This window comes from Ascaphus truei, chromosome 3 (genome assembly GCF_040206685.1).
Source record: "Ascaphus truei isolate aAscTru1 chromosome 3, aAscTru1.hap1, whole genome shotgun sequence".
NCBI classification, from domain to species: Eukaryota; Metazoa; Chordata; class Amphibia; order Anura; family Ascaphidae; genus Ascaphus; species Ascaphus truei.
Window position 1 is genome coordinate 346858732 of NC_134485.1, and position 134819 is coordinate 346993550.

The 134819-nt window shown below is 47.3% G+C and overlaps 4 protein-coding genes across 8 annotated transcripts in view; 3 read left to right on the forward strand and 1 right to left on the reverse strand.

The window, feature by feature from the left end:
- Window positions 1–6973: 6973 nt before the first annotated feature.
- On the reverse strand, window positions 6974–58808 carry TARBP2 (TARBP2 subunit of RISC loading complex). 4 transcript variants are annotated; one of them, XM_075591790.1, is made up of 9 exons: window positions 58787–58808; window positions 54294–54463; window positions 50270–50372; window positions 39283–39357; window positions 37854–37926; window positions 37524–37641; window positions 20205–20332; window positions 14458–14650; window positions 6974–13957 (listed from the first exon to the last, which is right to left on the reverse strand). In XM_075591790.1, exons 2-9 carry the CDS (start codon window positions 54451–54453, stop codon window positions 13800–13802), a joined length of 1008 nt encoding a protein of 335 aa, XP_075447905.1. In that variant the 5' UTR covers window positions 54454–54463; window positions 58787–58808; the 3' UTR covers window positions 6974–13799. The 4 variants fall into 4 exon arrangements, with proteins under 4 accessions (XP_075447905.1, XP_075447903.1, XP_075447904.1 ...); XM_075591788.1 differs by lacking the exon at window positions 58787–58808 and adding an exon at window positions 56081–56217; XM_075591789.1 differs by lacking the exon at window positions 58787–58808 and adding an exon at window positions 55898–56164 and having other exon boundaries at window positions 6977–13957.
- On the forward strand, window positions 8238–10841 carry NPFF (neuropeptide FF-amide peptide precursor). The gene is made up of 3 exons (XM_075591793.1): window positions 8238–8418; window positions 9876–9994; window positions 10451–10841. Exons 1-3 carry the CDS (start codon window positions 8293–8295, stop codon window positions 10551–10553), a joined length of 348 nt encoding a protein of 115 aa, XP_075447908.1. The 5' UTR covers window positions 8238–8292; the 3' UTR covers window positions 10554–10841.
- On the forward strand, window positions 56382–86284 carry LOC142490023 (pleckstrin homology domain-containing family A member 3-like). The gene is made up of 8 exons (XM_075591792.1): window positions 56382–56513; window positions 73196–73312; window positions 73689–73844; window positions 77986–78122; window positions 82922–83077; window positions 83368–83411; window positions 83666–83831; window positions 84413–86284. The coding sequence occupies exons 1-8, from the start codon at window positions 56405–56407 to the stop codon at window positions 84425–84427; spliced, it is 900 nt and encodes a 299-aa protein (XP_075447907.1). The 5' UTR covers window positions 56382–56404; the 3' UTR covers window positions 84428–86284.
- A 19281-nt stretch (window positions 86285–105565) lies between these two features.
- MAP3K12 (mitogen-activated protein kinase kinase kinase 12) overlaps window positions 105566–134819 on the forward strand; it is a 108417-nt gene continuing 79163 nt past the window's right edge. The window contains exon 1 of one of the 2 annotated variants that reach the window (XM_075591798.1): window positions 105566–106096. The gene's annotated coding sequence lies outside the window, so the exon portion shown is untranslated. The remainder of the gene's footprint in view (window positions 106097–134819) is intronic. The other variant, XM_075591796.1, reaches the window with a different exon arrangement.

Consider the following 134819-nt stretch of genomic DNA (forward strand, 5'->3'; position numbering starts at 1 on the left):
GTGCCCGGCTAGCTGCGGCAGCATCTCCCCCACCTTGTACCCGGCAGCTGCGGCAGCATCTCCCCTACCTTGTGCCCGGCTAGCTGCGGCAGCATCTCCCCCACCTTGTGCCCGGCTAGCTGCGGCAGCATCTCCCCTACCTTGTACCCGGCAGCTGCGGCAGCATCTCCCCTACCTTGTGCCCGGCAGCTGCGGCAGCATCTCCCCCACCTTGTGCCCGGCTAGCTGCGGCAGCATCTCCCCTACCTTGTGCCTGGCTAGCTGCAGCAGCATCTCCCCTACCTTGTGCCCGGCTAGCTGCAGCAGCATCTCCCCTACCTTGTGCCCGGCTAGCTGCGGCAGCATCTCCCCCACCTTGTGCCCGGCTAGCTGCAGCAGCATCTCCCCTACCTTGTGCCCGGCAGCTGCGGCAGCATCTCCCCCACCTTGTGCCCGGCTAGCTGCGGCAGCATCTCCCCTACCTTGTGCCCGGCTAGCTGCGGCAGCATCTCCCCCACCTTGTGCCCGGCTAGCTGCAGCAGCATCTCCCCCACCTTGTGCCCGGCAGCTGCGGCAGCATCTCCCCCACCTTGTGCCCGGCAGCTGCGGCAGCATCTCCCCTACCTTGTGCCCGGCAGCTGCGGCAGCATCTCCCCCACCTTGTGCCCGGCTAGCTGCGGCAGCATCTCCCCTACCTTGTGCCTGGCTAGCTGCAGCAGCATCTCCCCTACCTTGTGCCCGGCTAGCTGCGGCAGCATCTCCCCCACCTTGTGCCCAGCTAGCTGCGGCAGCATCTCCCCCACCTTGTGCCCTGCTAGCTGCGGCAGCATCTCCCCTACCTTGTGCCTGGCTAGCTGCAGCAGCATCTCCCCTACCTTGTGCCCGGCTAGCTGCGGCAGCATCTCCCCCACCTTGTGCCCAGCTAGCTGCGGCAGCATCTCCCCCACCTTGTGCCCGGCTAGCTGCGGCAGCATCTCCCCTACCTTGTGCCCGGCTAGCTGCGGCAGCATCTCCCCTACCTTGTGCCCGGCAGCTGCGGCAGCATCTCCCCCACCTTGTGCCCGGCTAGCTGCAGCAGCATCTCCCCCACCTTGTCCCCGGCAGCTGCGGCAGCATCTCCCCCACCTTGTGCCCGGCTAGCTGCAGCAGCATCTCCCCTACCTTGTGCCCGGCTAGCTGCGGCAGCATCTCCCCCACCTTGTGCCCGGCTAGCTGCGGCAGCATCTCCCCCACCTTGTGCCCGGCTAGCTGCGGCAGCATCTCCCCCACCTTGTGCCCGGCTAGCTGCGGCAGCATCTCCCCCACCTTGTGCCTGGCTAGCTGCGGCAGCATCTCCCCCACCTTGTGCCCGGCTAGCTGCGGCAGCATCTCCCCCACCTTGTGCCTGGCTAGCTGCGGCAGCATCTCCCCCACCTTGTGCCCGGCTAGCTGCGGCAGCATCTCCCCCACCTTGTGCCCGGCAGCTGCGGCAGCATCTCCCCTACCTTGTACCCGGCTAGCTGCGGCAGCATCTCCCCCACCTTGTGCCCGGCTAGCTGCGGCAGCATCTCCCCCACCTTGTGCCTGGCTAGCTGCGGCAGCATCTCCCCCACCTTGTGCCCGGCTAGCTGCGGCAGCATCTCCCCCACCTTGTGCCCGGCTAGCTGCGGCAGCATCTCCCCTACCTTGTGCCCGGCTAGCTGCGGCAGCATCTCCCCCACCTTGTGCCCGGCTAGCTGCGGCAGCATCTCCCCCACCTTGTGCCCGGCAGCTGCGGCAGCATCTCCCCTACCTTGTACCCGGCAGCTGCGGCAGCATCTCCCCCACCTTGTGCCCGGCTAGCTGCGGCAGCATCTCCCCCACCTTGTGCCCGGCTAGCTGCGGCAGGAACTCCCCCACCTTGTGCCCGGCTAGCTGCGGCAGCATCTCCCCCACCTTGTGCCCGGCTAGCTGCGGCAGGAACTCCCCCACCTTGTGCCCGGCTAGCTGCGGCAGGAACTCCCCCACCTTGTGCCCGGCAGCTGCGGCAGGAACTCCCCCACCTTGTGCCCGGCTAGCTGCGGCAGCATCTCCCCCACCTTGTGCCCGGCAGCTGCGGCAGCATCTCCCCCACCTTGTGCCCGCCTAGCTGCGGCAGGAACTCCCCCACCTTGTGCCCGGCTAGCTCCGGCAGCATCTCCCCTACCTTGTGCCCGGCTAGCTGACTCTAATACAGACTGCAGAGCCAGCGGGTTCCTGCTCCGGAGGATTTGGACTTTACGCTCTCCAGCCGGAGAACACAGGCGCTCTTCCCACTTTCCCATATTCTGGATAAGGCCTCGTTCAGGGTGCAGGCTTCGGAGGGAGGGCGTGCTGCCGTGCGAGCTGCCGTGGGACACAAAGTATTCAAATTGAATACTGGTTGTCAGGGAAGCAGCCGCCCTGTCTCCGAAGCCCGGAGTTGACACTGGCTACAGTTTCAATAAACAAAAAATTCGTTTTTTGAAGCTGCAGCAGCGTCACTGGGACCTCGGCAGCCAATGAAATCATTCTTGAGAATTATTTCAAGACTGCAACCTCGATCCCTAACCTCAGGTCTGTAGCCCCGCCCCCTCCTCAACTCCTGAAACAGTCTGCTGGGGATGAACACACATCGCCCAGCAAACTGCCGCCCTCCCTCCTGAAAGCCCTCCCTCCAACTCCTGCCTCTGGCACCCTGAACGAGGCCTAAGTCGTCACTTGTTCTTGCCCTTTTCAGCCCGTAGGCAGATTTCTTTCCCCATTTGTACCCTGGCTTTGGGGACTCCTGCTTTCAAAGAACTTTGACTTACTTGGCCCTAATAACAATCTCCATCCCAGTGCCTGGAGACAAGAGGACTTTGGGGAAATATTGCACTAGGTGTCCTTGCTGTACTTTACCCCAGGACACCCCCAATATTCTCCCCGAGTACCCTTCCTCATTCCCCACAGGAAGTTACCTTTGTATATGTAACGGGTCTATCTATCCCCCCCCAATCTCACATTGGCCCGGGTGCTCTAAACTGTCCCCATTACGTGTAGTGTTTGATGGTGCACCTGTAGGCAACAGGGCTCCTGAGTCTCCCGCTTGATGGTATTAGGGGATTATCAACAGACAGGTATCTGAGGTAGTGTGTGCGAGTCCAACTTACATCATGTGCAGCGCCTCCACCTCATCAGGATCTATGCTTCCGCAGGGAGATGGTCCTGGTGAGGAACTCCTTCTCGGTAGTGCCATCCACGTGCGAGTAACTTCACACTCACACAGTGGGGGTCTCGTTGAACAAGGCATCTTTATTGTAGACGGTGATGTGGCAGACTGCCCCATGCAGCTGCCGGCTCTAGCCGCACATCTCTCCGTGCTGTCCCTTCGCAAGGTATGCCCTCCTGAATCGAAGCGGGATTCCCTATTCTCCTAGGGAGATCCTCTCTGCGCCAGGTCCCTGGACACAGAGTGGCTTGACAGGCTGATTGGTCAACCTGGACCGCTAGTTACTTCACTAGGGTCACAAATTGTTTCCTCAATCCCTTATGCAGGTCATACTATCCTATCAGCTTTCCACCGCTGCCAGAACACGATAGAACTAGAACTTGAACTCTCACTCCAAAATCCACCACCAACACCCAACCAACACATCTACAGCTAACTGTGTTGTGCCTTATATACTTCAGGAAAAAGTCGCATCCCTGATGTCACTATCCAGGGACTCAGAGCATACAGCCACTCCCCTCCATACATAGGGCACCTCACCATTGGATGAGGGAAAACCTCCATAACTACTGTGGGCATACCTGTTCTTACCAGGACTTACTGCCCAGAGAGGAAAGCAATAAGCCATTTATATACATGGCTATATATATATCTGTGTTGTGTGTGATTTACTGTTTGCGTTTGCTAAATAAACCTGTTTTATTAAACTCCTTTGTTTTGTCTGGCGATCCAAACGAACCTGGTAGTCTGATCAACCCCTGAGCGCGACCAAATCATTTTATTTATTGCGCTCTCCATTGCCGAGCTTTAGACAGGGCAGATGCTCTTCTAATTGTCATGCTGGTCCCACACTTTATTTAGCCATTGTGATGCGATAGAGATGCAAAGCTCTACTGTGTGAAGTACAATAGAGCCCCTTCTCTTGCCCCAAGCAGGCACCCATCAGTACAGATCACAATATGAACATCATTTAGGGACTCGACTGCAGGAAGCAGGAGTTGTGCGCGCTTCGCCTCGTTCAGGGTGCCAGAGGCAAGAGTTGCAAGGAGGGCATTCGGGAGGGAGGGGCAGTCTGCTGGGCGATGTGTGTTCATCCCCAGCAGACTGTTTCAGGAGTTGAGGAGGGTGCGGGGCTACAGACGGCAGCTTAGGGATCCAGGCTGCAGTCTTGAAATCATTCTCAAGAATGATTTCATTGGCTGCCGAGGTCCCAGTGACGCTGCTGCAGCTTCAAAAAATGATTTTTTCGTTTATTGAAACTGTAGCCAGCGTCAACTCCGGGCTTCGGAGACAGGGCAGCAGCTACCCTGACAACCAGTATTCAATTTGAATACTTTGTGTCCCGCGGCAGCTCGCACGGCAGCACGCCCTCCCTCCGAAGCCTGCACCCTGAACGAGGCCCACAGATCGTTTCCAGCTACTGATGCTGCCCAAGTATCCTACAGCGGGGGAAGCTACTGGTTGGATGGACAAATCTACCCGAGATATCCATTTGAAACTAACAGCAGCAGCAGTGAGTGGCATCAGGAAATCAGGGCATCAGGAAATCAGGGCAGCAGGAAATCAGGGCAGCAGTGAGTGGCATCAGGAAATCAGGGCAGCAGGAAATCAGGGCAGCAGGAAATCAGGGCAGCAGGAAATCAGGGCAGCAGTGAGTGGCATCAGGAAATCAGGGCAGCAGGAAATCAGGGCAGCAGTGAGTGGCATCAGGAAATCAGGGCAGCAGTGAGTGGCATCAGGAAATCAGGGCAGCAGGAAATCAGGGCAGGAGGAAATCAGGGCAGCAGTGAGTGGCATCAGGAAATCAGGGCAGCAGTTAGTGGCATCAGGAAATCAGGGCAGCAGGAAATCAGGGCAGCAGGAAATCAGGGCAGCAGGTTGCTTAACCCTGTTGTTGTCAGAGGTGCATGGAACGTATTGGTTTGCAATAAAAAGGGGCGTAACAGGTGCAAACAAGGTCTTTAACCCCTACAGTGCGCCAGTCAGCACTGACGGGGTGTAATCTGATTAGAGAAGGGCAAGAAAAGAACTGCATCAAGAATATTGGTTTTATTTTGGACCATTAATTAACAAAGAGCCACAGATCACTGCCTCCGTATTCATGTTCTGCTGTGCGGTGTATTTATTGTTTTCCTCTGAATAAACCCAACAGGACAGAGTGGAAAGCCAACAATTGATCCTAATGTACCTAGATTCTTCTTTAAATCAAACTGTTAATTAATTTAATGTGTCTCCAACCCCTACCCCAAGTAGAGGTTGCTTGTGGCAGGCGAGGACGGGAGCATACAGAGATAAGGCAGGGACCAGGATTGGGAGATATATTCCCAGAAGCAAGGAGGAGAAGCATGGAAAGAAAGAGAATGTGTGAGGATGATTTGTAGGGGTGTGTTTTAGTGCAGGGGGTATTGCTGTGTAGTGTCAGAGGGCGCAGGTAAGAAAGGAGATCATGTGAACTGAGAAGTGGTGAAGGAAGGAGAGATGGAGATATATGAATAGAGTTAGAGACATAATGAGGCTGGTAGAAAGAAGTGCGTATTTTGAAAATAAGTGAGGTCAAAGCAAATAAAAACAGTAGTGGCGGCCTTAGTTTAGTGCTGAGATGTGCAGTCTGGGATAATTTCTTCCTTTCCAACGCAGTTCAAAATCCAGGATTCAGGGCCAGTAAGTGTTGTCCACTTGTTTCACTCCTGTTGAACTCCCTGTTCAGCTGCACACTGTATTATACTTAAAACATGCTACTTTAAATGTATGCTGCTTGCCCCTTCTCTTAAAAGGTGGGCGTTTTCTTCTTGTGTAGTGACTTCCATTCCCCTGCCTGCAAATCGCGTTCAGTGCTCCATAGGAGTGCAGAACGTAACATGTCCTCTAGATAAAACAGCTTCAAAGCAATGACGTAACCACGACAGTACACCATGGGGCCCCTGGAGGGCCAGACGCCATGATGGCCGGACATTTGTCTCAGCGTCTCCCCTGCTCAAATCGCTCTCCTGGCTTCCTATCAAATCCTGCATCTCGCACTCAATTCTCCTCCTCACTTTTAAAGCTTTACACTCTTCTGCCCCTCCTTACATCTCAGCCCTAATTTCTCGTTATGCACCATCCCGATTCTTGCGTTCTGCTCAAGGACGTCTTCTCTCTACACCTTTTGTATCTAAAGCTCTCTCCCGCCTTAAACCTTTCTCACTGACTGCCCCACACCTCTGGAATGCCCTTCCCTTCAATACCCGACTTGCACCCTCTCTATCCACCTTTAAGACCCACCTTAAGACACACTTGCTTAAAGAAGCATATGAGTAGCTCCGTGGCTGATACTATACACCTCATACATAAACCTTGGCCCCTTGCAGACGCACTTACCAGTATGCCCTCCTACTGTCTCTGAACCCGTGTGAAAGTATTGCACCCGCTTTATCAAATGAAACACTCAAATTTCTCTCTCTGGTTATACATTTCGTTGATAAATCCAACATTTTATCCCTTTACCCCAGACTGTCTCGGAGATGATAACACTCGAGTCGCAGCAAAGGCGACAGCCAAAGAGTGTCAGCCATTTTCTGATGTTACAGCTGCCATGTACAACCCGAAACACACCAACCTTCTTACCCCCCTGTACCCCATGTATCCACTTACCCTTCCGTCCGTATAGATTGTAAGCTCCTTGGGACAGGGCCCAGCTTACCTACATTTACAGTGTATGCTAATGTTTGTTATTTCATTGTTTTTCGTCCTCCAGCCCTATTGTACTGCACTACGGAACAGGTTGGTGCGTTATAAATAATTGACGATAATAATAATAAATACGCTGATGGTTTTTGCGCTGGTTTTTCCCCAGTTTTGCAGATGGGAAACTTTATTAAATAGATCCCCTTAGTGTCTATATGGAAGGATGTAAGAGGTATATATCCTGGGTGTCTATGTGAGGAGGTATATGTCCCTTATATTTCTGTGTATAGAGATTAGAGGTTTGTAGGGTCACCGGCTTTCATGGATCTTTACTCCTGAGGACGCATGACTCGCAGTCCATGTTAAAGTGTTCACTTGGCTTTGAAGCTCCACCCGCCAATTTGACGCACATAACCCAATCAACATACCTGAAGTCATTCGTTCACTGCAGCTAAAACACAATCATATGAAGACATAGATATATTAACACTGAAGCCCATCATGTAACATTCACACACACACATTGCCACTCAAGCGCACACAGACACACACGGTAAGACGTGCACAAGAGACACACATACACTTGGTAGAAGATGAGAGGTATGTGTCCCTCATGTCTCTAATGGAACAGGTGAAAGGTAAGTGTCCCAGAACTGTCAGCGTCTGTACACCGACGAGAAAGGTGTGTGTTCCTATGTAAAGATGTCCGAAACTATCCAAAATGTATTTGCTAAATTTGAAGTGTTGGTTCTTCCCCCAAATTCGATTCCTTGCAAAATGTTTTCCCAAACCTCAAAGGGCTAATAGTATCGTCGAATGAGTACGCGTTCGGTGGAATATGGCCAGTGAGCTCAACACGGTGTGTGTCCTATTTATAGGGTCAGCGTTTGGAGAATCTAGTGAGAGAACTTCACAAGCGAACCAGGAGATGAGAGCATTTGGCAAATGAGCATATTAAACATCATTGCAATGCACATCGACTTAATGCTCGGCAAATTGTCGGCGAATCCTAAGCCGCAGCTATTTCTCTGACTGCAACTTCACACGAAGAGATCGCACATCTCCATTCCTGTTGTCCTCATAATAGAAGAGGACATGTATGTGTCCCCGTAGTCTTTGTGGTGCTTTTATAAGTTATTCAACTTTATGGAATAGATTTGTTTTTCTGTGGAATAAATGAACAAATAACTCCTACATTTGTACCTCGGGGACCCCTGTGCATTAACAGGACAAACGGCTTTCAATTAAGTGTCTGCAAAGTGTTTTAAAGGCCATTTAGCTGGATTTATCATAGTAATAACAGCGAGGTGAGCAGTGCACATACCCAGGGGGGTATTTAGCTTCCCCTGGGTGACAGTAACATGTAGGGCCTCTACACTAGGCAGAATATAAATAATGGCGCCTCCTTCCAAATCTCTTATGCAGAGGTCCCGAGCCTGTCCCCATATCTCACACACTCAGCCATGCAGCTGCTCACTCTGCTGCTTCTCTCTCTCCTGGGCTGTGCAAGAAGAGCGCAGGCTTACCAGGCAGGCGACGAGCCCCTAGAAAACATTCTGGAGGTGCCACCCAGTTACCTGGAGGTACAGGTAAGTCCTGGACTGAGAGATTGAGCGCAGTGCAGGGACAGAGAGCAGTGTCTGGGTGCAAACCGGAGCATGCTACACTGTGTACTTCATACAGAGATATCCGATAGTGAGAGATAGCTGTGTATCTAATAGTGAGAGATATTGATAGGTGTGCATCTTCTAAGAGATTAGTGCAATTTAAAGCGAGAGAGGTGAGAGCTGTGCACCTTACAGTGGTTGTTATATCATAATGAAAGATACCTTGGCATCTTACAGTGAGATTGCTATGCATCTTACAAAGAGATGGACAGTGGAAGACAGCTGTGCATGTAATAGTGACAGTACATGAAGTACAAGAAAAGATGATAACCTGCAGCATAGATCTGGATAATACCGATATGAAGATTTTCATTTAATTGCGAGAATTAAAAGGGTGAGAGAGAGCTGCACATCTTGTGAAAAGTTATGCGGTCAAGCAATGTCCATCTCTGCTGTGTCCCGTCCTCATACACCGTCATTGTAGGCAGACACTGCGCTATAATGCTGCGTTAATGAGGGTCACAGGGTTCATGCACGTGCAGCTATTTGTACAGCTTGCAGTGTTATTCAACCAGGGTTCCTAGGAACCCGTGGGTTCCCCGGCATGCCTAAAGAGTTCCCTATAGTTTTCAGGTTATTTAAAAATTGTACCAAATGCAGAAAAATTTACAATGCATCTGATCTCAGACGCGCTATTAGAGAGGGTTGGGGTTCCTTACAATGCATCTGATCTCAGACGCGCTATTAGAGGGTTGGGGTTCCTTACAATGCATCTGATCTCAGACGCGTTGTTAGAGAGGGTTGGGGTTCCTCAGAATTTCACATTGGGTTCCTTAACCAAAAGAAGGTTGGAAACCACTGAGAGAAATGTAAGGTCTTAAAGGGCCATCCGTATCAACCAACAGAACTTAAACCATAGAAGAACTGCAGACCTTATGGTGAGGATTAGCAGAATGAAAGATCGTTTTACCACAGGACGCAGAGATTGTGAAGACGCGTGAGAGATACCTATGCATCCAGAAGATAAGTAACCTGTGCATCATATAGTCGTGAGGAGCAGTGCGAGAGATACTCTTCTGCACCTTCTGGATGTATAGGCAAGAGAAAAGGGTGCATCATATAGTGGTGTGGAGCGGAGAGGTGGGTAGCCGTTCATGCCGGGGGCAGTTATTTACTCAAGTCTTCCGGCTGCAAAAAACAGTGTAATGGAATTGCACAAGATTGATCAAATCACAAAACGTTAGTGCTTTCAATGGATTTCTCGTTTTCTTTGATACTTATGGCGCGGTTTGCCCTGGTTTTGCAGTCGGGTGGTGAGTAGAAGCGGAGTGGGATAGCGGTGCATGTTGTAGCGTTCCCCGAGCCTGCCTGTGGTGTGTGCATGTAACGAAAGAGCTGTGGAAGTCTCTGGTGACCTTACTGGGATCTCTCTGTCTCAGATGGATGACCGCCTCATGTCACACCCTGTGCCTGACGAGAAAGCAGCGCTGAATGCTTTACTGAGGACAATACTACACAACAGACCTGCACGGAGCTCCTTCCAATTCCAGCCCCAGAGGTAGGTAACGAGAACAAGAAGCATGTGTGATGGGCGGTCATATGTAGGTCAGTGGACAGACAATATGGGGGGAGGGGTGAGAGAGTGTATATGGGTGTGTATGAGGTGTGTTTGAATGATTTGTGAGTAGACAGAGCTGTAGGTGTGGGGGCTGTAGGGCGGTTGATTGTAATGTGTGTGTGTGTGTGTAGAATGGTTCTTTTGTAAGAGGGTCTGTATATTTGCGACAGTCTTCATGTGTTTGGCTTGTAGCTATAGTTTTTTTTTAAATGCCCTTTAGATAATAAGTCTGACAGGGTGCAATACTTCTTGAGGTATCTGACCCTTCGCTTTATCCTTTGTGAGATAGATCTGAGGATACAGAGATAGATAGAGGATTGGTGTGTGGAGATGTCTGAGAGTGCTGGGGGGCAAGGTGTATCACCGTCAGATGTATTTAAATTGTGTGCCTTCTAGGTTTGGCAGGGATGATGGCAGGATCAACTCCCGTGACTGGGACTCCATGACACCCCAGTTTTGGAGCAAGGCAGTACCCCAACGCTTTGGGAGAAAGAAGTGAAAAGGAAAAACATGCACCTGCACATACACACCACTGCCCGGGGCGGTTGTAATGCACAGCAAGTCCTTATGGCAGCAAAAGGGATAGGCACACATGCAACACGACACACAGAGATGTATTATGTACACAGCTATTTAACTCTGCACATGATGCCCGTCTTACAGTTACAAAATATGACTACTAATCATTAACCTCCCGTTCACTTGTTTAGAGCGCACACAATAACATACACTCCCTCGTATCATACAGTACGTCTTCTGTGCATATGCACATCCTTTCCTACTGCGCTCTGGTTAATAAAATCCTTTATTGGTGTATATCTCTGAGGTGGTCTTTCTAAACATGCACCGGGCCAGGGATGGGAGGGCTAGAGAAGAAATGGGAGACCATTAGAACATCCGGAGAGGTTTTTTTTTTAATATAGGGGGCAGGAAGTAGTAAGGAGAATTAAGCATCATAGAAGCTGCAGCACCGAGATGGGTCCTAGGTCCAATTATTAAGAGGCCCCCTTTGATGTATTAACAGAACCATTAAAGCCATTTAAAAAAAATGATGACAATTTTACATATACATTCATAGGGAGAGATTCCTGTAAGTGCAGTAATCCTGATTGTGTGGCGATTCACACGTGAATAACGTTGGCATTTATGAGTGATCTCCTTTAGTAATATTTCATAAGGTAAGCAAAATATTTAATCAACAATAACTAAGAGCACATCCAATGTTGGTTCTCTGAAAGGTAAACAGGAGCCCTTCTTTTCTGAGGCAACCTGGTTCTACAGGATGAAGCAAACCTAAAGATAAACATATTGTTCTTGCACTTTATTGCAACAACGAGTGCAATGTTCATTCTCAAGTGGTATAGCCTGTTTAAATGGCACAACATATTTACGAAGCAGTGCAGTACCCTATAACCTCTTCACCTGAACTGGCTTAGCAATGCTCCTTAAATATGGCCCACTATGCACTTGCAGGCTATGTTCTTATAGAAGGGATTCCTTTAGGGGAAAATACTGCAATTAAAAAGGGGACGTTTTCATGAATGTGAAGGCGGAGAGACTGGGGGTTCAGAAAAAAAAAGAGAACATTTTTTTTTCTATAAAAAGAATACTTTATTAAAGTTTTTCTCCTAGGATAGTTATCTCCAGTGTGACAGAACTTACGCTGAGGTAGATACAGTGCAGGGAAGTTCCTCCCTGTAGGAGCAACTACAAAGAGACAGTTTGTATATGGCCTGCGATGAGAGTCCTGTCAGTTTCTAAGCAGGAAACCCCAACGGCTGCAGCAACATCAGGCAAACACAGTAAATGATGGAGAGCTTGGTAAAAGCTGGCTGGTGTTCTAGTAACATTTTCACTGACTAAGACATGCATAGCAGTGACATTTACTGAGTTCGTAACACCGAAGGGGATAGTGCAGTAGGGTGCTGTGTAAAATAAAAAGTGATGTAGTAATGATCTGCAGATCCTTAGCAGGAACAGGGAGATGATGTTCAACTCAAGGTGGGTACGGGGCTCACAAAGTGATGCCAGTTACCAAATCTCTCTGAAGATGTTCAGGCAATTATGACCAGGACAGTGGATGGGAACGGCTGTATTGTAATCATACTCTAGAGCAGGGGTGCTCAACTCCAGTCCTAAAGCCATCCCCAACAGGTCAGTTTTTAAGGCTATCCCAGCTTCAGCACAGATAGCTCAAATCAATCCCTGCTTCAGCACAGGTGGCTCAATCAACTGAGCCAATGATTGAGCCACAGCCACCTGTGCTGAAGCTAGGATATCCTTAAAACCTAACCAGTTGGGGGGTCTTCAGGACTGGAGTGGAGCACCCCTGCTCCAGGGGGGCAGGGTAAACATTTTGCTTTGTGGTTTGACAAAGATAACTGAATGGCGGCAGTAAACAACAGCCCGTGCGCGTTTAAATCAGGATGCAAAATATAGAATAGGGAGCACAATACTGCCGTTCTGTGACTGGAGACGGAGACGCAGAGTGTGCGTGTCCAACATAGCAGTGTTAGGAGAACCAGAACGTGACGAGCGATGGGCAGCCTGCTAAGAAAGCCAGAGAGAGAGAGGTAAGTGCATCCCCCTGACCCGAAAAAGCATGAGATATTGTAATATTAACAGCAAACATGTCTATGTTCTTCGGGAAAGCAGCCTTTATTCCAATTAAAATTCATCTTATAAACGGAAAAGTTCATTTTCAAACATTGAGAATTGATTGCTTGCCTGTTTTTAAAAGGCAACCAACTCCAGGTTTTAATCTGTTAAAAATAATAGTCATTCATTCCCTTTGGACCCATATGGGACTGTATGTTTAATAGGCATTTTCATGCTTTCCGTGAGCGGAAAAAACAGCCCTGCACAGCTTTGTACACATAATTACATCTATAAAGAGCCCTCTTGCTGCTCCTTTCAAGGCCTGCGACAACACTACATGTCTGTAGGGATGGGATACTAGCCACTTAAATGGCCTCATATAGAAGGGAGATGAAGGATACTAGTGGGATTAAGTACTTATTTTCTGATTTCTAATAGGGGCTGAAAAATTACAAATGTTGTACATTTTGAACAATGATTTAAAACAATTTTGGGGTGACTATTGGCAATATTCTGCAGTGAGGGTATGATTGAGCCGGGTCTTAACGACCACTCCGCAGTTATATCCGGTGCTGTCATAACAAACCATGTACAGATAAGGTCAGCTCATCATCTCTGGGATGAGTGTGTGTGTGTGTGTGTGTGTGTGTGTGTGTGTGTGTGTGTGTGTGTGTGTGTGTGTGTGTGTGTGCACACACGAGCAGGTGTCCTGAGGAACGCTACATTCATACAACAAATTTCATTAGATGGATCAGCATTAAAATCACCTCCTCCCAGCCTTTCCAGTCAGACACCACCAGGAGGCGTAAAATGCATCAGCAGAGGGGGAGACGGGTGCATGGGAAGGAGAGGAACTTTAGCTTACACAGGGTCAAATGGTTGCCTTCCATCTATGCTTGTGTGTGGCAGTGATGGGGGTGCCAGCCTTGCTGCCCCTGGTTCTCACAAAGCAGGATGTGTTATAGGGCTGTGCTTGCAAGCTGGAGCTGTAAGGGGGATGTTGGTCCCGTAGCTTTGGGGCAAGGATTGGTGCCTCTGGTTCTTGAGTCTTTGCATGGCCGAGATAAGGTTAATTGGTTGGCTGAACGATTAACTCAAAGAAGGGGGGGGGGGGGCAGCTGCACTCGTGCTCCCCCCCCCACCTCTCTCACTTGCCCCCTGCCATGATCTTGAGGTATTGCAAAGCATTGTGGGCAGCATTTGCTCGTGCTGCATCTCGGGTTGTGGAAGATCCGTGGCACACTGTCGTGGGTTGTGTAGAGAGTTCAACTAGACACTGGTACCGTCCGCTCAAACTGCGCTCATCTGGGGAGAGATGAAACAAGTCACCCCCCCAGCACACAGACAGGTCGGTACTCTACGCATGCTGTGGGAAACAACCCTGCAGAGGCCACAAAAACACGCAGAGGAAAATCCTGCTCAGGCCGAGCTTGTATAGGGAAGGACGACAAGGGCATGGGATGAAGAAGTGATCCAGTTATTAACAAGCTATGCTATTGTGAAGTCCAATAAAACGTGTCCCCTCGGAGGAAAGCATTGCAGAAGTGAAGGATTTAAACACGTTTTGTGCTGTCCTACATAACCAGCAAGTTATGGTGTAGCCATTTGCTGAATACTGCCAAGATCGCTGCTCTTCTGCAAAGCCCTTGGACCCCCTTCTCTGCTCACTTATCCTGCTATAACCCATTGATAAGTAGGTATGTGACAGCGGGTGGTCTCTGTCCCTCCCTGCCCTAAATAAAAAGGTGTGCTTGTGCGTCAATGCTCTTCCCTACATATCTCCTTTTTCCTCGCCAACGCCTCACCGATATCAAGGTAGCTGATCTGGAAGCTCTGTTCCTCAGACAGATCCTGCAGGAGACTGCAGAAGCCAGAGCTCAGGATGGTCAGCGGGTGACTCCTCAGGTGCAGGATCTTCTCTCCGGCTGAGTTACGCAGGGAGTCCCACGTGCACGTCAAGCCCCGACCCCTGTTTCCATCCGGCTTACCCCCGGTGCTCTGCCACAGATAAAGAGGGAGGGGTGCAGTTAGTGGTCACTTGGGGGAGGGCAGAGAGGACGAGAGGGGGGGGGGCAGAGAGGATGAGGGCGGGGGGGGCAGAGAGGATGAGGGCGGGGGGGGCAGAGAGGATGAGGGCGGGGGGGGCAGAGAGGATGAGGGCGGGGGGGCAGAGAGGATGAGGGCGGGGGGGCAGAGAGGATGAGGGCGGGGGGGCAGAGAGGATGAGGGCGGGGGCAGAGAGGATGAGGGCGGGGGGGCAGAGAGGATGAGGGCGGGGGGGCAGAGAGGATGAGGGCGGGGGGCAGAGAGGATGAGGTCGGGGGGGCAGAGAGGATGAGGTCGGGGGGGCAGAGAGGATGAGGTCGGGGGGGCAGAGAGGATGAGGTCGGGGGGGCAGAGAGGATGAGGTCGGGGGGGCAGAGAGGATGAGGGCGGGGGGGGGGCAGAGAGGATGAGGACGGGCCAGAGAGGATGAGGGCAGGGGGCAGAGATTATGAGGGCGGGGGGGCAGAGAGGATGAGGGCGGGGGGGCAGAGAGGATGAGGGCGGGGGGGGCAGAGAGGATGAGGGCGGGGGGGGCAGAGAGGATGAGGTCGGGGGGGCAGAGAGGATGAGGTCGGGGGGGCAGAGAGGATGAGGGCGGGGGGGCAGAGAGGATGAGGGCGGGGGGGCAGAGAGGACGAGGGTGGGGGGGCAGAGAGGACGAGGGCGGGGGGGGCAGAGAGGACGAGGGCGGGGGGGCAGAGAGGACGAGGGCGGGGGGGGCAGAGAGGACAAGGGCGGGGGGGGCAGAGAGGAAGAGGGCGGGGGGGGCAGGGAGGATGAGGGCGGGGGGGGCAGAGAGGATGAGGGCGGATGGGGCAGAGGACGAGGGCAGGGGGGACAGAGAGGATGAGGGCGGGGGGGGCAGAGAGGATGAGGGCGGGGGGGGCAGAGAGGATGAGGGCGGGGGGGCAGAGAGGATGAGGGCGGGGGGGGCAGAGAGGATGAGGGCGGGGGGGGCAGAGAGGATGAGGGCGGGGGGGCAGAGAGGATGAGGGCGGGGGGGCAGAGAGGATGAGGGCGGGGGGGCAGAGAGGATGAGGGCGGGGGGGCAGAGAGGATGAGGGCGGGGGGGCAGAGAGGATGAGGGCGGGGGGGCAGAGAGGATGAGGGCGGGGGGGCAGAAAGGATGAGGGCGGGGGGGCAGAGAGGATGAGGGCGGATGGGGCAGAGGACGAGGGCGGGGGGGGGCAGAGGACGAGGGCGGGGGGGGCAGAGAGGACGAGGGCGGGGGGGGGCAGAGAGGACGAGGGCGGCGGGGCAGAGAGGACGAGGGCGGCGGGGCAGAGAGGACGAGGGCGGGGGGGCAGAGAGGACGAGGGCGGGGGGGCAGAGAGGACGAGGGCAGGGAGGCAGAGAGGGCGGGGGGGGCAGAGAGGATGAGGGCGGGCAGAGAGGATGAGGGCGGGGTGGGGCAGAGAGGATGAGGGCGGGGGGGGGGGCAGAGAGGATGAGGGCGGGGGGGGGGCAGAGAGGATGTGGGCGGGGGGGGCAGAGAGGACGAGGGCGGGGGGCAGAGAGGATGAGGGCGGGGGGGCAGAGAGGATGAGGATGGGGGGCAGAGAGGATGAGGGCGGGGAGGCAGAGAGGATGAGGGCGGGGGGGCAGAGAGGATGAGGGCGGGGGGGCAGAGAGGATGAGGGCGGATGGGGCAGAGAGGATGAGGGCGGATGGGGCAGAGAGGATGAGGGCGGTGGGGCAGAGATGATGAGGGCGGGGGGGCAGAGAGGATGAGGGCGGGGGGGGGGGCAGAGGACGAGGGCGGGGGGGCAGAGGACGAGGGGGCAGAGGACGAGGGCGGGAGGGCAGAGGACGAGGGCGGGGGCAGAGGACGAGGGCAGGGGGCAGAGGACGAGGGCAGGGGGCAGAGGACGAGGGCGGGAGGGCAGGGGGCAGAGGACGAGGGCGGGGGGGCAGAGGGGATGAGGGTGGGGGGGCAGAGAGGATGAGGGTGGGGGGGCAGAGAGGATGAGGGCGGATGGGGCAGAGAGGATGAGGGCGGATGGGGCAGAGGACGAGGGCGGGGGGGCAGAGGACGAGGGCGGGGGGGCAGAGAGGACGAGGGCGGGGGGGCAGAGAGGACGAGGGCGGCAGAGAGGACGAGGGCAGGGAGGCAGAGAGGACGAGGGCAGGGAGGCAGAGAGGACGAGGGCGGGGGGCAGAGAGGATGAGGGCGGGCAGAGAGGATGAGGGCGGGGTGGGGCAGAGAGGATGAGGGCGGGGGGGGGGCAGAGAGGATGAGGGCGGGGGGGGCAGAGAGGATGAGGGCGGGGGGGCAGAGAGGATGTGGGCGGGGGGGGCAGAGAGGATGTGGGCGGGGGGGGGGGGCAGAGGACGAGGGCGGGGGGGGGGGCAGAGGACGAGGGCGGGGGGGGCAGAGAGGACGAGGGCGGGGGGCAGAGAGGATGAGGGCGGGGGGGCAGAGAGGATGAGGATGGGGGGCAGAGAGGATGAGGATGGGGGGCAGAGAGGATGAGGGCGGAGGGGGGCAGAGAGGATGAGGGCGGAGGGGGGCAGAGAGGATGAGGGCGGAGGGGGCCAGAGAGGATGAGGGCGGGGGGGCAGAGAGGAGGAGGGGTGGGGGCAGAGAGGATGAGGGCGGAGGGGGCCAGAGAGGATGAGGGCGGGGGGGCAGAGAGGATGAGGGCGGGGGGGCAGAGAGGATGAGGGCGGGGGGGCAGAGAGGATGAGGGCGGGGGGGCAGAGAGGATGAGGGCGGGGTGGGGCAGAGAGGATGAGGGCGGGGTGGGGCAGAGAGGATGAGGGCGGGGTGGGGCAGAGAGGATGAGGGCGGGGGGGGCAGAGAGGAAGAGGGCGGGGGGGGCAGAGAGGAAGAGGGCGGGGAGGGGGCAGAGAGGAAGAGGGCGGGGGGGGCAGGGAGGATGAGGGCGGGGGGGCAGAGAGAATGAGGGCGGGGGGGGCAGAGAGGATGAGGGCGGATGGGGCAGAGAGGATGAGGGCGGATGGGGCAGAGGACGAGGGCGGGGGGGCAGAGAGGATGAGGGCGGGGGGGCAGAGAGGAGGAGGGGTGGGGGCAGAGAGGATGAGGGCGGGGGGGCAGAGAGGATGAGGGCGGGGGGGCAGAGAGGATGAGGGCGGGGGGGCAGAGAGGATGAGGGCGGGAGGGCAGAGAGGATGAGGGCGGGCAGAGAGGATGAGGGCGGGCAGGGCAAAGAGGATGAGGGCGGATGGGGCAGAGAGGATGAGGGCGGATGGGGCAGAGAGGATGAGGGCGGATGGGGCAGAGAGGATGAGGGCGGATGGGGCAGAGAGGATGAGGGCGGGGGGGCAGAGAGGATGAGGGCAGGGGGGCAGAGAGGATGAGGGCGGATGGGGCAGAGAGGATGAGGGCGGATGGGGCAGAGAGGATGAGGGTGGGGGGGGGGGCAGAGAGGATGAGGGCGGGGGGGGGGCAGAGAGGATGAGGGCGGGGGGGCAGAGAGGATGAGGGCGGGGGGGGCAGAGAGGATGAGGGCGGGAGGGGCAGGGAGGATGAGGGCGGGGGGGGGCAGAGAGGATGAGGGCGGGGGGGCAGAGAGGATGAGGGCGGATGGGGCAGAGAGGATGAGGGCGGGGGGGCAGAGAGGATGAGGGCGGGAGGGCAGAGAGGATGAGGGCGGGCAGAGAGGATGAGGGCGGGCAGGGCAAAGAGGATGAGGGCGGATGGGGCAGAGAGGATGAGGGCGGATGGGGCAGAGAGGATGAGGGCGGATGGGGCAGAGAGGATGAGGGCGGATGGGGCAGAGAGGATGAGGGCGGGGGGGCAGAGAGGATGAGGGCAGGGGGGCAGAGAGGATGAGGGCGGATGGGGCAGAGAGGATGAGGGCGGATGGGGCAGAGAGGATGAGGGTGGGGGGGGGGCAGAGAGGATGAGGGCGGGGGGGGCAGAGAGGATGAGGGCGGGAGGGGCAGGGAGGATGAGGGCGGGGGGGGGCAGAGAGGATGAGGGCGGGGGGGCAGAGAGGATGAGGGCGGATGGGGCAGAGAGGATGAGGGCGGGGGGGCAGAGAGGATGAGGGCGGGGGGGCAGACAGGATGACGGCGGGGGGGCAGACAGGATGAGGGCGGGGGGGCAGAGAGGATGAGGGCGGGGGGGCAGAGAGGATGAGGGCGGGGGGGCAGAGAGGATGAGGGCGGGGGGGCAGAGAGGATGAGGGCGGGGGGGCAGAGAGGATGAGGGCGGGGGGGGCAGAGGACGAGGGCGGGGGGGCAGAGGACGAGGGGGCAGAGGACGAGGGCGGGGGGGCAGAAGATGAGGGCGGGGGGGCAGAGGACGAGGGGGCAGAGGACGAGGGCGGGAGGGCAGAGGACGAGGGCGGGGGCAGAGGACGAGGGCAGGGGGCAGAGGACGAGGGCAGGGGGCAGAGGACGAGGGCGGGGGGGCAGAGGGGATGAGGGTGGGGGGGCAGAGGGGACGAGGGTGGGGGGGCAGAGAGGATGAGGGTGGGGGGGCAGAGAGGATGAGGGTGGGGGGGCAGAGAGGATGAGGGTGGGGGGGGCAGAGGACGAGGGCGGGGGAGCAGAGGACGAGGGGGCAGAAGATGAGGGCGGGGGGGCAGAAGATGAGGGCGGGGGGGCAGAGGACGAGGGGGCAGAGGACGAGGGCGGGAGGGCAGAGGACGAGGGCAGGGGGCAGAGGACGAGGGCAGGGGGCAGAGGACGAGGGCGGGGGGGCAGAGGGTGGGGGGGCAGAGCGGATGAGGGTGGGGGGGCAGAGAGGATGAGGGTGGGGGGGCAGAGAGGATGAGGGTGGGGGGGCAGAGAGGATGAGGGTGGGGGGGGCAGAGAGGATGAGGGCGGGGGGGGCAGAGAGGATGAGGGTGGGGGGGCAGAGAGGGTGAGGGCGGGGGGGCAGAGAGGATGAGGGTGGGGGGGCAGAGAGGATGAGGGCGGGGGGGGGCAGAGAGGATGAGGGCGGGGGGGCAGAGAGAGTGAGGGCGGGGGGGCAGAGAGGGTGAGGGCGGGGAGAAAAAAATTGCAGTCAGTATTATCTTGTACTACTACACTGATATATATATATATATAAAAAACTTAACATGTCATGTTTTACTGCTTTAAAAATGTTGACATATACAACTACTTTTACGTATTTATATTCACATTTATATATATTGTATACCTATTAATATTTTTTTTACATTAATGTGATTTGGATTACATAAGGCGGGGGGCGGGGGACCCTGATTAATATCACGGATGAAAAAGGGGGGCTCGACGTAAAGCGTTTACTCGCCCCTGCCCTAGCAGACCTATAAAACCAACCCTTCATTGTCAATAGCCCTGGTTACCATACTACCCCCGTATAAAGAAGGTCTTCTGCTACAAGGAGCAGCTTGACCCGACCATTGCCCTACTATTTATTTATGAAATATTTTACAGGGAGAAAAACAAAAAACAAAAAACACATTGGCAGTTACCCATCGCTTTCAGGTGTGTCCTGGGAAAAGAATACTAGGCAGGGTGAAGCAAGCCCCTTCCTACGGCCAATTAATATGTCCTCGATAGTCACCATAGAGAACTGGTCCTCTTCGGGTTCTGGCTCCCCGGTGTCGCGATGCTCTGCAGGCGCCCTGTGTATTTGGAGAAGCATCTTGGCAGCTGCGTTCCTTTTCGCCAGCTTCTTGGAGGTACCGCTTCCTGGAGAGGAAGAGGTTAAGATAATCCTGCACACCGTCTGATCCCACACACAGCCCATGCCCCACGTCTGGTTAAACACCGGCGCAATGCGTTTCAGCGTCTGCTCGCATTGGGGGTTAAATCGCAGTCTGGAGTGCAAGATGGTCATTTAAGTGGCTGTAATACCAGCCGGTGTCCACAAGGGGAGCAGGAGGGACTTCTGCCAACAAATCTAGGGAGTTCTTCCCACTACAAAAGAGTCAAAGCAGCAGCTTCAACTAAAAGACGCCAGCGCAAAGATGGGGGAAGGTTTGCTTTATTTCTACAATCTATTTCACCCAGCAGACACTGTATATCTGTGCCAGCATACAATCTCATTGGACAAAGTGCATAGCATCTTTATATTACTGCTGTGAAGGTTGTAAACAGCCCTAATAAATTCTTTAGAAAGCAAACAAAGCACATACCCTCACAGGACCAGAGCAGCAGTTTGTTTAATTCAATTTATTCTGTCTGGATGAGTTCATACATACCGAAAACTCATTTTGTCACTCGACATCTTGAATAATAACCTAAGTCAGTGCTGGAGAGGACAGGACCCCATTGCAATGCACCAGGGGCCAGATTTATGTGACAGTGCTAAGCCATTCAAAACGGCCAGAGGGCATTTTAAGGCACCATAAAACTTGGTAAAAATGGTATAACGGCTAGATCTCCCGGCACAAAATGGTATAACGGCTAGATCTCCCGGCACAAAATGGTATAACGGCTAGATCTCCCGGCACAAAATGGTATAACGGCTAGATCTCTCGGCACAAAATGGTATAACGGCTAGATCTCCCGGCACAAAATGGTATAACGGCTAGATCTCCCGGCCCAAAATGGTATAGCGGCTAGATCTTTCGGCACAAAATGGTATAACGGCTAGATCTCCCGGCACAAAATGGTATAACGGCTAGATCTCCCGGCACAAAATGGTATAACGGCTAGATCTCCCGGCACAAAATGATATAACGGCTAGATCTCCCGGCACAAAATGGTATAACGGCTAGATCTCCCGGCACAAAGAGGTTAAACCCTCTTTACAGGAAGAAAATAATAGATGTTTATTTTTGTATGATGGAAACCAACAACCAGTACATGCTGTATACATGTATGTAGCCCTGTCTGGTTTTGGCTACTAATTTGGCCTGACATGTAAGTCCTGGTACAATGCAGGTAGTGTTAGGCCCAATCCGGGTTTTCACCTGCAGTGAGCAGCTCCCTTGAGTGACAAGGGGAGGGGGGGGTCTTGAAAGTCAGGATCGCCAGAACCTCCGTTTCAGGAACTATCACAATGCTACTAGCAGCTGAAGCACAGGGAGCCACAGTGTGCTGAGATTTAGAATTTTCAACGTGTGCAGCGTACTGAAGGGGTTTTTGCCCAGCCTGGGGTATCTTTCCTGCCTCAGAACATCTGCAGCGTGAGGAGAACGGTTTCCCGCCAAAATGGGGAGGACTGCGTAGAGAAGTTGCAAGCTTTTCTTTGCAAAATTGTGCAGGGCTTGGCGCGAAGCTAAGCCATGCCAAGTGAGTGGCTCTGCGCGAAAGCAGGATCCGCGCCCACCTACTGTGAGTGGCTCGGCGCGAAAGCTGAGGCCTCGCCTTGTTATATTGTGCCCCCGTACTCCTACATCCACCAGGGTGAGGGAACACTAACCAAGTTACTCGTGGCAGCAAGCTGTACAGAGCTCTCTTCCCTGTGCTGCTAAACTGTATTACCCAGCTTTATACTGCCATGAGTGAGTGCAAGATACAGGTTACCAGGAGGCTTCCCGGTAGTGGAAGTCAATGGGGAGCGCTACCTCAAATGCCTCTGCCCATGTTGCGACTTCCCCGGCAGAGACGTCAGTTTGACTGTCAAGTGCCCTCGGGTGGGGCCTTCTATCTAAAGCCTGCGGTGTCCATGCCAGCAGCACCGAAGAGAAAAGACGAGGCAGCCTTCATACGGAGAAGTGTGGCCTCGACTCAGGCCTCGGGAGAGGATGGTCCAGGGGGCCCGTGTGTCCCTGTTCCAGAACCGGAATCCAAGAAAGACTTACCGGGTAAGGTGACTGTCCGGGAGGAGGCTGGGGAGCTTCCGCTGGTAGCGCAGTTGCGGGACTGATACCTGCAGATCAGCGCCATTGACTGCAAAGTGTCCCGGTGTTTTTCCCCTGCGGAAGTGTCCCTACCTACTTCATCCGACGATGACAGCAGCGGACAGCGATCCATGGTGATGCTCCGGCCGGAGTATCACGCCAGCGAAGCTGCGGAGGAACCACCCACCTTCACAGCCGAGCGGGAGCGGAGTCCGGGACGTCACAGCGAGCGACGGTGTGCCCCAAGCAGCGGAGGTGCGCCATGTCCATGGCTGCTCCCAGCACGACTGCAGCGGATGTACCTGCTCCTGACAGAACGGATCACGCAACTACCAGGAGCCAGCGAAGCGGTGAGGATGAGCCATCTTTCCAGGCTCCAGCGGAGGCATTCGGTGAGGAGGTACCGGCTGGTACTTCTCTCAACGCGGAGGATATCAACGCACTTCCGGTGCGGCCAGATGACATCTACACCAGTCTGGTGCAGCCGGAAGATGACATCATCGAGGGACCGCCGGAGCGGAAGCTGCCATGCCCTCTTTGGCGAGTACCGCCCAACAAGACTCGTTGTTACAGCAGCACCAGGCACAAGCTAAGGGCCGGGGGCGCAAGGTCTCTAGGGACCCTGACACACACATGGTGTAGGCTGTGCCGGACGGGGTAGGCCTAACACTAACATTGACATATCCAGACATTGCAAGGCCTATTAACCATAACTTTCCCACACCTGTTGCCAGGCCTAAGACTGTTCCTACCTGGGCTCGGGGCACCAAGAAAGTACCTAAACCCTCTCAGGACTGGAGAGACTGGGTTGATGACTACTCAGACGGAGAAGTGACATCCAAGAATGTGGTTTCCTTTGGGGGGAAAATCAGATAAATCTATCAAATCAGAGACATCGCGGGTATCCTCAAAGGGGGCTCCTGGGTCCGATTTGTCAGTATGCTCCGCACCTATAAAAGGAGGTACTACCGTGGTGGGACCCAATGTTCCAGGGTTACGTCCCCTATATGAATAGGACCAGGTTCCTGCTTATTCGTGGGGAAATAGTTAATCACTGGTGGGAGTAAGGGGAGTTCACAGCAGAGGAGGCTGCCGAAACTATTAGGAGAAGAGAACAGGAGATCATGCTGGGGGCCATACAACCTACAGGCTTAGTTATAAGTTTCTATGAGCAACCCTCAGACGAGCCTTTATTTTGAGTCTTACCAGGCCATGCCGGGGGTCATAAACTGACCATGCTCAGTAGGGTTGATAGTTCAGAGATTTAGGCAGTCCCATGGGTTTGATTTTCCCTATGTTCCAGAGCCCATCATGCGGGAGATAGAAGCTAACATGGAGAATTGGCTAGAGGATGCTGTACGTGCCTATTTGACCTCTAAGTGTTGTTACTCCATCTATCACACTGAAGACCGCGCCAGTTATCTAATGGGGTATGGAGGATAGGATGGGGTATCTACTTAGACCGGGTAGAGCACCTGTCTGAATGAGCTCCAAAGAAGGTGTACTCAGTCACTGTCCCTGACCATACGGGCAGGATGGTTAAAAAGCCTGACTCTTCTCATTATTATTATTGATGGGGTAAAAGGTTTTCGATGTTGGGTGGGATCTGGGCCTCATCAATGTTACAAGAGGGTATGCGATCAACTGCATATGGCTTACTGAGTTAAATGTACTATCAATTGTATGCTGTCAATTGTATGGTATAACTGTTCCAGGTTGTTCCAAGCTGAAGGATGGTACATCTAAATTCGGTTCCAAGTGGGGACGTTGGATTTTCCACCAGAGGGAGAGTGTAGCCATATATGGTTTTGGCTACTAATCTACCCTGCCTGACATGTAAGTCCTGGTACAGTTCAGGCAGTGTTTGGCCCATACGGGTTTTCCCCTGCATTAAACAGCTCCCTTGAGTGACAAGTGGGGAGGCGGGCTAAGGCCTGTGTATGCGGTATATGCTGTATCCTGTGTTGTTGGAATTAAAAGCTGTTCCCGTTTATAAAATATCCTTCTTCCCGAGTCTGCAATCTATGAGGGGGAGTATCAGAGAGTTCTCCTGCAGGGATTGCCTCCAGCACTCCTGGAGTCTGCGAGAGATTGAGGCGCTGAACCAAGAGTGAGAAAGAACCAGCTATCACCCCAAAAGCCTGTCCTGTTTTCCCCAACAATGGCAGAACCGCAGAGCTTCTGTGAACCAGCAGGTACTCAGCACTACACAACACCTGGTAACGGGGGAAGCTCCCAGAGGGTGGAGGAAACACCGTTACATGTATGTATATCTTTATTTTTATAGCACCATTAATGGACATAGCGCTTCACTGCCGTAATACACGTGACATAATAACATAAGTAACAAATAATACAAATAACGCATCATAGGAATAAGTTCTTCAGACATGAGTGTCATTTAGGGAAGGGAGTCCCTGCTCCGAAGATCTTACAATCTAATTGGTAAGTAGGAAGGAGTAAATATCAGATAGATGTTATAGGCCACTGAAATTACATCAATGAGATAAGAATACATCCTAGGTAAGAAAGTGTTTCAAATCCCAGTCCGTATTCATTCCTGTCGGACTCAATGCATTCAATGAGAAGATCCAAAAACATTTCTCTTTTATCAAGGATATTTAGCCTATTACCTTTCCTAATAAGCAAGGGAATGTGTTCTAGAGCATTAAACGAAAAGCAATCTAGATTTCCTTAATTGCATTCTACAAAATGTCTGGAGACAGGAAATCTCATGTCTCCTTTTTTAATTGATCTGATGTGTTCCACGAAGCGGTTTTTTAGTGGTCTCATGGTTCTACCTACATACATTTTTCCGCAACCACATCTAAGACAATATACTACATGGTCAGTATTACATGTGACCAAAGTTCTTATTCTATATACATCTTTTGCAACCTGGGAAGCAATTGATTTCATAGGTCTCGCATATTTGCATACACTGCAAAACCCACATTTATGAAAACCTCTTGGGTGGTCCAGGGATCTATCAATGGAGGTCGTGAGTACATTCATGGGAGTGATTCACCAAGTCTAGCTCTAGGGGTTATGGTTTATTAGATTGTATCTATCTGCTAACATTATACCCCACTCTGTGAGCCATTATGGCTTGTGTGTGAATATATCATATACCTGGATCAGTCAAATATCTGTGCTATAGAGAGAGGGGGAAAAAAGACTTGATACTATGTGACGCACATCTTTAATATTTCTTAGAGTACTGGACTAGGAGATTCATCTCAGTTTTTCCTGCCTGTGATCTGAAACTTGATGGGAAACCAGGAGAGAAATTTAAGGAGGAGATAAGCAGAGACTGTTCGGGGAGAAATGGAAATTATTCTAGCAGCAGAAGTTTGGATAGATTGCAAAAGAGAAAGCTGTGAGGCAGGGAGGCCTGTTAACCGTATGTTACAATAATCCAGAGGAAGGACAAGGGCATGCACTAGTTTTAGCAGTAGATTGACAGAAGAAAGTGTGGATCTTGTCAATGTCATGGAGCAAAAAGTGACCATTTTTATCCTAGGCATTAATGTGAACAGAGAAGGAGCGGGAGTAACCAAATGTCACACTGAGGCAATGTGCATTGGTGACAGGGTAGACAGTGGTTCTGTTTACAGTGATAGTTTAGAAAGAAATATTAAGAACTCAGTTTTAGACATTAAGTTTCAGGCGGCACAGCACCATCCTAGATAAAAAAAAAGTTATCCTAATCGGCCTTTGTCAATCCACTGCTGGATGAAGACTTCCACAATGACCTTCCAAGAACGGAGGTTGCATGGCTTTCTTCTCCACGTTGCTCCAACACATTTCTGATTTCATCCTCCCATCTTACTTTGGTCGACATCTTGATCTTTTAAATTTCCCTTGGAATCCAGTCGAGTACTATTTTTTTTTCAATCAATGGTCATTTCTTCTTGCAATCTGTCCAGCCAACGGCCATTTTAGTTTCTTCACCCTTGTATGTATATCTTTATTTATATAGCGCCATTTATGCACATTGCGCTTCTCAGTAGTAATACATGAAATAACAGAACAGAAAAAAGCGGTTCAGACATAAAAGTAACATTAGGAAAGGGAGCCCCTACTGCAAAGAGCTTACACTCTAAGTGGTAACTAGGAAGAACGTACAGAGACAGTAGGAAGGTGTTCTGGTAAGTCCGTCTGCAAGGGGCCAAGGTCGATGTATGAGGTGTGTAGAGTATCAGCCACAGCCCTATCCACGTGCTTCGTTAAAGAGGTGTGGTTTAAGATGGGTCTTAAAAGGTGGATAGAGAGGGTGCTAGTCGGATATTGAGGGAAAGGGCATTCCAGAGTTGTTAGCAGTGAGGGAGAACGATTTAAGGCGGGAGAGGGCCCTAGATACAAAAAGGGGTAGAGAAGACATCCTTAAGTAGAATGCAAGAGTGCGGACGGTGTGTAGCGAGAAATTAGAGTGGAGATGGGAGTGGCAGAAGTGTATAGCCGTAAAAGTGATGAAGAGAATTTTGTGTGCAATACAGGAATTGATAGGAAGCCAGGAGTGGGATTTCAGCAACAGACACCAAGACAGATTTATGAGAGAGTAAAGGGATTCTAGCAGCAGAGTTTAGGATAGATTGAAAGGGAGACAGGTGAGAGGCAGGAATGCCAGACAGCAGAACGTTACAATTGTCGAGACGGGAGAGAATGAGGGTCTGTGTTAAGAGTTAACAGTAGAGCGACAGAGGAAAGGGCGTATCTTTGCACGGATACGGAGGAACAAACCAAAAAAGTTTTTAGCTACAATGTGAGAGAATAGTCAAATGTGACAACTAGGCCTTGTGCTTGTGATACTGGGAGTATAATTAGGTTGACCAGACATCCCAGTTTTTAGGCCGGGGTCCCAACTTTTTGGGCCACTGTCCCTGCGCTGGCGTGAAACTTGTCCCAGGACATATATAGTCACCCTATTTATGATAGTGCTTCCAACAGTAATGTAGAAGGGGCAGTAGGGCCAGGCTTGGGAGCAAGTATGAGGTGCTCCATTTGTGACAAGTTAAGTTTGAGATAAAAAAGGAAGGGGGGAAGTGAGGGAGTGAGCTCTTGCTACTGTCCTAGAAACGGTGCCAGGGGTAAGTGAACTGGGTAACATAGAAAGTACTTGCATAGGCAAGAAGGAGGACCCCTTTAGAACAAGCACTCGTAGGGTGATGAAAGGGTATAAATAAATAAACCATTAATTGTTAGGGTAACAGTGAACACAAAACACTTAAAACCGAATTAAATAGCTAACTCCCAGTCCTATAGACTAGGCTGGTTGCCATGTAGATCTAGGGAACCCTAAGTAACTGGCATATGCAGGATAGATATTTAGCTTATGCCTCAGTGAGGTATAGAAGTGTAGGTGATTGTTGTCCTATCAGAGATGTACCGGACAAGACACATAAATGTACACCTACACTGAATGAAAGTTGATTCAGAGGGAGTACTCATAGAAAACTTCTAGTGAGCGATAGATGTACAATGTCACAGCACTCACATACTAAATATGTATGCAGATCAATACATCCAATTGAGTACTCCAATAGATATGAATCAACAATAAAATCATAAAGGTCCCCAGAGACGACGCATGAATGTATAACGTAGGGTTAAAAGGCTACTATGTAGCTAGGGGAAGGCTGAAAGCCAAATGCATAATATGTGCAAGAGATTTCTTCATGGCACATTCACAATCGCTATCAGAAATATAGTGATATTTGAATCCAAGAGACGTGATAAGGTCACCTAGAGAGTGTACGAAAAGAGTCAAGGTCCCAGGACAGACCACTGGGATACCCCCCCAAAGAGCTCGACAGAGGAGGAGGTTGTATTAGAAAACATGACAGTACGATGGGAGAGGTAAGAGTAAATCCAGGATAGAGCTCTGTTACAGATAACAAGGGTATGGAGAATGTGAAAGACAAAAAGTGTGGTTCACAGTATCAAAGGCTAATGAGAGGTCGAGCAATAGAAGCAGAATGTAATGACCTTTGGCAGAATGGAGGTAATTAGTTATTTTAGTGAGGCTGTTTCGGTGGAGGGAGCATTGCAGAAGCCAGATTGTAAATAGTCTAGGAGAACATAGATGGTGAGAAAATGGAGCAAGCGAGAGAATACACAAGGCATTCATGGAGTTTAGTAGCAAAAGGCAGGAGGGAGACAGGGTGAGAGGTAGGGTCAAGAGTGCTGTTTTTGAGTCATGGTATAACTGTTGCGTGTTTGAAGGAGGGAGGAAAGCTACCAGAGTAGAGGGAGGAGTTGAACATTTGTGTGAGGGTAGGGATTAGAGTAGGACCAAGTGGTTTGAGGATAGGGGAGAGAATGCGGTTGAGAGGGCAAGTGGTAGAGGGAGAAGAGGAGATCAGTAGTGACACATCCTTCTCTGTGACAGGAAAAAAAAAGTTGAGAAAGGCTGGGGGAATGTTAGGAAGAGATGTAGAATGTGAGGACATAGAGGGGATGTCTTGAAGTATGGAGTCCACCATTGTCTTGAATAAGGCAAACTCCTGAGGTGAAATGGAAGACAAAACAGGCAACAGAGAGTGGTCTAAGCAGAGTCAAAGACATTGGTTAGACATGTGCATTTTTATTAGTGAAGAAAAGTAGGTTTGTTCAGCCTGGGAGAAGGCAGAGTTTAAACAGGATAATACATTGGTAGTGAAGGAAGTGAGAGAGATTTCCTCCAGAGGCATTCAGAGGAACGAGTGCAGCATGCGTGTGGCAGTTTAGCCAGGGTCTGGGATTAAAAGAGAGGAAGAAGACAGAGTTCTAGTTCCTGACGAGCCCGTCAGACGCGAGGAGAGCAAAGTGAAATCAAAAGCTGGCAGGTTAATAGAGAAGTGAGATGAGATGGTCAGAGAGGGGAAAGGGGGAAATTGAAAAATTAGAGAGAAAGTTGTGTGAAAAGCCGGTCCAGGTAGTGGCCGTCCTTAAGGGAGAAAGCAAGAAACCCAAGGGAGAGAGGGGTCATCACTATGACAGTTGAAGTCCCAAAGGAGAGGAACAGCGGTGACAGAGGAGAGACAGAATTCAAAGTTTGAGAGAAAGACAGAAGGGGATGAGTAGAGGTAGGCGATAGATGACAGCAGAACAAGTCATGTACAGAGAGGTACTTGTTGGAAAGGGAGAGGTCATTCCAAAGGACACAGGGAGAGAAGAGAGAGGTTGACAGGGGATGGGTAGGAGGTTAGAGTGGTTGACACCAGGAGGAGTAGAAGTTGGAAGTGGAAGGTGAGGACGAGAGCATGTAGAAACAAGGCAGGGACCAGGATTGGGAGAGATCTCCAGAATGAGAGAAAGCATTGAAAGATAATGTAAGGACTTAAGGGTGTGTTTTAGTGCAGGGGTTATAGCCGTGTAGTGTCAGAGGGTGTGGGTAGGAAAGGAGGAGTTCATGTGAACTGAGAAGTGGAGAAGGAGATATATGGAGTTTGAGACAGAATGGAGGTTGGTAGAAAGAAACACGTCGTTTGACAAGGTGGTTAGAGCAAAAATAAAATAGTAGGAGGTGGTGGGGTAGTAGTGAGTTTAGTGTTGAGAGATAAGTGAGGACAGGTCAATCAAAATGAAAGTTAAGATACGATGAAGGGGAAGTTGTGAGACATGCAATATATGAGTGGAGGTGCTCTAGCGTGAAGAGAGCTGCGTCTTCTTAAATCTCCGATAGAAATTCTCCTCCGTTTCAGCGTAGTTCAAATTCAGTATCCAGGACCAATGGGTGTTCTATTGTACACTTGCTACACTCCTGTTGTTTAACTCCCTCTTAAAATGCCACACTGTATGCCACTTAAATGGCATGTCGCTACCCCTGCAGATGCCGCTTTCCCAAAGTGTCTCTAAATATATAGGTCTAATAAGTCACCTGACTCGGTTAAGCTCTGCCCAGACACAGCTCAATAAGCACACGTCAGGCAAATGTTATTTGTAAATCAGACAGTTCTCATACCCAGGTGTTAGCAGATGAAATGATTAAAATATGCACACAGCAAAAAGGGGAGTTGAAGATAGGCTTAAATATGGTACAGACTGGTTTGGTTTCATCTCCATTCATTCTTTGTCCTGTCATCAGGCAATACCCAGCATGAAATCTCTTTACTTTGAGTTGTCCGAATTAGCTTTGCAATCGAGGTCCAAGTTTCATATCTATACTTGAGCACAGGCAGAATACACTGCTCGAAAACTTTCCTCTTGAATCACAGTGGAAAGTTTGCTGGAGAGATGGTCTGGTTAATTACAAATGTGCTCTAGCCAATTGTCATTCTCCCATTGATTTAATTCGAAATCCACTGTTACTTGCCAGGTCAATGTAGACCGTCTTCGACTTCTTATAGTTCTACTCCATTTATTTCAATCTTTGAAGACTTGACATTTGTTGAATATGGAGACTCGCTTTTTTACTTGCTTTGGAGAGATCTCTGATTTTTGCTGGAGATTGGACTTGGGGTAAAAATAACAATGTCATCTGGAAATCATAGACAAGTCAAGTATTCACCATCGATTTTGGTGCCTTTCTTTCCAAATCAATGTCTTGAACAATCGTTGAAATATCGCAATGGAAAGCTTTGGTGACATGGTGTCTCCCTGTTGCACTCACTTGCTGATCCTCATCTTGCTTGTATCTTCATGTAATCTAAGGATTGATGTGACAGTCTCAAATGTTTTTTACAATATCACTGTCCGCTTAATGCATTTAGAACAGCTTGAGCTGCAGACAGAATCAAATGCTTTTTCGTAATCTACGAATCCTAAACAGAGTGGTAAATCGTATTCATTACTTTGGGGAAATCACTTCTTGTATGTGGTTCATTGTGTTATATCCACTGTGAAATCATGCTTGTTCTGTGGCCAAAATCCATGGTCTGTTGCAGCCACTTTAGGGAGCATCTTCTTGAAGTAGATGGATTGGTCTGTAGTTCTGGAGGTCTTCTTAATCTCTTCTTATGGTAGGAAGATATTTCCATGACATTTTCAATTGTTTTTCCTGTTCTTCAAGCAGCATGTAGAAGAGTTTGGCAAGGATTTTCTCTTATCAATGATCTACCTACAGCTTATAAAGCCACTTGAATACACATGTATGCAGATCACAATCTTATATGCACACAGCCTTGGCCTCCCTGACCTTGAACACATACTTCAATTTGATTTTTTTGCGACTTAAAAACTGGATTTCCCAAAACAAACTGTTTTTAAACACCGACAAGACTAACAATGGTATTCGGGACCAAGGCTACATTTCTAAAGCTACCAATGACGGCGCTTCAGATCAGAACCAACTCTAATAGCATCCTAGTCCCTGTCATTAGTTTCAAAATATCTGGGCATATGGTTTGACTCAAACTTAACATTTGGGTTGCACATTGATACCCTGACATCCAAAACCTATGCCAAACTAGGTGTATTTTATGAAGTAGGGATAGCCTGAAAACCTGGCCTGTTTGCAGCCCTCGAGGACTTGAGTGGTGCAGGCCTGGACTATGGCGACATAGTATACGGCACAACACCCCAAACACACCTTAGCAAACTAGACTGTTTACAATTCAATATGCCGCTTTGTCCTCCAATGTAATAACACACATCACTGCAAAATGCTCAAAGAATTAGGTTGGTTATCACTTGAGTCTATGCGCAAATTTCATCTTTCCTGTCTTGCCTTCAAATACTTCTTGGGCAAGCTACCCGTCTATCCGAACAAGTTTCTCACCCCTACCACATGCAGCACTTATCACCCGAGATCTGACTCCAAGGGACTTTTCACGGTCCAAAGATTCAACAAAGTATTAGGCCGCTCCTCCTCTTACTGTGCACCCCACAACTGGAACAATCTACACGAGACTCAAATCCACCACCAGTCTAAGTTCTTTCAAAGCTAAAATGGTCTCACATTGATTTTATTTTTTAATTTTTGTTGTGTTTTGAAACAATTGTAAATACATAACAGTTAGTACATGGGGGATCCGTGGAACCCAAACTGATTTTAGATTTATACATCCGTTTTTAATATAAAAATAAAGAAAAGAGAATAGAAGAAAGAAACAGCAAGAGAGAAAATAAAGTGGAGGGGGGGGGTATGGGTAGGAGGGCGAGGGGTGGATACCAGCCATCTTGTCTTGTTTGGTTCAGCTCCCTGGGCAGCGAGTCTCTGTGTCGCTCTCATTTCTGCTGTCTAGCTCCCTTCGTCCCAGGCCCAACCCCTGGTCTCAAGCTACTCGAACTCCTACTGTTGTCTTCTATTAGGCTTCTAGCCAGGGTTCCCATATTTTGTGAATTTTTTTTCGGTGGAGTGTTTAAGGAAGGCAGTGAGCCTCTCCAGCAACATCACTTCGTTATTTCTATTTGTTACCATTGACCTGGATGGGGGCAATGGGTTTTTCCAAGCGGCTGCCATTGCACATCTGGCTGCTGTCAGGCTATGCGATATCAGGCACCTAATAGGATGGCTTATTTCCTCTATTGGTTTGGCCAGCAGGTATACCAGGGGGCACAAGGGGATTTCTAAGCCTGTGGTCTCTTTATAACTTCTGGATCATCTTCCACTATTTTTGTATTGCCGGGCAGAACCATCATATGTGGGCCCTGTCGGCTACCTGGTCGCATGCCCTCCAGCATTGGTCAGAAGATTCTGGGAAGATCGGTTTTAGCCTCTTTGGTGTGAGATACCATTGGTATATTATTTTATATACGTTTTCTTTCGTGACGGTACAGATGGAGGTTTTGGCCGCGTTATCCCACATATCTTTCCAGCCTTCGCGGTCGATTTCCAGCCCCAGGTGTCTGGCCCATTTGGTCATATAACTATGGTCCGTAGTGGACCCTGCCGGTTTTAGCCCTGCATAAATTATTAGTACTTTTTGGTATTTTTCCTTTTTGCATAATTGCTCGAAGTTGGTCAGCTCTGCAAATTTTAAGGTCCTAGAGACGGACAAGAGGAAATGTCTAATTTGTAGGAATTGGAAGAGGTAGTTCTGGGGCGTTATATTTGGTTCTAAGCTCTTGGAGACTTAGGGGTTTCCCCTTGTGAAGTAAGTCTCCTATCCTTTTAATGTTTTAATTCTTAAACTGGTGGAAATGGCTTGATCTTATCCCTGGTGGGAAATCTGGGTTATCAAAGAGGGGGGTGATCTGGGAGTTGTTTGACGCAAATTTAAATTATGTTTTGGCCCAGATGTTCATTGTGAATTTTAAAAAAGGTCCTAGTTCTGGCTTATGTCCCTGATCTTTTTTCCCTGTTGTCCAGAGCGATATTGGTAACGGGGAGTCCTCCGAGCAGCTCGATTCGATTGCTACCCAGAAGAACTGGGTCAGCGTTCTAGATGACTATTTGACGTAGTTGTGCTGCATGGAAGTATTGAAGTATATCTGGGACACCCCTGCCACCCCTCGATCTGGAGGCCATCAGCACTGACCTAGCCACCCTTGGTATTTTCCCTTGCCAGATGAATTGGGAGATTTGGTTCTGTACTGCTCTTAGTTCTTCTCTTGGTACATGAATTAGAGGGCCTGGAAGTAATATAGCAGTCTGGGGAGGATATTCATTTTAATGGAGGTTATCCTACCTATCCACGACATCTGACGCTTGCTCCACTTCAGTATTTCCTTTTTAATGTTGTCAAATAAATGTGGGGTAGTTGTTTTTGAGAGGGATTTGTAGTTTCTAGTGATGTTGACACCTAGATATTTAATATGAATTGGTCGCCATTAAAACTTGAATTTTTTTTGTAAAGTTGGATCTCAGGATTCGGGGACAGGTTCAAGGCTTCCAATTTGTCCTGGTTGAATTTGGTGGGTTATCTGGATACAAAATCCTCTAGTGACTTCAGCAGATTTGGTAGAGAGATCAGTGGGTTGGCTAAGGTTAGGATGACATCTGCGAACAGCGATATCTTGTCATTCTTGTCGCCTATGTTTATTCCTTGAATACCTGGGTGCGTTCTGATCTTTGAGGCCAGAGGCTCGATTGATGGTGCAAAGAGGGGAGATAGGGGGAAGCCCTGCACCATTCTTAATATTTATTTTTTCTAGTTTATTACTTGGTAATATAACTAGGGCTCTAGGGTAGTGATAGAGGGCTCTGACCCCCTCTAGGAATGGTCCTGAGAAACCTGACTGCATGGTCTTGTCCAGGAATGTCTACTTTATTGTGTGGAACGCCTTCTCTGCGTCGAGGCCTAGCAGGCTTGCCTTTGTTTTAGTGGAGTGGACATGCTCTATGATATTGATTATTTTTCTTGTATTGTCCGAAGCTGGTCATCCTGATACAAAGCCCACCTGATCTATGTTGATAAGCCTTTGTAATAGTGTTTAACCTATTGGCTAGGATCTTGCTGTACATTTTAAGGTCTGAGTTTAATAGAGATATAGGACGGTAACTGCCGCATTGGAGGGGGTCTTGGCCTGGTTTATGAATGATCGCTATATTAGCTGTAGTCATGTTCTCTGGGATCAGTTTGCCTTCTAGAAAGGAGTTATACATCTGAAGTAGGTATGGGCTGAGGTGCGGGGGAATTTTTTTGTAATATATATGTTTGAAAGGCCGTTCGGTCCTGGTGATTTACCTGATTTAAGGTCCTTTATCACTTTTACTAATTAGAGTTGTGTTATTTTACGGTTTAGGTTTGTTCTGTCTATTTCGGTTATCTGCAGGAGATTACAGGAGTCTAGGTATTTTGATATGGTCTCAGAGTTTGAGGCGGTGGGAGAGCTCTTGGCCGGTTTAGGTCATATAGGTCAGCATGAACTCGCAGGCAATTTCTTGTTCGTCATATGTGGTGGACCCGTTTTTACATTTGATAGCAGGGAATGTGTTTTGGTTTTTATGCCTCTGAGCTTATTTGCCAGGATCCTGTCTGCTTTCCTTTATCGTAATATAGTTGGTTGAACCATTTTAATGCTTTCTCTACTTCCTCCAGTTGTATCTTTTTTAGCTCCAGTCTGGCCGCCATTAGAAATTTGTATACCGTCTTAGACGGGTTAGATTTATGTTTGTTCTAAATGTTGTAATTTTATCCGCCATTTCCTTGTGGAGTTCCTGTTTGGCTTTTTCCTTGTGGGAGGCTATGGAGATTAACACCCCTCTGATCGTGGCTTTGTGTGCGTCCCACAGCATTGAGGGCGACTCCACTGAACCCTTGCTTAAATTGAAATAGTCCTTTAATGAGAACTTAAATTTTGTCTACTATTTCTGCGTTGTTCAACAGTGATTCGTTTAACCTCCAATGATAGAGATTGCTTCTAGTAAACAGGGGTGATAGGGTCATCTCCACCGGGGCGTGGTCTGACCATGCGATTGGTCCGATATAGGACTGAGAGGTTGCTTTGAGAATATTTTTGGTGACAAGGAGGTAGTCCAATCTGGAGTATGTCTGGTGTGGGTTTGAGTAAAACGTGTAGACCATTTGGCCCTGGTGGTTTGCCCTCCATACGTCGGTTAGGGCATATTCCCTTATAAAAGTTTCCTAATTTTTTTGGCGGTTTTACAAATTAACCACGAGTGCGCTCGTCACCCTGCGTTTGATCTGTCTAGTTCCGGGGAGGCGACCATGTTCATGTCCCCGCCTAAGATCAGGGAGGACAGTAACTGAGGGTCTATGGAATCTAAGACCTTCTTTAGGAATTCTGCTTGGCCTTAGTTTGGTGCATATACATTTATTAACGTCAGAACTGATCCTGCTAGCGTCCCGCGGACTGCTAAGAACCTGCCCTCCGGGTCAGAGATCACCTCTGTTTTAAAAGGGATGCCCTGTCTTATAAGTGTAACAGGGTATGTCCAAGCCATACCTGTTTCTCCCCACATAGTGTATCTGCTATGTAAGCCCTGTTAAGATCCAGGCATTATCAGGTTAATCTGTGGCCCCTTGGGCCCCCCCCCCTTCCCGCTTCCCCAGAAAGTGAAGGAAGGCCTGTGGTGACTCGGCCTGTGTACAGCCCCTTGTAGGTGGGTACAGTCCACAAGCCCGCCCCTTCTGGAACTTTCTAAGGGGAGTAGGCTAAAGTTAGTGGGCAGTCTTCCTCTCCACCGTGAAGAGAGAGGATGTGTGGAGTCTCCCTGGCAACCTTGAGAGAAGGAGGCAGAGAATCTCTCTTCCCCTGGGAGAGAGAGGATGAAGGACTGTGTCCCTGCCTGATCCCTGGCTACGGTGAAGGATGGTGAAGAGATGGTGGGAACCATGAGTCTTCCCCATTGCAGGGTAAGCTTGTTCACTTGGCTGGCTAGTTAAGACAACCTGGAGCAGTGGAAGCAAAGCACCGTCCAGAAGTCCTGGGGCGTACGCAGAGAAGTATGCTGCTAAACTGAATGATATATGCTGTGAATAAAGATCCTGCAATTATTCTTCAGCCTATGGCGTCAGTCCCTGGGCTGAGAGAAGGTATGTGTGTAGTGGTGGGTGCCGACGCCTACACTTGTGGAAGCCATCGCTACTGGAGACGCTGATAACACCAAGATGAACCAGAATCCTGTAAGAGCCAGTCCTGTCCAGTCTCATAACATCAAGCAAACCACTCAGACCTCCTGCAACCAACAGGTGAAGCACCAAACAGCGAGGTAATGCGCTCCTTTCCCATACACTGGCCTCTAAGTGAGGCTGGGGGGGGGGGGGGGGGGGAGAAACATGGGTTACATAAGGATGGCTACTCTCCCTTTTCTCCTGCTGAAGGAGGAATAATGTGCTATTGGGAAGCTGTTTCTGAATGTATTGGGCGGTTCCTGGACATTAAAGTCAGTGTCCTGTAGGAAGAGTATGTCTCCTTTGAACTCTTGAAGAGCGAGTCTTCTTTCTATTACATTGTAGGCCCTTCACATTCAGTGAAACGACCTTGATTGAGGATGAGTTAGCCATTAGTTAAATAGTCAGGAATTTTCTTTGACTTTTCTACCGCGCTCGTGAGAGCTTTGGGCCTCTGAGCCAGAGCAAGCATAGGTATGAGCAGAGGGGGTTGGGTTAGTGACCCTGATTGCTAGTGTCACTGGTACTCTGGGAGGGACCTTCTACTAGGTAGTCTGCACAACCCATGCTCTGGTACAGATCTCGTGTGTCACACCCTCCCCGTACACATGCCCCGCACCCGCAACCTCCTGTCCATCTCCTCTGACTTACCGATCTCCAGGAACCTCTCCACCCGGCACGTCATGGTGAATTCCTTCCTGTGTGCTGGACCAGATTCCTGTGTCACTGTGTATTCTGGGAGACGCCAGCCCTTCTGCACCACTAGCTCCTTGGAGGAGGGAGAGAGAGAAACATCAATGGTTATGGGGAAAGGTGGAACATGAGGGCAGAAATCGTGCAGGGCAGCAAGAGGGAAAGAGCACGTAGAAGGGAGGAATAGGAAGACAAATGCAGAAAAGAACAGTGGAGACAAAAATGAAGGGCCGAGAAAGAGGGATAAAGAAAAAGAGAGACAAGGGAGCAGAGAAAAGGACAACAGACCTGTAATGCTCCTACAGGGTTACACTCCGACTGCTGGGCTGATAGAGGTGGCTTAATTTCCATTGTGTGATTCCTACACAAAACAGAGACCATTCACACGTCAAACAATCACATGCTAATGGGGAGAACAGAATACCAGAAATAGTACATGTAAGAACTACCGACGAAGGTCCATTAAGCCCCAAGTTTGGTGATGGGCCTGTGATGTCCGTCTGGCAGTGAGATCGGGGCATACTGTACCATCATCATGTGCACTTGGTAAAGTCGTAGTGCTCAGGTTTCAACAGAGTGACCGTACTGTGTGCAAATAATTCCTTCACCGTACAGGATAATACAGTTCCATATAAAAGGAAGCGTTTCATAGTAATATCATTTTTAACCATGTATCTGTCATCATAACTCTGTCCTCCAGGACATACTTGAAAACGAGAAGTAACTCAATGTATTACTTCCTGGTAAAACATATTATAAAAAAAATAAATGCCGAGAGACCACGGTTGCTGCAGAACCGCTTGAAGTCTCCCCCCATAATGCCTTGCGTAGCGCTATGCAAAGCATTGAGGGGCACCACTTCGGGAAGCAGAGCGGTGATGGACTCTGTTTGCCAAGAGGATCTGCAGCAGCTCCAGTCCTTCCTTCGCTAACCCTCACAGCAAGCGAGTGGCCTCCCACAGTACACCGATGCAGGTATGTAAAATTGATCCATGTGAACAAGTATGCATCTATGATTACATACATGTACAAGCCTCTGTATGTATATACGAGGGCAGGCCCCATTATAATGTTTCATCCATTGCAGTGCTATACTGGCCCTTCCAACCCGCCTCCCCTGTGGGCACGATACTCTAGTATGACAGATCTGATCATGGCTGCACTGAGAGGACAGCTTTGCGGTCAACAGAACGTAGGCGAATAGCCCTCGCTGTGACTAGAAATATCACTGGGCAGTGTGTATGGCCCAAGCTTACACAGGCAGTAACAGGTAAAATCTTATACTGTGAAGCCATCTTCTTGCTAGAAAAGATTAGTCCTATTCAAGCAACAGCGTCGCAGGACATAAAAGAGGGACCTAAGAGGAAACTTAATTCTTCCAAGGATCATGAAGTCCGCAGCAGAGAGAGCCAGATTAATATGCAGGCAATAACAAGTGTGATGTATGAGGGGTTACAAAATAAGAATGATATTAAAATTCACAGATCTACACTTTCAAACCATTTAACAGAACCACCATTTTTTGGTTGCATCAAATAGAACAAATCCCTTTTTAAAGGGGGACAGGGGGGGGGGGTGTCAGAAAAACGTTGTTTCTTTATTTAAAAAGGTTCAGGTCCTCCTTAAACTGCACAGTACCACGAGTCGAGAGCCTGTCAAAGAAAATCACAGGTAAAATACTTGACCCAGCTGATATTTCTCAGGTGTAGAGAATTACCTGGGGGGCGCAGCTGGGGGCGCAGGGTCTGTAACTTCCCTCGGCTCTGAAGGAGGTTCGACAGAGAACGTTTCACTGAGGAGAGAAGCAGAACAAGACGGTGAACAATATATATGAAATGTCATTCCACACTTCCAGTACTCAGGGCTGAATGACGAAGCAGCTCTTACAATATTTCTCCTAAACAGCAAACTACCAGAGAATGTTAAATTGGGATAAAAATGTAATTCTAACAGTTATACATGACACACACACACACACACACACACACACACACACACACACAATTATTCTTCAAAAGAACCCCCGAGACCAATGTTTTTCAAAAGGGGTTCTTAGGGACGCTTGGGTTCCTCGGCAGTTTTCAGGTCATTTGAAAATTGTACCAAATACAGAAGAATTTACAATGCATCTAATAGCGTGTCTGAGATCAGATAGTATGGGGTTTCTTACAATGCATCAGATCTCAGACGTGCAATTAGAGTGGGTTGGGGTTCCTCACCCTATCAGCAATCTCTGTCTGGATGGCCCGTCGTTGCATTAAGTTTAACATGGCTAAAAAAAAAACCCAGAGCTGCTCATATTCCCTACCAAACCAGGTCCCCTTCTCCATTAATCAAGAACACTTCCCACCCAGTCTCACAAGTACGCTGCCTAGAGGTTACAAAAATAGACTACTCCCTTTCGTTCACATCACATGAAACATCAAGATTTAGCAACAATGTTTATTTGATTCGCAACATTGCCAAGATACACCCCTTCCTATGTTCCACTACCACACTAATGCATGCCCTTATTCTCTCCCGTACTGATTACTGTAACATTCCGTTATCTGGCCTCCCTGCCTCACACCGCTCTCCTTTACAGTCCATTCAAAATGCTGCTGCCCGAATCATCTCCAGCTCTTCTAGGTACATATCGGCTTCTGGCCCGAATTCTGCTGGCTTCCTATTAATTTCCATAAGCACACAAAATGATCCTCCTTTCTTTTAACGCTCTACACTCTGTTCCCCCATATATATCTCAACTCTTATCTCTCGTTCCACCCCTTTTAGTCCCTTACAGCGTTTACCTCTAAAGCCCTATTCCATCTCTTCTTCCTTCCTATGGAACGCTCTATTTAATATTAGTCAAGCACCTTCACTTTCCATTCTAAGCCCAGCTGAAAATCCACCTCTTAAAAAGCATCCCAAACTTTCAACACCTCTACTACGAACTAGTAAGGCACATTGTGGATGGAGTACAGTTTTGGGCACCACTCCATAATAAAAATAAATAAAAAAACACAACATTATGGAACTAGAAGTGCAGAGAAGAGCCACCAAATTAATAAATGGGATGGATAATCTGATTTATGAGGAGAGGCTAGCTAAATTAGCTTTTTTTTTTTTTAATGTAAACGAAAGTGTCTAGAATGGGATATAGATATATTTGTGCTCATTTACATGTCATTTCCCAGAATCCCTTGCTGCAGTGGAAGCACTGTATGCTAGGTGATAATGGTTGAAAGGCAGGGGTGTAGACCTAAGACATGTGAATGTGCTCACAAGTGATTCTTTATTGGATGGAGAGAATTCAGGGACCATACAAGGAGCTTCCAAAATAACTATTCATCCAAAGGGCAGCACAAACGACACGGGGTCATCCCTTAAGGTTGGAGGAAAGGAGATTTCACCAGCAACTGTGAGGAATCAGGGATCGCGGCGTCCGCGCCCTGGTTCCTCTGCTCCTATATTCACCCCTGCTGCCGTGGCGCGCGTCCCTCACCAGCGCCACTCACCTCCGGCGGTTCTGGGGGTTCCCCGTCGTCCTCGGCATCCCCGTCTCCCAGCAGTACCTCACGCGGCCGCCATGTTGCCCGGGCGCGCCTGAACAGCGCGCGCCGGGCGAAGTTAATTTATTCACTGCTCTGGCAGTGAAGACCCGCCCCCAACACAGGAATAAGATCTCCTGTCAAGACAAGAGTTCTCACCTGCCTGCCAATCAAGGGAACCTATCCAGGATGGCTCCACGCAGTCCTCCAGGTCTGCCTTCACTTCTGATTGGTCAGCCACACTTTATAATGACAGTCCTTCCTATCATTCATTGCTCGACATAGTTTTCACTTGGATTACTACTCTGGCGTTTTCTCTCTTATTCTCTCAGGTTACGACTTGGCTTGGCGGACGCCTCTCTCTGGCTCTCGACCCCTGCTTGGACAAACGACCTTCCGGAATTCTCCAATTCCAGACTTTGGCTAACGGCAACGACAACGGCATTTCTACACCGGTACCGGCAATTATTGCTAGCTAAATAACACCTGGCCTGGCAACGCCAAATCACCACACTCCGGACACGCTCCCTTTGCTGCGGGTGCGTGCTTCTATACGTTCCTCACCTCAGTGAAAGGAACGGGTCTGGTCTGCGGGCAGCACCGGCGTAACATTATGTCGATCCCACAAGACGCAGACCAGACTGTGGACTCTATGATGACGGCCATGTACCAACAAATACAGGCCTTAACGGATCAAGTGGCTCTCCTCTCCCAGCAGGTATTGGACCGCCCTTTACAGGCACCGCCTGCGGCTGCACCCCCGGCGCAGCCCGACTTATCTTCCACTTCATTTTCAGTTCCGAAGATTCCGGCTCCAAGGCCCTACGCAGGGGATCCACACACCTGTCGTGGCTCTCTCAACCAGTGCGAGATCCAGTTCGAGATGGCTCCCCAGTTGTATGCTACTGGCCGGAAAAAGGTAGCCTACGTATATAGTCTGCTCACAGGTAATGCACTGGCATGGGCCTCTCCGATCTGGGAACTACGCCCTGATATTACCCGCGATTACGCGGCCTTCAGACGGGACTTTCGACAGGTTTTTGATACCCCCGCACGTCAAGAGACTGCTTCTGATACCCTGCTAGAGCTTACACAGGGACGTCGGCCTGTGGGCCAATTCGCCTTGGAATTCAGAACTATAGCAGCTGAGACTCATTGGGGTCAGGAGGCCTTAGTCTCCGTTTTCTGGAAAGGTCTATCGGAGTCTCTGAAGGATGAACTTGCTTCTCACACCAGGCCAGAGTCACTGGAGGATCTCATCTCCATGGCTACTCGTATGGATCAGCGCCTTCAGCTACGCCGCGCTCAGCGTCAGCTTCCCCGGTCTACGCCTTTCCGTGCTTCCTTTTCCAGGTTCTCTACTAACCAGAGACCCGTCTTCTCCCCGTTACCGGCGCTGGAGGCTCCAGAGCCGATGCAACTTGGAGTTCAGCAACCTCGGGCACCGTCACGACAACTTCGCTCTACTGGGGAGTCGTGCCATCATTGCGGAGCTTCTGAGCAGCGCACCCGTAACCATCCACCATCTCCGGGAAACTACTAAGCCCAGTGAGTACGAAGGGGCGCTCTCTGGATACTGAATCTCCTTGTCCCCCTCCCAAAAGGGAACTTCCCAAAAGATTGACTATTCCTGTCTCCCTTTCAGGACCGACTTTCCGCACCTCCACAGCTGCATTTAACGATTCCGGCGCAGGAGGGAACTTCATAGACCAAACCTTTTCTGAACAAAATCAGATTCCGCTTTCCAGGAAGGACTCTCCCGTTGCCTTGGTCGGGATTGATAATCGACCTCTCACCCCGGCTTATATCTCCTTAGAAACCGGACCTATCACCCTTTCTACTCATTCTCACAAAGAGACTCTGGGTTTTGATGTTATTCATGCCCCGGGAACACCTATCACGCTTGGCTTGCCCTGGTTACAGAAGCATAATCCACTCATCGATTGGGTTTCTCCTAACCCTATTAACTGGAGGTCAAGGTCAGAGGAACCTTCTTTCTCTATCAAGCAACCATCCTTTCTATTAGCCAACACATCCAGTTCTCTGAGGGAGTTACCTTCTCCATACGCCGAATTCTTGGACGTTTTCAGCAAGACACAGTCTGAACTTCTACCTCTTCATCGTTCCTACGATTGTCCGATTGATCTGGTACCTGGTTATACCTTGCCTAAAGCCAAATCTTATCCTCTCTCGTTGCCCGAGACCGAAGCTATGGACGAATATATTCGTGAGAATCTTAAGCGGGGCTTCATACGTCATTCCAATTCTCCTGCGGGGGCTGGATTCTTCTTTGTCAAAAAGGAAGATGGTACCCTCAGACCATGTATTGATTACCGGGGTCTGAACCATATCACGGTGAAGAATCGTTATCCACTCCCACTCATTTCCGAACTCTTTGATAGACTTCAGGGGGCCAATCTCTTTACTAAACTGGATCTTCGTGGGGCATACAACCTCATCCGCATCCGGGAGGGCGATGAATGGAAGACTGCCTTCAACACCCGTAGCGGACACTACGAATATCTAGTGATGCCCTTCGGGTTATGCAACGCACCGGCAGTTTTTCAGGACTTCATCAATTACATCTTTCGGGACGTTCTTAATCGATTTGTCATTGTATACCTGGATGACATCCTTATTTTTTCTCAAAACTTACAGGATCATATCATCCATACGAAGTTTGTGCTTTCACGCCTCCGAGAGAACCGGTTGTTTGCTAAAATGGAGAAATGCATTTTTCATCAGTCTACCACTTCCTTTCTCGGATACATCATCTCCAACAAAGGCTTGGCCATGGATCCAGAAAAGCTAAAGGCCGTCGTGGATTGGCCACAACCCAATTCCCTCAAATCTATTCAACGGTTTTTAGGTTTTTCTAACTATTACCGGAAGTTTATCCGCAACTTTTCTACCATTGTCGCTCCTATCAAGGCACTGACCAAAAAAGGTGCAGACCCTTCATCTTGGTCTCCAGAGGCTGTCACGGCATTCGAGACACTGAAACAAACTTTTGTCTCTGCTCCCATCCTTCGACACCCTAACACGAATTTCCCCTTCACCTTAGAGGTTGACGCTTCGGACTGTGGGGCTGGGGCGGTTCTGTCGCAGAAATTTTCTTCCCAGGATAAACTTCATCCTTGCGGGTTTTTCTCCAAAAAATTCTCCTCTGCATAGAGAAATTATGACGTGGGCAATAGGGAACTTCTGGCCGTCAAGTTGGCTCTTCAAGAATGGAGACATCTTCTGGAGGGGTCTAAAGAGCCATTCACTATTCTCACGGACCATAAAAACTTATTGTATATTGAGAATGCCCGTCGTTTAGGTCCCCGCCAAGCTCGCTGGTCGCTTTTTCTTTTCTAGATTTAATTTTGTGCTCTCATATATTCCTGGCACTAAAAACGTCAAAGCGGATGCTCTCTCCCGGCAATACTCTTCGGAAGAGAGATCAGAAAAGACCACCGAGTCCATCCTTCCTAAACAAAGAATCTTAGCAGCTGTAGCATTCAAGAATCTGGAGAGGATCATCAAATCTCAAGAGAATCTCCCGATCGGTCTGGTTGTTCCTAAAGATTCCTTGTACGTGGAACCCAAATTCATTCCTGAAATACTGGATTGGGGACATGCCGCCCGTTCAGCGGGACATCCTGGATTCAAGAAGATGTTGGACCTCATCCGTCGCACTTTCTGGTGGCCCAATATGGTAAAGACCATTTTTGAATTTACTCGGTCTTGTCCGGTATGTGCACGGAACAAGACTCATCAGAAACCGCAGGGTCTCCTCTTACCTTTACCTATTCCGGAACGTCCCTGGTCCCACATATCGATGGATTTTATTGTGGAGTTGCCAAAGTCGAATGGCATGAATACCATTCTTGTGGTAGTGGATCGGTTTTCCAAGATGGCACACTTTATTCCTCTCAAAGGTTTACCCTCCTCACCCGCCCTAGCTGATATTTTCTCCAAAGAGATTTTTCGGATCCATGGGATTCCCATATCTATCGTGTCTGATCGGGGTTCACAGTTCGTCTCCAAGTTCTGGAGAAATTTCACCAAGAGACTGGGTATCTCATCTTCCTTCTCTTCTGGTTATCACCCTCAATCTAACGGACAGACCGAGAGAGTTAATCAATCCCTCGAGAAATACTTAAGGTGCTTCGTCTCGAATTCTCAGGATGACTGGGCAGAATTACTTATCTGGGCTGAGTTCGCCTTTAATTCTTCCAGGAATGAGTCTACCCGTGAGACCCCCTTCTTCATCAACTATGGATTCCATCCGGCTCGTCTACCTATTTCTAAAAATTCCTCTGGAATACCAGCCGTAGACGAGCACATTGCCCTCTTACGGAACTCTTGGTTCAGAATCCAATCCGCACTACAAAAAGCATCATTGTCTTCCAAGAACCAGGCTGATCGTCACCGTCGTCCGGCACCTAATTACAAGATCGGAGACAAGGTTTGGCTATCATCCAAGAACATCCATCTCAAAACTCCTTCCATCAAATTGGCTCCTAGGTTTCTGGGTCCCTTTTCCATCTTGGAGCAGGTAAATCCGGTTTCCTTCCGACTCCAACTTCCTCAAAGCATGAGAATTCCGAATGTCTTTCACACCTTGCTTCTCAAACCATTCATCTCCAGTAGCCTCTTTCCGGACCACACTTCTAAACCAGATCCGGTGATGGTACAGGGTAACGAAGAATACGAGATTCAAGCTTTACTGGATTCCCGTCTTTCAAGAGGTAAAGTCCACTTTTTGGTACACTGGAGAGGTTTTGGACCCGAAGAGAGGTCATGGGTACCCCTGAAAGATATTCATGCTCCAGGACTCCTCAAACGCTTCCGAGAGAAGTTTCCATCAAAACCATGGAAGGATCGTCCTGAGTCCGATCCTGAGGGGGGGGGTACTGTGAGGAATCAGGGATCGCGGCGTCCGCGCCCTGGTTCCTCTGCTCCTATATTCACCCCTGCTGCCGTGGCGCGCGTCCCTCGCCAGCGCCACTCACCTCCGGCGGTTCTGGGGGTTCCCCGTTCTCCTCGGCATCCCCGTCTCCCAGCAGTACCTCACGCGGCCGCCATGTTGCCCGGGCGCACACCTGAACAGCGCGCGCCGGGCGAAGTTAATTTATTCACTGCTCTGGCAGTGAAGACCCGCCCCCAACACAGGAATAAGATCTCCTGTCAAGACAAGAGTTCTCACCTGCCTGCCAATCAAGGGAACCTATCCAGGATGGCTCCACGCAGTCCTCCAGGTCTGCCTTCACTTCTGATTGGTCAGCCACACTTTATAATGACAGTCCTTCCTATCATTCATTGCTCGACATAGTTTTCACTTGGATTACTACTCTGGCGTTTTCTCTCTTATTCTCTCAGGTTACGACTTGGCTTGGCGGACGTCTCTCTCTGGCTCTCGACCCCTGCTTGGACAAACGACCTTCCGGAATTCTCCAATCCCAGACTTTGGCTAACGGCAACGACAACGGCATTTCTACACCGGTACCGGCAATTATTGCTAGCTAAATAACACCTGGCCTGGCAACGCCAAATCACCACACTCCGGACACGCTCCCTTTGCTGCGGGTGCGTGCTTCTATACGTTCCTCACCTCAGTGAAAGGAACGGGTCTGGTCTGCGGGCAGCACCGGCATAACAGCAACAAAGGAAAGGGTTCTTTACAGTAAGGGCAGTTAAAATGTGGAATTCATTACCCATGGAGACTGTGATGGAAGATACTATAGATATTTGTTTGCCTTCCTCTGCATGAAAATACTGTAAATACAAATCTAGGAAAAGTATTTGTCGTCTAAATTTAACATAGATTGAACTTGATGGACATATGTCTTTTTTCAACCTCATCCATTATGCAACTAGATAATAGTAAGTATGGACGATCACTATGACCCCACATTATGCCGAACGCCTTTGGGGCGCTCTGGCTGGCAACCACCACCAGCAAGGAGACAGATTCACAACTCAAAATCCTTATGAGCAGGATTGTAATCCAACACCCGGTATTCGGGATCAATTTATAGAACTAAATTTAATATTAAATGGAAATACCACACAATTTTTCAGTAACAATAAAAGGCAGAAAACAGCAAAGCCACTCTCACAGCTGAAAAACAAACAAAAAAAACCTAAGTGCAACAGCCAGCTGTTCTGGAGAGCAAACCCTGCATGGAAACGGCAGCCACCATACAAGAGAACAGAGATTATTCAGGACAGTGCAACAATGTAATGCACAAATGGGTGCAAAGGTACACAATGTGACCAATCCAGACACAGGGCCACTTATTGGCAGAAAGGGTGTAGCAAACCAATAAACTACAGGAACCGAGATATACGATACAAACCGTTCTAGCAAAACGACTACATAAAGAGACAGTATACAAGAGGAACCCAACGTCCAGCAGAAAGAGAGCCATCCACAAAAACATTGCCCGTATCGGGGACGGCATTCTGCGCCTCACTACCAACCGAGACCTGCAGAGGCCCATCTGCCAGATTCACTTATAGCAATTATTTGTTTTAATTATACAGTTCTAAACTTAGAAAATCAATTGTTCCACTTGACATTGTCCTGTATATATAGGGTATATACCCTTGCCCCCCTGACTGCACTTACTCCTACAGTGTCCAAGTAGGAAACCGAGAGGTAACTCAATGTATTGCTTCCTGGTAAAACATTTTATACATAAAATTAAAGAAGTCTTGCAATTTACCATTAGATTGTAAGCTCTGTGGGGCAGGGCCTCCCTTTGCCTTATCTTGGCATTTACCTGTTGCACTTATTTCCATTGCATGTACTTTACCATGCATTGTAATGTTGTAAAGCGCCGCGTACATTGTTAGTGCTGTAGAAATACAATTATATTTCAAAATTTGCAAGAAAGGAGACAAAAAGAGCGCCTCAGAGTGCCGGCCCCAAGGGTGCAACTTAACCACACATTTCAATAATCAAACATATAGTATATAGGGAAGCAACACGCACAATATTCAATGCAACGGTATTAGACCTACCGTGCACCCCAAAACTGGAACAACCTACCGGAGACTCTCCCATCCACCACCAGTCTAAGTTCTTTCAAACCTAAGGCTGTCTCACATTTTAACCTGGTCTGTAACTGTTTCATACGCTCATAATATATATTTTCTTTAACTGTGCACGCAATGTCTTGTATATAATGTATACCTTGTTCATTTATGTAACTGTATTTGTAACCATGTATTATTTGTTTTACTCTGTGCCCAGGACATACTTGAAAACGAGAGGTAACTCTCAATGTATTACTTCCTGGTAAAATATTTTATAAATAAATTAATTAATTAAACAGGTTCTCAACGCCAGTCCTCAAGAGACTGGGACCGAGTCTCCTGTGCTGAAACAGGAACTGACAGACAGGCTCTAAACGACGCGCACTACTTTATTAATAGCAAAATAAATACATTGTATTTGAAAAAAACTAAACTACAGAAAGATGGACTTTTAAAACCTAAAGGAGCGCTGAATAGTCTGTGGACTCGTCACGAAAGTGCGAGATATATTGTAAACTCGCACAAAGGATTACACGGAAGTAATAACTCCTCCAAATGAAGGATGTAGCACTGATAGTGTCTAATTGTTAATCATTTACAGGGCACCTTGGAAAGTTCTCACGGCGGGAATGCTGTATCAGGACCCGGCTCTGGAGAAGATTAGCATACACCAGCTACAATCTGCTGTACAATACTGTCCCCTAGTTTATCCAATCTCTCAACTATCCTGCACTGGATAACCAGTAAAATAAACAGATGTGAGATCTCCTTGTCAGAGTGATTGAGTTCGAATCATTGTTGTCAGCTATTCCCCAAGTGTCTCAGAATTGCTGTAACAAAGGCAACATACATAAAAAGCAGTGCTACAAATGTGTTCATCCAACCACTGCACAGTTCATCACACTTCTCAGTTACGTGATGCTTTGTCAGTAAATCTTACACATCACTATGAAGTAAATAGGGCAGGTTGGAAAAGGAATAGAATCAGTGTTCTCTATTAGCCCTATATGGTGACGTAATAACGGAAAAACGCTCCGACTATCAACCGTGCATATATACTGCTATTTGAATGTGACCCCTGATAAGCCAGACACAGAATCCATCCATCCATCCATCTATATATATCAATATCAATATATATATATATACACACACACAGAGCATGTTACACGTGACACGTGATAGCTATAAAAACTGTGTTGGCTATAATGGGTGGAGTAGACACTTAGTTTCCCTTTGCAAACAGTACCAACCTGCCCTATTTACTTCATAGTGATGTGTAAGGCTGCGTCCATAGAAGGACCAGCCGTGCTGAGGCGTGCGGACGCTCCGCGCTGAGCCCCTGCATCCCCAATGAGGATGCCTTGAGAGGGGGCTCGCGCGAGCGTCCGCAGGCGTGCAGAGGCGTTGGATTTTTCAGCCGAGCGCCAAGCTGTTTTTCAGCGCGCTGTCGGCTGAAAACCTCCAATCACTGCACAGCAGCGTAAACGTCACGGCGCCGTGACGTCGGCGCCGTGACATTGACGTCAGTGCGTCGCGGGCGATTGTGTAAAATCGAGCGCTTTCTCAAGCATCAAGATGTTCATTCTTCTCAGAGGTATGGGTCATTTCATTTAATACTTTGGCCAAACATGTTAAGCATACACACACAGTCACACACAGTCACACACAGTCACACACAGTCACACACAGTCACACACAGTCACACACAGTCACACACAGTCACACACAGTCACACACAGTCACACCCCAGGGCTTGAGAAAGAAGCTGAAATCTAGCCAAAAGGATGAGCCTCATAACTCTAGCCCTCTTATTTACCAAAGTGCGTTTGTGCCAATCGGACACCAGAATTCTCATTCAAGTCAAGGGGCGTTTCTGCATGTCCGGGCCTGACCGTCACTAACCACCATATACAATGCAGGGAGAAGCTGTTTTGGAGCATAGAAGCGGTTTGGTTTGGTGCATAGATATCAATGCACACGTCTATCCTATTGAATGGAAGTTCGTGCATTGTTAACCATGCATTTTCAACATCACCATATTGAATAGAGACCTAATGTGCATAGAGCTCGAAGGAACAACGCAGGGAGGTGATGGGGACGAGCAAGACTATATCCCCCGCATGCCTCAGCCGGCATCCTCACCTGTTTTCCTCACAAATTGCTTCCAGCATGTTTTCTCCCTTGAGAAGCACCAGGGCCACCTCTGCTGCCTTGTGCTTGGCCGCCTTCTTACTGGGTCCTTGTCCTGCAAGTAGACAAGAGATGGATAAAGCACCGAACTTCTGGAATACGTCACCAATCGAGAGCATTAAGGGGGTGCTAAGGGGCTTAGCCATGACATTTCCAGCTCTGGGGTATCCCCATAGGATTTGTTTTCCTTTTAGGCAGTTTGTGGATAAAAACTAATGTGGTAAGAGAGGTCCCAATAGAAAGTCGTGGCGCTCCCAATAGCCATATTATTCTCCCGGGGGTAGCAGGTCCCGCCGCACACAGAGTACATCTTCCATAGTCAGCATGACATCTACGTTTTTATTAAAGCAGAATGAACTTACATGCAACAGGCACAACGTTTCGGGAGAACCCTTCATCAGGTTCACCTGCAACAGATGCACTAAATTGGGGGCTCCAAAGTCCAGAAGTGCCCACCACCATATTCTCCAGGACATATATTCTTGTCCAGGAGATTAATAAATCTCATGTACTAGGAGCTATGCCACCCTTGGATCATTGTGGTTGCGCTCAGCAGAACACCTCCAGACCCGTTAAGATAGGGGAAACGAGCAGCAGAAGAATGGGTGAAGCGACATCTCCAATTCTATGACTGAGGGGACAGAGGCCTCAGATGTGTGTAGAGACATCTAGAACTTTGTGAATTACTTTGTGCAGATGTGCAGAACAAGCACAACTGGAAAATGCATATTTCAGGTGAATAAAGGCTCCCATTGGTGGAACGAAACGTCGCTTCACCTGAACAAACACAATAAAAAGATCCACGCGAGTGCAGGTTCCTCTCCTATTCTGTACATCTGGACACCGCTGGCGTCACCATGCACCCGCTGCAGCATCCCAAGAAAATGTGCTCTTTTATCTCTGAGCAGATCAACAGAGATCAGAAAGCAAGGGAGTAGCACTCGTGTTCTCCCATATCGTGGGCCAGTGGCGGTATTCAGTGAAGCCCTGGGGCGCTGTGAAAGTTGAACACGTGTCCCACAAAGAGAAGACGGCGGATGGCAGATATGCAACTTTTAATCTCATCATTATTCATAGTTATTCGTATAGCGCAAGAACTCCATAAAAAGGCCATTACAGACAGTTATATATTGGTTATACCATTACTACGCAATACAGAAAGATATACATATGTAGTTATAGTGGTGGCAGTGCCTCAAAGTAGTAGTTTTAAGTCTGATTTCAAGAAAACATGAGCCTGTTAAGCTTTGGACCGGAGGAAGGATAATACAATATTTATCACAAAAAAAAAAAAAAAAAACGGGAAGGAGAAGATCTTGTACAAAAGAACCAAAATACCGTTTCACTATAAGAATTTAGCAATAAAAAAAACAAAAACAAAAAACAAAAACAAGCAGCAGGTTTGTAAACACAAAACAAACTCTCCAGGATAGCAAAGCTGGGGCTCCCGTGGAGTAGAATGGTTTATAGTTTACTAGCTGAGAGACCCGGCGTTGCCCGTGAGTTACATTTAGCGCTAGGAAAAGGGGGGGGGGGGGGAAAGGAGGGGAGGGGGGGGAAAGGAGGGGAGGGGGGGGACAGTGGACAGGAGGGGGGGGGACAGTGGAAAGGAGGGGGGGACAGTGGCCGGGGGGAGGGGGGGTCAGTGGCCGGGTGGGGGGGGGGGGCAGTGGAAAGGACAGTGGACAGGAGGGGATGGGAGGGGGGGGAGAGTGGACAGGAGGGGGGGGACAGTGGACAGGAGGGGATGGGAGGGGGGGAGAGTGGACAGGAGGGGGGGGGAAGAGTGGACAGGAGGGGGCGTGACAGTGGACAGGAGGGGGAGTGACAGTGGACAGGAGGGGGAGTGACAGTGGACAGGAGGGGGAGTGAGAGTGGACAGGAGGGGGGGGGGAGAGTGGACAGGAGGGGGGGGGGAGAGTGGACAGGAGGGGGGGGGGAGAGTGGACAGGAGGGGGGGGGGGAGAGTGGACAGGAGGGGGGGGGGAGAGTGGACAGGAGGGGGGGGGGGGAGAGTGGACAGGAGGGGGGGGGGGAGAGTGGACAGGAGGGGGGGTGACAGTGGACAGGAGGGGGGTTGGTTTGCTTTAAATTGACGGTATCCCTCCTCTCCACTCCCCCTGTATCTTTCTCCGCTCCTGACCCCCCCGCCCCCCCCCCCCCCATGTGTAGCCTCCGGTCCCCACTCTACAGTGTCTGAGACACAGTGTAACACACACACACACGCACACACACACACACACACACAGTGTCACACACACACACACCTCCTTCTGGCCACCGCCATGTTAGTTAGTCCACGAGGGAGGAAGGGGTCCTTCCGTCCGCCGCCATCTTAGGTGCCGCGTGGCAGCGGTAGGCTGCCCTGGCCAATGCCTGTCCCCGCGCCAGGGAGGTGAGCGGGAGGGAGGTGAGCGGGAGGTGAGTGGAGGGAGCGGGAGGTGAGTGGAGGCAGCGGCAGGCTGCCCTGCCCACTGCCTGTCCCCGCGCCGGGGAGGTGAGTGGAGGGAGCGGGAGGTGAGTGGAGGGAGCAGGAGGTGAGTGGAGGGAGCAGGAGGTGAGTGGAGGCAGCGGCAGGCTGCCCTGCCCACTGCCTGTCCCCGCCGGGGAGGTGAGTGGAGGGAGCGGGAGGTGAGTGGAGGGAGCGGCAGGCTGCCCTGCCCACTGCCTGTCCCCGCGCCAGGGAGGTGAGTGGAGCGGGAGGTGAGTGGAGGCAGCGGCAGGCTGCCCTGCCCACTGCCTGTCCCCGCGCCGGGGAGGGAGTTGAGCGGGAGGGAGGTGAGTGGAGCGGGAGGTGGAGGGAGGTGAGTGTGATGGGGGGGAGAGGACAGAGAGAGAGGTGTGTGTGTGTGTGTGTGTGTGTGTCCCTGTGTGTCCTTTGGCCTGTCACTCCGCCTCAGGCCAATGAGAGGTGTGCGGGGGCGGGCGGGCCAAGGGACCAATGAGATTGCCGCTACGGACACAGGCCATGCAGACATACAGTGCTTTCAGAAATATATAGTAGATGCAGTTCTGGGAACACCTGGCATAGAGCAGAAGGAGCGGCTCAGCGAGTCAAGACACTGACTCTAAACAATGACACAGAGTTTGAATCAGTGGAACCTTGTTCAATTACCGGTGTCAGCTCCTTGTGACTTTGGGCTATTCACTTTATCTCCCTGTGCCTCAGGCCCCAAAGTCATAGATTGTAAGCTCAGACAGACAAATCCTGTGTGCTGCATACCGCACACTATACTGTAATTGTGTATCCCATTGAGAGAAAAGCACTGTATGAAATAAAGTTATTATGAACATTGTGTCCCTAGAAGCCATCCAATTTCTTTTACCGCAATTGTAGTGAGCGCGACTTCACGTGCTGCGTGAACAAAGTGCAGTAGCTGATAAAGGGCGGCCATAGTGCGCGCGAGCACAATGCAGAGCAACCGCGCGGCAGATTTTTCAAAGACAAATGATTGTGTCTGTTCGCGCGGCGGTCCCATCACGGCCGCGTCACGTGAACGGTTCAGCCAATGAGAGTGAACCAGCCTTGTGACACGTTCGCATCTCAGTGCACCCATCGCTCTGGCGACAGGCGTGCGTGACGCCATGTGCTCCAGCGCGCGTGCCTACTATAATCTTAGTTTTATAATGGGTTTTTTTAAGCCCCTGAGACCGTGTGGCTGAAAAGAAGACAGACGCAAAGATACAGAGTCTGCCATATGCAAGACAGAGGATGAGCCGAGTCAGCGAATGGATGCAGAGCCCATCTCCTGCAAGTCATGGGGTAGACTAGATGGAGGCAAGGACACATGGGCCATCATCTCAGAGGAGCCACAATGGCTTAAGAGATGGGCAAAGCATTACAGGGCCTGTAAATGCATTGAGGAAACTGCATTCAGGCCTCGAGTCGGAAACACACAGAGGACCGTATGACAGAAGAATTGATCAGAGATGCAGGGCATTTCACCTCTAGGACAGGACGACGCAGGGTACTGACCGGTGCAGTTGATGTCTCCGACAGATACACGAAAGGTGAAGTTGGGTTGGTGGGCCTGTCCCTCAGCTTTGAGCAGGTCATACACGGGGGTCTTCCCTATCCGAGTCCCATATTCCTGCAGTAAGCTGATCGGGGTCTTCCCAGGACTCGACGCCAGCATCTGCTCTACACTGCAGAGGAAGAAGACCATTATTAGAGGGAGGCATGTGGTCACTGCCACTGCATGGGGAGAGTGCGACCAGAAAGTGAAACGGGATGTGAAGTGGTCAGAACACATATGGCACAGGGAGGGAGCCAGCCATCCAAGCACACAGGGCACGCGCGTGTGGGGTTGCGCAGGCCATCAATGTATAGTGTACTCGCTTGTGGGGGGGTGGTAGGTAGGGTGTGTGCAGGTGGTAGAGGCATACAATGTGGGGGATGCCAGCGGTTGTCGCAGCACGCAATGGGGGCGGGGGGGGGGGGGAGACACGGGGAGAAAGATATGCAGGCCAACGCAGAACGCAATGGGGGGATGCAGGTTGTCGTAGTGTGCAATGGGGGGGGGCATACAGGCTGCAGCAGCGCGCAATGGGGGGGGGGCATACAGGCTGCAGCAGCGCGCAATGGGGGGGCATACAGGCTGCAGCAGCGCGCAATGGGGGGGCATATAGGCTGCCGCAGCGCGCAATGGGGAGGCATATAGGCTGCCGCAGCGCGCAATGGGGAGGCATATAGGCTGCCGCAGCGCGCAATGGGGAGGCATACAGCCTGCCGCAGCGCGCAATGGGGAGGCATACAGGCTGCCGCAGCGCGCAATGGGGAGGCATAAAGGCTGCAGCAGCGCGCAATGGGGAGGCATACAGGCTGCAGCAGCGCGCAATGGGGAGGCATACAGGCTGCAGCAGCGCGCAATGGGGAGGCATACAGGCTGCAGCAGCGTGCAATGGGGACACATACAGGCCGCAGCAGCGCGCAATGGGGAGGCATACAGGCTGCAGCAGCGCGCAATGGGGAGGCATACAGGCTGCAGCAGCGCGCAATGGGGGGATGCAGGCTGTCGCAGCGTGCGATGGGGGGGTGCAGGCTGTCGCAGCGTGCAATGGGGGGATGCAGGCTCTCGCAGTGTGCAATGGGGGGATGCAGGCTGTCGCAGCGTGCGATGGGGGGATGCAGGCTGTCGCAGCGTGCCATGGGGGGATGCAGGCTGTCGCAGCGTGCGATGGGGGGATGCAGGCTGTCGCAGCGTGCGATGGGGGGATGCAGGCTTTCGCAGCGTGCGATGGGGGGATGCAGGCTGTCGCAGTGTGCAATGGGGGATGCAGGCTGTCGCAGCGTGCAATGGGGGGATGCAGGCTCTCGCAGCGTGCAATGGGGGGATGCAGGCTGTCGCAGCGTGCAATGGGGGGATGCAGGCTGTCGCAGCGTGCAATGGGGGGATGCAGGCTGTCGCAGCGTGCAATGGGGGGATGCAGGCTGTCGCAGCGTGCAATGGGGGGATGCAGGCTGTCGCAGCGTGCAATGGGGGGATGCAGGCTGTCACAGCATATAAAGAGGGGATGAAGGTTATACAGATTGTACATCGGCACTGAGGGTTGTTTGTGAAGGAAAGGTACAGATGTTACCTGGGGGACCCGGAACACTGCTGGTTCTCACAGGCCTCCTTCTCGCTCATTCCCTCCTGCTCTCCGCTCGCCAGCAACAATAGCTGGGGCGGGAAGCATGGCCCAAAGTACAAGAGCTCCGGCCGCCGCGGGGTACACTGGGAATTGTGGTCCCCTTTCTCCCCTCTTTAAAAGACTACGCACCTCCTGAGACTACATCCCCCACGTTCAACTTCTAAGTGACACACCGCCCGTTGCGGCAGCCAATCAAGAGCGGTTTGGGCTTCCTTTTCCATGTGATTGGTTACAATTCCAGAGTGAGGCAAGGGAAGGCGGAACGCACTCGTTATGCCATGACATGACGTCGTCAGATTCTACCCCCTCCTAAACACCTCCCACTAAGCCACGCGGCGCTGCTTCTCCCCTCTGAATGGCTGAGTCTCCAACCAGGCTACCGATTGGTTGCTAGGGGCCACCCAGGAGTGTAATTACCGCCAGACTCGTCCCTCCACCTTCTGATTGGCTGACATGGAAAAGCTCGCCTGCCGATTCGTTGTCTGCCTGTCGAGGGGCGGGGCTCTGAGGCAGCTGCTGGAGATGGAGGGTTCGCTGCTGAAATGGACAAATTACCTGACAGGTACCTATAGCCCCGGCCGTATGTACAGAGCACTGACCACTACCTAGTGTGCGCTGGTCATTACCTTGTTATGTATGTACACACGTGCAGAGCGTTGGCCCTGTGTGTGTGTGTGTCTGTCTGTGTGTGTGTCTGCGTCTGTGCGTATACCCTGGCTATTACCTTGTGTATGTATGTACACACGTGTAGAGCGGTGTGTGTGTGTGTGTGTGTGTCTGTCTGTGTCTGTCTGTGTGTGTGTCTGTGTGTGTCTGGCTATTACCTTGTGTGTGTGTGTGTGTGTGTGTGTGTGTGTGTGTGTGTGTGTGTGTGTGTGTGTGTGTGTGTGTGTGTGTGTGTGTGTGTGTGAGATGCACTCACGGTACTTGCAGTCACACTTTTTGCACAGCAAACCAGCAACAACAGACCAGTATAACTACAAAAACCGCAGATAACTACAAAGATAAAGTAGTGGCACTGGTCTTCCACATACAAAAAGATGTTTAATAAACAGGAATCTTTGTACATACACTACATAGTATGTGTGTATGTATATGTATTTCTAAAAATGTTTTACCAGGAAGTAATATAGTGAGAGTCCCTGCTCTGAAGAGCTTACAATCTAATTGGTAGGAGGAACATACAGATACAGTAGGAGGGTGTTCTGGTAAGTGCGTTTATGTATGAGATGTATAGTATCAGCCATGGAGCTACTTGTATGCTTCCTTAAGCAGTGTGTTTTAAGGTGGGTCTTAAAGGTGGATAGAGAGGCTACTAGTCGGGTATTGAGGGGAAGGGCATTCCAGATGAGTGGGGCAGTCAGTGAGAAAGGTTTAAGACGAGAGAGGGCTTTAGACACAAAAGGGGTAGAGAGAAGACATCCTTGAGCAGAACGCAAGAGTTGGGATGGTGCATAGCGAGAGATTAGGGCTGAGATGTAAGGAGGGGCAGAAGAGGGTAAAGCTTTAAAGTGAGGAGGAGAATTGAGTGTGTGATACGGGATTTGATAGGAAGCCAAGAGAGGGATTTCAGCAGGGGAGACGCTGAGACAGATTTCTGAAAGAGTAGAGTGATTTTGGCAGCAGCATTTAGGATAGATTATAGGGGAGACAGCAGGAGGTTACAGTAGTCGAGACGGGAGAGAATGAGGGTCTGTGTCAGAGTTTTTGCAGTCGAGCAACAGAGGAAAGGGCGTATCTTGGTAATATTGCGGAGGAAAAAAATTAAAGGTTTTAGCTACCTTTTGAATGTCGAGTGTGACCCCTAGGCAGCGTGCTTGGGCTGCTGGGTGAATGATAGTACTTCCAACAGTAATGTGGAAGGAGGTAGTAGGGCCAGGTTTGGGAGGGAGTATGAGGAGCTCTGTACATTTTTCCATGTTAAGTTTAAGTCGTCGGAGGGCCATCCAGGATGATATAGCAGAGAGACATTCCGAAACTTTAGTCTGTACAGCAGATGCAAGGTCAGGGGTAGAAAAGTAAATTTGTGTGTTGTCAACATAGAGATGATATTTGAACTCAAGAGATGTGATTAGATCACCTAGAGAGAGTGTGAAAAGAGAAGAGGTCCCAGGACAGAACCCTGGGGTACCCCCACAGAGAGATCGATGGTGGAGGTGTTGGCAAAAGACACACTGAAAGTACGATGGGAGAGGTAAGAGGAGATATAAGATAGAGCTTTGTTACGAGTCCCAAAGAATGGAGAATGTGAAGGAAAAGAGGGTGTCCACAGTATCAAATGCTGCAGAGAGGTCGAGTTATATGAGCAGAGTGTAATGACCTCTGTCTTTAGCAGCATGGAGGTCATTAGTTATTTTAGTGAGGGCTGTTTCAGTGGAGTGAGCAGTGCGGAAGCCAGATTGTAGAGCGTCTAGGAGAGAATAGGTATTGGGAAAATGGAGCAAGCGAGAGAATTCAAGACCTTCAAGGAGTTTAGAGGCAAAAGGCAGGAAGGAGACAGGCTGCTAATTAGAAAGGATGGTAGGGTCAAGCTTGCTGTTATTTGAGTAATGATATAACTGTTGCATGTTTGAATGAAGTGGGAAAGGTACCAAAGTAGAGAGAGGAGTTAAAAATGTGTGTTAGTGTTGGGATTATAGTAAGAGCAAGAGGTTTTAGGAGATGGGAGGGAATGGGGTCAGGAGGGCTGGTGGTAGAGGGAAAGGAGGAGATCAGCAACAACACATCCTCCTCTGTGACAGAGGAAAAAGAGTCAAGGAAGGCAAGAGGAGAGTTAGGAAGAGGTGTAGGATGGGAGGAGGATACAGAGGGTATGTCCTGACGTATGGATCCCACCTTTTCCTTGAAATATTCAGCAAAGTCCTGAGGTGAGATGGAGGAAGAAGAACAGGCAGCAGAGAGTGGTCTGAGTAGGGAGTACAAGACAGAGAAGAGTGGGCGTGGATTAGACATGGGCGTGTTGATTAGTGGAGAAAAGTAGATTTGTTTAGCTTGAGAGAGGGCAGAGTTGAAACAGGATAGCATAAATTTGTAGTGAAGGAAGTCTATGAGAGTGTGAGATTTCCTCCAGAGGCATTAAGAGGAACGAGTGCAGGAACGCAGAATGCACGTGTGGGACATGTAGATCAAGAGAGGAGGATAGGGCAGAGTTGTAGTTCCTGACCACATTGTCAGGGTCTGGAGCAGAACAGAGAGGAGAGGGAGGAGCGTAAAGTGGAATCAAAAGCTGGTAGGTTAATAGAGTGCAGGTCTCTGCAGAAACGAGGGGTAGATGGAGGTGGAGAAGGGGAGAAGTGAGAGAGCAGAAATGAGATGAGGTGATGGTCAGAAAGAGGAAGGGGAAATGGAGAAATCAGAGAGAAAAAAGTTTAGTATATATAAGAGAATTCCCACAAAAGCATGCAATTACCAAAGTATACAAATTTATTAACATTAAAAAACAGCTTTAAAAAATGAGTGGAAAAAGAGGGATTGGTGGGGCCACAACCCCGTAGAAAAAAAGGAACTCACCAGATATAAAAAATGAAAACTAAAAAAACACGAGACAAAATAAAAAAAAAGACAGGGCATCTCCTCCCACGCGTTTCGCACCGAATAGGCGCTTTCTCAAGGAGTACTCATTGTGAAAGCGCCTATTCCGTGCAAAACGCGTTTTTTTGTATGTAATTAATAAACCGTTTTCATTTTTTACATCTGGTGATTTCCTCTTTTTCTACGGGCTTGCGGTCCCACCAATCCTTCTATTTCCGCTTTGGCATTTTTTCATGTGCTTGGAGACACGCACACGGGCAGTATGGATCCTCCCATAGAACCTGCTGATTGAGCACTTAGCCAGTTGAAGGAGAGACGGTGAACTACAGGGAGCACAAGTGGCTCCACACCGATCTTGAATACGAGGTATCGGGGGAGACCATTGATCCCAGCCACGACGTATAGGTAAAACTTTTGCCCCTATTTGACTAGCCGGGTAGGTCAGATATATTACCTAAGACGAGTCCTCTTTTCTCCTTTCAACCTAATAGGCTATTCTATCCCTTAGATGCCAATTGTACTTATCCCAATTTTTGTATACCCCATCATTGAAATATAACAGAGACTTATTTTTGGGGTGCTTTTCCTTGAGCTTTTATTCGGCTTTTTTCTTTTGCTGTTAAAAAAAAGAGCCCCTCAAAAAAACCTGAAAACCTCCTACACAGTATAAACTATGCTGTCCTACAAATAACAGGTTGTAATAGAGTCTCTATGTATGAGCTCTAAAGCTGAACCCTATAATAGAGTATACACATTATAATGAAAGACAGAAATTCCCAGTGCTACATCCAATGTGACAAAATACATAGTAAAATACTTCAATATTAGTTTACTCGTGAATAAGGGTCATTTAGTTAAACCATCACCTCATCTTATTCTCTCTATCTCGCTTCTCCCCTTCTCCACCTCCATCTACCCCCCGGTTCTGCAGAAACCTGCGCTCTATTCACTTACCTGACTTTGAGTCAACTTTAAGCTCCTCCCTCTCCTCTCTCAGCTCTGCTACAGACCCTGACAACCTGGTCAGGAACTACAACTCTGTCTTGTCCTCGTCTCTTGATCTACATGCCCCGCTTTCTCTCTGCCGCACTCGCCCTTCTAACCCTAGACCCTGGCTAAATTCCCACACGCGCATGCTGCGTTCCTCCACTCGTTCCTCTGAACGCCTCTGGAGGAAGTCTCACACTCTCGCAGACTTCCTTCACTATACATTTATGCTATCCTGTTTCAACTCTGTCCTCTCGCAAGCTAAACAAGCCTACTTTTCTGCACTAATCAACATGCACAAGTCTAACCCACGCCGACTGTTCTCTGTCTTTGATACTCTACTCAAACCACCCTCAGCTGCCTCTCCTTCCTCCATCTCCGCTCAGGACTTTGCTGACTATTTTAAGGAAAAGGTGGAATCCATACGGCAGAACATCCCCTCTGTTTCTTCCTCCCATCCTACACCTCTTCCTAACTCTCCTCCTGCCTTCCTTGACTCTTTTCCCACTGTCTCAGAGGAGGATGTGTCGCTGTTGATCGCCTCTTCTCCCTCTACCACTTTCTCTCTTGACCCCATTCCCTCCCATCTCCTAAAACCTCTAGCTCCTACTATAATCCCTACGCTCACACACATTTTTAACTCCTCCCTCTGCTCTGGAATCTTTCCATCCTCCTTCAAACATGCAACAGTCATACCATTACTCAAAAACAGCAAGCTTGACCCTACCTGTCTTTCTAACTATCGACCTGTCTCCCTCCTGCCTTTTGCCTCTAAACTCCTTGAACGTCTTGTATTCTCTCGCTTGCTCCATTTTCTCAACACCTATTCTCTCCTAGACCCTCTACAATCTGGCTTCCGCACTGCTCACTCCACCGAAACAGCCCTCACTAAAATAACTGACGACCTCCATGCTGCCAAAGACAGAGGTCATTACACTCTGCTCATATTACTCGACCTCTCTGCAGCATTTGACACAGTGGACCACCCTCTTCTCCTCCACATTCTCCATACTCTAGGTATTCGGAACAAAGCTCTATCCTGGATCTCATCCTACCTCTCCCATCGTACTTTTAGTGTCTCTTCTGCTAACACCTCCTCCTCCTCTATTGATCTCTCTGTGGAGGTACCCCAGGGCTCTGTCCTGGGATTTCTTCTCTTTTCTCTGTACACACTCTCTCTAGGTGACCTAATAACATCTTTTGGGTTTAATTATCACCTCTATGCCGACGACACACAAATATACTTTTCAACACCTGACCTTACACCTGCTGTACAAACCAAAGTTTCTGAATGTCTCTCTGCTATATCATCCTGGATGGCCCTCCGCCGCCTTAAACTCAACATGGCTAAAACAGAGCTCCTCATACTTCCTCCCAAACCTGGCCCTACTACCTCCTCCACATTATTGTTGGAACTACAATCATTCACCCAGTAGCCCAAGCACGCTGCCTAGGGGTCACACTCGACTCCTCTCTCACATTCGCCCCTCACATTCAAAACATTTCTAAAACTTGTTGCTTTTTCCTCCGCAATATAACAAAGATACGCCCTTTCCTCTGTTGCTCGACTGCTAAAACTCTGACTCAGGCCCTCATTCTCTCCCGTCTTGATTACTGTAACCTGCTGCTGTCCGGCCTTCCTGCCTCTCACCTGTCTCCCCTACAATCTATCCTAAATGCTGCTGCCAGAATCACTCTACTCTTTCCTAGATCTGTCTCAGCATCTCCCCTCATGAAATCCCTCTCCTGGCTTCCGATCAAATCCCGCATCTCACACTCCATTCTTCTCCTCACTTTTAAAGCTTTACATTCTTCTGCCCCTCCTTACATCTCATCCCTAATTTCTCGTTATGCACCATCCAGACTCTTGGGTTCTTCTCAAGGATGTCTTCTTTCTACCCCCTTTGTATCTAAAGCGCTCTCCCGCCTTAAACCTTTTTCACTGACTGCCCCACACTTCTGGAATGCCCTTCCCCTCAGTACCCGACTAGCACCCTCTCTATCCACCTTTAAGACCCACCTTAAGACACACTTGCTTAAAGAAGCATATGAATAGCACTGTGGATATTCTCAACACGATACATAAAGCTTGGCCCCCTGCAGACGCACTTACCAGAACTCCCTCCTACTGTCTCTGTACGTTCTCCCTACCTACCAATTAGACTGTAAGCTCCTCGGGGCAGGGACTCCTCTTCCGAAATGTTACTTTTATGTCTAAAGCACTTATTCCCATGATCTGTTATTTATATTATCTGATTACCACATGTATTACTACTGTGAAGCGCTATGTACATTAATGGCGCTATATAAATAAAGACATACAATACAATACAATACAAACCCTTTGGCCAACGCGTTGTAAGCCTGCAGCCACGTCACGGCATGACCAGCATGTGAAAATTCTCGTTTACCTCTGCTGGAGGGAGAATGACCGCAGTGGGCCTGTTCTACATAGGAACATGAAAAAACCTGCTAGTTTAAAAAGTGGGGTGAGCTTAAACCCTGGGAGGAGGGGCCACTAACCTCCAAACAACTGATACCAGTTGAAAATTTTAATGAATAAACACACAATCCCAGCAAGCTCAAAACCCACCACAGTGTGTATGTATGTATGTATGTATGTATACACACACACACACACACACATACACACACACACACACACACACACACACACACACACACACACAAACAGAATCCCACTCAAAACACTGAAAAATAACTAATCTACAAAATATATAAATATAAAGAGTCAAAATCAGAGAATCAAATGGATTTTAATAAAGCACCAAAGTAACACTAACAATTAAAAAACATATAGAAAAACGGACCACTCTGAGAACCTCCAAAGAACACATAAAAACAGGAAAAATGAACCAAAACCTCTGAATAGGCAATAAAAATTGGTACCACTGGCAAAATCCACAATAGGAGACCAGAAAGAGGGAAACAAAATGTTTAAACTCCCCTATCCCTCACTATGTGAATAGGCTAAATCAGTGGAACAACAATAACACACCATATATAAGAATAAATGCTAGCTGCTATATAATATTACCTAATACAGTGTACTGATATAAGGAGAAATAACCAACCACTAAAGATATAGCTAAATAAGCTTATAGGTATATATACAGATTAGCAACTATGCATATATAAAGGGGTGAGATGGATAAACAGGATAAAAAATACACAATAGTTTGTTTACTCATTGCAAACAAAACAGGGTAAATAATCGGACTATATCAAGGAGATGTGCCTGTATCTTGTAAACATTGCTATAATAATACTCCCCAAGTCGAGCCAAGCAAGTAAATATACAGTATATACAGGCAAATCAATCTATAAAAAAGTGGTATAATAACCACAAGAGAAAGCGGGTAATACTCAGCTGGAATGGAATAGTGACCAAGAGACCAAGATGTTGTGTGACCCCCGCTGAGCAACAGAGTCCTTCATGGAGCCCATGCAGAAAATCATCCTGCCCCACACTTTGTCCAAAAACAGCACAAATATTCCCAATAAAGAAAAGTTCGTTGGAGGTCTCTCAGTGTCCAAAACACACAATGCGTTTCGCCCATAAGGTGGGCTTCTTCCCGGAATGAGTAAAGTGCAAGTAGAACAAGGCGCATTAAATACAAAAGTTAAAAACCACCGCGGTATCCACCCCCTCTCCCCCACCAATCAGATCGTCCGGTGTAGTCACATGATGGAGATGACATCAGCAGCACATCTGATCGCGGTTGTGCAGTTGAGAATGAGATGGCAGGATACTCCTTATGAAATGTTCAGCAGCTGGTATAATGATGCGGTCCCTCCACTGCAATCAAGATTCGCCGATCTCCCTGTCACAGTAATAGGCAGCACAGCATGTAGTCCAATAACTGAACCAGAGTGTTGCTATAGGGATAACTGCAAAGCGTCTCGCTAATCCGCATTCATATGTCCCCTTCAACACATACTTCAGTCTGACTTTTTCAGACTCGAAAACTGGATTTCCCAAAACAAACTGTTTTTAAACACTGACAAGACTGTAACAATGGTATTTGGGACCAAGACTACATTTTTAAAGCTTCCAGCGACTGAGCTCCAGATTAGAACCAACACTAACACCACCCTAACTCCTGTTACTAGTTTTAAATACCTGGGCATATGGTTTGACTCCCACTTAACATTCGGGATGCACATTGATACCCTGACAACCAAGACTTATGCCAAACTAGGGGTACTTTACAGGAACAAATCCTCCCTAAGTCTCCTGGTCAGAAAACTTATCGCACAGCAGATGCTAATGCCAATTATTGACTATGGAGACATAGTATATGGCTCGGCACCTCAAACCCACCGTAGCAAACTTGACACCCTCTACAATTCAATTTGTCGTTTTGTTCTCCAATGCAACTACAACACACATCACTGCGAAATGCTCAAAGAACTAGATTGGTCATCACTCGAGTCTAGGCGCAAAGTTCACCTTTCCTGTCTTGCCTTCAAATACTTTCTGGGCAAGCTACCCAGCTACCTGAACAAGCTCCTCACCCCTACCACATGCAGCACCTATCACCTGAGATCAGACTCCAAAAGACTGTTCATGGTCCCAAGGCTCAACAAAGTATCTGGCCGCTCCTCCTTCTCTTACCGTGCACCCCAAAACTGGAACAACCTACCGGAGACTCTCACATCCACCTCCAGTTTAAGTTCTTTTAAATCTAAGGCTGTCACACATTTTAATCTGGTCTGTAACTGTTTCATACGCCCATAATATATATTATCTTTAACTGTGCACGCAATGTCTTGTATATAATGTATACCCTGCTCATTTATGTAACTGTATTTGTAAACATGTATTTGTCATCATAACTCTGTGCCCAGGACATACTTGAAAACGAGAGGTAACTCTCAATGTATTACTTCCTGGTAAAATATTTTATAAATAAATAAATTATGCAGCCCAAATCTCTTGTAGCTTCAGAATGTGTGAAATTACTGATGTATAGAGCAGGACAATTACGGAATTATATATTCTTGTTGAACAATTAGTATAAATATACCTAGTATATAAAAAGGTAAAGAAAAGAATATTAGTGAGTGCAAACAATATATCTAATAATAAATGGATAAGGATTTGGAGAAAGTTTTGCACCAAAAAGAATGTTGTTTCATTGTGCAACTTAATACAATGCTACCTTTTGGTCTAAATGATTAATTGGGATTTGCTATGTTTCTTTGATCCTGTTTATGGTTCTATAAATGGATATTGAATCCATTTGATTCTCTGATTTTGACTCTTTATATTTATATATTTTGTAGATTACGGTTATTTTTGAGTGCTTTGAGCGGGATTCTGTTTGTCTTTTGTTGGTTTATATATTAATTTCATCCCCAGCACCATCAGTTAATATAGACTATTTGTCTTATTTTGATACACTGACTGATTTTGGATACCGTTTATTGTTTAGAAGTGTGAGCGACACCGGGTGGCCGCTCCAACCCAATAAAAATCCAGAACGGCACCAGGCAAGGCTGCCCCCTTTCCCTTTTACTCTTCGCCTTATCTATAGAGCCCCTAGCCGCTCGGATCAGAACTGAACCCACTGTAAAAGGTATACTAGTCGGAGACAGGGAATATAAAATCTCCCTGTTCGCCGATGACATTATTCTTACCCTATCAGATCCCCTCACCTCCCTCCCCAACCTAGAGAAACTCCTAGACCAATTTGGCCACCTATCAGACTATAAAGTTAACACAGACAAGTCAGAGGCCCTCAATATTTCCCTACCGAACCCCATATGGACAGCCCTACAAAAGAAATTTAAATATAAGTGGAATAGTTCCCACATTAAGTATTTAGGGATAAAAATAGCGAGCTCATATGGCTCACTATACCAGACCAATTACCCTCCCCTTTTCCGTCAGATCAAAAGAGATCTTGAGGCCTGGCAGACCCACCAGATCTCCTGGTTCGGCAGAATAGTTTCCACCAAAATGAATATCCTTCCCCGTTTGCTCTACTATTTTCAGACCCTCCCTGTCCCTGTTCCACTAGCAGAACTGAGGAATATCCAGACCCATATTCTGCGTTTCGTCTGGCAGCAACGGAGAGCCAGGGTCCCACGGTCGGTACTCTTGGCGTCGAGCACGAGGGGGGGTCTGGGGGCGCCGGATGTAGTCCAATATTACCAGTCAGCCCAGCTGAGGCAGGCCGTGGTTTGGAACAACTCCCCGACCTCTAATTGCTGGTTAGAGATAGAGACGCACCACGCGTCCCCCACCCCCCTCTCGGCCCTACTATGGACCCAAGTCCACAAAAGTAGGAAGCCTCTGAGATTCAACCTGGGGGCGATGAGATGTACGTGGTCGACATGGTTATAAACCAAAGGGAAATATGGCCTAGCTTCAACCCCCTCTCAATTGACTCCCTTATTCGGGAACCCGGACTTCCGACCCGGCTGTTCCCGATCCCAATTCAGCCAATTTCAAGGCCTAAATATCAGAGTGTTTGCGGACTTACTGGAAGACGATGAGGTCATGCCCCTCCGGGAACTGCGAATCAAACTAGCGTCCCCTGATCTCCCTATATTCCAATACCTACAGATTAGGCACTTTCTGAGAACCCAATCCCCTAGTCTAAAATTCCCTCCGCGCTCCAGATTTGAGACCCTATGCCTCAGAGGCGAGTACCAAAGGGGCCTCATCTCGGAGATATATAAAACACTGGAGGCGGCTCAGCCCCCCCCTAACCATTCATACATGCAAAGGTGGAGCGAAGATCTGAACACTAATATGGACCTTGAGGACTGGGAGGATATCTGGGAGGCAGCTACCAAAACATCAATCTGTACCGTCACAAAAGAAAACATCTACAAAATACTATTTCACTGGTACCTGACCCCGAGTAGACTGAGCCAGATCTACCCAGGCACCTCCGACGAGTGCTGGAGGGGATGTGGTCAAAGGGGGGACATGTCCCACATTTGGTGGACATGCCCGGAGATCCAAAGATTTTGGACCCGGATCCAGAGCCTCCTGACCGAGACTCTGGATGTAGAAATACCTTTGGACCCCCTGACCTACGTGCTGGGAAAGCCAATCGACGACCTCCCCCCCCCCCCCCCTATCGCTAGACTCACAGCAGCGATCCTAACGGCCGCCAGATGCTGCGTAGCAGCGGCCTGGAAGAAAATCAAAGCCCCTTCCAGAAGAACGGTAATCACTAGAATAGATGGAATTATGAGTATGGAAAGATTGACGGCAATGCTGAAGCAAAAAATGCCGCAATTTTATACAAACTGGGAACCCTGTCCGGGATCAGGTACCCCCATTCTGACACAAACTTTATCGCAGTACTAACCCCCTGACCTCCGAACCCCCAAAGCTCCCCACCTCTGCTCTTCCTCCCCCCCCTCCCCCCCCTCTCTCTGTCCAAGTCGTTCCCAACTATCCACCCCCCCTTCGTCACCCCCTCTCTTTTTCACCACTGAAAATGGGAAAATGGACTATTGTGTGTCATCAACTCTCCCCATGCTATGTACATGTACCGCGCCGTATTCCTATGATGGCTTGACTGCCAATGTCTGTAATATGTACCAATACGCTGTCTGACACCAATAAAGGAAAAATATTTAAAAAAAAAAAGAATTGTGAGCGACACCGTTTTGTGTGTTAGATGTTAAAAGGAGTGCTACTGAGCAAAATCTATACAACAAAAGACAGAAATGCCCAAATGCTACATCCAATGTGACAAAATACATAGTAAAATACTTCAATATTAGTATTCTCGTGAATACGGGTAATTGAATTAAACCCTTTGGCCAAAGCGTTATAAGCCTGCAGCCACGTCACGGTATGACCAGCATGGAGGTCCTAACAAGAACTGTGAAAATATATATACACATTATAAGGAAGGCAGTCTTGATAGACCACAGTTATGTCCAACAGCCAGACAGTTGAAATGACAGCATAAAGGTATACTCAGCAGGGAGAGTCGTAAATCCGAAAAAGATGTCCAAATTGGATGGAGTCAGACGACGCTTATCAAAGATGTAGAAGCAGTCATCACGGAGACAAAACTTCCCGCTCCCTCCTCTCCACTCTCCCTGTCTGTTTCTCCGCTCCCCCCTCTCTCTCCGCTCCTCACCCCCCCCCCCCATGCGCAGCTCCGGTCCCCACCCTACAGTGTCACACACACACACACAAACAGTGACACACACACACACAGTGTCCCACACACACACACACAGTGTCACACACACACACACACTCTCACACACACTCTCACACACTCACACTCTCCCATACACACACACACAGTGGACAGGAGGAGGGGGGGGGTAGGGAGAGTGGAACGTCCGTCGATCCGAACAGGCGGCTCCCCACCTCCAGCCAGCCGTGACTGCGCACCACCACCCCACCCCCCCGCGCCCATTTCCCTCCCCACGCCGGCAAGCAGGCTCCCGTGCACGCGGCCCCCAGCTCGTGCTCCCTCAGGTGCAGACTCCCGTGCACACGGCCCTCAGCTCGCGCTCCCTCAGGCTGCCCCCTCCCCCTCCCGGCCGTCCGTTCCGCCGCTTGGTCCCGGCCGGTTGAGGCGGGAGGCGCCGGGGTGTGAGGCGGCGGGAGGCCCCGGGGTGTGAGGCGGCGGCCCTGCGGCAGGGGTGTGAGCTGGGAGGCAAGGCGGGAACAGAGGCTGGAGGCGCAGGGGTTTGAGGCCCCGGCAGCAGGGTTGTGAGCTGGGAGGGGAGGCGCAGGGGTTTGAGGCGGCGGGCCGCCGGCAGGAGTGTGAGCTGGGAGGGGTGGCTGCAGGCGCAGGGGTGCGAGGCGGCGGTTTACTTAGTTACCTGGGCGGGTGGTGGTGTGTGTGGTGGTGTGTGTGTGTGGCAGTTGGGTGAGGCGGCAGTTGGGTGACGTCCTAGAGCCACCAATCTGATTGGCCAGAGGCTGAGGACCAATCAGATTCACCACATCTAGCACCAGACTCACAAATTTCAATTTTATATATTAAGATAATTATATTAGCTATAATTCATTTTGTATATTTGAAATAATTACAAACAATATAGGAATAGATACAGGTAGTTGGAAGGGAGCCAAAGTCGCAGGAAACCTGACGGCAGAGGAAACACTGCATGATACAGAGAACTAAATGTGGAAATTGATGTAGTTAAAATAATATCACCTGTAACGAAAATGCATTGTTCAACCCTTCTGCAGCCGGAGGGGTCTGCAACACATTACTAACAGGTTAACCTTTTGGCAATCGCTGGTGCTTGCATTGCAGGGAAATTACTTTCAAGCCTCACTGATGGCAAAGGAATTAAGGGGGCATTGTGTGCTTGTATTGGGGGGAGTGTTTTTAACCCAGCCCCTAAAATGAACATGGTGCACTGTCAACATGTGCATTGTCCAAGTCTTCATTTTGTATGTTGCAAAATCAGCAATAAAAATAGTCCTTTGTCACATTCAGGTTGTCCGCTTGGTGTTTGAGGAGTTATGGAGGGCATAAGGGGGTCAGTCAGTGCTAATAACGCTTGGATGTCCCTTGTACTTACTTCAAGAGACCTCTTATTTCCCTTCCTGCTCTGTTTTTGTTGTTTGTTTTTTTTAAACTAATGCGTCGTTACGGAGATATAAGGGTTTTAAATATTAAGTGTCCTAGAGGTTAAAATGGAGCTCTCCCCAGAGCCCGGCACAGTCTAAAAGTTGCCATGGTAACCTCAAAAACTTGAGATTCAGAAAATCATGGTTTGAACACACACAAAAAAAGATTGTTTTAAAGACCAGTGGGCAATATACTAGCAGTATACGAGTTGATCTCACGGGCTTTTAGAGCGATTGCTGCTTTGAGCTATATAGAAGTAGACGTAGCCAGAGTCACCATCGCTTCCTATTGCAGAATTTTCATTTTTGTTTTGGCGTTCTGGAAGTTCATTAATAGTGTTGGGGTGCGTGCGCTTAGCCTTAGAGAGTACAGCTGAACCCCGTTATAACGCGGTGCTCTGGGTCCACACAATGCGATCGCGTTATAAGCGGATCGCGGGGAAAAAAATGGCCATGATCAGGGCTTCCGCATCCGCCAGAGGGGGAGAGCTGGGATAACTCTCTCCCAGCTGTCCCAGACCCGGCGGCGCGGCGGCACCCCCACGCAGAACTACCCGTCATTTGTATCAGCTCTCTTCTCTCCCTGCTGCGGCCTTCAGCTTCCAGCAGACAGGGAGAGAGAGGAAAGTAGCTGACTCGTATTTTGCCATCTCTGCTTATTAGGCTATCGGCAGACGGATGGGCAGGGCAGTTATCTAGCAACAACAAAGCTTTGGGATCCGACCTTTGTTGCGTAAGTGTTTCTGTACCTCGGGTACGAACTGATGATGAAACCAGTTTTCGAAAATGCTGGAAGTCATCCATGCATTTTTACTAAAGTCATAGGAAAAGGCACAGAGGCCATATTCACATGGTGGAAGCACTGTGGCGATTTAAACTTGCCTATGCAAGGTGGCTTCCGTTTGTGATTTCCTGTTTGGTTAACACAAAAAGGTACGGTCACTCTGTCTTTAATTTGTTTAAAGCCTTGTTTTTCGCTGATCGTCATTCTTACAAGCCAGAGTGGTATTCAGTAACATTTTGTAACACAGTCCAGTCTCATCGCGGTTATAAACGTGTTCTGCGGTATAGCCACCATCTTTAATTATCTTCTGAAGCTGGGCAGGGTACAAGCATGCAGCTTCATCGTCAGCTGAACGTATCTCTCCTGATATATATCGTTTTTGGTTATTCCATGTTGCCTTTTTATGCGATTTAGCCATCCACTACTTGCCGTGACTGAGGTTGACACGTTTCCGTGAAGTTAGTTGTGAAACTTTTTGGCTTGCGTTTGCAGATGGGGCCCAGACAGAGGCGGGCCTTCGGATCTTTCTTGGACAAACCACTGAAACACAGCTTTATCCAACTAGCTGTCTTGAGGTTGACGTAAACGATTCAGTTTCAGTCCATCGTCTGTTTCTATGGACATAGCTGCATCACGAAGTTTCTCCTCCTCCTTTTCCATCCACGAACTGTAGACTTGTTCACTCCTAGATCTCTAGCCACTTTGGTTTGCTGGACTCCAGATTTTATTCTATAAAGCACAACAATTTTTTCTTCTAAAGTAAACTTCTTACGTTTGTTTGAAGTTTCCGCCATTTTTATCTGCCAGGGGTCTTCCCTATGCCATTTCCTGGGGTTCAAAACCTGAGGCTTTTAACAACGGAACTGGGTGGGTTAAACCTGAGGATTTTCCTAGCTCTCTGACAGCACAGTGGGTGGAAGAATCAGACTGACAGAGATACCCCTGAACAGAGAGGGTCAGAGCTTTTTTTATGTCTCACTTTATGTTAATGTTGTATTGTATTTTACTACTTATTTGTGTTGCTTATTTTACAAATTTTTCTTATTTTACAACTTGTATTACTTATTTTACTAATTCACTGCGTCGCCGTGGAAATCGGAATCAAATGACGCTGCAGGGTCACGTGACATTGCGTTGCCATGGCGACGTGATGTCACATGACCCAGCGGCATCATTTGACGCCGGAGCAGGGGGCGCAGGCAGCAAGCTCCCTCAATCATGAAAAGCAGGGAAAAATGAAAACACATGGTAGGAGATCTGCTTCTTGGCTTATGTCATCGGGAGCCACTCTCAAACCGTGTTATAAGTGGATCCGCGTTGTATCGGATCGCGCTATAACAGGGTTGAGTTGTATATGTTTGAATTCGAAATGGCCCAGGGGGGCAAACTGGCATTTTATAAAAGCATGAGCCCTGGTTCACAATGTACAGCATCCCACATGTGCTAAAGATTGGAACAAATTCATTTTTGTTTTATGGGGACCCCGAGGTCAAAAAGTAGTGAATACATTTGTGTGAGATTCCAGAAATCTCAATATTTGCTGTTTAAAGAGTCAGTTCTAGATAATTGGGGGAACAATGAGCAACCTGGTAATGTGAAAGATTAAGTCCTTTTTTTTATTTAGTGAAAACAGGATGTCAAACCGGTTTACAGTTTCGGCTCCAAACATCTTCTTCTTTTTTTTTTTTGGTCTCCCAAAATGTAAATGTTAATATTTCTCTGTATTTGCTGTTTTCAGTTATTATTCACTTATTAAACAAACGTTTGAAATGTTGTCATTTCGGTTTTTGTAAAACACATTCATGTGCTTGTTTGTTATTTGTTACATCTATGCACACACACACAAACTAGACACAGAATGAATAAGCAAGCACATCACCCTGGATAAAATAACTGGATAAAATATACAGCACGACGCAAGTCAGTAGCAAGCAAAGAATGTATTAGAAGTCCAAAGGGAAAAAAAAGTTTCTGTCCTCACAGGGAGCTTTTTGTCAGGGCAAACTGACACACGACACAATTTCAGGGACTATTCCTCTCCCAACAAGAAGTCAGAGGTTAATCCGTAGTGTCGTTTACAGATAGACATTAATGCAAAACGAGAATGCAAATGAGTGTTTGTGTTTTGTTATTGCAATCTATATGCGACTCCCCAAATCTTCCCAAACCAAGTGGCATGGGTAATAATGCCTCAGGGTTCCACTGATTGAACTCATTACCTGAAGTCTTCTCATAAGCGCATTGTGTCCCTGTCTACATTTCATTGGATCTCCTACCATGTACATGTCAGGGCAGTATATGGGGCGGCTCGTGTGATTTTAATCTTGTTCTGATCCCCCCTCAGGCTGGCAACCTCGTTACTTTGTGCTGGACAGTGGTATCTTGTCTTATTACGACTCGCAGGAGGATGTTGGTAAAGGCAGCAAAGGCAGCATCAAGATGGCTGTGTGTGAGATCCGAGGTGTGAACCCCTGCCATGTACCTCTCCTTCCTGCATCACCAATATATACCCACTCTACTGTCCTCTGCCTCTATGCTTTACAGCTTGAAGTACCCTTGGTGTGAGCTATACTACAGTAGTTCTCTGTGATCATGCTTAGACCCCTTCCTCACTTAGTGCCGCTTACCTCAACAATTTCTGACCCCAACCTTGCACCAATCTAAGTTCTCTTTCTGCTTATTGATGCTTCTCATGTGGATGAGCTGGGCTTTTGTGTATCCCTCTCTTCTAAGCATGTTTACACTACACTTTATCCTTGATGTTCCCCACATTCATTAAGAGCGCTCTGTCCACAGCGCTCTTTTGTGTACAATGACTGTGTTTTGTTCTCCTGCAGTGCATTCCTCTGATAGCAGCCGGATGGACCTCATCATCCCAAGGGAACAGTGCTTCTACTTACGAGCAGAGATTGCGGCTGACAGGCAAAAGTGGCTGGTGGCCCTGGGATCTTCCAAAGCCTGTCTGGGGGACAGCGCAACCAAAAGACCGAGAGGTTAGTGCATATATCTCCTAGAACTGCGTGCACCATGCACATGGGACATTTGGAAACCTCTCAATAGCAGAAACAAAACCTTCCAGCAGACAATTGAAACAATAGTGATTACTGTAAGCATCACTTTTGAGACAATTGGAATTCAGCTGTTGGGTTTCAATTATGACTCTCAGGGTTATGTTCCCTTATCCTGTTGTTTTTCAAATCAGTTACTGCTGGGAATAGACCACAAGCCCAGCCTAGTAGCACTGATTCATTTGGAAGAGCTGCTGCTACTTTTGATCCTACAAGCTTATCTAAGACTGCACCCATTCTTGTCATTGCTTTGCAAGATAATGAGTTGGAAGTGCAAGATCCCTTATTTGCTGTTCCTTGTGTGTCTTGATTTAGCCCTTTCTAAATTTGTTCTATCAGTCAGTCTCTGTTTGATGAAGGAAGGTCATATTGCTAATACCCACTCAATACCTTTTTTTAAATGTACAACCTATATTCTTTTGGGGTATGTTGGGATTAATCACGACAAAACCATTACTTTCTATGCATCATGCATATATTTAATACAGTTTATTTGTCAGTATATTTTGAGTGCTGGTATTTCTTCCCGGCGAATAAAGGAAAGAACATTCATTTCGATTTACCACTTATAGGCTAAGTAAAATGAGGCACAGGAAGATAAAATGATTTACTGAAGTTTACACAGCTTAATATAAGTGACTAAAGCTGGAATTGAACTCATACTTGTGTGAATAAATGTCACGATTGGGAAGTCCTTCTGTTTTTATCTTCAGTTCTTCTACCCCTTTTCTAGAAATGTGCCTACTTTGGATATTAAAATAGCCACCATAATTTATAGAGAATAATAATGGTATAAAAAACAGGTGGAAATTCTGCAATACTAAACTTTTGGTATAAAAAGGTTTATATAGTCGTCATTGCAGGATACGTTACTAACATATCTTTTATTGTTGGGAGAAGTTCAGTAATAGCCAAATCATTACATTTTAATATTCAAGGACTCTACTTCCACAAGCTCAGTGCCACAAGTTTTGCACAAAGCAGACACGGTGCTTATATTTAAAAAGGGAGCTAGATCACAACCGGGGTATTACAGACCTGTAAGCCTAACCTCAATAGTGGGGAAGCTACTTGAAGGTATAGTATGAGATAGTATTCAGGAATACCTCATGGATAACAAAATTATTCGTAATAGTCGGCATGGATTTATGAAGGATAGGTCGTGCGAAATTAACCTTATTAGTTTCTTTGAGGAGGTAAGTAGGAATTTAGACCAGGGTAAAGTAGTTGATGTGGTCTACTTAGATTTTGCAAAGGCTTTTGATACGGTGCCACATATGGTTACTGTACAAATGAAATGAAATTGAACTAGGTAAAAATATTTACACCTGGCTCCAACAGAGATTTGTCATAAATAGAACTTTTTCAGGTTGGGCTAAAGTCGTGTGTGGAGTACCTCAAGGATCGGTTCTGGGACTCCTGCTTTTTAACTTGTTTATTAATGACCTTGAGGTTGGCATAAAGAGCAAAGTCTCCATCTTTGCTGATGACACTAAATTGTGTAAGGTGGTACAAGCAGAGCAGGATGTAATTTCTCTCCAGAAGGACTTGGATAGACTGGAAATATGGGCAGGTAAATCACAGATGAGGTTTAATACAGATAAATGTAAGGTTATGCATTTGGGAAACAAGAATAAACAGGCGACTTACAAATTAAATAGGGAAACAGGTGAATCCTTGATACAGAAGGATTTAGGAGAGCTTGTAGACAGCAGGCTTAGAAATAGTGCCCAAAGTCATGCAGTAGCTGCAAAGGCAAACAAGATCTTATCTTGTATTAAACGGGGAATGGATGGAAGGGAAGTAAACATAATTATGCCCCTCTATAAAGCAGTAAGATCACACCTTCAATATGAAGTACAGTTTTTTTGGCACCACTCCATAAAAAATACGTTATGGAACTAGAAAAAGTATAGAGAAGAGGCCCGAAATTAAAAAAGGGGATAGATAATCTGATTTATGAGGAGAGGCTAGCTAAATTAGATTTGTTTACATTAGAAAAGAAGTGCCTAAGAGGGGACATGATAACTATATACAAATAGTGTATTTGTATATGCAGTACAAACGACACAGAGTCATCCCTTAAGGTTGGAGGAAAGGAGATTTCACCAGCAACAAAGAAAAGGGTTCATTACAGTAAGGGCAGTTAAAATATGGAATTCATTACCCATGGAGACGGTGCTGGCAGATACAATAGATATCTCCAAAAAAAGTTGGACATCTTTTTAGAAAGGAAAGGTATACAGGGATATACCAAATAAGTAAACATGGGACGGATGTTGATCCAGGAAGAAATCTGATTGCCAATATTTGGAGTTGGGAAGGAATTTATTTTTCCCCTTATGAGATATTAGTTGATGACATTTCCCTGGGGTTTTTTGTTTGATTTCCTCTGGATCAAAATAATGTAAGTACAAATACAGGATAAGTATCTGTCGTCTAAATTTAGCATAGGCTGAACTTTTTGGACATATGTCTTTTTTTCAACCTCATCTACTGTGTACCTGTGAAACTATATCTATATATATATATATATATATATATATATATATATATATATATATATATATATATATATATGTAACGGTATTTCTGGCCCGACCTGACCCACCCAATCTCACATTGGCCCCTGTGGTCTAACCGGACCCCATTACAGTGTAGATATGCCTGATGGTGCACCTGTTGGCTACAGGACTCCTGAGTCTCCCGCATGATGGTGTGTGGGGAGGACCCGTCAGACAGGCAGCTGAGGTAGTGTGCTGAGTCTCACCTATTTCCAGTGCAGCGCCTCCACCTCACCAGGGCCCCTGCGTCCGCATGGGGATGATCCTGACGAGGAACTCCTCGGTGGTGCAACCTCCTGTGCAATCATTGGACTCTCACACACAGGGGTTTCTCTGATCAGCTCCATCTTTATTGTCACGGTGGGCATAGCTGCCCTCCACAATGGGGTGTATTTAGCCGATCATCTCGCCCGTGCTCCCCTTTGATAGGTATGTCACCTAGATGAGGGATTCACTATTCCCGCAGGAATCACTGCCCTGTGCCAGGTCCCTGGACACAGTCTCCCATGGAGTTACTAGAGCATAACTAACACTCTACAGAACTTGAACTCCTTCCTGAACCTTGCAAGAACTTTCCAGCAACTGTACTCGCCTTGAACTCTGACAGAACTAACTCTTGACACAGTGCTGTGCCTTATGTAACTTCTGAGGCTGACACACCTCTGACATCACTAACCATGGAGTCAGAGCATGTGACCAGTCCCATCCATACACAGGGCACCCCACCAGGGTGTGAGGGAAAACCTCCATGATTACTGCTGGCATGCCCACACTTACCAGGCCTTGCTGCCAGCAGGAGAGATGACTGTAGGCATTTTACATGACCGCTACATATATATATATTATTATTATTATTATTTTGTTTAACTGACAAAGATATATATGCCAGATGGTGGTCCCTCTTTCTATTCCTCAAAAGGAGGAACTAGTCTTGACTACAACTGATTGACGAAGTAGATGGTACTGTAGGTGGCTTGAATCTGTTCGATATTAAGTCCAGAAATCTAACATGTAAAATTAATTATTGTAATACAGTATGTAATTAAGTTATTATTATATACATTTGAATAAGTATTTAATTATCTCTCTCTGTATCACTGTCTCTGCCTCTGTGCTGGTCTCTGAGCCATCTCAGTTTGCGTACGCTGTCTCCCACACACACTTCCTTCCCCAACCAACACAAGATTTATTTATTTATAAAAATGTATTACCAGGAAGTAATACATTGACAGTTACCAAGGGTAACCTAGTTGCCAAGATGGCACCAAGGGTAGGGATAGGTTGCTTTAAAGGAAGGGTGGTGAGATACTGCAAGATCTGAGGCCGGCGGGGAGACCAAAACAAGGTTTTGCCTTCATTTCGCTATGGGCGCCAGCATGGAGTTTCGAGCTTGGGTCCACATTTTTAGATCTACGTGGGGGTGGGAGGCGGAGGGCCTGATTTCAACAACCCAGGACTTGCTCGTTTACAGGCATATTCTCATTAACATTTTTCTGCCACAGAGATGCCCCCTGACAGTGAGTCTCTGAGCCAGAAGTTATCAGAGCTGCGACTATTCTGCGATCTGCTCATGCAGCAAGTGGTAGACGTGCAAGGGGGGGTGAACCCAGATGACCAAGGATGTGCTCCTGATATGGAGGTAAAAGCACTGTGATGTCGCTGTGGAGAAGAATGTCAATTATTTTGTTTACAAGACGTTTAGGTAAAACAAATAAATAAAAGGTTCAGGAACTTTTGGTTATAAAAGTAACATTTGTCTAAGAAAATTAAATTAATGAAAAAATGATCTCTCTTTTTATTATAGAATAATAGCATAACAAATGTTGCCCAAAGAGCTTTTTCCTATTATTTAAAAGGAACAGAGTCCTAAAATAAAATACAGTGCTACTAATATCTGTAAACAGCGCTGTGCGAGGAAGCCATGTGTCAGGAGTTAGGCTACTGTCTCAGAAAGCTGTCTTCTGTAACCTTATATACACCTTTTCTTACTGGGACATTGTGTTACATTATCAGGAAATGCTTGTTTTTTTTGTCACACTATGACTAATGAGGTAGTAGTTTATTTTTCTGTTCCTGGTTATGTTTGTTTGTTACAATTTATTCTTTATAGACCATTTTCTTTAAAGTCACGGGTTTCGGGAGGCAACCATGTTTGATTTGTGAAGAAATGTGTGACACTGGAGGTTTCAGAAAGCTCTGAGTGCATTGAGTTTCATAACTAATCCTTCTGGCTTCTGATCCCAATGGAATAGTCTCAGGGTACAAATATAGAAACTGAGACATCACGTGAGAAAATAAGTTCCACTGCTTGTCATTACACCAGTGTTTATTAGGAAAATAGCATTGAGGGTCTCTGCCAATGTCAGATGTACATTACAGCGGAATAGTTATTTACACCTCATTCACATGCACATTTTGCATTTTAGTTACTGAGTTGCTGTGGTCACAGACACTTTAGAATCAAGTAATGTCTGTTACAGCTATCCCGTGACTCAGATGCTCCCTGCTTGGTGCCTGAAAATAAGATATTGGCCCACGCTTACTAAGTAATGCTCTGCCATAAGAGAAGTGGATGGGCTGCACCGGGTCTTCCGGCAGCAGATTGTGTCTTACGCCAAAGCACTGACTAGTATTTTTATAGTGATGATGGCCCATCATCCTCATCCATTTTAGGCACTCCTGAGGATCTCCAAGTGCTATGGGTGTGTTCAGTATAGTATATAACCTATCATGTGATGGGCACGGTGGCCAGCATGCCTGCCTTTGTGTCAGTCACTGATCTGGCCTTAAAATATTCCAGTTTGTTACTGACTTTGTGTGAGACCTAGGAAGTTGTATTTAGATACTGTGCAGTCTGGAGAGAAAATACCTTCCTGTGGTATGTGTGACCAAACCAGTGTAACAAGTTTCCTGTACAGCAGCGAACCAAAACACCAAATTACATGACTAATGTATAAGATAAAGAAGGAAGATGCAGGTGTGGATTTTTATGAGAGGCATTTAACCCCTTTCAGTGCAGTAAAGGGTTTAATATAATAAAGCAAGGGGAGAAGTATGGTAAAGTGATGCTGACAAGTCTCAGCTAATGTCCCTCTCTCTTCATTAAATGGTAATACACCAAAATGTGTTTGTTATTTTTCATGTCTGCACAGTGAAAATATACATTTTCCTTGTGATATTGCCAAGCTGTGTAAGGCTGCGCTTCTAGTGACGGCGACGCGACGTCGCGTCAAAACAAATGCATTGTCGCGGCGCGACCAAGCGACAGTGCTACCAAAAATCTGGTAGTCACTGTTATTTGATTTTTTTCAGCGACGGTCTCCCTTTGTGGCCAATCAGAGAGCTTCTCCGTCCCTCTGCCTTCCCCCTTTCTGACGTCACTGGCCTTGTAGTCAGCGACGTCGCCTAAACTTTAAATACAACTGGTCGCAATGGCGACGGGTGACGTCATCGGTCGCATCGCCGTCACCGGCAGTATAAGCGCAGCCTAAGAGTACGTGCAACATTTTGTAAATATATGTTGCTAAAGTAAAACGGTGATGCTAGCAAAATGTGTATTCTATTTTATCACTTTTCTAGCACTCTATTCAGATGGTCCCTTTGTTCTCCATTACAAACAGATGTTGGGCTGCAGTCTACCTTTATAGACATAGGTGATGATTAAAATATGTCCATTTGTCTCATAGGTTACACAGCGTTGTTTCTGTTCACAAATACCATACAAGTACAGTATTGCTATTCCTGGATAAGACAAAAAGGGGTTCAAGCACACATACCATTCAAGTGAAAACCCAGTGAGCATACTAGTGATATAATAATAAAATATGTTACAAATGGAAGTAGTGCAGCTCCAGAAAAAGGACTCAATCCAAAGTCCAAACAGGTCACTGAAGCAGGAGACCAAGCGCGCAAATACTCCCAGGATTATGGGAAAAACAAGAAAATGAACATATGGTGCAATCTTGTTTGGCTAATTAATTAATACGGTGACACTTCATAAGTATCTCTCTCACAATTGTGAAGATGAATATAGGCAGTGCACCCTGGGTCAGATAGTGGTTGAGGACTGCAACACTCCTTCCTGCTGTTTACACCTGTGGTGGCCGTCCACAGGGAATGATGCCCAGATACAGAAAGGGGAAAAGACCAAGAGAACTTGGCCCAGGATCCTCAGGATAGTTCACCACACATCTTGGGGGTCTCTAGATGGTCTGCACGCTCACCCTGAGCTCACCCTAGGTGGTCCATATGCTTGTACTTACAGCACTTTTGTAAGTGTATCACATTTATTTATTTAACATTATAAAATCAATCTATACAGGCATACCCCGCTTTAAGGACACTCACTTTAAGTACACTCGCGAGTAAGGACATATCGCCCAATAGGCAAACGGCAGCTCACGCATGCGCCTGTCAGCACAAACTGAACAGCAATACCGGCTCCCTACCTGTACCGAAGCTGTGCGCAAGCGGGGAGACTATAGAGCCTGTTACACATGCGTTATTTACATCAGTTATGCACGTATATGACGATTGCAGTACAGTACATGCATCAATAAGTGGAAAAAAAGGTAGTGCTTCACTTTAAGTACATTTTCGCTTTACATACATGCTCCGGTCCCATTGCGTATGTTAATGCGGGGTATGCCTGTATATCTGTGTTCTGTTCTTCACATATGGGAATTTGCCCATCCTTCCTACCCTGTTCCTGAGGGATGCCCTGCAACAACATTTGAAGAAATCTTCTGTGAGTTGGTGACTCTCAACAACTGCACCGCCTATATTCATCTTCACAGTTGTGAGCGAGATACTTATGAAGTGTCACCGTATTAATTAATTAGCCAAACAAGATTGCACCATATGTTCATTTTCTTGTTTTTCACATAATCTTGGGAGTATTTGCACTCTTGGTCTCCTGCTTCATTATTATTCCTGGCTCTTACAGGGGAAGTCTCTCCTAAAAGCAAAGTGAAGCTCATGGCGGTGGCATGTGTTCTGTACTTTAAATGGAGGTGGTTGACTCCATTTTACACAATTCTAGCAAGTACAAATATTTTAAATAATTTTGGAGTATTTCTGTAATGTTCACCTAACCTCTTCTGTGATAACACTGTTTATAAACTGTTGTAGGTGCATGGAAAGAAGGGTGGGGGAGATTGTTCATCCAAAAATGTTCATGTATTATTTGGCTATTGATAATTTCTTTAAATAAATTAAAGTGATTGAACAATAATTACCAGATAACATTCGAATGAAGGAGGCCAGAAGAAATAGAAACTGCCTCCTATTTCCATTTGATCTTTTTGATCTATTTAAGCCAGTTAAGTTGCCAAGTTATTTATTTTCTCATTATACGGGATTGACCTTATAACTATTGATACTGGCTATTGCAGTGTAGTGAATAAACCCATTTACCTATCCTCAGTAGCTTCCTATCTTTACAGCGTCATCGCAAAACCTTGTGGCGTTGCTGTAGGCAACTTGTACAACTTAGCTCAGGTTATGGAAATGCCCATGTATATTCATGCTGTCCCATTCCAGGACGTTCCACGCAAGACTGGTGCCCCTATCCAGTTCTCAATTTATCAAGTGTAGGTACCAGATTGGCAAACGGTGTAACTATTATCTTAAGGATGTGCAAAGCCAGCAACCTATTCACTGATAAGTATTTCACCCTGTTGAACTCTTCAGCTGACCTAGCTGCCAGTTTTGCTTTGTGAACATGGAAGCAAACTGCAAACAAGAAGCACAGAACATGGTTGGGGGAATCTGTGTGAGAAAAAGTATTTTTTTTTCTTTTTTTTTATGCTTGTTGCTCTTTGTATAATAGTAGATTTTGAGCATTTTTATTTTTACCATCTCCAACCTTATTATTTTACAAATATCAATGTGTATTTCTTGGGCTTTTGTCATTCAAAAATCAGTATCCAATGTTTACAGTTGGCGTTAAACCTGAAGTTATATCTGGATCTAGTGATTTTTTTTTTTTTTAACGAAGATGCAACCAAGAATGAATAAACATTTGTACATGTTACTAACTGACCCAGATTTAGTATCTGTCTGCCGGGCTGGACTGTGGTATACAGAATTACAGCCTGCACGTGTTTTCAGCTGGTAATAGTGATACCATGCTACTGGATGGAGTTCATATAGTGATGGTCTGCAGCTTAAAATGAGTTCCTTTGGTGTTCTGCAGCTTAAATGTTGGGATGATATTAGCAGGTGGATGGGGTCAATTAACTGCGGTTATGCAGCTTGAACAGAGCTAGCATATGGATGCTCTATAGGAGTTTAATGAAGAGATTCCCTGCAACGGATGACAACAGGATGGTACTGTAGATGCTCTGCAGGGCTTTAGCTGCAGAGAAGGGGAAGTGGAATGATGTTCTGCACTATTGGCTCAGGAAATAAATAACATTTGTTTTCACTGCCCCTCAGAAACTAAGTACTGCCTGTTCTGTGCTGCATGGGACCTGCACTCACATCTGTTCTACACTAGATGAGTGTATGAAATACGCCAGCACCACCCTGGACCCTCGTCTGCCGGTCCTGCCCACTGATATTGTTGGCACCAAACTCCCGCAGGCTCGAAAGGTATTGTATCCCTGTACAAGAGGTTCTGTGTGTTGGTTTGGAAAGGGAGAGTTAGCTCTGCTATATTCTGTGCATGTCCTCTGTAAATACAGTTTTGGTAGGTGTTCATTGCAGCTCCTGAAGCTGTACTCTTCTAAAAGTAAGCCTATCTTACCTTGCAACTTTCTGTGCTGTACTTGTTTGAAGAAGTTGGCCATTGGCCCATTGGCCCATTGGCCATTTGTGAATGGGGAGCTTGGTTCCTAATTTGCTTGGACTTTCTGACCCATCTATAACTTCTTGTGTTGCAGGTGAAACGTTCTCTCAGTCATTATGGAGTGCAGACACCACAGAGGTAAATATGATAGGATTGGGAAATTTCTTGAGATCCGTTAGCAGGTTAATTATTTGAAATCATCAAAACTATTTCTGATCTTGAAACTAGAGTTTGAACGGGGTAGAGTTATTGTAACAGAGAGTTCCTGCTAGTTATCCTAGTTTACAAGCTGATCCTGTTAAGGAGTTACAAGCAGTTGGTTAGCCATACAGTATACTGGACGGAGACATGCAATGAATGAGCTGGTCCAATTTCGTCTCCCCTGCTTATAGGATCCTGGAGAGTCCACGGCAGGCTGACGGAGTCACCGTACTTCGGAACCTAGAGGAAATGGTGATGGTGCGCTCACACACATGGGAACCACAGCCTCACCTGCCTTCCAGCAATAACACTAAGAGCAAAGAGGGACTTTTGCCAGCCAGCCACACTGCTGAACATGTAAGGACTCCAGTTACTATTACACACTGCTGAAACACAGCTTAGTCAGGCTAGCACAAAGCACTTTTTTGTATCTTGATGTATTTCTGTCTCTGTGGGGTGTCTTTAGCTTTCTTATTCCTGTCTGTATTGTGTATCTGTGTGTGTCTCTCTCTATCACGCCCTCTGTCTCCCAGTTTGGTTATCAGCTAAACACCAGGAAATATTGGTCAATATGTGAGAGAGAATAATACACATACTGTAGATTGCTGTAGGAGTAGAGGAAGAGAGATAGTTCTCGTGAGGGGAGCCAGGTTCGAGAATGTCAGCGATAACTTTTGGTAGGTGAGGGAGATTGTTTTCAGGAGACAATAAGACAATTCCAGAGAGAGGCTGAAACATAGTAAGTGGAAAACACAGGGACTGTTCTGAGACTTGGGTAATTCTATACAGTGTGAAGTTGACATCACAGCCGTTTTCAGGAGGAAATCCCCAATTCGTTCAAATGGATTGTCGGACGAAAACGGCCAGAACGGCTGCTTGGGAGAATATAAAAAACGGTCCTTAGTGTTACTGAATATATGAATCTATTTCCTTTTCAGAAAGCCATCCGATGAGACCAGATTAAACATCAAGCACCTCTACGTATCTTTTGTACAGAGAATATATTATAGATATTTTTGTACCAGTATGATTTTTACATCAGATCCGAGCCACAGACCGGTCAGATTTTTTTTTACACCCCCTTTACGCACCCATCTTGTCTTGATTTGTATGCTGTCTGTCCTGTATGATTTTAATGTCAGACCATTATGCTGTATAATTTTTTGTAAAAGAAAAACATATGGGGCGCAGACATAGAATATAAAAATGAAAAGGTTTCAATTTAATAACACGTAAAATAAATCACTTGCAAAGGTAGGGTAGTTGTAGTGTAGTTGCCTGTAACGTGAGACCCCAGTCCCTTGTTAACTCGATATCCCTGACGATGCCACATGAAAGTGGAGGAAACGCGTTGAAACCTTTTAATTTTTATATTCTATGTCTGCACCCCATATGTACTTTTGGAGGTATTCTCACAAGGATTGGTGATCCTGGAAATGGGCAGCACATATAGACCTACATACCATCTGGAAAGGAGGACAGTGGATCGGGTCAATTACCATACAGAGACCACAGTACCTCTATTTCTTCAGCGTTGTTTTTGCACAGTCACACACTTGACCACACCATGTATTATCATTATCTGTGCTCGCTACTGCTTTACATCTAAGGGAACTTATCTATCAGTGGTTTTTATGATATTATATTTTGTACTAATTTTCTGTGTGTATCTGTTTCATTGCATGCACTTACATATAGGTCACCTTTACCTGACACCCTCAAGGACTATTTAAACTCCTACACATAGCCAAGCTCATAAGAAGCGCACCTGAGTACACCTAGGTGTCCTCTTTTTCCTTTATATACATTTTTGTACCTGGTGTAATGCTCCTTTCCTTTGTAACCTTTAACCTCTGTCTCCAGTTCTACTCTCACAACACTTTCATGTAAACTTTTGGTTATAAAATAAAGTCTGTTTGTATTTTTCCAACACATAGTTTGAAAAGGTTTTCTACACACTTATCTATTTTGTGGGTTATTATCTATTCATGGAATGAATGTTTCCTGTCACCGCCTTTACCTGTTACTTTGGGGGACCAAGATCTGCTTGGTATTTTACCACCAAATTATTTTTGAAGAGCAGCCACACTTAGGCACAATTTTACTAAATGGTGCTAAACCTTAGCACAACCATAATACTCACTCAGATGAGATGTAGTGAGACCAAACAACGTTTATTAAATCTGAGACCTAAAGTTAACTTGTTGCCACCCCTTCCACGTTATGTAGGGAAACCAGACCTTGTTGAATACATATTTGAATAAACAGTGGTTTGCTTCGTAAACTCCAACAGAGCAGCTACTTGGGAGGGATATCAGTAACAGCAGGTTCAATGTAATGAGGCACCTGACCAAAGAAAATCCTATACTTGAGAATTATAATTCTAGACTTCTCTCCTAGAAAAAAAGCCTACTCATTCAGTACAATGTTTATGTAACGTAGTGCTCACACAAACAGAACTCAACGGCGAGGCCGAGGTGGGGATTGGATAAAACCGACCTCCAGCCACGTGAGCGTATCCGGAGTGCAGAGTCGTAGTCGTTAAGCTGGGTCGGGGTTAGAGAGGTGCGGATCGTCGTGGGTACTTGCCGTGGTCTGGGGTTGAAGAGTTGCGGATTGCCGAAGTACTTGCCGTGGTCTGGGGTTGAAGAGTTGCGGATTGTCGAAGTACTTGCCGTGGTCTGGAGGGGAGAGAGCCGGAGTCTGGGTACATAGCCAAAGGTCAGAGAGGAGCTAGAGAAAATCACAGGACAAGGTAACAAGGCAGGGATGCAGTGAACACTTTGCACTGGAAGAAGTATTATTCTCAGCCATATACCAAGGGGCTGACTGAGGCAATATACTACCAGGGACCAATAGGAGACCAGCAGGGAAGAACGTCAGCAATAAGTGGTTGAGTGGTAGCTGGGGGAGGAGTCCGCAAGAGACGTGATGGTCCAGAGAGACCAGGCTCTGCTTGGCTATGTGCACGCGCTGTTCGCGCGCCGTGCACACGCGCCGCCATCTGCACGGGACCGGAGAGAGGAGGCGGGACCCGCGGTGACCATCTCCCTAGTTGTGCGGCGCCTGTGTATGCGGTAAGTCCGGCAGACGGGATCCACGGGGCTGCAGGAGGAGTCGGGGGTGGGAAGCTCGGCGATGGTGCCCAATTTTGGGCTGTGGTGGGTTTGCTCCTCGAGGTGCGCGGCCACCCAACCCTCGCGAGCCCTTACAGTTTATCAGCAAAATATACTGTGGTAGCACACAACAAGGACAATTTAAGGTTACAAACCTGGCATAGCATGTACAGTTTCAAAGGAGATCTGCAGAATGCTACCAGGCAAAATAAACTCAGCACAAATCTCTTCTACAAATCTCCAACATCAAATAGGTGGAGTTGTCTATAGATTTTGCTATAAATCCTCCACCACTGGCTGACACTGAATCATTACATCAAAGGCACTAACCTTCCATGTTAACAACAGTTAGCCTCTTACTGGCATTCTTTATTCAGAAATCACAATGATAAAACCCTGGCCTGATGAAGGGTTCAGTAGTCACCTAATATGTGGCATGTTTTTCTCCTCATCCCACTCTACAACCTGCACTCTTGTTCCCCTCCGCTCACATCTCCGCTCGATTCTCCACTCCAATTATTTGTACACTAACTTCAACCTCTCTGTACACCGGCTCATTTCCCTCATCCTTCTGTCACACCCACCCAGAAGAAATCTTCTCTCAATCCTGTCTCCCCATCCACCTACAATCCTATAATTTGCATCCAAACTTCTCGAGCTACTCATTTAAAACCGCACTTTCTCACTTCTAACTCTCTCCTTGACAATAAATATAACATTTTAAAAAAGGTACACTACCATCAAAATAATCTATAAAAGGAATAGGACACAACCTCCCCTAATCCAAAGAATATTATCAATAGAAATAATAATAGATGTAAATGATACACAATAAATAGACTAGAGATGCTCCACTCAAGACCAGGAAATTATGTAATATGGGGGGGGAAACTCCATTCACAGGAACCTGAAATAAATCGGACACAGAACAGGCGAATCCAGGTGAATAGTACAAGATTCATTTATTACATATCACAAAGAGACATCAAGAGGAACAGGTTAAAACACAAGTAAAAACAATCACTCCGGAGTAAGGTAATTGTAAGTAACTATTACAAAATTGTATGACAGCCACAGCTAGTGTTATATGTAGATCTCGCAAAAGTAAAAGGAGGAAGCAGAGATTCGAACTCTTACCAGTCTAAAGTACCTGGGTATAGCAACCATTTAAACCCTGGTAAGTAAAGAAATGATACGCTAAATAGACCCCAAACACAGCATAACATGGAGCAACAGTAAAAAGGTTAAAGAATATATGAACAATAAGCAGATGACTAATAAATCATTATAACTAGTTATGGAGATGCCTCTCAATCCCCGCATGGATACAGGAGAAACAGGCAGATAGGGAGAGAAAATGTCAATAATGCATCCCACATGTCCATGGTCCGGAAATAAAATATTAAGTCATATCATGCACACAAAGTGTATGGACATTATAGCCTTTCATATGTGTAGATGAAGAAAGTCCCGAACTTGCAACAGCAAATCAAAACCTCCCGGCATATATCAGTCGCATGGAGCCGTCCATACAACCAGAGCAGGGAGTCTCGGTACCGAAAGTGATATCCGACGTACGTTTCAGACCAGCTTTGTCAAGGGAATAAGTATTAGATCCTCCGCATCTCTTTAATAGTATTTGTCTGGCTGACGTCATACTCATCATAAGTGGAGCATACCGGCAAAATATTAAGCCAAAACTGGATAAGTGGAGAGATAGGATAATTATCCAGATAGTAACATATCAATGAATAACACATAAGCATTAATAATCATGACGTATCTGCACAGATATTATTGTCTAATCAGATGCAAAAGCTTGCCATATAATAAACATGCTGAATAATTAATTATATTTAAAGTAGTACAACCATAGTAGCTATAGGTAGGATTAAAGGAAATCGGTAAACTGTAATGCCTTATTTATACCTTTTGGCGTAATAGTTGAAAGTGTATTGTCCAGTTGCTTTTATGGATAAATAACGTCCGATCTAGATCCCCGCCTCTAACTCCTAAAGAGACTTGTTCTATACCAAAGGCCTGTAGACCGTCTCTCCTTGACACACTGCAGTCTGGATTCTGTCCTAACCCTCCACTAAGACTGAGCAGGTTACTAATGATCACAACGACTGTTCTCCTTTCTTATTCTTTTGGACTTTTTTGATGCTTTTGAGACTGTTCATCAACCCCTCCTTCTGCACACTCTCCATTCTCTTGGCCTCTGCGATACTGCCCTCTCCTGGTTTACATCTTACCTATCTAACCATACTTTTAGTGGGAGTGAGCAGGACGATGTGCTAGCAAACGAAACACTAACAGTTGGTGCACCCTAGGGCTCTGTTCTAGGACCTCTACCCTTCTCCATTTATACTTCTTCCCTTGGTAAACTAATACAGTCATTTGGTTTTCACTACCACATCTACGTTGATGGTACCCAAATCTAGCTCACCTCTCCTGACCTCTCAAGTCTTGAGTCACTAATTTACTTTCTGCTGTCTCCTCATGGATGTCCAATGTCTTAAACTCTTCTTTAACTCATCCTATCTTAAACTAGTTTTCCCTCCTTCTAACTCTCTCCCTTTACCAGATTTCTCACTTGCAACATAAGATTGCACCATAATCCTGATACCCCAAGATGCTGTAGATACCTAGATGTCATTCTTGACTCCTCCCTTCCCTTCATCCCACACATTCACCACCTCTCCGAATCATGTTGTTATGCTTCTTCTTTATCCTGGACCACTTCTCCCAGTTCAGACTCAATAGAGATATTTCAAAGAAATTAAACAAGAAAGAGAATATTGTGCAGTATATAAAAACACTTCTCTATAGTAGTATTCTCGTTTTCAATTCACTTACAATAATTAAAATATCAAATAGCTTGTATCTCAGTATACTGAGTGTCCGTTCAGTGGGTATCAGCTACGGACTTTCCGAGAGTTTCAAATGGGTATGGCCAGCTAGCCTGCGGCATCCTTCATCTATTCCAGTTCTTTTGTATCTCAGTTCCAGTGAGAGACCGTCCTAATGCAACGCGTTTCTCTGGAACCACTTCATAAGGAGTTCTCAACTCGTACGTGATGAAAAATGCCGTGGGCTATCCGGCCATACCCGCGTGACACTCTCTAATAGTGCCAGCTCAGACAGAACGTGGTGCGACGGGCGCGTGCTTACGTGTGCGCACACGTCCGTCGCGATTTCGGGTTGTACGGTGGGAGTTTTCAAACGGAAAACTCCACCGGCGGCAAAGTGCAGTGTTGTCGCTGCGACATTTTGCCGCCACAACCCGAATTGAAATTTGGGGTTTGCTACTGTCGCGTGACGTGAGCTGGTTCAGCCAATTGAGGCGGACCAGCTCCATGATGTATAAGCAGACGTGTTTTGTTTAACACTATACCAGCACATAAACAGTGTCCAAAGCAGCTAAAATATTTTTTGGGGCCCAGGACAAATGTAAAAAATGGGAGTCTCCCACAGACCTTACAACATAATTACACCTCGGTTTACTTTGCTTTGTCATGTCATGTCCCTCTATCCCCTCCGTCAACAGGTTTTTCTCCTCTTCCCGCAGCATGTCTTTCTTCTCTCCCTCTGACCATGTCTTTGTTTCTTCTCTCCCTCCGACCATGTCTTTCTTTCTTCTCTCCCTCTGACCATGTCTTTCTTTCTTCTCTCCCTCAGACCATGTCTTTGTTTCTTCTCTCCCTCCGACCATGTCTTTCTTCTCTCCCTCTGACCATGTCTTTCTTTGTTCTCTCCCTCCGACCATGCCTTTCTCTCTTCTCTCCCCCCACCATGTCTTTCTTTCTTCTCTCCCCACCATGTTTTTTCTCTTCTCTCCCCCCACCATGTCTTTTTCTCTTCGCTCCCCCCACCATGTCTTTCTCTCTTCTCTTCCCCCACCATGACTTTCTCTTCTCCCCCATTATGTCCCTCTCTCTTCTCTGCCCCAACATGTCTTTCTCTCTCCTCCCCCACCATGTCTTTCTCCTCTCCCCGACTATGTCTTTCTCTCTTCTCTCCCCATCATGTCTTTCTCTCCTCTCCCCCACCATGTCTTTCTCTTCTCTCCCCCACCATGCATTTCTCTCTCCTCTCTTCCATCATGTCTTTCTCTTCTCTCCCCCCACCATGTCTTTCTCTCTTCTCTCCTCCACCATGTCTATCGCTTCTCTCCCCCCACCATGTCTTTCTCTTTTCTCTCCCACACCATGTCTTTTTCTCTTCTCTCCCCCCCCACCATGTCTTTCTCTCTTCTCTCCCCCACGATGCCTTTCTCTCTCCTACCCCCCACCATGTCTTTCTCTCTTCTCTCCCCCCACCATGTCTTTCTCTCTTCTCTCCCCCCACTATGTCTTTCTCTCTTCTCTCCCCCCACCATGTCTTTCTCTCTTCTCTCCCCCCACCATATCTTTCTCTTCTCTCACCCCACCATGTCTTTCTCTCTTATCTCCTCCACCATGTCTTTCGCTTCCCTCCCCCACCATGTCTTTCTCTCTTCTCTCCCCCCACCATGTCTTTCTCTTTTCTCTCCCACACCATGTTTTTTTCTCTTCTCTCCCCCACCATGTCTTTCTCTCTTCTCTCCCCCCACCATGTCTTTCTCTCTCCTCTCCCCCACCATGTCTTTCTCCTCTCCCCCCACCACGTCTTTCTCTCCCCTCCCCCTCACCACAATGTCTATCTCCTCTCCTCCCTGCATGTCTTTCTCTCCCTAGCATGTCTTTCTCTCTCTCTCTACCCCCCCCCAGCATGTCTTTCTATCCCCTCTTCACCCAGCATCTTTTTCTCGCCCCTGCCCCCTCCCCCAAGATGTCTTTTTATCTCCCCCCTCCAGTATGTGTGTCTCCTCTTTCACCAGACAATGATTCTCTTCTTAGTTACACTCTTCGGCCCAGATGCACGAAGCTCTATGAAATCATGGCAAATAACGTGATGTTACCTAAATAGATAGCAGATATTATTTTCCTTAAGTTTAACAGGTATCCACTAAGCTAATTACATGCAAAAACAACATCCATTAGTTATCTCATTAGAATAGCTTTAAGGCCACACCATACGTTAGAGCTCTACTGTTCACACTTGTAGCTAATCATACTCATAGACACTCTCCTGGTTTCCTTTAAAAGCTGACACTTCCAGGTGTGAGTAGTAGAGCTCTAAAGTATGCCGTGACAGTGGAGCTATGCAGCATCTGAGATAATTCATTGCTGGAGCTGCTGCCCTGAATAGAAGAGGTTGTGAGTTCTGATCCTGTTGGTATTGATCCTCCTTGTTAAGTATAGGTCTTATAGAAATCTTTTAGGTGGTGTGGAGTGAGTAATTTAAATATACTTTGTGTAACCCTTCTTTACTTTCCCTTAGACTATCTTAGATACACTATGGTGGGGGCCTAAGTCTTAGTTCCCATTCTAATATTGTGAAACCACGTACTGAACATGCATCCCAAAAGTCAGATAATAGGTCATGACACGTGTCCTTGAATAACAAACATGTTTATATTAACCTCATATTATCACAGATAGGCAAACATAAATATGATCCTCAATCGGATGATCATGTACATAGAATTACTGTGTTTTAAACGCTGCACAGTCATGTATCAATGTCTCTCCCTGTATTTGTACAACCCCTTGTCCGAAGGGGGACTATGTGTTTGGTGCCGGCACAATGTAGAAGCTCCTATCAATGTGAGTGTATCTGTAGCAGGTCTGTTCTTCAAAAAGTGTTTGGTACCCTTTCTGTAGTGTGGGATCTTTTTGTCTTGTTAACTTTCATTTTCTCCTTGCTGCTCCACTGGGCTTCCATGCCTGAGAGATTGACTTCCAGTCTCTCCTAGTCCATCCTGAGATCACTCAGGCTCCACCCTGGATTGACTCTGCATGCTGTTGCAGCCCCTCTTAAAGATTCCTTTCCTCTTAGTGCCTCCTCTTCCACAGCCTTTCCTATGGACTGCTTCTCTGTCTATCATGTGTCTATGTCACACTGGAGAGGAATCTGCAAGGGGGCAGTGTGAGTGTCTAGCATACACCATACCGGGAGTTACATTTGTTTATTCCATTAGCACAGGGGTCTCTAACCCATCAGGTGTGCCCATTACATCAGGGGTGCACAAGACCCAGAGGTAGCTTGCCTCTAAGCAGTAAAACAACTATAGATGACCAACCGTCATCTATACCTCAAAGCAGTACCACCAAAGCCTGTGTGTGGGGGGTATTGTGTGTGGGGGGTATTGTGTGTGGGGGGTATTGTGTGTGGGGAGGTTTGTGTGTGGGGAGGTTTGTTGTGTTTTTGTTTTGGGGGTTGGTTGTGGAGGTATTGTGTATGTGTTTGGGGGGTATTGGTGGGGTATTGTGTGGGGGGAAGGGTTTCACTGCCCTGATCATCAGAGGACCGCGGCACAGCTTCACCACTATTACTGGAAGATTGTTGCCTGTGTATGATCTGATGCACAGGGGTGGTCACTATTGGTAATATTGTCTGCTATGATCACTATTGTAACAGTGATGATATTGTACCACATCAACGCCTCTACTCATGCTTACAGATATTGTCAATATATGTTTTTGTAGTTCGGGATCATTTTCCTTGATCAGAAGTAGCTCTCATTACAGAGAGGGTTGGAGACCCCTACAGTAGCGTATGTAAGGTTGGCTCCTTTCTTAACGCACGTGTCTCTCCATATGTTATTTGGAGGGAGGTTTAAAGGGATATATCTATGTGACGCCATGTGGCACCGCGCGGCCATATTGACGGGTTGCCGGATGTATGTCGGGAGACGAAGGTAAGTGCTAAATTTAAAAATGTTGACCGGGTTAGCCTTCTGTAGAAGGTGGCAACCCTGGTGTTAACAGACAGGTATTCTTTTGTCATACAATGTTATTGTCCTCCCTTCCACACTGTACTGTGCTGGGGAATATGTTGACGCCGTACAAATAAAAACGAATAATAATAATGTTTTATAATTGTAATTCCTGGATAAAAAATGGCCATTACATTTTATTTTAAACAAAAGGATAACGTGCTGTCTTCTAGAGTGTTATTGACTAAAGTCTACTAGCTGCAAAACTGGAGCCAGACCAGTCCACAAGACGTCACTATATTTATCAAGGAAAAGGCGTCTCATTGAACGGAAATGCAGTTTCTCCTTTGATAAATCTAGGGGAAATCTTTTGCACTGGTTTTGCCCCAGTTTCTGGAAGACATAACTCCAGTAGTGCCTATGAGATCTGATCACCAGCATGCTACAGCAAAACAACAAAAGGAAAGAATCCGTGTAGAAAGAATAAAAAAGCTTAATAACAAGGAGTCAACAAAAATTATTCCACTTAAATTGGCATAGGCTCATTTTTCTTTTAAATGAGGAGTGCCACATACTCATGGGGGGTGTAATGTATCTGAATCTTCCGTCTTAAAAACTGCGGCAAAAATAACACCAAAATTATCAAAGAAAAGAAACATTTCCATTTGGGATATCTTTGGTTGATAAATATTGTGCAGTCTTTGCATCACAATTTCCCCAGTTTTGTAGCTCGGCGCCACGGAGATCCCATAGACCAGGCCTGCACAACTCCAGTCCTCGAGGGCCACAAACAGGCCAGGTTTTCAGGATATCCCTAAATCAGCACAGATGACTCAATTAGTGGCTCAGTAATACTGAGCCACTTTTTGAGCCAGCTGTGCTGAAGTAGGGATATCCTAAAAACCTGGCCTGTTTGCGGCCCTCGAGGACTGGAGTTGTGCAGGCCTGCCATAGACTGTTAGGTAAAAGGCCGCATTAGAACTGCCAATAACTAGATCAGACCAAATAGTGCATCAAGCCAAGTATCCCGTCTTTCACAGCGGCAAGTGCTGTAAGCTCTTGGGAGAGTGCATTACTACATCAGGGTTTTTCTTTGCGCCCCCCTGCCTGCTCTCCTCCCCTGCTCATGCCCCCCTCCCTCACGGCCCCCCCCCCCCTTATGTTCTCTCTGGCATCGTTGGCATAATTTGACGTGAAGACGTCATGTGATGTCGCGTTGCCTTGACGACGCGTCACCAGAAGCCGCCAGGGAGCAGGTAAGAGACTGCTACAGAGGCCTCGCACGCTCCCCGGCATTTTATTTAAATGTTGTTGAGAAGAGCTCGCCCTCCAGTATTTTGTGCACCCCTGCATTATATCACCAACTCCCTGCCTCCAAATGTGTCTATTGATGAACTTACTCTCTTTAAAAAAAGTTGATTGCTCTTTAAAGCTATTAATACCATCACAGGCCCAGATTCACAAGGCTCCATTATTGACTTAACGAGATGTAACTTAAGTTAACGCCTTGCTAAGTGTTAATGGGTATCTTCAAAGGTCACCAATGCTGCGTTAACTGCTATTTTCAGCCATAACACGGCCTTGTGTTACTATAACGAACGTCGCAGCTAATGATATGCAAAATTGGTGTTCCCTCTAACAACGCACATACACAGAGCTCCGTTATATTTAACGCAATGATTTAACGAGACGTTAGTTAGGTCAGAGCTTGAATCATACTCACAGGTGCAGCGCCTCCATCTCGTGCAGCCCCCAGGTGTATGGGGAGAAGTCTCTGCAGAAGAATCTCGTCCTCATACTCCCAATAGTCTTCACTCTCAGGCAGGAGGTATAATAAAACTCAGGATTCTTTATTCTGTCTCTGTATTCAGCAGCAGCAGTTGATAGCAGCTCAGAGGGTGCCCACCCTCAGGATGTGCCTGGATCCACTCCCAGCCAAAGGGCACCAAGAGTGGTCCTTGCTCTTCCCTTATCCCCTGGTGGGATGAGAGGTAACGGTTTCCCACCGCTCCCCTAAGGGAGGGCCTCAAACTGCCAGAGCCCTGACAGCTTAGTTTGGGTAAACCAGCCTCTATTATGGTAGAGGCAGACTGGCTAAATACAGGAAGCGCAACTCCTTAAGTCAGTTCCAGTGAGAACCAGCCCCCTGTCCCTGATTGGACAGCAGGCATGATTGCCCACCATCTCTGACTCACTGAGCTGCATGTTTGGGGAAAACCCATGATTACTCCTGGCAAACCTACCCGTACTAGGCTTTACTGCCAGGAGGAGAGCAGAGCTATAGCCCAAAAAACAATCAGGGCTACTTTTAGTTTTGTGGATTTGCGTTAACCTCAGGAAACATAACGTCTGTTACTTACTTTGATAACATGACGTTATGAGCCCGGACTTAGTGGTGGTTGGTGGATCTGGGTCATAAAATCCGGTGTTAGTGGGTCCCATAGGTTGATAGTGTACTCGGTGAAAAAGCGCTTCCTTCGATTTGTTTTATGTTCAGTAGACATGTCCAATAAGCAGAGATGATCCGACGGAGGGAAGCGGAGCACAGCTGTGGAACAGTGGGGCCACACACCGACAAGATGGGTTAAAAATAAGCTTTATTCCATGGTGCAATCGTGGGGGGGACACGGAGGTAAACTCTGACGCATTTCAGCCGCAAGGGCCTCTGTCCTAGTGACATACCATCACAGGATCATCACATTACCTGACAGTGTTTGGATGTTACCATATGGACAGTTTATGCTCATGCTATGCCTTATGAGAGCTATATATGCACCAGGTCTAGGAGACTCACGAGGCTTCTTTATTATTCATCTGTTACGGGACTATACATATCATTAAGAAGTGTATGTGGATTTATGGTTCCTCTTCTTCTGAGCACCGTAGTTTGGACTTCTTTCCAGTGTACATATGACATGCCCAATAATGTCAGTAGGTGTTCTCTTGTCATAGTAGATATTTCAGTTTGTAATTAATGTATATTTTTACTCTGCATTTTTTTTTTTCTCCCAGTGTTTATTTTTTTTAATTCTAATGATTAATGTAATTTACCATGTAACTACTTGGTCTCCCAGTCTGCAAAAATCCTTGTGTAGCTCTTCCCTTGTTGATTTGACTTGACTATTTTGTACAATTTTATGTCATCTTTAAATGTATCCCTTCCTGATGATATTTGATGAATATATTAAATAGTTTAGGTCCGTGTGCAGACCCTGGGTAACGCCATTCTTTACTCTACCCTAGTATAAAAACTGGCTATTCAGTCCTACTATTAGGGGCCTATTCATTACCATGACCAACCCACAACATTTTTTACCTGTCCAACCCCTGAGAGGTGGTGACACATGAGGAGGGGGAGAAGCGGTGGCACACGAGGGAGAGGGGATAGGAGGGAGAGGACAGGCACATGGGGAGGAATAAGGGGTGACACATGAAGGGAGGGGAGAGGCAGTGACACATGAGGGAGAAGAGAGGGGGGACACAGGATGGGGATAGTGACTGTCTGTACCTCATTGCTCGCCGCTGCCTTCCCTGCTTGGCCTGCTCACGCACTAATGCACTAATGCACCGCCACGGCCTCCCTCTCCCACTCGTAGCTTGTAAAAACTGGCTTGAAAACTGTGACAAAAATAGCATCAAAATGATCAAGGAAAATAAACATTTTCTTTGTTTACATTGGGATTTCTTTGGTTGATAAATGTTGTGTAGCATCATCAAGCCCCCTGCGGTCCGACGTGACGTCTGGGAGGAGGGAGTACACAGGAAGGTTGGATATATTGCCACTTGCCCCGGGTGAGTGGTTATCTGCAAGGCTGCATTAAACTCCAAATATTGTCAATGCAAAATTAATGCACAACAGCATGCAATTTAATGCAATAGAAATCTATCATTTTCGCCATTTTCATTCAAATGATCTATGCATAAAAAGAGATGCTTGATGTGTAAAATAAAAAGGGGACAAAGAATAAAATAAGCATTATGATATATTTTATAAAGACAACAAAAGTATACCATCCAAAAAGGGAATTGTTCAGGAAGTCTGAGGTTATGTACAATTTGGGGTTTGATGGTTTTCAATTACAATCAAGGATGTACAGTTCAATCAGAGTGGCTACCAGATGGTGCGTGTTCAAAATAACAGGAGATACAGTATAAGTGATACATATTTTCATATGATTCTGTTGTAATTGAAATCCATTAAACGGCAAAACAACCCCACATTTAAAGGGGAGCTGAAGAAGGTATTAAAGCTGGTACTCTGTAAACTATTTTCTGTTACAAAAATAAACTTCCAATGCCCAGTTTCACTAAGCAGCCTTAAAGGAGCATATGCTCCCCAAAAACCCCGCCCCCCTAGGTGGAAAGCAGGTGGTCTCCAGAGCTGAACCACATTACTTTCAGCTCCAGCTCCGCAGGTTTAAATGTCCCGGTCACGCAGGCCAATAGGAATCTGCAAGGGATAACGTCACAGCTTCCTATTGGCCTCTGTGACGCAGGACATTTAAGCCCCACGCCATTTTGATAACCCCACGTAGCCCAGCCGGAGCTTCTACCAGCACCTCCTACCGGCATTCTTGGATTCCTATAATGGATGTTAGTGCTAATGATATACAAAAGAGGTGTTCCCTCTAACACCGCATATCCACAGACCTCCACTGACCTCCGTTATACTTAACTTAGTGATTAAACATTACGTCATGGCTAAACTTGCCGTTACTCACATACAAAACTTTCAGATAGCGTCCCATAATGTGTAAAATCACATGTTATGATGGCATTAAAGAGACTTATTTGACAATTAGTACAGGCAGTGCTTCCCCATCCCAACATCACTGATCACTGTACCAGCTTTTTTGAAAGGCAATTACTTACAATAATGTTTATACTGTTATACCTCCCACCCCCCCCCCCCCCCCCCACAAAAAAATAATCTGTTTAAAAAAGAAAAAAGGATGCAATGGGAAAAATAATGTAAATAAAAAGAACATATGTATGATGTCTTTACCTTCTTTCTAAGCTCCCCCCCCCCCAACTTTACTGTAATCCTTACAGTATACAATGTATGAAAAGCATCATAAAATATATTAAGAATATATTTGTATGTTTGTACCAAAAAATGTTTTCAGATACTGTACTTAATTGTGTTTTAGAAAAAGCAAAAAATACAGGTGTCACGGGAGACCAGGACTGTCACACCAAGGATCAATTCGCCAGACAGAACAGAGTTGATCAAATTGAATTTATTGGAAAAAAGATATCCACAACTGTTACTGACATACAACACACACTCTCAACTGGGGAAACTGGGGTTGGCGTCTAGAACTAGGCGCAGTGACCTCCCTAAAGAGATTTCCCCTGTTCTTCTTCCATGCAGTGTCCTCTGGAACAAGTCTCCAGGCCTAGTGCCAGCACTGGAGTTGACACTGACATAGACCAAACTTTAGTCTGAGACTGAGTCTAAAACAATTAGCAGGTGCATCCAATATGACCCAGCCCTTATTTGGTGGGTTCAACTGAGTTACATGGAAAGGTCACAGACAACTTTGCAACATTTCAGCTGAACACATTAACCCCTGGTCCCTGAAGTGCTGGAACCAGGCTACATAATACAACGACCATCTAACATCTCCAACTCCAGACCACGGCGGGTATAACGAGCCTGACACGGCTACACGACCTTCACTCTGCACTCCGGGCGCAGTTACGCGGTTGCAGGTCGGTGTATATCACTTTCCCCACCTCAGCTTTGCTGTCCCGTCCTGTTTGTGGTGAGCACTCATTACAGTATGCTCAACCCCACAAACACGGACCCCGCTGAGGTGGGTCAAGTTCTGCACATGCACACTGACATGTTTAACCAAATGGAGAAACAGCTTGACCAGAATAGTCGGCTTATGGAGCTACTTCTACTTACAGTACAAGCTATGACTGACCAGGCTAAAAGTGCTCCTTTTGACCCTGTTCTCTAAGCGGTGTCTGCTCCCACAACCGTTCCCATGAACGGAGTCTCGAACCCAAACTCCCTACACCCAACCACTATGGCGGCGAACCTCTTGGTTGATGCGGGTTTCTTAACCAGTGTTCTATTCAGTTTGAATTGATGCTATCATGTTTTCTGTCCCAGTGATCTAAGGTGGCCTATATCGTGTCCCTGCTAGTTGATGACGCCTTGGCATGGGCTTCACCCATCTGGGAACAAAGGCCGGACCTCATGTGCAACATAGGCCACTTCACCAAAGAGTTCCGCAGAGTGTTCGACACACCCGGATGCAAGGTAACCGCTGCCTCATCTCTCTTCCATATTTCCCAAGGCAGTCATCCTGTGGCCGATACGCAGTCGAATTTCGAACCATAGCTGCTGGAACGATGAGACATCTTTCCATGGATTTCACCGTGGAACTACCTATATCCAAAGGCAGGAATACCATTCTGGTGGTGGTCGACCGATTTTCTAAGCAGGCCCATTTAATTCCCTTCAAGGGTCTGCCCAATGCCCTCAAATTATCCAAAATCTTTATCAAGGAGGTGTTTCGTCTTCATGGGGTCCCCCAAGTCATTGTGTCAGATCAAGGCTCACAAATTATCTCAAAGTTCTGGCGGGCCTTCTGCAAACAGCTAGGGATCTCCCTTCACTTTTCTTCCGGCTATCATCCTCGGACTAATGGTCAGACTGAGCGGACGAATCAATCACTTAAACAGTTCATCCGCTGCTTCGTTTCTGATACCCAGGACAACTGGATAGATCTCTTGCTGTGGGCCGAATTCTCTCATAATAATCTACATATTGAGTCGACTCAGGACTCACCATTCTTTTCCAACTTCAGCTTCTATCCCTCAGCTTTTCCTACTGGGGTACCAGCAGTGGATAATAGGATTCTGCATCTTCATGAGTCATGGAGAAAGATTCAGGAGAATTTAAGAAAGGCAGTCTCCATGCAGAAGAAGCAGGCTGACCGGTATCGCCGTGAAGCACCTCTTACTATCCGGGGCAAAAGATATGGCTGTCCACTAAGAATATCCAGCTGAAGGTTACTACAGCAAAATTGGCACCTCGATATATTGGCCAATTTCCTGTCATCTAGAAGGTCAACCTGGTGGCCTACAGGCTATGGTTGCCAGCTTCCATGAAAATTCCTTCAGTTTTCCGTACATCTCTACTCAAGCCCTTCATCCAGGATTCCCAGTCCCTTGTTCGACGTCTCCTCCTGAGCCTTTCCTAGTTTAAGGCCAGCCGAAATTCGAGGTCCAGACCATTCTGGACTCCAGGATTTCCAGAGGTAAATTACAGTACCTGGTCCATTGGAGGGGCTTCGGCCCCAAGGAGCGTTCGTGGATGTCCAGGGATCAACGACATGCTCCTAAGCTTGTTTGGGCCTTTCATTAAAGGTTCCCTCCAAGCCATCCCTGAGATGCCCGGAGGTTGCCCCTGAAGGGGGAGGGGGGTACTGTGAGGATTGGACCTCAGTCCCGCCCCCGGGACATACCCCGTGATACATTGGGTGACTACCCTCGTGTGTGCGCTGCGTGCCGCAGTACTCCTGCCGGGACCGGACCTAGGCTCTGCCCCCGCGCCACATCCCGTGATGCAACGGAGAACGTTCTTGTCTCCACTTCACGCCGGCATCGCAATACCAGGGGCACTTGAGGGGTTAATGCTATCAGCAACTACTCCTCACCTGCAGTGCACTCCACCCCTGTTTACAAGTGGACAGAATATGCATGATAACGCACTGCTTGCAGCCTTCCCATTGGCCCTCTGCCCTTTATATGCTGAGCCAGCCCTCTGGCAAATTGGCTGAGCATAAAGTTCTGTTTATGTTTCTAGTGCTTGCATCAAGCATCCTGCTGCCCTGCTGTTGCTCTTGCATTCTGCCTTGATTTCTGTTACCTTGACCTCAGCTTGTGCCCGGACCGCTGCCTTCTCTGACCTCGGCTTGTATTTGGAGTCCCACCTTCTCTACTCCTGGACCCCGGCTACGCACTATGACCATCTGACTTCTCCAACCCCAGACCACGGCGAGTATCACGACCATTCTGACCTCTCCTACCCTGACCCGGCTACACGACCTTCACTCTGCACTCCGGACGTGGTTACGCGGTTGTAGGTCGGTGTATATCACTATCCCCACCTCAGCCTCGTGGTCCCGTCCAGTTTGTGGTGAGCACTCGTTACAGGTTTATCAGGTATCAGTATCAGTATCACCCCCCCCCCCCCCCCACACCCCCATTTTAGAGCCTTTGAGATGCTTGGTGCTATTATATTCTTAAATGTTTTGCCTTTCTATAAATCATTGACGGTCTATCACTAAGATCTCCCAAAATAGGATCTGCCTTCAACAAGGGCCAATGTTTGCTCAAAGCCACACATATAATGTGCCTGTTTATTGAATCTAGTAATAAAGGACATTTCTTCTTGATTACTTTTACGGTTTGGTTCCTTCTCTTTATATTTGAGTAAGTCCTGTCTATCCATCATATATGGTACTTTCTCATATGTTCTCTCCACATCTAGACCTTTATATTCCTTCTCTTAAAAGTTTATTTTTTAAAGCCTTTGAAACAGTCCCATAGGAATTTTAGATTTACATTTCTTTAAATTATTGCTGTAAGCAGCCAAATAGGTATTGACAGCAAATGTTTAGAAGAATGTCTTGGTTATAATTTCACCATTAATATCACCTTCCAATTTTAAATCAAGGTAGTGTGTTAATCTCGGATCTGAATTAAAAGTAGATGTTAGATTTAGATTATGAATACCCATATGATCCTTAAATAACTGCAGACTATCCTCATTCCCCAGCCAAATGATCAATATATCATCTATAAAGCGCCTAAAATAGATATTATCCAGATATGGGTTGTTAGTCCAAATGTTAGTTTGTTACCAGTACCCCATCAGTAAATATGCATAATAAGGGGCAAAGCGTGTGCCCACGGCAGTGCCCACGGCAGTGCCCACGGCAGTGCCCACGGCAGTGCCCTCAGTTTGCAAATAAAACTGGTTATTGAAATTAAAATACTAATGTTCCAAAATGAACCGGATACTATTTAGAATACATTGTTGTTGTCAAAAGGGAATTGTATTCTTTTGTTGTAGAAAATAACTACATTCCTGTTGCTTTCCTCATGAATAAACTAAAGCTGAAGCTAACATAACTTACAATGCATTAAGCCGACATAACAATAATAAACGCAACCACACTCAAAACAAAAACTACATATGAAACTAATTCAAATGACAAATGATGATGCACAAAAAGAATAATCACATTGATGAACTTTTAAAACATATCAATGTTTTAAAAGTTCTCATTTGTATTAGTTTCATATGTAGTTTTTGTTTTGAGTGTGGTTGCATTTATTGTTGTTATGTAAGCTTTATGCATTGTTAGTTATGTTAGCTTCAGCTTTAGTTTTGAGTGTGGTCGTTTTTCATTGTTGTTATGTCAGCTTTATGGCATCGTAAGTTATGTCAGCTGTACGTGATTGCAAGTGTTTCCCTTCTGTTTAGCAAGTTTAGCAACTGATTGGAGGATTTAGAATAAACATTATGGTGCCCCAATAGGCTTGTGGGAACGATATTTTGCTTTAGTACTTCAACAAAGCCTTGGGACAGTGAAGACCAACCCCCTGATGAAACGTCATTCTGACGCGAAACACGTTGCGGGGAGGTCACTCCGCAGCTACGCAACTCCGTGACGACGGAGTACCTGAATGCTGCCATCCACACTCTCAAACGAGGATGCCTATTTTGGGCTGCATTCCTCGCTTCTAACCATCTGCGGGTCAGACAGCTCATTCCCTTTACCAACTGGAACTTCATATCACGGAGTCCTGGATCTGCCGGGCCTGACCCTCTGTTGATGAGCGGATTTTTAGATCTACTTGATCTGTTTTATTGTAAGTGATGTATGTTCCTTTTTTATATAAATTTTATTGAAGCTTTACTAATTTTGTTTTCGTTGTTTCTCTTGCGCACTTTTTTGTTTTTTTGTCTGCCTGAATTTGCTCTGCTGATCAGGGGAGAATAGGAGCAGCAGAGGGACAACTACATCCATTTGGAAAAGAGAAGAAATTGTGGGACAGGGCTCACTTTATTGCTTTATCGATACATGCCTTTATTGCCCACTTATCGAGGCTTACAGAATAGCAGTAGGCCTATTGGCTAAAAAGGCCTCGCTATAAGTGGCTTATCGAGGCTTATAGAATGGGCCCCTAAGAGTTTGTGGCCCGAACCTCACAAGGCAGATCTGCAAACAGTAATATAAATGTTTTCCATTTAATCTCTCTCTATCTCTCTCTCTCTCTCTCTCTCTCTCTCTCTCTCTCTCTCTCTCTCTCTCTCTCTCTCTCTCTCTCTCTCTCTCTCTCTCTCTCTCTCTCTCTCTCTCTCTCTCTTTTTCTCTCTCTCTCTCTCAAAGAAACAAAAGGGGGAAAAAAAGGGATGGGGGATATATATATTATATATATATGGTAGAAAAATATCCTGCACACCAAAAGCTACCATCAATAGGTAATAAGGTAACAGCACTCAGCAATTCAAAAAGTGCACTCCCCTTGATAAAGATCTGTCTCCGGGATCGAAACGTTGAATTGTGCAAGTATACCTGTTTTAAAATATAGTTCTTTATTTTGAATTGCTGAGTGCTGTTGCCTTATTACCTATTGATGGTATTGTATATTGTATATATATATATATATATACTGTATATACTGTCAGACCCTATGCTGTATGTAATTTTGTAATTTCTTTGTGTATGCCTTTTGTAAAATTAAATCTAAAATGTAATTACACTCTTTGAGCTCTAATTGAACCTATTACATTCTGAAGAGATTGTCTTCATTTACAGTATGTACTGTACACATTTTAATAATTGGGTTTTTGTTTAGTTTGTGTATTTTTCTGGTAGAAACGAGGGGACCTAGGACTCCTGGTGGTGGAAGCATAATTGGGGTGTAGTGTGACTTTTTGGGGAGGTGGGAGTGCACATTTAGTGCCCTGCAGGGAGGTGAGTAAAACAACTGGGAGGCTAGTTATTGTTAACCTCTTTCACACACATAGACACATGCACACAGGTAAGCATGTACATGACCTTAGCCTTATGCTAATTGTGTATATACAACCTCTTTCCCCCTTTGTGTAGCTACTCTAGCTTTATTCTATCTTTTCCAACACCTAAGATGACATGTCTATTAGATGCATTGATAAATTCCATTCTATATCTACCCCATCCGCTTCTACTGGGAGGCTGTTCCATACTTTCACCACTGTACCATTGCACAAGTGCTCATGCAATAAACCACTGTATTTCAGAACAATTGGGGGTTTTTCCTGGTCTGCTCTGCCATCTAGCCCCTGCAGGGATTAAAATGACTACTTAATTGTCCCGGATGCTGATTAAACAGACTAGTGCTCAAATATATAGAAGGAAAAGGACCCATAACTTAAAGAACCCCTTTTACCCACAGTTCCAAAAACGTTAAATCAGTAAAACAAAACATATTTCAAGTAAAAAAATTTTTTTTGTCATGTCCCATTCTGTTGCTTTCAAATTTTTGTTTGAAAAATCTGGTATTATTTGTTTGCCATTTGCAGACTTTGATACATCTAGTCCCCATAGTGACATTTTTGGCCAGATTATTTGCAACCCTGGGTCATATTTGATTGACAATTGACAATGTGTGGGTCCAGTAGATCCTTGCTATGGAATCGCCTTCCTCCTTTATGTTGGGCACATCTGTCTCCAAACCACTTAGGCCATTAGGAATCTTTACTTTCCTGATCAGGTTACAAATAGCTCAGACCGGCAGGGCTTTGCCATATTAACCCTCTCACTGCTTTGGACTTCGCACCTCTAATCTAGACGCTAGGAATGCCCTTTGAGTGATATGTCTAAAAGCTCTAAAAGCATTACTCCATTATTATTTTCTCTGCCAGAAAGATCTACAGAGTAACCACCAATTAATCCTCTTTCTGATGAAGGCTGAAGGAGCATGATTTATTTTCTCCTTGCCTTACAAGCTGAGCATACCTCCTTGATGGTATTTCATCAGCCACTGCTCTACAGTATTGCTCTTGTTATCAAGAGTTGTCTTAGTATGATGTGCAGAACACGGTTCCATTACACTCTGCTTTGCTAGAAACAGTGATTTGTATTAACCTCTTCCATTCAACAGGAATCAGCAGAACAATAACCCATTCTTGCTCTCCACACAACGCTGGAACCAGCAGAACTCCATTATCCCCTTGACTGTTCTGCTGCTGTCCTTGGTCCTGAACAGGGTTAATCGGCTTCCATCCTGAACCAGTACCGTGCTGAGCTCAGGGCGTGACTGACCTCCGTGGGGATGTGAGGAGGAGTGGGAGGATACTTCTTTGTGGTCCTCCTCCATCAACACAAGAAACAGCCTCCTCCATCCATCCCACACCCACAGAATCCGTGCAGTGCATCACAGGGCTCGGTCAGTGCTAGCAGGGGGGAGAATTAAGGGTTTCATTACCCCCATCCCCCTCATACCTCTCTCCAGCCCTCTGTCTCCCAGAGACTGAAATTAGCCAGATGAGGACTGGGCAGTAGCTGTGACAGGAGGAGAGGAGGCCCTGGGGACAGCAGCCTCCTACACTATTGTGAAGGTTGAGACACACGCAGAGGACCTGGGGGAGACAGGCTGAGAGATCGCTGTAGACAGCTGTGCTTGAGAAGGTGAGAGGATGCTGTAACTGCTAGAGTGCAAAATCTGTGTGTACGTCACGTATGCCTCCATGTCTATGTCTGCCTCTGCTTGGGTTCCTCTCTACCTGTAAGATGGCTGGGTGTTCATCTGATCTATTTCTGATTTATTTGATTAGTGCTTACTGCTGCTTCTCTCCGGGAAAAAAATGGTGTTGTTCTCAGGTTGAGTGATGGGCCTTTGGGAATGATGACTTTGTGTGTCAGTGTGGATCTGCTGCAGACACACATCCACATAAACACTGACACACACAATGCTGATCAACTGACCTGAGCACTGATATGGATAAATACACAGAAAGAACAAGCAGAACTGATGCAGCAGAAGAGAGACATCCACTGAGGCAGAAAAACAGAGGAAGGGAGGAAAGAAGAGAAAGCAACCAGAGAGAGAAAGAAAGGAAGAATCAGATTAATCCCCCTCTACACATCTCCAACAAATACACAAACCAAAGAAAAACACATTGTGCTGCAGAGATGATGGTTGGGTGAAATCGCAATAAGGTAGCAGATACATACATAGGGAAATAGCAAGTTAGACGATAATAAGATTGGCTCAAGGTTACTAGTAGAGGTACACCAAGATGGAAGGACAATTCTATAGGGTTATATGGATGGATAGATAGATACTGTACATAGATTAATGTGCGTGTTATGGATGATGGATAGATGCATAGTTCAGCGTGAGAAATAAGGATTTATAGGTAAACAGATGGTGCAACCAATATATGAATGAAAGATTGGTAAACAGATAAACACGCATCATCAGGTTAACAGATAGATAGACAATTCATACATTTATAACGTGGGGACAAGGTAATACTTTTCAACCCACAAAAAGATTAACCATTTCTCTATTACACGAAGTGATGTGATGCTCTATGACTATGAACCTGTTTTCTCTTGTGTATACTGTATATCTTTAGATTGGTGCTGCAGTCCCTGAATTGGACATTAAGGGGCAGTAGTGACTCATCATAAGATTAGGGGGTGTGGTAACGCAGTCAGGAGTTCTATACCTCTGTGCGTGCATCAGTCCACTGACTGCACGATCTTGGAAGGCCGATTGGCACTGAACTGGGTCAGGCAATGGTGAGCAGGCCAGAGCCACTTCTCGTGCATGGGCATCTTAAGTCAAAAATTAAAAGTACTATTTGTAAGACTTACAAATTATATCAATATTAGGCATAAATTAACGAACATTTCAGTACCAAATTAAAAAAAAGCACTAAAAATCAGCACATTTTAAACATACTGGTGGGGGCTACAATATCACCCTCCTGAGGTTACATATACTAATGAGTTGAAGGCTAACCTCGTTGTCTCACTTATTGTGTGCGGCACTGTGCCAGTGCTTTGTTAATATACACACTGTATCGATGTTAATGTAAAGTGCATGCATTATTTTCAAATCGCTGTATATACAGTATGTGTTTGTGGGACTAATGGTGGGAATGGGGTATATTTGGTTGTGTTATGTTTACTTGTGTATCTGGCATTTGAATATTTCAATATTACTTGCTGTATACTCTGAGCTGTATTAATAGTTTTTTTTGTGTCCTGTGAATATATGTGAAGGTTATTTTTTGCATTTATGGGACTGGAGATACATATGTATTTATATATATTTCTAGTAGAGCTTTATTTATATGTATTTAGTACTGGTAGTGTATGCAGCACAACACATTGTGTATGTCTTGCTGGCAGTGTTCCTGAAATTCCATTTAATTGTATACAGCGCTGGAATGGTATATTGTGCTTTATGTGTTTCTTGTATTATAGGGCAATGTGTACACATGTAGACAGTGTGCATGATATGTTATATACGTGTATTCATGCAGTGTACATCACATCTATGTATATGTAATGCTGACAATGTTTATGTGACTATCTTAATGTAAGATGAGCATGACCGTGTCTCCAACAATGTATTTATGTTCATTTAGGGCTTAGACTGTGCACTTTTTCTGAATGTTGTTCTCTGTGGAGATAGTAATTTATGTGTATTTATTTGTCCAAAGGCAGAAATGCTGAGCACTTACAGTCTGGGATCAATGCTAATTGATTATTAGTAATAAACATTAAGTGACACGTAATATGAAAGCCTAGAAGGGTTTAAAACAGCTGGGATGGGAGATCCTCCCTGAGCGATGATATTACTCCAACCATAATCTCACGTAAACATTTTATCAGGAGTACCTTCTTACTACATCAATTAGGTTTGCCAGCAGGTTTTTTTTTATTTTTTATTTTACATCCCTCAAAATAGACTCGTTGTCATGTATACAAGTGTTGAGTATCTCCATACACTTGCAAATCCCAAAACTCCATCTGGTTAACCTATCTGTGGTCATTGGGGTCATGCAAGGAAATACATTCTGGCATAAGATTATTAAGTATATTCATTTCTAACCCCCAAAATGTTATCTATTTCGCCTCTTGTTTCCCTTGGACAATAATAGATTGATATTACAGGCATAGAAAGGTAATGCAATGCTAACCCCTCTATCAGAGAAGAATAGAGAACCAAGGAATGATTGGCAAAGTCTACCCTACTGCTGCCTAAGTTCCTCTTATAGTATGGGAAGATACTCTTATTGGATATTAGAAGACTGTGGGATATCTTATATACAGTATACACCGATGTAGCCACAGTTATAGCTCCAGGTGGCATATTCTGCGTTATCACTGCCATTGAACCCTATGAAATCTCTGTGACGGTCTGCATTATCAGTAGATAAAATAAAGCTGGCTACATCTGTATATATATATGGAAATGGATTGGCAAAAGACTGCAACGTCCGAAAAGCACCTTCAGCTCACCAGATAGGGAGGATTAAAAACATTTATTCAACTACATAAAAATGAAAAAAGGACAAACAAAGTACAAAAACACACAACCTCCTACGCGTTTCAGGCTCTAAGAGCCCTTTCTCAAGGGGGATGATCTATATATTATGTATGTACAGTATGTGTATTTTCTAAGGTCATTTTACCATGAAGAGTTGGGTTACTACCAAAGCCAACAGCATTTTTCCATTTGCCAACAAAGTCATTCTACACCCTTCTGTAAAACATAGCCTCGAAATGTTGAACATGTATATGTAATTACTGTATAAACAACACAAAATCTAAAATAAAATAATAGACATTTTTACATCACAGCAGTGAGGACACAGCCACCTGGCAATGGAATTTTAATTCCTAGGGAATTGTAATGGAGTACATAGAAATTCAGGATGTATCCTTGTGCAGTTGTGTAAAACATCAGGTGAAGACAAAAGAAAGTAGGATATATATGTACAGTATGTATGTATGTATGTATGTGTGTGTGTGTGTGTTTGTGTATGTATATATATGTGTGTGTTGTATGTGTGTGTAGTGCTTCTGCTGAAACCACGAGGATAGGTCATGGAGTTTAATTCTATGGGGCCGATTCACTAAGCTCCGTTAATTAGCGCTGAAATGGGTTACATCGCTCGGGGGCAAAGGGGTGAAGCCAAAAGCGCTATTCACTAAGTCTGTTTGGCGCGTTTGCATCCTGCCTTGCCAAAAAGGGCCATATCGCGCGAGCACCTTCTTCCCCCCCTGCTATCGTGCTTAAAGTTAGATAGCACGATAACTGATATAAACAAAGCAGCCTGTAAGAACTGCATGGAGACGCTGCGTCTCAATGCACGGCTCTTACAGGCGATCGTGCTGTACAAATATGATTTTTAATACTAGTGTACATGTGCAGGGGGTCTCCTGAGCTGAACCGCATTGGTTTCAGGTCCGGGAACCCCATACTTCAGGAGATACAGGCCCCGTTATGGGGTGCCGGTATCCCCTGCAGAATGTAAATGGGCCTGTATCTCCTGAAGCAGGGGGTCCCGAGGCTGAAACCAATGTGGTTCAGCTCAGGAGACCCCCTACACATCTACACTAGTATTAAAACACCAATACCAATAAATAATAATTCATTACCGTAGCGGATAGCCGCTAAGGCAATGAAGCTGCTTTAATGTATTTTTATTAATAGTGTGCGGGAGCAGGGGGTCCCCTGAGCTGAACCGCATTGATTTCTGCCTCAGAGACCCCCTGCTTCCTGAGTTACAGGCCCCGGTATGGGGCATCGGAGGCCAGTGTCGGCGCCATCTTTATAGCGTCCAAGACGCGACGTGGGCTCTATAAAAATGGCGACGACACTGGCATCCGATGCCCCTTACCGGGGACTGTAACTCGGGAAGCAGGGGGTCCCTGAGCCACAAATCAATGCGGTTCAGCTCAGGGGACCCCCTGCTCCCGCACACTATTAATAAAAATACATTAAAGCAGCTTCATTGCCTTAGCGGCTATCCGCTAAGGCAATGACGGGGTTAAGTTATAATAGCATGTTTATTGGGGACAATTGCCCCCAATAAACATTGCAATATACAACACACATCCCCCCCGCCCCCTAACACATACACACTACAGTAATGGGCAAAATTACTATTATCCACATATAGATAATAATGCATTTGCCCATGAAAAATACATTAATCACAATAAATAAAATAAATACATTTTGTACTCACCCTTGTTCGGCACCCACGATGATGGCCATCCTCATCTTCATCACCGTCCATACACTTGGGTGCTGAAAAATATACACAAGAATAAAAAGAGCCAATCTAATGTCCCCTAACCCCTTAATCACCTTAGCGGTTATTAACCGCTACAGTCATGAAGGAGTTAAGCCACCCTGACCCGATACCCACCCTTCACCCATTTATGTGTACAGTGGCTTCATCATGTGTGTGTATATATATATATATGCATGATTAACCAATATACAAATAAATGGTTAAGGATATACATGCCGAAATACAAATATCTCCAAATATCAAACAGCACCAAGCCAAATAAATATCTAAGAAATGCTAATAAAAACGCTCAATTTGACAATGTGTACATGATACAATTAATCTGTGCATTATGTATACTTTGCCAAGCAATGATCAAAATCAAATAAACTATTCCAAACAAGATACTGTACAAACCAATCATTAAATACAAACAAAGCAAATCAACAGATTTAAATTACCATCAATTAATTAATCCAATCTCAAGTCAATTACAATCAAAATCAATTACACAGTTCAAATCCTAAAAACAAACCATTCTGAAAAATAATCTATGCCAAAGTAACCACCATGTGACTAAATCTAAATTCCAAAAATAAGCCAAATAAATAATCTATTGCAACCAGCCTTTAAAATAACCTTAGAAAAAATAACATGTACATTACAAACACATTTTTACACAAAGCAGCAATTTCCAATTAAAAAAACATGAAAACAAGGCAAGCAAACATTATGCAAACAAGTTTTTATTATACCTGTATGTATGTCCATCTATAGTTTACATACATACATACAGGTGCAATAAAAGAGCATAAAAAAAACAATTTAAACATACAATACATCCAGTGACTGTCCCTGTATGTATGTATGTCCAGTGACAGACATAAATTCAGGGCCAATAAATGGACATACAAAAAAAAAATGGATGACATGAAAAAAAAGTAAAAAAACCTGTAAAAGTAACATAACATACATTTCTTTGGTTTGTCTTCTTTCTTCTATTTGTAATCCATAGCGGGGGTCTTCATCTGTCTTCTCCGTCTTCATCTGTCTTGTTCCGGGTCTTCTTTTCTTCATCTGCCACGCCCTGCTGTTCTTCTTCTTCGGGAGGTCCTTCCTCCTCGACATCTGGCTTCAAAATGAGACGACATACCCCCGTAGTCCCGCGGGGATTACCCGGGGACCCCCACGGGGTCAGCCGGGGACATCCGCGGGCCTGTTGTATGGATGGTGTGCCTGCAAAAAGGTAAACAAAGAAAATTTTTCTAAGTCCAGCTCCTTTTGCGCCTGCCTTTAGCTGGCGCGTTTGTCAGGCGTGTTTTTTAAGGCCGATTCACTTAACGCTGCTTAGTGAATCTCCTGTACTGGCAAAAAGCAGCGCAATAGCCTGATCGTGCGCATTTTGCACCGAGGGCTGAAAAAAGCCCTTTTAAGAGCGATAAAGCGCAGTTATCACTGCTTAATGAATCGCACTGCAGCCCTATCGGGCTTAAAGGGTACTTTGCGCTCTTAAAGCCACTTAACGGAGCTTAGTGAATCGGCCCCTCTATATGAATTTACTGCCCTTTGTCTTATCATTGCCCCCTTTCCTAGTTAATTATCAGAAATGTCTGATCACCTGGTCACTAGCAGCCCTCCTCCATGCAGCATCCCCATTGTAAATAAGTCTTCTCTTTAGAGGTACTTCCCATTTTCAAACTTAAGCGACGGCCCCAGTGAGCACGTAGACGCATGCGTCGGAGCCCGTGGCGGCGCGTGCACGCGGTAAAAGCTGCGATCAGTGGACTCACCTACTCACACTCACTTCCGCGATGGGACATGCAAAGAGGGGGCGCGGCCATGACGTCACATCCTCTCTCATGGGTTGAAATTTACTTCACTCTGATTGGCTTTAAAACATCATCGCTCTCATTGGTTAACAGAAAACCACGTGACGCCATCGCCGCATGAAAAGACAAAAATTCTTGTCTTCTCAAAATGCGGTCACGCATCGCGCTTTCTGCAGGCTCGCGCAGGTAGTGACTGGGGCCGGCCCCATACACGGCCATATCTTGCTTGCGGCGCTCACGCCGTAGTATGCGCAGCCGCGAGCAGTGGGGACGAGGTCAAAGAGCTTACAAACACCATCTGAAAGTATAGCTATCAAAGGGTCTTCATAGTGAGGTTATTTTAGAGTAAAATTGGCACAGAGTGATCACTTCTTAGCATCAATATAGTAATGTCTTTATTCCAATATGTCCCATGTGCATCATCTTGGGATTTGGGGAGTGTCAGCAGGAGGAGTTATATGACGCATAGATTATAATGAATTGGGTCCAATTATGTACCTCTGTGTGTCTCTTTTTCTCCCTTCATTCTGCCTCAAAAAATCACCCAAATGTTGGGTGGCATGTCCCTCTTGCTCAGATCAGCACCACAGGTTTGTGGATCAACGTAAACAAAGTGCACTGAAGTGTGTTTTGATGCACTGCTCCACTTTCTGGCTGAGCTTGCATCAAATGTAAAAAAAAAAAAGGAGAAAAGTGATGCACAGAGACACATAGTTTGACACATCTCATTATAATCTGTGGGTCCATCTTACTCTTCCCTAACTCCTATTGTCACTTCCCAAGGTGCCACCCGAGGCACATCGCAAAAATTGGAGCAAAGACCTTGATACATTAATGGAAGATGAAAGTCATTTGTGTTAAGTTTTTCTCCAAATTTGCTTTGATACTTCACCCTTCAGATGTACAAATATCCTTTTTTTTACATTTGAAGAAATTGTCCGCAGGAAAATAGGCCAGTGATCCAATACATACTATACTTTTCTCTGTATTGATACACAAGGGGTTATATATCAAAGCAGGTAAAGTGCACCAGATATACTAAAGAAAAAGGTCCGATAGGAAGCGTTTGATAACTTTAGTGCACTCCTATTTTGCCCCGGATTTGCAGCCGGGAAACCTTGATACATAATCTCCATAGGTCCCATAGCGTTTTATGATATACAGTAAGCTCTGACATTTAATTGCTCAGTCACACTTACTGTACTACCCTTGTTGAAGTATGAAACAAAATTATATGGCATCCAAATTATAGTGCAAGCAAGACATGCTTGAATTTCTTCACACCATCAGAGCAAGTGACAAGGTTTCGGCCAGCAGTTATCATTCATCGGGGGGAGCCAAAATGCTGGCCAAAACTTTAGTCACTTGCTATGATGGTGCGAAGAAATTCAACCATCTCTTTCTTGTACTATACTTTGTGTACTATACGTTTTTTGTTTATACTGTATTGATTCCCAGCACGTGCTGTCCTTTTCCCAGGAGCATCCTGGTAGTCTCGAGTATTGTTTTTAATATGATTTTTGTGTTTTTCTGTTTAGTTCTTTTTAATGGTCTATACTCATTGAAGGGCTTTTGTGTTTGTAAATACATTACATATACAGGCAGTCCTCGTTTTACAACGCTTCGTTTAACAACGAATGGCTTATCCAACGCTATGCAATGCATACCTATGTTCATTTATACAACACCAAAATGGCTTATCCAACGCTCTTACGATGCTTTGCAACGTTGTTTATCTGCATGTGTGTGTGTGTATATATATATATATACACAAATACACATAAACAACGTTGCAAAGCATCGTAAGAGCATATATATAATATTATATTATACTATATAATATATTATTTATTATGTTATATTATATATATAATACAGTAAAACACTATATAATTTATGTGTGTGCTGCATATCTTATTGCCTGTGTAAAATATTTGGTGTATTTTAGTGTTAAAAATACCTTCAGGAACGGAACCTTTCATTTAAACAGTGTTCCTATGGGAAAACGTGTTTCGCTTTACAACGTTTCACTTTACAACGACATTTTGAGTAACGCATTGTGTCGGATAACCGAGGACTGCCTGTACATCTATATTACACATGTGTATAAACTGTATTACATTTTATATGCGGTTGGATTGGTGAATTGTGAAAATAAGGATAGATTGCTTTAAATGTGTAATTATATAAAGCTGCAGACAGTGTTATATATTTATGCAATATAAGTGTACCTACATTTGCCAAAATAAAATTGCAGAACTACTGCATAAATAAATGACATGTATCACAATAGTAAATGTGTTATTTCTAATATTCCTTATTGTAGCCTCACAATCCCCTGCATTCTTCAGTCAGAGCATAACTACATTAAGAAGATAAAGGAGGGTATGGTGCAATGTGCTCTAAAACACAGAGCAAAAGTGTTTTTCTGTGTCAATTAGTGCCTGAGGCATTTGTATAAAGCTTGTTGTCACATCTCTTAAGCAAAGAGGTTAATGAACCTCAAACTTGGAGGATGGAATTGATGAAAACCGGTTCCCTTCACTGACACTCACTTTATAGGAGCAATCCAAGCCGTTTTCTTTTTTATTTTTTTTTAATACAGGTTTTTGAAGCAAGGGGGTCTCTGTAGCTGAACCCCATTAATTTGAGCTCAGGGGACCCCCTGCTCCCAGAGATTCTTACCTCCGAAGGGGTTGCCGGTATCTCCTGCAGTTTTCATCTTCCACATCACATGGGCCAATAGGAAGAGCCGTACCGGATAATGTCACAGCTACATATTGAACCCTGGAGGGGCGCCACATACAGAGGTGAGTATATCCGGAATCAGGGGGTTCCCGGAGCTGAAATTAATGGGGGTTCAGCTCCGGAGACCCCCTGCTTCAATTCTGTCTGAAAAAAATGAAGGGGGGAAAAAAACCGGCCTGTTTAATACATCTATTCCACTAAGCAACTCCTCCCCTACCTGCTTCAAATAACACTCCTCAAATCACTGGCACAAGCAGAGGAAAAGTGACGCAGACAAAACTACGCAACGTGCGCCATTTTTGGATGAATGTAAACAATATTTGATGTGTTAGTTCAAACTGTCAGATGGACCTAGAAAATCCCGGAAACATTTTTGCAAAATCAAGGAGATAAAAATGAACACAAAAGTTCAATGAATACGGTATGACCGGTTATTTCCAAATAAAAAGTGAATAAATACTCAGATATAAAAGACATTAAAAAGTACTTTTTTCACCTGTGACATGATGTTAGTCAATAAGCCACTCATTCAACTTTCCATCCTTCATCAAATATATATATTAAAAAAAGCAGCCCTCTCCTGGTTCATGTCTACCGCTCTTTCAGTGTTCCTCCTCCGGTGTCACCGCCTCTTCACTCCCTCATTCTGTCAGGGTTCTGCAAGGCTCTGTCCTTGGCCTTCTGCTATTCTCGCTCTGTCCTTGGCCCTCTGCTATTCTCGCTCTGTCCTTGGCCCTCTGCTATTCTCGCTCTGTCCTTGGCCCTCTGCTATTCTCGCTCTGTCCTTGGCCCTCTGCTATTCTCGCTCTGTCCTTGGCCCTCTGCTATTCTCGCTCTGTCCTTGGCCCTCTGCTATTCTCGCTCTGTCCTTGACCCTCTGCTATTCTCACTCTGTCCTTGGCCCTCTGCTATTCTCACTCTGTTCTCGCCTCACCTCTTCTCTTGGTGAACTAATGCAATCTTTTGGCTTTCAGTATAATCTCCATGCCAATGACACCCACATTTGCCTCTCTTCTCCTGGCCTTTCCCCCTCTCTCTTGTCCCATGTCACCAACTGTCTATTTGCAATCTCCTCCTGGATGCCCAATCGATACCTGAAACTTAACATGTCCAACATGGAACAAATATTCTTTCCCCCTTCCACTGCCACCCCTACACCCAAACTCTCCCTCACTGTCAATAATACCACAAACGCATCTGTGACTCTGCACTCTCCTTAATTCTTCACATTCAATCCCTCACTAAGTCCTAATGTCTCCACCTCCGAAATATCGCTAGAATATGCCCTATTCTCACTCATGACTCAACTAAAATCCTAATTCACTCACTCATCTTGTCCTGTCTTGGCTTATGCAACCTTCTCCTAGTTGGCCTTCCCCTTGTCCACCTGTCCCAACTCCAATCCATTCAAGCTGCTGCTGTCGGACTCGTCTACCTCACTCACCGCTCCACTTCTGCTGCTCCACTCTACAGATACCTACACTGGCTTCCCATGTTCTCTAGAATCAAATCTAACATCCTAGCTCTGATTTACAAAGCTCTTAACTACACTTCCCCACTTACATCTCAGCTCTCATCCCTAAATATATCCCTAAACGCCCTCTACGTGTTCTGCCCATGACATCCGTCTTTCCTCCTCTCACTCCCGCCTACAAGAAGTCTCTCATGCTGCCCCCATTCTGTAATTCCCTACCACACACCATCAGACTCTCCCCCAGGTTTCAGACATTTAAAAACTCCCTGAAAACTCACTTTTTCAAGGAAACCTATCTGGCATACCCCTAACAGCCACTAACTCTATTGGGACCAGCTGTGGAGTTTCTCCCTGGCCGTCCTGGGCTGCCCTGCTTCTCTCTCGCTGTTCAACTCCTCTGCTGCCCCGCTCCACTCTGGCGGTCCTCCGTCCTCTTCTCCCGCCGCCCTCCTCTGCTACCACCCTGTTCCACTCCTGCCGTTCTCCTCTCCTGCTTTCCTCCTCCACCGAAGCCAGGTAGACATTGTTAAGGTGGTGAGAGGAGGAAGAGAGGGGGTGAGAGGAGGAAGAGAGGGGGTGAGAGGAGGAGGAGAGGCGGTGAGAGGAGGAGGAGAGGCAGTGAGAGGAGCAGGAGGACAGGGGACGAGAGGAGAGGAGGAGAGCGGTGAGAGAGGAGGAGAGGGTTGAGAGAGGAAGAAAGGGGGTGAAAGACAAGGAGGAGAGGGGTGAGAGTGGAGGAGAGGGTGAGAGAGAAGGAGGGGATGAGACAGAAGGAGGAGAGGGGATTAGAGAGGATGCAGGGGTGAGAGAGGATGTGGGGGAGGATGATAGGATGGGGGAGAGGAGATGAGAGGGGGAAAAGGGGGATGAGGAGAGAGTGAGAAAGTGGACGCATTAGAAATTTAAATAATAAAAAAATTTCAGTCAGTATTATCTTATTATAATACTTATTATACTACTAGATACAGAAGTATGCAGAGTAACAGAGTACAACTGTTGGCATCCAAATATCAGAAAAAAATCATGAAAAGGAAAGTGCGTTCTCAATAGAAAAATATTTAATAAATGGTCATAGGACAAAAAATAGCAATGGCGTTGGCCTACCAACGCGTTTCACGCTAAAAGAAGCACTTTCTCAAGGTATACATATCATCCACATTGTATTTATAAATAAATGGTAAGATAACTCACCAATCGTAAAAATATACCAGGGATCCGCCTACAATATATTAGTAAGCATTTACCCTCTCCTACCCCCCTTCCCATTTAGGTATATCTCCCCCCTGCAATAGACTGTAAGCTCTCACGAGCAGGGCCCTTTTCACCTCTTGTATCTGATTGCGCATGTTTGTCCTTGTTTGGTATGCCATTCTGTTTATGTAATATACGTAACTCTATTGGCGCTTTACAGATAAAGAACAATAAAAATACTAGCTCACATCTGGTGTTCCAAATGAAACACAAAAAGTCGCTCTGACTGTACACAGCCAATCGAGACAGAAGCAGTGAAATGTACGTCCTACACTGACATTGGTGGACACACAGCCTAAATCAGGGGTTCGCAAACTGGGGGGCGCGCAAGATTTTTCAGGCGGGGGCGCGGCGGTTGCAGAGGTCCCGCGCTCTTCCCCCAAGGCATTTAAATGAATGTTGGGGATCGCGTGAGGCCTCTGCAAACGTCCCTTACCTTGTCTTCGGCGACACGTCGCCATGGCAACGCGCCGACAAATGAGGCCACGGGGTCACGTGATGTCACGTGACCCCATGGCATGATTTCACGCCGAAGACAAGGTAAGGAGGGGGGCGTGAGGAGGGAAGGAGAGACGGCAGGGGGGACAGCGGGGAAAGTCTGCGCTCCCCTGGTCTGAAGGACTCTTAGGCTGCGCTTACAGTATAGTGGCGGCGACGCAACAGCGCTCCAAAACAAAAGCATTGTCGCTGTCGAAAAGCTTATATTGCAGGCGAGTGACCAAAAATTTGGTATCCGGTCAAATTTGATTTTTCAGAGGCTGTCGCCACATGACAGCCTCTGAACCAATCAATGGCCAGGTCGCTTGCGACGTCACTACAAAACAAAATACAACTTTCGCGGGTGGCAACGGTGACGAGTGATGTCATCCGTCGCGTCACCGTTGCGGGCACTATACGCGCGGCCTTAAGCTCTTAATTGCCAAAGAGGCTTCCACCACACTGCTGTCATTTTAATGGGAAATTGCATACTTTTGCAACTGGCTACATATCGGGTTAGATTGGATTGGTCCCTGGCATACCAGGCAATGTCTAATGTGCCTTACACCAATGCATACATGCAAATGTGGCTGGTGCAAACATGGAGGTGCATGGGAAGAGGCAGAGAAAATGCTGGAGCAGGATATAGACAGCACTGAAGGGAGTAGGAGCTGAAGGAAAAGGTTGGGGGACTGGAAGATGGGGAAGAGAGAGTGGACTGGCTAGAGGAGGAATGAGGAGGGAAGCAGAAAAGGGGAGAGCCTAGAGGAAGAGAGAAAAACATTAAAGGAAGAGAGTCTGGGGGAGATGGGGGGAAGAGAATGACGGGGCTGGAGGAGGGGGGAGAGAATTACGGGGGGCTGGAGGAGGAGGAGGAGGAAGAGATTGACAAAGGGGGCTGGAGGAGGAGGGGGAGAGAATGGTGGAGGAGGGGAAGAGAATGACAGAGGGGGCTGGAGGAGGGGGAGAGAATGACAGAGGGGGCCGGAGGAGGAGGGGGAGATAATGGGGGAGGAGGGGGAAGAGAATGACAGAGGGGGCTGGAGGGGGCTGGAGGAGGGGGAAGAGAATGACAGAGGGGGCTGGAGGAGGTGGTAGAGAATGACAGAGGGGGCTGGAGGAGGAGGAGGGGGGGAGAATGGGGGAGGAGGGAAGAGAATGACAGAGGGGGCTGGAGGAGGAGGGGGAGAGAATGGGGGAGGAGGGGGAAGAGAATGACAGAGGGGGCTGGAGGAGGAGGGGGAGAGAATGGGGGAGGAGGGGAAAGAGAATGACAGAGGGGCTGGAGGAGGAGGGGGAGAGAATGGCAGAGGGGGCAGATGACAGAGGGGGCTGAAGGAGGAGGGGGAGAGAATGACAGAGGGGCTGGAGGAGGAGGGGGAGAGACTGACAGAGGGGGCTGGGGGAGGAGGGGGGAAGAGAATGACACAGGGCTGGGGGAGGAGGGGGAGAGAATGACAGAGGGGCTGGAGGAGGAGGGGGAGAATGACAGAGGGGGCTGGAGGAGGAGGGGGGAGGGAATGACAGAGGGGCTGGAGGAGGAGGGGGAATGACAGAGGGGTCTGGAGGAGGAGGGGGGGAGGGAATGACGGGCTGGAGGAGGAGGGAGAGAATGACAGAGGGGCTGGAGGAGGAGGGGGGGAATGACAGAGGGGGCTAGGGAGGAGGGGGGGAGGGAATGGCAGAGGGGCTGGAGGAGGAGGGGGGGAGGGAATGACAGAGGGGGCTGGAGGAAGGGGGGAGAGAATGACAGTGGGGGCTGGAGGAAGAGGGAGAGAATGACAGAGGGCTGGAGGAGGAGGGGGGAGAGAATGACAGAGGGGGGCTGGAGGAGGAGGGGGGAGAGAATGACAGAGGGGCTGGAGGAGGAGGGGGGAGAGAATGACAGAGGGGCTGGAGGAGGAGGGGGGAGAGAATGACAGAGGGGCTGGAGGAGGAGGGGGGAGAGAATAATAGAGGGGGCTGGAGGAGGAGGGGGGAGAGAATGACAGAAGGGAGGAGGAGGAGGGGGGAGAGAATGACAGAGGGGGCTGGAGGAGGAGGGGGGAGAGAATGACAGAGGGGGTTGGAGGAGGAGGGGGAGAGAATGACAGAGGGGGCTGGAGGAGGAGGGGAGGGAATTACAGAGGGGCTGGAGGAGGAGGGGGAGAGAATGACAGGGGGCTGGAGGAGGAGGGGGGAGAGAATGACAGAGGGGGCTGGAGGAGGAGGGGAGGGAATGACAGGGGGCTGGAGGAGGAGGGGGAGAGAATGACAGAGGGGGCTGGAGGAGGGGGGAGGAATGACATGGGGCTGGAGGAGAAGGGGAGGGAATGACAGGGGCTGGAGGAGGAGGGGGGAGGGAATGACAGAGGGGGCTGGAGGAGGAGGGGGAGAGAATGACAGAGGGGCTGGAGGAGGAGGGGGAGAGAGTGACAGAGGGGGCTGGAGGAGGAGGGGGGAGGAATGACAGAGGGGGCTGGAGGAGGAGGAGAGGGAATGACAGAGGGGCTGGAGGAGGAGGGGAGAGAATGACAGAGGGGGCTGGTGGAGGAGGGGAGAGAATGACAGAGGGGGCTGGAGGAGGAGGGGAGAGAATGACAGGGGGCTGGAGGAGGAGGGGGGAGAGAATGACAGAAGGGCTGGAGGAGGAGGGGGAGAGAATGACAGACGGGCTTGAGGAGGAGGGGGGAGAGAATGACAGAGGGGGCTGGAGGAGGAGGGGGAGGATTGACAGAGGGGGCTGGAGGAGGAGGGGGGAGGGAATGACAGAAGGGGCTGGAGGAGGAGGGGGGAGAGAATGACACAAGGGGCTGGAGGAGGAGGGGGAGAATAACAGAGGGGGCTGGAGGAGGAGGGGAGAAGAGAATGACAGAAGGGCCTGGAGGAGGAGGGAATGACAGAAGGGCTGGAGGAGGAGAGGGGAGAGAAAGACAGAGGGGAGTGGAGGAGGAGGGGGAAGAGAATGACGGGGCTGGAGGAGGAGGGGGAGGGAATGACAGAGGGGGCTGGAGGAGGAGGGGGGAGAGAATGACAGAGGGGCCTGGAGGAGGAGGAGGGAGAGAAAGACAGGGGGGTGGAGGAGGAGGGGGAAGAGAATGACGGGGCTGGAGGAGGAGGGGGAGGGAATGACAGAGGGGGCTGGAGGAGGAGGGGGAGGGAATGACAGAGGGGGCTGGAGGAAGAGGGGGGAGAGAATGATAGAGGGGGCTGGAGGAGGAGGGGGGAGAGAATGACAGAGGGGTTGGAGGAGGAGGGGGGAGAGAATGACAGAGGGGGCTGGAGGAGGAGGGGGAGAATGACAGAGGGGGGGCTGGAGGAGGAGGGGGAGAATGACGGGGCTGGAGGAGGAGGGGGAGAATGACAGGGGGCTGGAGGAGGAGGGGGGAGGAATGACAGAGGGGCCTGGAGGAGGAGGAGGAGGGAGAGAAAGACAGAGGGGGATGGAGGAGGAGGGGGAAGAGCATGACAGAGGGGGCTGGAGGAGGAGGGAGAGAGAATGACAGAAGGGGCTGGAGGAGGAGGGGGAAGAGAATGACAGAAGGGCTGGAGGAGGAGGGGGAAGAGAATGACAGAAGGGCTGGAGGAGGAGGGGGAAGAGCATGACAGAAGGGCTGGAGGAGGAGGGGGAGAGAATGACAGAGGGGGCTGGAGGAGGAGGGGGAGAGGATGACAGGGGGACTGGAGGAGGAGGAGGGGGAGAGACTGACAGGGGCTGGAGGAGGAAGGGGAGAGAACAGAGGGTCTGGAGGAGGAGGGGGAGAGAATGACAGAGGGGGCTGGAGGAGGAGGGGGAGAGAATCACAGAGGGAGCTGGAGGAGGAGTGGGAGAGAATGACAGAGGGGGCTGGAGGAGGAGTGGGGAGAGAATGACAGAAGGGGCTGGAGGAGGAGGGGAGGAGAGAATGACAGGGGGGGCTGGGGGAAGAGGGGGAGGCAATGATAAAATAGTCTGGGGAGTAGGCGAAAGAGAATGAGCAAAGGTGTTGGGGGAGGAGGGAGACAATGGGAGAATGGGTTGGGAAAAAGGAGGGAGACAATGAGAGAAGAGGTTGGGGGAGAAGGTGGGAGATAATGAGAGAAGGGGTTGGGGGAGAAGGTGGGAGAGAATGAGAGAAGGGGTTGGGGAAGAAGGTGGGAGAGAATGAGAGAAGGGGTTGGGGGAGAAGGAATGAGAGAATGAGAGAAGGGATTGGGGGAGAAGGAGGGAGAGAATGAGAGAAGGGGTTGGGGGAGAAGGAGGGAGAGAATGAGAGAAGGTGTTGGGGAGGAGGGGGAGAATGAGAGAAGGGTTTGGGGAGAATGAGAGAATGGGTTGAGGGAAAAGGAGGGAGAGAATGAGAGAAGGTGTTGGGGAGAAGGAGGGAGACAATGAGGGAGGGGTTGTGGGAGGAGGAGGGAGAGAATGAGAGAAGGGGTTGGGGAGAAGGAGGGAGAGAAGGGGTTGGGGAGAAGGAGGGGGAGAATGATAGAAGGGGTTGGGGAAGAGGGAGAGAATAAGAGAAGGGGTTGGGGGAGAAGGAGGGAGAGAATGAGAGAAGGGGTTGGGGAGAAGGTGGGAGAGAATGAGAGAAGGGGTTGGGGGAGATGGAGGGAGAGAGTGAGAGAAGGGGTTGGGGACAGGGGCAGATTTCCCATAAGGCTGACTAGGCTGTAGCCTAGAGCAGCAATTTTTTAGGGGACACTCATTTTTTGCGGAGTCAATTTGTGTGTCTTATGTGTTCCGCTGCCGGCCCCCTCCTGTAGCGACGTGTCGTCATGGCGACCCAATGTTAAATGATGCCACAATGTCACGACAATGCATTTCCATGACAACATGGCGTCACATGCCGCCATGATGTCATGTTGCCATGACAATGTGGTGACACAAGCCATCATGACACTGCTTTGCCATGACAACGCAGCATCACATGCCGCCGTGACTTCATGACATCGCTACTGTGCAGAGGAGGGCCACTCCCAAGCCAACAGGTGGCAAAAAGGTAAATACGCAGTGCTTGGGGGTGGAGGAGGGAGAGAATGAGAGAAGGAGTTTGGGGGAGAAGCGGAGGGGGGAGAGAAAATGACTGAAGGGGCTTTGTTGAGGAGAGAAAAGAGGCTGGGGGAGGAGGGAGAGAATTAGAGGAGGAAAATAATGGAATGAGAGGGTAGAAGAGCATGGGTCAAGAGAAGAAGAGATGAGCTGGAAGATAAAAGGGAAGTAAATGAGAGATGAGGAAGATAATAAGAGGGAATGAGAGTAGGATGTGGTGGCAGCTCTGTGGCTGTACAGATGGAAATGCTGGAGAGCCAGCCAGTGAGTCAGCACCACAGACAGCTACACGTATTTAAACTCTGTTTAGGGATCACCAAGGTCCTCTCCAGCTCCAGAGAGGGAAGACTCCTTACTAAGTCTCTGTTTTATTTATTTAGCCTTTTCCTTTCTGGAGCGTTCGGACTATGTATGAGATGTGTGCAGAGGTACACTTAATGGAGATCGATTAGAGTGGAATTAAATCCTGGCTTTATTGAGCCTGTTCCTTTAACAAAGCAAAACATAAAAAAGAAACCGAATGGAATTTCCTGTCAGCATAGTTGTATGCTCAGGGAAAACTCTAGTAGGTCCTCCTTCTCCTTATGCCAGCCCAATTGTGAGCTAAAAAAAACGCTCTCCTGTTTCCAACAGCAGGCTTTTTCTTAGAGCTCTAATTTAGCCAGGTGGAGACTGATTAATTGCCTGTCTGCAATTAACCAGCTCCCTACTAGATTTAGGAGGCAGTTTCTCTTAACCAGGGATAAGTACCTGTTACATACCTCCCCTGTTTGTGGGAAGCTTGGGCTTACCACGGCCAAAGCCCATCCTTCCACTCTCACTCGAGATATCCCTGCGGCTTGAATGAGAGTGGATGGAGGACGAGAACACTCAGTTCCACTGAGATTGGAGCCCTTTCTCCAGGTTAGTAGTGTCTCCTCAATAAGGCGCTTGAGATCAGCGCTATTCAGTTGCTCGAGGAGGACTTTTTCCAAGCGCATTCTTTCTTCTGACTGCTTGGTCACGAGTTTTCCTCTGCGTCGGCTGATCCTTTCTTCCCTGATTTTAGGGTGACCACCTGCATCATATTCTGTAGCACTAATCACGGGTGGTTCAAGCTGGGTGGAGTTTTTATCCATACCGATTGACTCTCGTGGCATCTCAGTTTGGTAGTTACCTAGTGTTGTACCTGTATAGGTGTGAACACTGAAACAGTTCTGCCTCAATCTAGCCAAAGATTGAATCTTTCTAGCGGCTATTTAAATTGTGAGGACTCTGGCTTGGGCCATAGGGCCACAGTAGCATGACTATATTGGTATTGTGCTTCTCAGTCGTAATTCGGTTCTTCTTTCCTGAATTGTGTGTAAAGACGATCGTAGTACTGAGATGGCATTGCGGGTGCGCTTAAAGCAACGCACAGCTTGCTTGGTTGTGATGTAGAACCTGTATCTGGATTGAATCACCCCAGCAGCTTCCTTCTTTTTTTTGTAGGATCTTTGCTCCAGACACTTCCTAACATTTGACTGGAGTAAAATGACACATTGCTTCAAATGTTCATAGTTCTCTCTTTAAAGAGAAATTGAATAGTTGCGCCAAAAGTCCTACTGTATAGTCCGTAATTTCAGTCCTTCACAGAGTGTAGTCCCGCTGCCCGAGTCTCTTAGAGGTGATTCACCAACCTCTGTGGTATTGTAGAATAAGGGAAAGGGGGGGGGGGATCCTCAGGCGCGTCGTTCCACTTGTGACTCCAGGACACATGCAAACGTAGAGAGAAAATGGGGGACCACAATCAGGGGTAGTTCAATACATATGAGTACCTCAAATCTTGTAAAAATAGGGGGAGAGGATACACACTTACATCAGATGTCTGGTCTTATCAATGAACTGATCCTCTGGTGTAGATGGGGGGGGGGGGGGGAGAATAGGGGACACCTTGATGATTCCTCCAAATAGGAAAGAGAAGGGAAATATAGTGTGATAACGTTTATTAACAGAAAATAAAATAGAGATTAAAAAGTCACAAGCGGCCAATTACTATTGGCATAGAGAGGAGATATGTCCAGACTCCACAGAGCGTCCCTCTAGAAGATGGGTGATCTCTTGTGGCCTCCGTTCCAGCTGGAGTGTTGGGCACCTCACTTCGCGCCAGGACACCTTCGGAGCCATTTCTTTTTCTGAGAGGCCACCGTACAGAGGAGGAAAAGCATTTCCAGCTTGGCCAGCATCTCGACTGGAGCGCATGCGCATGCGCGACAGAGCGGGAGCTGTGAAAGGAGTGTGTAAGGAGGGGAGCAGACGGAGAGACTCAGTTCATGCACGGGCTTTTGGAGATCCTCCCTGCTGTTTGGTGAACCTCACACATCATCCCAAGACCCTACCAGCTGGAACGGAGGCCACAAGAGATCACCCATCTTCTATAGGGACGCTCTGTGGAGTCTAGATCCCCCCCCCCTTTCCCATAGTTCTCTCTTTGTTGTCCCATTCACCATATGATTGGAGAAGGCAGACTGCTTTATTCTGGCAATTTAGCCGACGAGTTTTCATTCCTCTGTAGGCAGCCTGTATGGTGAGCACTGCAGAACGTTTGTGCATATACTTTTCTCTTTCCAACCTTGCTTGGACAAGAGCTTTGTATTATTTCTGAATGACTCTGATGCTTTTCTCCCTTTTTAACAAGTTTAGCTCATCAGTGAGAGAATCCTGTTTCTGGAGCTTGCTCTGAGTGTGCATCAAATGCATCCTTCACTATATTTTGGAGCTCTGTGGATTTCTTTGCTAGGGGTGCAACTGCTTGCCTCAGTTTCTGGACCTTCTTGTGCTCCCTCTCGTCACCTGGCCTCTAAGCTTGGCCTCTAGTGATACTCTTGTGATGTTCAGGGTAGCATTCAGTTCGTCATGCTGTCAGCGGGGACACAATGGGTAATCAGACTTTCCTGCAGCACTTGTACTTCTTTAGCAGTCTGCAGATTTTCTTCCTGCAGAGATCGCTGCTTCTCTTCAGCATTCTGTAGGTGCGGACGCAGACCTTGCAGTTGGCTCTGCACTATGTGCTCAGCTTGTGTTCGTTGCTCCAATGCTTCTAACTTTTCATCTTCCAATAGTTTCTTTATTTTTTCTAGCTCATGCAGCTTTTCCTTTTTTTTATTGACGTAGTCTGTCAAATCAGAATTTTCTCCTTTCAGCCTTGTATTTTCTCTTTTTACAGTCTCTATAATATTCAGGGCCTCCTTGTAGTCATCCTTCCATTTACGCACTTCTGATTTGAGATTCCCAGTCTCCTGGTGTGAGACATCTCTAGGTTGAGGTTGTGAAGCTCCTTCTGATGGACTTTAATATCCATACTATGATTGTAGACAAGAGTTATGAGAGATGTCCAGCTCCTCAGCGAGGATGTGAAGTTCCTTTTTAGAGACTTCCAGTTCTGTGCGGCAACTTCTGATCTCTTGGTGTGAGGCATCCAGCTCTATGTGGAGATTATGAACCTAATTCTGCGATATGTCCACCTCTGTTTGGATACTGTTTACCACCTGGTGTGAGGCATTCAGTTCTGTGCGGAGAGTGTGAACCTCATTCTGAGAGACTTCCAACTCTTTATGGCAATTTTGAACCTCTTGCTGAGAGAGACTAATCTCTTTCAGTGCCTCCTCATACTTCTGTTTCAGATCAGCAATCCATCTGTCAGATTGGCTCTGCTTTTCATCTATGGCGGTAATAGTAGCATTTGCAGTATCTAGATCTGTCCTTGGATCCAATTCGCTCCCGGATGCAGAGTACATTGCGAGCACAGTCTTCTGTACAGTAGCTCAGTGTTATCTTCTCTCTTCGGACTCAATTGTTCACGGAGCAGATCACATTCACGCCTAGCCGTTTACAGGGCATCTTCAGGGCTGGTCAAGGGATCGTCACTCATTGGTTCCGGCTCCGCTTCCCTGATATATTTTGAGGATTTCTCACTGTCAGCACCAGACAGACACTTCTTTGGGGTACATAACTTCTGCCTTTTGCCCTCTGGATATTCTGTCAACGAATTCTCTATTTGTTCTAGGCTGCAAGGCATCTCGGCCCCCCTTTTTTTCCGCGGCCGTGTCTGATCCTTCCATGGTAAGTGGAGAACCTCTTTTTCTGCCTTTTTGCTTTGGACGACTCCGTTCCATCAGGGGTAACACAGATACCCAGCAAGCTCAAACTCCCCCACCCACCACAAAGTGAATATATATTTATGTCAACCAGAGAGCTACTGAGCGTGGCAATTGTATATAACAAGAGACAGGGGGTGCCCAATGCTGCATCCAATTGACAAAACATATAAAGTAAAATACTTCAATAATAATAATTGGTATTATTATTGAAGTATTTTACTTTATATGTTTTGTCAATTGGATGCAGCATTGGGCACCCCCTGTCTCTTGTTCCATCAGGGGTACTTGGGTATCCTTTGTTTGAAACTTCAGCCGTTTCACAGCATCCACCATACTTTTCTTGCCGTTGCATTAGCTGGCAGGAATATTCGGGGTCATAGAGACCTGTTTGTTCGGTGTGTACCGAGTTTAGGCACCTCCACCATACTAGGGGTATTTTGTGGGTGCGTCTCGTTTCTTGGCCTACATAAGAGATATCTTCACCCTCACCCATATCCATGTAGCACCGGAAGGGACACTCTTCCTTGTGGCTGGGTTCAGTACAGGAACACCACATTTTTCCCTCCATTTTGGCAGTATCGGGTGTATGCTTCCCCCTGACTTCGGGAGGCGCTATTGCAGCGATTTTCTCTGTATATGCTAGAACCCCAGTTAGTAGTCATACAGGTGGGCAGACTGCACTTGCAGAGTTCGTAGCTCTCACAGGAGTCTCTGTAGACGTTTTCTTCTTTACTTTGGTAGGATCTGAGACATCAGCACTACGGTGCACACATTCTTTCTCATCAGTGATACTGGATGTACACTTGCTAAGAAAATCTTCTATACCTTCCTTGTGACCAGAGCGCGTTGCTTGCTGCTGCAGTTCCTTGGCTCGCTGAATAAAATATAAAATATTCTTCTGGCAGCTGCCCTTTTCCATGGGCCACATAGGCATCATCCTCAACATCAGAATAAGGCCTGAAGGGACACTGCTCTGTGTGGCTGGGCTCTTTACACCAGGAACACATTTTCTTCCCCATTCTTGCAGAGTTTGTATTTGACTTCAGCTGAGCGGCTATTTTAAAATCCCATGGGTTTTTTTTCTTCACACAAGTGGTGGGGTAGACTCTGGTCACAGCATCAGTACCTTGTTTGGGTCACAGTCTGTCGCAGTCCTCCCAGTCAAACTGTGGCATTGTGGCTTTCTCCAGTGCAGTGTAGTTTTCCTGCCTGGATGTGTAGCCCTTCTGCATGTGATGCTTTGATTGGTTGCTCAGGCTGTTTGCAGGAACTACATGCAGGCAAAAGCACAAAAAAAGCACAAAAAAATTCACAGGCAGACTCCAGGGCCCCTTTGAAATTCAAGGGCCACCTCTCATCCCAACTTCAAACACCATATGTAAGAGATGTGTGCAGAGGTACACTTAATGGAGACTGATTAGGGTGAAATTAAATCCTGGCTTTATTGAGCCTGCTCCTTTAACAAGGCAAAAGAAACAAAATAAATAGGGTGACCAGATTTTCAAAATGAAAAAAAAAAAAAAACGGAACACATAAAAAAATTATCAATATAGCAAATGACATTACTAAAAAATGAATATTATAATGATATTTATCCAATAGTGTCACCATTGATGCTGTATTATTAATTCGACCTCTCCCCATTTTCTCTCTCCCTTCCCTTCCCCCATTATCTCTCTTCATTCCTCTTCCCATTCTCTCTCTACCTTCCCCCCATTCTCTCTCTCCCCCCTCTCCCCCATTTTCTCTCACCCTCCCCCACCCCATTCTCTCTCTCCCCATCCCCCCAGTCTCTCTCTTCCTTCCCTCCCCCCATTCTCTCTCCCTCCCCTCCCTATTTTTCTCCCCCCATTCTCTCCCCCTCCCCCCAGTCTCTCTCTCCCTTCCTTCCCCGTAATTCTCTCTCTCCCTTCCTTCTCCATTTTCTCTCTCCCTTCTCTCCCCCATTCTCCCTCTCCCTTCCCACACCCCCATTCTCTCCCTTCCCTCCCCACCCCCCATTCTCTCCCCCCCATTCTCTCCCTTCCCTCCTCCACTCTCTCTCTCCCGTCCCCCATTTCTCTCTCCATCCCCTGTCCCCATTCTCTCACTCTCTCTCTTCCTCCGCTCCTCCATTCTCTCTCTCACTCCCCTCCTCCATTCTCTCCCCCTACCTCCTCCTTTCTCTCTCTACCACCCCCCAAATCTCTCCCCCCTACCTCCTCCATTCTCTCTCTACCCCCCCCCCCCCCAAATCTCTCCCCACTCCCTCCTCCATTCTCTCATTCATTCTCTAATTCCTCGCATTATTGAAATCCCTGCTCTCTGATTGGATAGAATTCCAGGCATTATTCATTCAGTAATGGCCGGAATTTTTGGCAACTTGCCATCTCACCTTTCAGAAATGCAGGGGGAGTGAGCTGAGAATTTGAAATAAAAAAAACTGTTAAATTTAAAACTGCTAACAGTAAATACCTCTCCTGTCCAAGCTCCTGCTGCATCTCCTTTCCTCTCCTATCTCACAGCACAGCAGCATATGCAGTCTCTCTCTCACACAGCTGCTAGTGCTGTCAGAAGCTGGCGGGTCCCAACTTGTAACTTGGTTACTTGCAACAAAGTAATATTTCTCCCACAACTTGTACAGCATCTGTTAAAGTAATTTTAATCTGTTTTCTTTTTAAAGTTTGTAGTTAAAATCACTGTCCCCCAACTTCTCTTCCCATTCTCCCCTTCACCCACCTCTCCCCCTCCCTCTTCTCCCACCCCACTTCTCCCCCCTCATCCCTTCCCCCCCTCAACTCCTCCCCCTCCCCTCACCCCTCTCTCTTCCCCCGTTCACCACTCTCTCTCCCCCCTCACCTCTCTCTCCCCATCTCATCTGTCTCCCCCTCACCTCTCTCTCTCCCCCCCTCACCTCTGTCTCTCCCCCCTCACCTCTGTCTCTCCCCCTCACCTATTTCTCTTTACCCCCCCTCACCTCTCTCTCTTTCCCCCCTCCATCTCTCTTTTCCCCCTCTCCTCCACCTCGATCTCTTCCCCCACTGCACCACCTCTATCTCCCCCCTCCCCTCACTCCCCTTCTCACCTCGCTCCCCCCTCACCTCTCTCCCTCCCTCACCGCCCTCTCTCCACCTCTCTCTCTTCTCCCCTCCTCCACCTCTCTCAATCCCCCCTCACCTATCTCTTCTCCCCCACCCTTGCCTCTCTCCTCCTCCCTCGCCTCCTTACCTCTCTCTCCTCCCCCCCTCACCTCTCACTTCTCCCCTCCCCCTCGCCTCTCTCTTCTCCCCCCACTTCACCTCTCTCTCTTCTCACCCCCTCACCTCTCTCCCCTCTCATTTGCTACTTTACTTTTTTTTCCTACACAGGTGCAGCAGCGTAGTTCCGAGTTATATATCTTTAAAAAAGGGTCTATTATTTTATGAAAAAAGCCTACATTTAGCCCATAATAGTAATAATCCCCATCAGAACAGGTCATTACTGGTCAATAATGCCCTGGCTGGGTTAAAGTCCCTCTGCTTCGCATCGGGCCTTCAACTCTTCCAGCCAGGGCATTATTGGCCAGTAACCACCTTTCTGAAGATACTCTTATGAGTCGTTCACTCTTGAATGGGCCAAAAGGTCTCTGAAATTGTCTTATGGAACATCTCCGCTTACTAAAAGCTTTATAGAAAGGTGCCTGTAACAAAAATGTGTTTTTCAAACTAGATTGCAACTTTTAATGTTAGACATATTTTCTTGTTTTGGCTTTCTTTAATATTAATTAGGTTTTGAATACACTTTATTCCAATCTGTGCCCTGTGGAGGTGTGAGGAGTTGAGCATGTTGTAGAGTGCAGTATTTCAACCATGGACGGATGCTAATTCGCTCTTAGAATGAACCACATGTGACTTGGGGATGGTCTCAGGTGCCTGGCGCCCATGCTCTCCCCAGCTGCTGCGGGCCTCCTGCCGGGCCTCTCTCTCTCCCATGCCAGGCATCTCTCCCACCGGTGCGCACTGGCGTGGGAGAGAGAGACAGGCCCGGCAGGTGGGCAGCAGCAGCTGGAGAGCCAGAGCCTGGCAACAACCAGGGTGCTGGCAGCCAGACGCAGAAGTTGGGCCCGACTTCTGGCCTGGCCCATCTTCCTGTGCCAGCCGGCCGGACCTCCCACAGCCAACGGCTCCCCCCCCCATGCCGGTGTAGCGTTCACAAAGTGTAAGTGTATTTAGAGAGTGTTTGTGGTTTTTGTAGTGAAATGAACACTTAAGTAGAACATTTTAGCAATGTTCTCTTTATTTAAAGAAAGAGATTAGAAACACCACGTAGTTTTCATTGTTTTGATGGCATAGGCGCAATGTTGTCCTTTGTTCCAACGTGTGACTTCCTTTGATGAATTCTTGCATTGTAAGCGCTTGTTGCAATCTCTGCCGGCGTAAAGCAGCCACTGCCCTCTCTGCCGGGACATCTCTCCGCCGGACGCTTCGCTGCCAAGATAATCCCCTAACCTTACCCTAAAAATCCCTAATCTTAACCCCTAATAATAACGCTACCCCCTACCCTAAAAACCTCTTACCCTAAGCCCTTTACTCATAAAACCTTAACCTCCTACCCCAAAACCTCTTAATCCCTTACCCTTGAAACCTATACCCTAATCCCCAACCCTAAAACCTAACCCCTTACCCTAATCCCCAACCCTAAAACCTAAACCCTTAACCTAATCCCCAACCCTAAAACCTTACCCAATCCCCAACCCTAAAACCTAACCCTTTACCCTAATCCCTAATCCTAAAAACCTAACCCCTTGCCCTAATCCCCAACCCTAAAAACCTAACCCCTTACCCTAATCCCCAACCCTAAAACCAAACCCCTTACCCTAAAACCCCTATCCTTAATGCCCTAACCTATCCCCTAACCCCCTTAAGTTAATTGACCTTATTGTTGGAGCGGCCGGCGGCTGAGTGTTCGGCGGCGGAGACTCGGTCGCGGCAAAACAGCCACGAACAAATGTCCGATTCTGGTCTATGTGGCAATGTAGAGAAAAAGGTTTTTAGACGTAAAGCAGTTATATAAACTCTTCCTGCCCTTTTTAATGATTTTTTCATGCATTGTGTCCTTGGGTTGCTATAGAAACCATTGAGGAAGCCACAGCACTTCCTGTTTAGAAATAGGCGGCCATATTGGGTGCCCTGGGAAACTGGATCTTCACTGATCGATCACAGGAGAACGGGTCGATCGGCAACTAAGATTGTAGAAAATGTAAGGAACTGCTGCATTTAAAATATATATATATATATATATATATATGAAAACGGGCAGGAGGCAATGCTGCTTTAAAAAGAATGATAATTATAATACTATTTTTGTCTTATATAGGGCTGACAGTGTATGCTGTACAGTACATAGAAATTTGCAGGCACAATGAGTCACTGGAAGGTAGTTTCCCAGGAGGGGGAAACAAACAGTGCACCGCTTGTTGGGATTGAAGGTTGAAAAAATGACGGTGGCTGGATCCAAAAGTTGTTCAAAAGATTTCTTTATTGCAAGGACATACACCAAACACTCACAAGGCCTTGTGAGAGGAACCTCTGACGCGTTTCTGGAGAATACTCTTTGACAAAGGGCAGGCCAGCCCGAAACGCGTCATTTGAACAAAACAGTGGAGTAGCCAAATTACACTGTACATTAAAGCAGAGAGGATACTAGCTCAGAAACAAATACTTGTGGATAAGACAGGATGTAGAAGCAAGTGAAACAGAAAGGAGGCATGTAGAGAAGAGAGCACAGTTAGGCTAAAGTCCCCGCTGGCGCTGAGCGCGCTCATGCTTGGAGAGCGCTCCAAGTATGAGCGCCGGGTGTCCTGCTTGTACGCGCGCGCGGGGGAGGAGGGGGGGTAATTGCGGGTAGTTGAGCGCGCGGGTAAAGTATAGTTTTTTGTTTACCTAAGTGCCAATCACTGGTGAGCGTGTGTGCCCACGCACGAGCGCTGCGCGCACCGCGTGAGCGGGGACTTATATAGATATATGTAACTCCCCGCCACAAGCGCCGCCAGCTCAGCCCGATCAGCGCTAGCGGGGACTACCCTTAGGGTTATAATGACAAGTATCGGGGATAAAGGTGTTATGTCTTGAGGGACAGGTGGAGAATTTAGAGAAATATTCTGAGAGTCAGCAGAGGGATTTTATAAGAATGTGGGTAATGTTGGCAGAGATTATTCTAGTTGTTGAGAGATTGTGGCAGAGTGAGCTAAGAATCAGGAAACCCAGTTAGTCGGAGGGGACAGTAGTTGAGGCAGGAAAGGATAAGGACATGCACAAGAGTTGTACAGTGGGAGAGGAATCTTCCTATTATTCTGTTGAGAAAAAAATGGAGGGAGTAAGTGGTGTGGATAAGAGAAAAGAAGGATAAAGGCACGAGGGCAGTGTCTTTCTGATGCATTACACTGTCATTTTATCAAATGGAGTGGAACCTGGTTTTGAAAGTGAGATTATGAATTTGAGATTGTAAACAGGGTTACTACATGTTAAAAATCAAGATTAGCCCTATTTTCAATAACCTAAATCTTGTGTATTTACATATGCAATATAAAAAAAAAAGAAGGAAACTAGCCACATCTGTCCCAACAGATATATTTTAGGAAAAAAACTATTTAAAAATAGATAAAGATTAAAGCAAATTTGACTAGTACTCAAATAGTAATTTCTCAATACCATTAATATATATGAACAAGAAAATAGGAGTACATTTACAAACTTGTGCAAAGGTGTTTTCATAAAATAGAGGATATTCCTCCTGCTCATGGGTGTCCGCAGAAATGTTTTCAGGGGGGGGGCATAATTTTAACTAGACAGAGAGAGAGAGTGGGTGTGGGGGTGTGTGGGTGACGGGGTGGGTGACTGACACTTGGGTGGGTGGGTGACTGACTGACTCGTGTGTGACTGACACTTGGGTGGGTGGGTGACTGACTGACTGTGGGTTGGTGTCTGTATTCATTCACAGACAGACAGACACAAACACACACACACTCTCCCTCTCAGACTCTCCCTCTCAGTCTCTCCCTCTCAGACTCTCCCTCTCAGACTCTCCCTCTCAGGCTCTCCCTCTCAGGCTCTCCCTCTCAGTCTCTCCCTCTCAGGCTCTCCCTCTCAGGCTCACCCTCTCAGGCTCTCCCTCTCAGACTCTCCCTCTCAGACTCTCCCTCTCAGACTCTCCCTCTCAGACTC

What these genes read in the sequence shown, in the direction of transcription:
- NPFF (XM_075591793.1), top strand. Translation starts at nt 8,293, where the DNA reads ATGCAGCTGCTCACTCTGCTGCTTCTCTCTCTCCTGGGCTGTGCAAGA. An exon ending in CCAGTTACCTGGAGGTACAG is followed by an intron (nt 8,419 to 9,875) that starts GTAAGTCCTGGA and finishes TCTCTGTCTCAG; the next exon opens with ATGGATGACCGCCTCATGTC. An exon ending in TTCCAATTCCAGCCCCAGAG is followed by an intron (nt 9,995 to 10,450) that starts GTAGGTAACGAG and finishes TGTGCCTTCTAG; the next exon opens with GTTTGGCAGGGATGATGGCA.
- TARBP2 (XM_075591788.1), bottom strand. Translation starts at nt 56,172, where the DNA reads ATGGAAAAGGAAGCCCAAACCGCTCTTGATTGGCTGCCGCAACGGGCG. An exon ending in GCAATTTGTGAGGAAAACAG is followed by an intron (nt 39,358 to 50,269) that starts GTGAGGATGCCG and finishes TTCTCTCCTCAG; the next exon opens with TGAAACGTTCTCTGTCGAAC. An exon ending in CCCCCAGCTGCGCCCCCCAG is followed by an intron (nt 37,927 to 39,282) that starts GTAATTCTCTAC and finishes TGTTTTGTGTAG; the next exon opens with GAATCACACAATGGAAATTA.
- LOC142490023 (XM_075591792.1), top strand. Translation starts at nt 56,405, where the DNA reads ATGGAAAAGCTCGCCTGCCGATTCGTTGTCTGCCTGTCGAGGGGCGGG. An exon ending in GGCTGTGTGTGAGATCCGAG is followed by an intron (nt 73,313 to 73,688) that starts GTGTGAACCCCT and finishes GTTCTCCTGCAG; the next exon opens with TGCATTCCTCTGATAGCAGC. An exon ending in AACTCCCGCAGGCTCGAAAG is followed by an intron (nt 83,078 to 83,367) that starts GTATTGTATCCC and finishes CTTGTGTTGCAG; the next exon opens with GTGAAACGTTCTCTCAGTCA.